Here is a 144,179-nt window from a genome sequence, read left to right as displayed (position 1 = left end):
CGTTCTGTTGCTGTGTTTCTCACCAAATACTAATTATTTTTGGTGCAGGTGCAGTCATGGAGGAACAGGCAGCAAAGCATCTTGGTGTGAAGATATGCAAGTTTATTCCAAAACACTCTCGAAATTTAGCTAATGAATTTCGATGTTACACGAACTATGCTTCTGGACTGGATTGATCCTCACAGGAAGATCTGGAACTTTTTCACTCAAGTTCCTTTGTATGTTTTTCTCAGTGACTCCACGTTTCTCCATGCTGAAACGTTCAGCTCCAAGGGATACTTTCTGGGTTAAATTTAATCAATGTGGGGTGATAGCCTCTCTCGCTGTGAGCATTTGCAAATATTGTGTGTTTTTATCTTACCTGGTAGGTAAATGGGGACCAAACAATGTCGGTGCTGGGCAATGGGAACTTCTGTGTTAGAGTTTCATTCCAACCAGCAGTTTTTACCATTCAGGGACTTTTCAGTGACATCTCTGAAGTGATTTTAGCTGGTTGACTTATAACACCACGCAAGTGCTTTCCTCACGGACATCAGAATCGTCATCTGCATCATAACTGATGGCTTAGTAGCTAGTGGATGATTGAAAGAACATGATCATTGGTCTCCTTTCACCTTGAGACATGTTGGTTCTCAACATGTCATTTATTTTCATATTCATTGTCCAGCAGGCTGATATTTTTATAAAGGGTAACTAAAGAGAAAGCAGGTCTCCTTCTGGGGAGGCCTCTCCAGTTGCTTTTAATAATCAGAACTACTTAAGAGCTGCCAAGTAAGATAAGACCTACTATCTGTTATTGTTGCCAGACTGGCTTTTTATAAAAATTGGGTGGTTGTTTCACCTTTTCTAAAGTTTTGCCACAAACCCACGCTTTCTTTTTGTAAAAGATAAGATCTATTTTGTCATCAATTATCACCGTATAAACTTGTGTGTGTATGTGTGCTGTACTTGAAAAAAAGTGTTTAACATCTGTTTGCAGAAGTGCAATGCATTTATTTTGTGATACAGAATAAACATAAGCAACAAAACCTGAACTTTTTAAAAACAACCAAAACCAAGTAGACCTTTTTTTCTAGCTAAGCTAATCTCCAAAGGTTGGTATAAACCTGAAGTCTCCTTGAAAAAAGCACAATACAGATTTCCCCATAAGAGAGAGCTTTGCTTTCACTAGGGATCCTATACATTAGTCAGGTCAAATCACCCTAAAATATGAGGTAAGTAATAAAATGCCAGAAATTAACCCATGCTTGCATTAGTGCCTCAAACTGTGTTCATGGGTTCTCACTTTGTTACCTTTGCTGCTGGCTATGAGATCCTGCTTCTGTAGTAATGTGACCTTCATGTGTCCATTAACTCTTGAATCATAATGGATTCAATTCAAAAACGGAATTGAATTCAAAATTCAAAAATTCAATTCAAAATTCAATGCAGTGCCTACATTTTAGTTGATTTCACTACCAAGTTAACAACGATGTATGGGTATGTCATGTTTGTAGTTTCAAGAACAGACCTTTTTTTCCCAAATACCCATTTTTATCTTTGTCTCCCATTCCACAGAGAAAAGCATGGTAGTAGAATAGAAACATATTAGAACTTTCTGGATCTTACAGGGCCACTGAGATATACCATAATGTGTTGATAAACTCCTATTGTTTCTAACAGGCAAATTTAAATTTTATATAAAAGGGTTTGGCTGTATTTCAAGCAATTTCAGTTACAATAGATGATGCATTAGAAAAACTTTCCTTTGTGATAGTAGGGATTTTTTGATAACTGGAATTTTTTAAGCTAATTTTCTCTAACTTCTTGGCTACACTGCTGATGCATTTTTGGGTGAAAGCTGGTTCTTAAACTGCAAGGCACTCCAGTTTTTATCAGCTATAAATACACAGAACATATGTACTTGTCTTCTTGTCTTTCCATACCATATTTATATACTGGGATCACGTAAAAGGCTAACAGAAATGCTGCATCTACAAAATGAAGCAACTAGAAGACGTATTAAGAAATTTATTTTGTGGTGGTGAACTCACTCTGTAAGTTTTCCCTCCTCACTTTTTTCGCCTGTGCCTCCCCCCTCCATAGTGTTCCTGAGTTTCGTGGTACCAGTTTTTTCTTTCACAGGCACTGGTTTCCATCAGGTGGCTGGCAACAGGGAAGTGTAGAGGCAGAGCACACAGGAAAATGGAGAGCTGAGGCAGATCTGAGTCACTGCACACCTGTGGCCGATACTGTCCTGCCGTTCAAACCAGAAGGCATCCTTGCTGTTGAGCCCACCAAAGCCTGAATTCCCCCTGAAAATCACTGCCCTCAGGTGACACCCAGCTGGGGTTATTAGCAGTGTTCCTGGAGCCTGAGCCATTGCTGTTACATGGACAGTTCCAAAATAAGAAAGTAAACCAAGGTTAAATGCGTAGGCATGGGCACAAATCACAACTGGAGGCTGGTTTGTGTTTGTTACCACAAATGTCTTACACACCAGGCAGATGGAAGCAATGCAACGTGAAGCACCTCCTGAAACTTATTTCTAACTGCATGGAGGCTTCAGATGGGACAGGTACAGTACGGCTGCCAGAGCTGACGATACTCTGCCCACCTAAATTAGAACGTGCTGTGCGAGTACAAGCTTCACATGTGTTGCTGCTTTGCTGGTAATGTCCTGCAGTTGTCTGCTTCCTTTTGCTAAAGCTGCACTGTTGGGCTCTCTACAACAGAACTGAAAGATAGTTTTGTCGATTTCATCAGAGAGCCATTACTTTTTTTTTTTTAAAAAACGTACAACGTTGAGTTGTACCAAGAAATTCAGTTCACCAAGAAAGCAGCTGCTGCTCTCACGCGTTGGTCAGGCCCCTTTGAAAAGAGGCTCTGTGAAGACGCGTGGTTATGAACATGAGGGCACACGTACGGTTTTGTAGATGTGCTCAATACAGCAGCCCGTTGTCCACCAGCTTCCCCCCTAGAAGGCTGGCGAGCTCAGGCAGCTGCCCAAGCTCAGCTTGACTGGTGGCATTCACACAGCCTTCGTCAGTGAGAGGATGCAAGCTGGTTTTGTCCTTTCCGGGGAAGTAGCCGTGTTCCTGAGGCTGCAAGTCACAAAAATCCGTAATGAATTTGTACTTTGTGCCAACTCTAAGAAATGTTCTGTAACAGCAAACAGCTCTCTTTTCATTAACGTGATTATAAAACAAAATATCAGTGTCAAGTGAGGAGTGGCTGGCGTTACCGTGGATCTTTTGGGGATTGCCTTTCTCTTGGAGCAGCCTGTGGTAAGGTTTTCATTACGATGCCACTCTTCCAGAGGCGTTTATGACTGCGGAGGCACGCGTTATGACACGCTGCAGCCATGCAGCAGCAGGACACCTCAGCGCCATGCGAGCGCGTGTGTCTGTGCAAAGGTGACACTCAGCAAGGGAAACCCGGCATCGTGCGCACGGGCTGACGGCTGCAGGTGGAGGAGCAGATCCCACAGCTGCCCACATCTCCCCCGAGATGACAGGTGGAGCATTTTGAGAATGCCATGGCATGAAATCCAAGGCACTTTGATTAAGCTCTGACCTGCATTTCCCATTAAAGTTGCTGCTGCACTTACCTGGCACAGCTGGCCGGGCTCCATACAGCACGGCTGCCTTCCCCCATCTGCACAGGGCAAGGGAAGCAGCTCCTGTCGCTGCTCCTCCACCTATTTTGCAACCTCCTTAGAAAGAAGTGCTGCAAAACCACGTGGTGGCTGATGCCACCCAGCAGGAATATGTAGCTATGGTAAATCTGCTGCTTAATCCCGAAGAAATATGCAGGTGTTTATGCTTTCTGGGTGTGTGTGATAGCCTTTTTCCCTTGTCCACTTGCTGCTGGTGATTTCGTGTTTGCTTGCAGCTGTAGGTCACTGCCTGCTCATGCAAACAGCTCCGTGTAATGACAGGCCTTTAAACCTAAGCTGGCATCTCAGGGTTTCCTCAGCCTTCCCGCGGGACATGAATTTTCCAGCGTATCTTAAGTGACACTACAGAGAAGAAAAGTTCTTTACCGAGGATATTGTTCCGTGTTTTGTGGCTCCTAATGTATTCCAGGGACAACCTCATTGAAGGAAAAGATTTTCCTGGCACAACAAAAGATTTCTCAAATCAGCCGCAGCTGCCAGATAGTTTCAGCTTTGAATTGTTTGCATTTATTGGGCCTGGAGTTGGTTCAATGAGGCATTTCATGTCTGCCTTGTGTCAACAGTTTGTGAGCCTTGAAGCAACTCCAATGAACTTCCCTCCCCCCGTGCAAATTAAAGGCAAGGCTACGGCAGCTGTAACCGGAGGGCGAGAAGCTGGAAAATGTCGCACCGCGGTTGAAGTCAACCTGATATAAATCCATGATGTGATGAGATCTTAAAAAAAGGGGGGAAAAGTCCAAACAAACGCAAACTGCATTTAATACTCGAACTTTTCCACGTGAGTAATGTGGAGGGAGGGCGTAATGGAAGGGTGTTGTGAAGGTTAACAAATGTTTGCATGGCTAATCGCTTTTGATGTGAACTATTAGGAAACAGTTGTTCACTAACAAATTATTATCAAACAGTTGCTCACGCTGAAACGTAAACACGGCTTTTAGGAGACAGCTAATGGGAGAGCTGGACCAGGAAGCAAACTGGCTCAGCCAAAGTGTTTGTCCCAGAAGTGAATGAAGATTAAAAAAGGAAGTCGGTCTCTAAGTGGAATAGCATGGAGGTGCCTGCGACCATGGGAAGCTTTCTGCACTTATTGAGTATGCAGGGAAGGAGGTCGCCAACATCCATAATCTATTGATCCGCTGAGGTTTTGCAGTTCCCTAATACTTTCCTTTCAGTCATCCAATTCCTGGAGCTTTATGTAAGCTACAGCATCTGTTTTTCTGGGTTGGCAGAACCAGTTGTGTTCCATTTACCTGCTCTGAGCCCAGCATTCCCAGGAATTCCCAGAACATGCTCTGGTTACTTGGAAAACCTCAAACTGATGCTGTAATTTATGCCTGCAGGACAGAGTGTTACAGCAAAAAGCAAGATTTCTTTTTTTTTTTTTCCTTCTCAATTCCACACAAATAAATGCATGGACACTCCTTAACTTTGTAGTTGAGTGTTTACTACGTGTTGAGGGCTGTACAGTTTGGGGTCTTTTTGTTGTTGCTGTGGGGCTTTACAGTATTTTACAGTGAATTTATATGTTGGGGAGTCTGAAGGTCCGATTTCACCCTGTCTGAAGTGTGAGCGTGGAAAGAAAACACTGCATAATCGTGAAACCTTAAGGAACTGGGACTGCTGAAGCATCATCTAATGCAGTGTTTCTCTGGCTGTGCCTCCCTTTTGAGGCCCTCTGTCTTTGATTAGCATTTCCCTTTTCTCAGAGGGTGAGAAGTCCTTCCATATTAGGAGGATGGAAAAGTGGCTGTAATAGCTGCAAGTATTTACATTCTCTGGGGAACAGGTAACTACCTTTAATTGCCGGCAGCAGGTAGGCAATTAGCTGTTCTCTGAGTAGTGTAAACACTTTGTGACCTCCTTTGAACCTTTCTTTGAGCATCCCTTTGAGCTAGAAGCATCCTGGTTTGAGGAGACACAGAGCTAAAGACAAGTAGAATTGTGAAAAAAAACATCTGCAAAGAAACATGGTTATAAACGTCAATCTGACATTGTGATGAGAATCTTCCTTTTATTGGTTTCTGGAGCTCTTAAAAGTTGTTTTAAGCTTTGTAAGAAGCTACAGATTGCACTATAAAAATACTGTTATGCTGTACTGAGTCATAAAGGGCACAGTCAGTAATTGCACACCAAGACAAGAAGTTGTCATATGATTTTAATTCTCTATTAACTTGTTAATTCTGTTCGGCTTGTTGCCTTTCCATTCTTCATCCAATGACAGCCCAAAGGAGTGAGTGTGCCATTGTAGGGACGTCCTCCGTGTGAACTAAGCCCAATTCAGAGATTCTCAATGCAGCAAAGACCTTGGCACATACAGTATTTACTCTGGTTTGCAATGGCATTGCAGTCACAGTCAGTCAACTTAAAAGTTAGAAGACACTGGGGTGTTCATTCTGAGATTTATCAGCTTTGGTGATTGTGACTCTTGGAGCAGTTGTGGTCATGCAGGGTATGCCCAGCTATTCCTGATTATTGTTCCCTCAACTAAGTCAGCCTTTGGGCCCTCGCTCTGGAAACATGGGGTTTTGGAAATCGAGGGTTTGCAGTTAGGTTTTGCTCCCAGGTTCCTGTAGGCTACAGAGATGGAAAACTGAGTGTTTTTGCAGGTGATTGTCTGCTACTGGTAGCCTAGGGAAAAACGAGCAGCACTAATGGTATAAATCACTTGGATTTAACAAGTTTGGATTGTCTGGGACTCACCTCAGTGACCTCTGTACCATCTAAACGTGAAGCGTGTAGACTGTTTACTCATCTGCAGGTACGTGGATGAAGCCTACCCTTTGTACTTGATTTTTAAATGGAGAATTTCCTCTCCTAACATGAAAAACGTTTTGGCCTTTCAACTTCACAGAACACAATGTTATCACAACAACCAGCAAGCAGCTAATGGTGAATGAAATCTAATACAGAACTCTTGGGACCCAAGGTTGTTGGTGTGTTTTTTTTTTTTTTTCCTAATGGATATTTTCTTTGCAATTAGACTTAGTCCACACTGGAAACGTCCACTGTGCTTTTATAATATCCTAGCATGCTTTTCCTCAACAGTTGTGTACCCTTAGCAATTTGGCAAGTTTAAAAACAGCACTCGTAGGATGTTGTTTCATGAATGACTCCTGCACAGCGAAGGTTCCCGTTCTGTAGTATATAAACAGCCAAAGGTGTAACAGCCAAGAACACTGCTGTGAGTTGAGATATGCAGTATAGAGGAAGGCTCTCCCTGCCTGAAAAAACATCCTTTTAACTGCTGACTTAACACACGTGTGGTAGCTGTGTGATCTTTATATAAAAGTATTTAAAAGTAGAGTATAAGAGACTCCTTTAAAATATCTACAACCAGTAGTCTGCTATAGTAACAGATAGCATGTTGTACATTTGCATCATCTAAAATTTACTGTGAATAAGCAAGAATAAAATGTTCTGCTCTAAGGAAAAAAAAAAAAAAAGAAGAAGCTACGCTGGAATTTGTAAAAATACTCACATGAGCTAAAGAAGTTCTTGGTACGAATTGCGGTCGTTAATGATCTGAGTGACCGGGCAAAAATTTCCATCTTATAACTGAAATGACTGCAAGTAGAGAATCAGGGTAAGCTGCTGAGTGTTCTGCTGTCGTGCAGTTTCCTGAGGTGGGGAAATAATGTGAAGCCAATCTTGTACAGATGACTCTTCATACACTCTTCATTCTGATGATGGCTTGTTCTGGTTTACAAGCAACTTCATTTCTTGCTTATCTATGCTGGAATTTACGCTTTCGGCCTCTTTCTCTGGCTCGGGGACACAAGTGCAGCCCACGGGGATAGTGACGTAGTCTTCCGTGTACACGTAGCGGCCCCCGGCACAGGACGAGGTGCGGCGCAGGATGACGGTGGGCATGTACACGGGGGTGCTGCGGAAGTGGAAATTCTCCTCGCCGAAGATCCCCATGAGGCAGCCCTTGCACAGGCAGTACGCTTCGGGAATGTACTTAGGGTATCTCGTGGGATCGTATGAAATTCTACGGGAAAGCAAATAATACAGAGTCATTAGCATCTCTCCATGTATTCATCTGGAAAACATTATTGTAATGTTGTTTGACTGTAAACATTTATACAGCGTTTTTGTTGCTGGCTTTTTTTTCTTTTCTTTTTTTGTGGCCAGGAAAAACAGCTGTAGTTGTTGCTGTCTGGCTTCTTATTTGTAAAACGGAAAGAAAAAGCATGAACAGCCAGCTTACAGACCTGCCCGGGTCCTACAGCGCACGCCGAAGGATGAAGTGCCTGGCTTTCCGAAACGTGAGATTCGGGGGCTTAAAAGCAGTCCGTCTTGCCTTTGAGTGGGTAGCTGGGACATTAAAAAAAAAACCTTGGACATTTCCAAACTTTTTATCCACCTTAAATTCTTAAAAATTACGACAACTACTTGTTAACACTGTTACTGTAGAAGCTATGACGTGATGATTTAAAGTTTTATAATTTAAATAGAGTTAAATTGTACAATTCTTTCTGCAATAGTTTTTGCTCCCTCGTATGCTTGGGGTGTTCAGGATTGTAAAGGTTCCTTCCTCTTGAAAGCAGAACTCGGTTTTTCTTTCCCTAACTCACCTCTCTTGTCTCTGCTTCTCCCTCTAACAGAATAATAACACATGCACGCCTACGCTGAGATAAACTGCAATATTAATGTTTTTGCTGCCCTCTCCTGCCACGTTTTGAAGTGAGGCATTGCCCCAAAGGTTCCAGAGCGTACATCCTCTATTTTTGTTGTCCTACATTTTGTTGTTTTACCCGTTCGCTTTGCTTACTAAAGCACCATTTCTGGAAAGTTCCCATTAGCAGTTGCTGGACAGCTTGGATCCTAAGTGCAGCTTGCACCAGCGGAGTCCAAGACACAACATTCCTCACCGGACGCAGTTGGAGGCAGAAATAAAGGCATGATATTTGGGTTTCAAGTAATAGTGATCCTGACTGCCTCAAAACTGGTGTTCTCAGCAGACGGTAAAAGCTGATAAAGTCAGCGTGGTTTATTTTTTGAAATTAAAAAAGGAGTACACAGCATAAAAAAATGAAGTGTGTAGTTACAAAGAATATCATGGTGATGATGGATTTGTTGCTTAGATCTTCACCCACTTCTCCTGCTTAAACTGGAAATAATTGCAGGGCATGGCTGTAACTCGTTAATTACAACTGGGTGCCATCAGTCCAGCAAAAATGTTTGCATTGCCAGAAAAAGAGGATTGTTTTTATATGTGTAACATACGCCCGCAGTCCTCTTTGTGGAGGACCTCTCCCCAGATCCCTTTCTGCCCTGGCACTTCAGCACTGGCCCTGCTTCAGAGCTGGTTGAGCCACGCGCTGCGTGTCAGCGTGGGCCGCGCCCATGCTCCTTCCCCAGAGCCCCGGGGAAGGATGCTGACCCCGTGTTTCTTACCAGCAGCACTCACTCACCTCTCACCTAGCAGAAAACCCTTTTCTCCCCCGTGTCCCTGCTCCCCCTTCACGCAGCAGGCTGCTCACCCACACGCAGCGGGCTGCCAGGCCTCTCCTGCAGGCTGCGGGAGTGGGAAGACGCTCGGGGAGGTCACCTGGGCCAAATGCCTCCACCGAGGCAAGCTTGGAGGCGTTTGCTGATGTTTGTCCAGCCTGCTCTTAAAAACCTCCACAGGAGATTCCCCGGTCTGCCCAGAGGCTCTGCTGCAGCGTCTGACTGCCTCTTTATTTGGTAAGTTTTCCAGCAGTGAAGCAGAGTGGGGTTTTTCTTGCAAACATAATCAATCATTTCCCGTGCTTGGCCTGGAAATTACAGCAGCGGAGGCTAAAAAAATGAATAACAGTCAAAGTTTTGATATTAGAGAAGGTATTAGTGAACTCTGAGATAAGAAGGGACTTCTGCTGCAGAAGGGGCAGCATAAGTCTGCCTCCAGCTGTAGCGACACGGGCACTTTACTCATCAAAATCTGCAGCCCGTCTCTCCCTCACACCTCTGCCCTCCACTGGTGCTCAGGTTCTCCTGGTCACAGGACTGACGGGGGAATTCCTCCAGCTGTAAAGCTGCCTGGCTGAAAGCTGGATTTGGGTCTTCAGCTGTCTTGCCGCGTGGAGCAGAGTCCTACACGAAGGAGGCAGCGCGGACACACAGCTGTGGATGGGGGCGGAGGGAGGCTGCTCTCTTCAGGAGAAGTAACCCCAGTGTACCACATTGAAACAAATCTGGAACTGCAACTTTAGACAAACACAAACCCATTTATCCCTTCATCAAAGAAAAGAGACTTTTTTACTGTTATTTTTGTGGTATATATTTTACCCTATATTCTGGATTCTTTGCCTTTTTTAAGGAACTTGATTTCCTCGCAGAGAAATGCGACCAGCTCCCCCACAGCCAGACATCTGTGATGCTGCAGATAGGTTTTGCAAAGCTTCTCTGTCCCATTTGCACTTGCTTACTTTCCCCAGGAAATACCTTCATGTTACAGGATCTCACACCAATGTGAAATAAACTGTCTGCTAGCCAGCAGTAAGTGGAATACGGTCATTCCTCCTGCGATACATTCCCATTTCAAACCCGAACGTGAATAATTTCAGTGGCAGGCTGTTAAACTCTCCGTGTGTCAAGGCAGTGCTATTTCCCATACTGTGTTATCTCTAGCACCTGGTTTATGATGTTACTGGAAAGCACAAAAAAAGTTTGGTGCAAACAGCACTTCCACTAATAACAAGAGGACTGTGTCACTGGAATCAGGGTCTACAACAAACTTCCCCATTCTGAATTCTCATGTAGCAAAAGTCTGGCATCAGTGAGGTTTTCTGGAAGGATGGTGTGGTGTAATCTCCTCCTCTATTTGGAAAATCTCCTCTATTCTCAAGTGTGGTATAGAAACTGCTGCTCCATGAGATGAGGACTGAAAGGAATCAGAGAGGCTCCAAACCCCAAAGTGAATCCAAAACATGGTTTTGCATCCAGACCTGCACTTCAGTAATAACGAACCAGAAAGTGGGGAGTAATGCCTCCTGAAACCAAATGCTGCACTAAACGTACACGGCTCTTTGGAACCATACCCAGGGTTCTGCATCTTCAGCTCAAACCTGTTAAGAAATGTAACAAGTGTAGCTGAAGCCCCGTTTTATTCTTTCTAGGGAGCCCAGATTGATGGGGTCTGCACTGCCAGCAAACCCCAGTAACCCAGCCATGTGAGGGCACTTGTGAGACCTGCCTCCTGCCCTCACGCACTGCACGTAATCGCTTTGTGTGTACAACGACAGGCTCTGCTGCTGAAGCCTGATGCAGATCCATTACTCCCAGCACTACCAGTCACGTTTTTAAGTCTTCTCCTGCAACAGGACAAATGTGTTTGGTTAAACTTGGGTTAAAGATCTGGATAAAAAGCATGCCCCAGGTTCCCCGACTCCTTCCCGCACCTAGTGAAAGATGCCCCAGCTGAGAGGAGCTGTCGATGTTGCTGGTGATGCAGCAAGCTGCTGCCCAGCCCGTGCACCTCAGCTGCAAGTGACAGCAGCGATCTGTGCGGGGCTGTTGTGTTTCCATCTGCTGGAACAAGCAGCGGGTTTGTACTGAACTGGAACTGCTAATGAAGTGTGACTCGTTCGAGGGTGCTTTTCCTTATGACCCTGTAAGTGTTCTGAGAGCTCCCAGTGAAAAACAAACTTCCTGCCGTTTATGCACTAAGCCTGGAAATCAAGAGAGACGCTGCTGTCACAAGCAAAGCTCTTGCAAAGACTTCATCTGTCTTGTCCTGTACTGCTACTGTCAGATGTAGCATTTTTAATAATATTGCCACTTCGTAGTCCAAACCCAGAGGGTCAGATGCTGTGCTGGATTTGGCAGGTCCAGCCACCTCTTCAGAAAATCACAGCTGGCGTGAGGCTATTCAGTTACACAAGCACTGGAGTTAAATATCTGCGTATCAAATAAACTAAGCACGATGTAAACTCAACACAAGAACTCCTGCTACAGAGAAATAAATGTCTTGCTAAGGGAAAAAAAATAGTTGTTAGCTCCTAATGCTGTAAATACTTCAGAGTGCAAGGTAAAGGGACGATGCTGTGCATGTTAGACCTCTGACAACATCCAGCTGTTGCACGAGCATGCACTCAAACCACGAGGACAGCAGTTCTGCGTCCCCTTCTGTTCTTGCCCTCACCTGCATCTCTGGGTCTTGCATGCTGAGCCACACGATAATGTCAAATCTTGAAAAATGAGCTGGGTAAGGGTCTTGAAAATCATTGGAGTCTTGTTTAAAGGAAATGCCACCCTTGCATGACATTTTTTCAAAAGCACAGCAGACAAGCTTGCCTTCAGTGGTAAAGACAAACTTGCCTGTATTGTTTTTATTGAGATTTTACTTAAATAAGCACTAAGCCAAGGATGTATATAAACTGAAATTGTTTTTTGAAAAGCAGAAAAAACAAGCTAGGCAACGTCTGAGAAAGGGACTAGCTAACACCGGGTTTCCTGATCAGGTTAACACTGACAATAACAATTAAATCTCTGCTTTACTCAGTGTTGCTGCCTAGGAACTCAGTACGGGAAAGGAGTTTAAGAAGGAATCCTTAAAGGATGTCAAGAAGCTTTGCTGATTATTTCATCTTACTGCCTATCAGTAAACAACCCCCCATGGAAACCATCACCTCTCTACAGAAGTTCCTTATTACTTTTCTAGCAGAGACAAAATGCTGGATGCAAAACAAAAGAAGGCAGGCTCAGCTTTTGAGAAACTAAAGCTCTAAGCTCATCTTTCAACCCAGTAAGTGAACCTTTAGTAAACATGGGAGTAAGCTCCCAGAGACAAACACAGAAGCCATGAGACTTGGAAATTCAGAATCAGGAATGAATTATTGAATACACATCAAGGTTTTTGCCAAATTCATGCAGAAGTGTGTTTGCAGAAGCCTCTGAATGTATTCCTATAACTCTTCATGTGATTTCTAGCCATGAAAAGTATTAGAGCCCTAAGACAACAGACAATAAAACTGAAGCCGATGAAAATAAACAGCTGATGAATGGAACAGCACCTGGGGCTGATGAATGGAACAGCACCATCACAGAAATCACAGATCAGCACTGTCTGCAAACTTGCCATTGACTTCAGCGGGACCAGACGGCTCAACCTTTACACCCAGCTTTACAACCAGAGCCTACAAATGTGTAGGCACGTGTTTAAAATTAACCCCTTTTTAATGGCTCGTGTCCACGAGTCAAGTTACTGGCGTGAGCTGAGCTTGCCTTGGTAAGGATTCACCATCCTTGTGGCTGCTGTAGATTTTAACAAGCGACACCCATCCTGTGCTGTCGGCGGGGTGTTGAGAGAAGTCCCTGCATGAACTTTTGTGAAGCACAGCAATGGCCAAGGACCACGGCACTTCCCTGTAGAAGCAGGCTGCCTGGGTCTCACTGAGTGTCCACGCAGAGCTACCAAGCAGTGCCTGGAGAGAGGTCACAAGCTGGCACACCGTCGGCCTGATGATTTCACAGCATGCTGCTTTCAAGGCAGAGCTGCTGCTTTCGACTCTACTTTTTTTTTTTAAAAATGGGTAATTCCTGGCCCAACTCCCCGCAGTGCTGAGCACATCCAGCATCCTCCAGATTTCACTCAGCTCAGCTGACTTCAGTTCAGGGAACTCTGATGTCTCTTTATAGCTCCGCAGGGTAAGGAGCGATACGGGTGGCTGAACTTCATGCTCCGAGCTATACATTGATCTCCTGTGACCATCAGGATGGAATTTCAGTATCAGGCAGATGAATTAGTATTTTCCCCTAACTTTTGCCTGAAATACCAACTGTTAGTTACCTGCCAGCAGCAGGATGTTGGATCAGATGGATCCTTGGTGCAATCCACGTGCAACTCCCGTATCTCTGGGTTGTAGCAAGCCAGAAGTGATGTAAGTCTTGTAATTTGTATAACAAAATTAAAGATATCAAATAGAAAATAAGTAATGCCAACAGAACAAAGACAAGGAAAGAAACCACACAAGGATCACCTGTACTTTTACTCAGTCAAGCCTAATTCTTCCACACTGAACAGAATGACAAACTTGGATACAGAGCAGTAGGGTGGACGTTACGCATGGATCTCTAAGTAAATTATTTCATTCTTTCTCACAAATGCTGGTTTGAAAAAAATTTCAGTTGACTTGAAGTGTCATGCGAGCAGAAGAATTACAAGAAGCAGCGTTAAACAGCTGGGAACAGGTGCCTAGGGAGATCTGCAGGGGAAGGTAAGTAGAGCCAGACTTAATATCTTTATTATTAATGATCTGGAATGGGGAGTACAAACAGTATGTTAATGAAATCTGCAGCTGGTCATAACGGCAACTGCTGCAACACCAGTGAAGACAGAGAAATAGCACAATATATCTCAGACATGAAAATGCAGGTCAAAAGGAAAAAAGACCCTGTCTGCATTAAGGAGAGATCAACTGCTCTGTAACTCTTTAGTGGCAGAAAAGAGGCTGGAGAGCTTCTGAAGTCTGCGAGATGCTGGAACTGGGCAGGAATCTCAATTGGGATGCTGGAACTGGGCAGGAATCTCAATTCAAACAGTGCCAGTTGTGCTTTGGGGGTGCCCCATCCTGCGACCCTTGGTAAGATAAGGGAAGGGGAGCAATTTATGAGGAAGATCTGAGAGAATTAAATGTAAGCAGGCTCATAAAAATAGTTCCATAACACAGGAGAGCACTGTATGCGGATTTTCAGAATAACATCCTTGCCATGGAAAAGAAATTGTTGTGATCATTTAAGTGGAGTTGGTTAACCACTGACAAGACATATTGTGCCACGATCTGCTTTAATGGAGAGCAGCACGTCCTTTCTGAAGAGATGCAACAGCTCCAGTGGGATCTGGGAGATTGCTTAGAGGGTAACGGGGTGAATACCTGTCACCTGAATGCTGCTCAGCAGACCTGATCTTCCTAATGCTTTTTCTATCTGGCTTCACAATTTATGAAACAGCTGGCTGTAAAAAGAAAAGCACCTTACTGTTCATAATGAGCAATTTTATATTTTACATTTTCATCACACATCTTGCAATGTTTGTTGCCATCTCATAGCGCTAATAATGAAGTAAAAATGGGATCAAGAGAGAAAGCGGGGAGATCTGCTAACTAGACAACGCTCTCTCTTACGAACTAAGCCTATACAGAGCTCCAGCTGAAAATAAATACCTGCCCAAAGAGATGTGAGTATGGAAATCACCACTTTCAGACAAGGAGAACAATTTTTTGATAGCATGAGTATTTGGCAAAACTGATGTAAAAATACCTGAGCTTAACAGTAGGTGTTCATCATACTTGTTTTTTGCATGTTTAGGTTGGTTAAAAAATTCTCAGTCTGCTTTGAAAAAAAAAAGTATTACTAAAAATACTCTTTCTAAAAATACTTTGTTTATGAAAGGCTTATTGAGCAAATAAACCATTTTTCTTTCAGTAGGATTACTTCTTAAACTAAAAGTGGGCAAAAACCATGCCACAAAATAAATGTTTATGGGAGATCACTAACAAGGAGATGTATTTAAGTTTGCTGGATATACAGTAACTGTGTCAGAGTATTTATGAAAGATAACACACAGAAAGTAGCAAGAAAGTTCCTTTAAAGTTTCTGCACTTTTTAGCTTCCCGTTGCCTGCAGTGTCTTCACAGAAAGCTGGAAATTGTCCCCAGATCTGTCACTCTTTTTCAGACAAAACTACCAGAAGACTTGTCAGTGAGAATGGGACCAAAGTTTCCAAGCTTTTCCAGAGTATCCCACAGAAGCGCAGCCCCTTGTTTTGGGGTATTAAGCAGCCTAACAGCAGATTTAGTTTGCTTGTTTTTTTTTTTTTACGCCCCCTTACGAACAGCCTGTCAGCCACCTCGGGGGATGTGGGTTTGCGAAGTGCTGGTTGAAAACAGATGTAGAGAACCGCAGCACTCGTGCCTCTCCTACGCTCTCTTACAGCAAACTGGATGGCAAACTGCTGGGAATATCGGCGTTGGGATACGTGGAGATACAGCTCCGCTGGTCTGCACCCAGAGCACGTGTTGCTCTCAGGTGCATTTAGAAGCCAGCAGTGGCTGGGGAAATGGCTTGGGGAGAGCATCTGAGCCCCATGGGGCTGCCATGAGGTGATGGGCGGCGTGCTTGGCTACTGCCTGCTGTCGATGGTCCTGTGTGTCCAGCCAGGTTCACTTCAGCGTCCAGTCAGGTTCCCTGCTGTGTCCAGTCAGGTTCTGCCCCATGTGTAGTCATGTTCCTCCCTATGTCCAGTCAGGTTTACCTCTAAGTCCAGTCAGGTTTCCCCGTGTCTAGTCATGTTCCCCTCTGTGTCCAGCCAGGTTCCCTTCTGTGTCCAGTCATATTCTCCCCTATGTCCAGTCAGGTTCACCTCTAACTCCAGCCAGGTTCCTGTCCATGTCCCCTCATGTTCCCGCCTGTGTCCCATCATGTTCCCCCCTGTGTCTGCCACCCTCCCCTCTCCATGCAGCCCTCCTGGGGCTCCCACCCGGCGCTGCCCCCTCAGGGCTCGCTCCCCGTGCGTGCAGCCCCCTCCCTCCCCGTCCCCCTCTCCCCCGCTCCCTCCTCACCCCCGGGCGCCCCCATCCCCTCCCGTATCTCCCCTCTCCGATCCCCCAGCCCCTTTTCCCCCCGCACCTCTCACCTGTACGCCCAGGGCGAGGCGCTGCGCATGTTGACGGGCAGCCGCAGCCTCTTGTCGCCGGCCGGCCGTGCCCCCGCGGGGCAGCTGGCGTTGTGCTGCTGGCGGCCGGGCGGCTCGGGCTGCAGCGTGTGGTGGAAGGCGCTGAGCATGCCGGCGGCCAGCCGCCCGTACAGCTGCTCCAGCAGCTCCTCGGGCCTCTCCCCGCAGCCCCGGGGCCGAGCCGGCCGCTTGGGAGCTTTGGCGGCGGCCGAGGGCAGCGGCAGCAGCGCCGCGCACAGCAGCGCCGCCAGCACCTGCAACGACGCCGCCGTCAGCGACCCCCGGGCTCACCCCCCCCACACACCATAACCACCGCCACCGCCACCACCCGGCCCGCCGCTCCCTGCCCTCGGCTCCCCGCCGCCCTTACCCTGCCTCGCTGCATGGCGGCGGCCCGAGGAAGCCGAGGGGAGGCTGCCGCCGGCTCTCCCGCCGGAGGAGCTGCTGGAAAAGTGCCCCGCGCCGCGCCGCATCTCCCCCCGTGCCAGCGGCTCCGCGCCGGGAGCTGCCCAGAGACAGGGAGCGGGGAGGGGGGACGAGGAGGGGGGAGAGCCCGCAGCACCGCTGGGTTGGGCACAGCGAGATGCAGGGGTGGCTGCTGCCAGCCTGGGACACCCAGAGCAGGCTGCCCAGTAACACGTCCAGGCGGCTTTTGGGGATCCCCAAGGAGGAGACCCCACAGCCTCTCTGGGCAGCCTGTGCCAGGGCTCCGTCACCCGCCCAGCACAGCAGTGCTGCCTGGTGCTCAGAGGGAGCCTCCTGGGTGCCCGGCTGTGCCCATGGCCTCCTGTCCTGGCACTGGGCACCACTGAGCAGAGCCTGGCTCCGGCCTCTCTGCACCCTCCCTTTGGGGATTTAGGGACACAGATGAGATCCCCCTGAGCCTCCTCTTCTCCAGGCTGAGCAGCCCCAGCTCTCCCAGCCTCTCCTCACAGCTCCAGCGCCTTCATCGTCCTGGTGGCCCTGCCTTGGGCTCTCTCCAGGTCCCTCTGGTACTGGGGAGCCCAGAACTGGACCCAGCACTCCAGGTGTGGCCCCACCAGTGGTGAGGAGAAGGGAAGGATCACCTTCTTTGACCTGCTGACAACACTCTGCCTAATGCAGCCCAGGATATTGCAAGCTTCCTTCACAGCAAGAGCACATTGCTGCCTCCTGTTCAGCCTGGTGCCCACCAGGACCACCTGGGCCTCTTCTGCACAGCTGCTTTGCAGCTGGGTGGCCCCCAGTAAGTCCTGGTGACTGGGGTTTTTCCTCCCCAGGTGAAGGACTTTGCATTTCTCCTTGTTGAACTCTATGAGGTGCTGACAGCCCATTTCCCCAGCCTGTTGAGGTCCCTCTGGATGGCAGCATGGCCCTCTGCTTTATCAGCTACACCTCCCAGCTTTGTGTCATCTGTAAACTTGATGAGGGCACATTCTGCCCAGATTCATACATATCATTAACAAAGACATCAAACAAGACTGGAACCATTATTAATCCCCAGGGCACATTGATAGTGACAAAATGACTGTGCCACTAGCCACTACCCTCTAGGCCTGAGCATTCAGCCAGTTTTCAGTCCAGCTCACTGTCTGCTAATCCATCTTCATCAGCTTGTCTATGAGGATCTTATGGAAGACTGTGTCAAAAGTCTTACTGACAATATCCACTGCTCTCCCTTCCTTTCCCAGGACAGTAATTTCATCATAAATTTTAAGTTGGTCAAGCATGGTGAGTCCATGCTTCTTGGTGAGTCCACGCTTCCTGGACTCACCCGATGTGATTTTCTTGTCCTGATGATTTTATTGTCCTTCATGTTCCTGGAAATGCTTTCCAGGATTAGCTTCTTCATCACCTTACCAGGGACTGCTGTGAGGCTGTCTGGCCTGTAGGTTCCCTAGGTACTCTTTCTTGCCCTTCTTGAAGATAGGACTGGCAATTTCTTTCCTCCAGTGCTTGTGTGCTTCTCCCAGTTGTCATGATCATTCAAGGATTATTGAGAGAGTCCTTGCCATATCATCAGCCAGCTCCCTTAGCACTCACAGGTGCATCCCATCAGGGCCCAGTTGATGTATATATGTGCAATTTGATGAAGTATTCCCTGACTTGATCCTCTTCCACCAAGGGTGAACGTCTTCCTTGCTCTAGCCATCCCCCCTGGTCTTTGGGACCTGAGATGCCTGAAAGCCAGTCTTGCTGGTAAAGACTGAGGTGAAGGCTGCATTCAATACCTCGGCCTTCTCTGTGGTCTGCATAACCAGGTCCATTTTCTTACTCATCAATGGGCCCACATTTTCCCTGGTCTGAGTATTGCCTGGAGCTCCTTGCACAAAGGCCTCCTGGCATTTTTGCCTCAATCATTTTGCCTGGCTCATTGGGATGGACCTCTCTTGAGTCTGGAGGAGTTGATCCTTGAATGTTAACCAGCTTTCCTGGGCCCCACTTTCCTCCCATGGGCTGTACCAAGCAGATCTTTGAAGAGACCTAAGCCATAAGGGTTGTAAAGCTTGCTTTTTGCCTACCAGAGCCCTTCCCTCTGGATCCTGTGAAACCCCAGCTTGGTACCACAGAAATACAAGACATCAGTTTCACAGACCACGCCAGATTTAAAACATAATGATCTGGCATACCTAATGTGATTAAGTGACTTAATTTCATGGGTTTTGAAAAGTGATCAAGTAAAGCCCAAATGTGATTTTTGTGGGTTTGGTACCTTATGAATCATAAGTCGGTAAATACTTATGCGTGAGAGGTATCATAACCTTAAACTGTATGGGATTTGAATCAGGTTTCAGCTCTGAGGAAGGACTTTTTTTTTTTTCTAATGGAATTCAAAACTCTTTCCTTTGCAGTCTTTGTGTCCTGGGGCAACAGGCTGGGGAAAGTGGCTTTCCATTTATCCTCATCCAGCCTAATCCCAAACCCTACACTGCACCTGTCCTAGTGTTACTTCAACACCTCCAAGTGATGTGTTGCAACATGATTAAGACTTATCGTATCACATCTTTTTATGATACTCTTCCTATGTTAAACCAGTATCTTTTCTTAACACTTTCTGAGTTGCTTGAGGATGTCTCTCTTGGCTTTACATCAACATTACTGGGAGAAGTCTGGCTCAAAACTTCAGAGCGGAAGGAGTGGAAACAATGCCATAGATGTTAAATTGCCAAAGAATTTAATGCTTTGAGTCTCTAGAAAATATTCCAATTCTGTACGCTAGTTGCGTCATACTATCCAATTAACCACTCAAGTAATAATAAAAAGAAAGGAAGGCAACTGATGAGATTCCAGTACACAGGAACTAAAACAGTGCAGTACTGCCTCTCATGACAGCTGACCCTGGAGACATCTGAATTGTAAAAAAGTTGGCTTATGTAAAACTTAGATTCTACCACAACTTTTAGGAGTTACTGTAATGTTATTAATGTACTGGTGTTGTACCATTGTCATTGACTTATGGAAAAGCCTACAAGGACTTTCATGGGTAATGGATGTTTTCTAACAGAAGACAGGTAAGGCAGTGAAATGCTTTCCTTTGGAGGCCTCAGAGGAAATCACCAGACAGAGCACAGAGCATCCCGGTTGTGCCCACGTCCGTGGTGAGGTCTGCACAGAGCCTGTTAGGCACAAGGTGCCCCAGCCTCCTTCCTCCTCACACTGAACGAAGGACGTGTCTGGTGGCTCACAACCCACATGTTTCTGTACTGCTCTATGACTGTCCACGTGCCACATTTTGAAACCCTCGTACCTACATGACCTCAGAGCACCCTGACTGGCTTCCCACTCCCTTTACATCATTATGTGTGCATAACAAAATATTTCTGTACACATATAATAGAAAGGGTGTAGAATATGCTTAAATATATATTTTTATCTATTTATTTATTTATGTGCATATATCGCATATAAAGATATTTAAATATGATAAGGAAACAAGGACCACACAAACCAGAGAAACCAGCCATCAGGTTCATGAATAGGAAAATTTTGCTTAGAGATGCACTTTGAGATTAAACTGGGCCTGTTTAGCCTGGAAAAGAAAAGGCTGAGGGGAGACCTCATCAATGTGTATAAATATCTGAGGGGAGGGTGTTGAGAGGATGAAGCCAGTCTCTTTCCAGTTGTGCCCAGTAAGAGGACAAGAGGCAACAGGCACAAACTGAAGCACAGGAGGTTCCCGCTGAATATGAGGGGGCACTTCTGTGCTGTGAGGTGACAGAGCACTGGGACAGGCTGCCCAGAGAGGCTGTGGAGTGTCCTTCTCTGGAGATATCCCAAACCCCTCCTCCCCACCACAGCCACTGCTCACCTACTCCTCGCCTCCAGCCTGGGCTGGCTGGCTGAGCTCGCAGCCCTTTTTATACCATCCCGTGGTGGCTGTGACATGGGCACCACCAACATTGTGCCGCTGTGACATGGCCACTGCATCACAGGGCGGGTGCTCAGAGCTGGTGGAAGGCCCAGCCCTCAGCTGCTGGTACAAAAAGGGCTGCTGCTCTTCTGCCTTGCTCAAACATAGCAGGATGGACAAAAACCAGAACTCTGGGGGGAAATGGCTGACATGGAGAGCCCACCATCACTCCCATCTGTGTGGGGACAGCCTCATGTGGGGCTGTTGTCACTCCAAGGCCCGTCACTGCCCTCTCCCCACCTCCCCTTGGCCTCCTCATGGTGGCAGAGACCAGGGAGAGGGAGGTGGAGCTCAGCATGAGGGGGCAGACAAATAAATGGGGTGTCTGAACACCAGGGAGCAATCTAGGTATTTAACATGATCACCTCGTGACACATGGGCTATCTCACGTCCTGATACCCTACGTGCATGCATGAAATGGTCAGATAGGATCCTGGGCCTGGGATCAGCGAGGTGGGATGCACAAGGGCAGCTCACGTTGCCCCAGATACTTAATGGCAATGCCCAAAAGTCCACCGTCTCTGTCTGTGGGCAGGTAGCTCATCCCTGCTGCACAGAGCTGGGCTCAGCCATCAGGACCATGCTCTGTAGTGTCACTGCAGGTGCTGTGAGGAGACTCCCCCCTGACTCAGAGCTGCTGCAGTAGAACCGGGTAGGGCTGAGGTAAATGTGCCCACAGCCTACACTCTGAGAGGCTGTCATCAAAGTATTATTATTATTATTATTATTTATATTGTTTTCCTGCCCACTTGTGAAGCAGTAATACACACAGAAGACTCTAGAGACACTCAAGAAGACAAATGTCTATTCCAGGGGACAGAATTCCTGTGACCACTTTCCACCTTTATCAAAGTGGAAATTCCGAGTTTTGTAAAATTACAGCAATTCGTAGGGTCATTATGAGGAAGCCTACTGTACACTGTGATGTATTTCACACCAGTAAAGAGAGAGGTAACTATTTGTTTCTAACTGAATCCAGCACATCCTGAAGACTTCTTATCTCAGGTCCGAGAGGTCAACCGAGGATTGTTTAATACTGTGGCAAATAACATTTTTCATGATAATACAAGCCGAAACAGGATCACAACAGGATTAACATTTTGCTAGGTTTAATACTGCTGCCTTCCTAGGATCAAATAAATAAATAAACAAAAATGACTGGTCCTATTGCATTTACGAAACTTTATTCGGAAGTTTTAAATGATCTACTATTTCCAAAACGAGAAGCACAAAACCAGAACTTAAATGGCGTCAGAAGCACATACCTGCAGTGTGGCTTCTGGAGATGGAGTCTGTTTTGTATGACCAAAGCTGACTCATCATTTCTCCTCGAGTTTCTGGGATCAAGGTAGACATACTTAGCTCACATTCCTGCAGTTCCTGAGATCTACCATATGGCTGAGGACTTTCTACCTGACAGCACACACTGCTCCTAACCTGAATACCAGCCAGGCTAGCACCCTAACAGGGGCATGGTCTTCACATCAACAGCACAATAACTGCATATACGCATGTAACTGTGCTGGACAGTGCCCCACTAACATGGCCATGCTTACTTCTAGACCCGAGCTGCCTGAATCAGGCAGTTGTGTTCACTGGAGGGCTTGAGGTCCTCCAATAACATGGTGACAGTGCTTTGGAAGCACACAGCTGCTGTTTCCTGAAGGGATTCCAGGTGTACCAGTCCCCACCAAGGATCACTCTACAGCCTGAAGTCCAGGAGGGATATCACATTTTGTCTTCCTACGTGCAGAACATCTCACCCAGCAGAAGGAGGAGGCCACACCTAAGCTGCCTACTAAGAATGCCTCCTGGCCCATGCCAGGCTTCGGGCCATGCCAGGGAATTGTTTGGGAGACTGCTAATAGTCACGGGCCAAATCTGTACCAGGGAGCATGCTGATGGTCTTACAGTAGGGGTGGATACACAAATCAGCATCCCTGCTTTAGGCCTGCCAGAGCAGGCAGCGTTTTGTTTCTAGCAGAGATACAGCCATAGTTAACATGGTTTGGAAGGAGCTGAATTTGGACTACATCATTTTGACTGTCAGCAGGACTTACCCTTCCACTGTTGTAGTCTGATCACACGACTTTCTGTCAAGCTCTTGCAAAATAATGTGCAAATACACTGTAACCCAAACCATGACATAATCAGATCCTCATGCTGTAAGAAACAACACGTTCCAGAAGTTCCTGGGAGTTTGTGCAGAAATGGAATAAAAGTGCAACTCTTTGTTTGTAAAACACAGAATTTCACATAATGCAGCTGTGCATCTGGGCAAACAAAACCAAGAAATTCCTACTGATCAAATCTGTCTATAGGAGTGTTTCTGCAGACTAAAGTTGGCTGTGAACCATATCCCAAACAATTAATAATTCATCCCACTTTACCACGGACTTGTCTGTGCAATTGCAGTATTTAAGTAGATGCTTTTGTTAGAAGACTGTGACTGTATTGTCTTTTCCTTTGTTTTCCAGCTGTATCCTGTGACGGTCCCAAACACTCTCTCCCGCTTTAATTAGTCATACTTCGTTCCACTGCTACTTGCAGCTGAGAATGCTTCCTCCTGCCTGTTGTGACCTGGAGGCCCAGGTCTTCCAAGACTGTAAGCCCTACAGGAAAGAACTACTGCAATATGCAGGAATATGTCATCCCAGGACCAGAGCAATAGATACGGCAGCACTGAAGATGATAGCAAGAGAAAGATGGGTGCAAAATGTGGGCATAAAGTCACCTGCCTGGGCCCTTCTCTAAGAACTGTTCAGCTCAATTCCCTTCCCACCTCCCCTGTCCATCTAACCAAATTAATTGAAAAAATAAGCACTGTTGTATTGGATGTTAAGTGCCAAGGTGCTGGCAACCAAGGGGTTGCAGGGGTGGCTTCTGTGAGAAAAGGTTGAGGATGTCCCATGCCTGACCTGGCCAGTTCCAGCTGGCTCCACAAAGGACCAGAATAAAGCAATACAACAATAGTGCACACGTTGTGTTGACAGGTGTGTACTGTCTTTGGACTACTGTCAAGGAGTGGAGAAAAGTAAAATCATAAAGGCAGAAATAAAATAGGTGGCACCCACTTCCTTATGTTTTTTTCCTTCCTGTGCCCACTCACTTTAAACCCTGAAAACCCAACCTAATTGAAGAAAGACTAGCAGATTGCCAAGAGACTGCAGAATGGCCCTGGTTGAGTGACACACCGACTAACATTAAGATACTTTCTTCAGTATTAGTTTAAGTGTTTCACTGAATTGTGGCCTCAGAAATGACCAAGGTCATATCCAGCATTTTCAGGAAGTCAATCCACATGCCTTGAATAAATCCTAGCTTTGAATGATGGATACGGAACTTCCAACTTTATAATATTGCTTTGAGGTATCTCACAGTGAAAGGTGAAATTTTAGAGACTGCTGCATTTCATACTATCAACGTATGTATTTCTGAAAGTGAAAATTTTATACATTTGATACAGCTTACGCTGAGTTTGAGTGTCTGTGTAGTTTTTATGCAGGAGTAAAAATAAAATCTGAGGGGGTTATTTATTTTTATCTCCAAAACTGTATTTTTAACATATGGAACCATAAATAAAAAGTGTTTTCTGGTATTTTATCAAAACCCAATAAAAAATCATCACAAAGGAGTATTTTTCTGTTAAAACTTTTAAAAGGAGAAAAAAGAGCGGAGCATAAATTATTCTGGAAGCAAATCTTCTCCTAGTTCTTCATCAGCAAAGTCATCTTCCTCAGTTCTCTTTCTTGCTGCAGTTTTCGGTCTTTCTGCTTGTGGGCCAAGTGGATCTACGTAGGAGGCATCTAGGGTTTAAGCAAGCACATTTGAAACAGTTACCTACAAGTAATTTTAGTTTTGCTTTAAACATATACAATCAAACATAAGACTCCTTTTTAACGTGACACATCTGTAAAAGTGTCTTTGAAATGCAGACTAGAAACATGATACAAACACTGAAGGCAAACACCACATTTGGGCACTGCACAAGGGCAACGTTACCTGAGTTCTAATGTACAAGCTCTCTCTCAATTATTTTTTTTTTTTTTTACATTAATTTTTTTTTTCTTTATTTCAGTATAGACATTAAGTGAGAATAAGACTTCAGAAAGGTGCATGGAACAGGAAGGTGGTGATAGTCAAGGAAGGGCATTCTAGGAAGTAACACATTCCATGAGGAGTAGGGTTTTTAAATCCCTTATACCCCCTTTGAAAATTCAGCTTTAAGGTTGCAGCAGACAAATATCAAAAGTAAATAAATATTTACATAGGCCACATTTCTTAACATTTATTATTACTTTAAAGTGAGTTCTAAAGAATGCAACTAAATCTGGGGGAAAATGCTTTCCTAAGTGTGTAATTATACTTGCCCTTCCAAGAACTTAATTTTTCTAACTCCCCTCTCTCTGAGGGCCAGAAAAGTCAGAAGGTGTAAGCTGCCCACTTGCCTATTTCTTTACTGCTGCTACTTTCATAGGGTTCATTCGTTCCAGGCAAAGCTTTTAGTTTGGCACTCAGTTTTTCCCCTTTGGTACCACCAGTATCTGGAAGAAAAGAAAAAAAAATTAGATGACAAGTAACATGCTGTCATGTTCTGTGAAATCATGATACAAGATAAATTAAGCTACTATCTGTCAAACAAGATTTGGATGAAACCATCTTTTCACGATGGATACAGTACTCATTTGTAATAGTAGTTATTACAACACAATGGGTACTGTGTGCATGCATGTGTGTGTTCTAATGTCTTTTTTTCTCCTAATACATAGCTTTATTTATTTTGGAGTAAACATACTAAACTATTTCTGCTTCAAATGCTGACATTTCAGTTGCTTATAAATTACAGCCACATTTTGGAGTTAAAATAACCATGATAAATATAAGCACTGTCACAGTGCATTTTGACATTTCGTATGCCTGTGTGCTTACTAATATATTAGCCTGATCCACCTGTTGAATGCTGTCAAGGTTAAATACAACATTAACTTTGCTTTAAATTAGAAGAGTATATTTGGCATGTGTTGTCTGCACGGCAGGCAGGCACAGTTCATGTATACAGACCATCTCGGCCCCGCATCCTGCTGTAAACACCGTGCTGGCAGCTCAGCTTGCAGCGGGGCCCCCAGGAATGTGTCAGCTCTGAGGGCTGCCTCGTGCCCAGACAACGTCAGATTAACATTCTCTTGCCACAGCAGTATTCCAGACACTTTAAATATTCTGTTCACCTCTGAATCTCGTTTTCACATTCATGGCAAGCTTTCAATCTCACTTGCTACAACAGATTTTTATTCTTTTTTTTTTTTTTCTCCTAGGCGAAAATGTCTCATGTTTGGCTTGGTGTATTTACAAGGCAGGACGTGCCATGCAGCCAAATACAAACACACAGCACAAAACAATGCGGTTATGAAAACTCCATCTGTAAGGAAGAGAAATGGGTTTAATTCAGCAAACATTAATTACCAAGTCTGGACTTGGCAACACATTCCCATTGTCTTACTGCACATGTTCTTTTTATGAATTTATTACAATTTAAAAAATATTCTTCCACAAAGTGGACAATCCTTCATTTCTTTGTAAAAACTACTGCAGACTGGCGTTTAATCAGGCCTAAATCGGCAGAAAACGTTTCTGCTTTGAAAAAGATCTAATGCATACAGCCTAATACATGTATGTCAAATGGTTAATATGTTTACAGGATACAGATTATGTCTGAAATTTCAAAGCAAGAGAAATCAACTTTAACATTCCTTGACCTCCTTTTGCTCAATTCTCTGTGACAGGTGTACAGTTAGAGGACAATACAGAAATGGTTTGCAGGGAAAAGAATAGAGTAGTAATACACACAGAGCCTTGTGAAAGGGAAAACAAGCAATTTACATAATGAAGAAAACTGGAAGTAGTGAAGAGACAAAAAGATAGGAAAGATACAGCAGAAACCACAAGAGGGGAAAACTGAACGCATCAGAGGAACTACATTAATGAGAATCATACAAGCAGGTTGAAAAACACCTTCAAGATCATCAAGTCCAACCATCAAAGTCCCACCACTAAGCCATGTCCCTTAGTTGCACATCTACACGTCTCTTAAATACCTCCAGGCATGGGACTCTACCACTTCCCTGGGCATCCTGTACCAAAGCCTGGCCACCCTCTCCATGAATAAGTTCTTCGTAATGCCCAATCCAGACTTTAGCAATGTCCATTACCCCCCGGCATAACTTGAGACCACTTCCTTGCATCCTATCAATTATCACCTGAGAAGAGACCACCACCCTCCTTGCTGCCTCCTTGCAATCCCATTTCAGGTAGATGTAGAGAGTGATGAGGTATCCCTACAACCTCCTCTTCTCCAGAATAAACAGCCCCAATTCCTTCTGTCACTCCTCATAAGTCTTGTTTTCTAGTCCTTTCACCAGCTTTGTTGCTCTTTGCACACACTCAAGCAACTCAATGCTATTCTTGTAACGAGGGGCTCAAAACTGAACAAAATATTCAAGGTGTGGTCTCACCAGTGCCACATACAAAGGGACAATTGGTTGGGTCCAGAAAGGAAGAACTTGGTGTAGTGAAAATAAAAGATCAGAAGATGGTATATATAAGGTTTTCCACTACAAAGGAGGTAAAACAAAGTTTCAGTGATATTACCCGATGAAGCTGAAGGATTTGGTATTATCCAAATGAAGAAGAAAGGATGGTAGACAAAACAAAATGACTGAGATAAACCTCATATGCACAAGTTACCTGAACATCTTACTGCCCTAAATTGAACAATGTTAAACAACCTTTCTTAGACATCCCAGGATCCTTAAATTTTATTAGGACTATGCCCAAGACAAGAATGAAGCACTAAGACCAAAACTGTAAGACAAATTTTCTCCTATTTTCTCTTTCCCATCCACTACTAGATGTACAACCCCTGAAGTGCCTCACCAGTTGCTCTCCTGCATAACCTTGATTTTCCCTGAACATTTACTGCTGTGATCGAGTTGCCCCAAATGGCCATCCTGAGCCGCAAGATGCCTGCAGGACATTCAGCACGCAACCTCTGTGCCTAAGTTCCCCTTCCAGTTTATGAACCAGTACCGTCAACAGGATTCTGAGTGCAAATTAAGTGAGGAAATGTAACTGTACACACAAATGTAGCTTTTTAGGATCCAGTTGTCCAAACACGTTATTTATTGTCAAGTTAGTGAACTGAACTAGCCCACTAACAAAACAAACTTTTTTTTTCAAGTTTATCAGCAAATTAATGCAGCTCACCTTACCTCTGGTGTGACCATTACAGAAAGCATGGAAGGAAGGTTAAGATCTCTTTTGGTAGCAGCCCACAATTAGAATTAAGCTAATACATGAAACTACATGAAGTCTCTAAGGGCTGCACTATGCTCTCAGAGTACCTAAGAAAGTGGAAGAAGAGTATCTTTCTTTTTATAAGTACAGCTGGAAGAGAATAAGAGGTGGCTGACACCATCTACCTTACATGTAGATGTCAGACAGCAGCTCAGGACATGAGGGATCTGGCTTCAATGCCTTCCTTCACCTGAGGGACATCAATCCCACAGCTCCCATCTTTCAGGATGAGTCCTAGCTGATGAGCCATTTGAGGTATGGCCTTTCTCAAACGTCTGCCATGGAATAAGGATTTGGCTGCCAACATGGTAGCTATGCAAAATTCTGCTGACCGTATAACTTTATCTGCCAGAACTTTAAACCTCATCTTGAACTTACTTTTTTATAGCTCTGTTTGTAGATAAATCATCTATATGTTTTTATTCAGTATACAAACTTAACTTTGCCAAAGTTAAGGAACATTGGCTTGCAATGCAGAGCTCAGGATTTTGGTATCCTACACCAAATAGAACTTCACGGGAAGGATTTTTTTTTAAAGTAGTTCATTACAAACATACTTACTTGTAAGGTACGAGGGGTGAGTTTTACAGTTTCTACTTGTGCCTCCTCTGAGGAGTGAAACTAACTTCCACTGAACTAATAGATAGTAAATTGACAAAGGTAATATTGGGATAAATGATAACAATAAATACTCTGGATCAAGGGCTTTTTTTTCTTTTTCTTTCTTTTTGGTACTAACAGTACAGCTTTACATGTTAACATCTGTCTGATTGCATTTGCCATCAAAGGACTACAGGTAAGCATTTCTCAAACTGCAAACAAACTCTATCTGCATTACCTGAGTAACTGCACAAACCAATTAAATAAAGTGTTTGAATAAAGGAAAAATGAGTGCTCAACTAAATTGCTTTCTTTCTCCAAGAAAACCTTCACTGCAATGAATACATGCTCCTACTTATTGTGCTTTTATTTAAAAGCTATGTGATTACTGTAGCTTGTGTGGAAGCCAGTCCCTGCGTACCACTCTGGGTTGGTAACGTGGATGCATGCACATAAACTGACTGCAGGAATATGGCTCCAGATCTTGGTTAAAAAAAACAAAATTAACTGATTAAGCAGAGCTTGGCAATATATTTTTTAAAGATATATTTACTCTATAAAATGTTTACACTTGAGACTTGGATTATCACACTGACATCATCTTCCCCTCACGTTCTGCGTGCAATAGCATCAACTGGGAGCTATGCATATAAAGACACAAATTCTGCGTGTTGATATCTGTTACAGTGCATTCCTCCTCTCATCTGGTTAAGAAGTCATGCCCATAATGCTGCATTTAGGATATTTACTAAAATTATACATTAAATCTATAATGTTCTCTTCATTCAGATTTGTTCAACCTCCATACAAAACCCAATCTGAATTAATTCCTCCCCATACAATTAAAAACAAAATACAAACCAACATCAAAAGAATCAAAGTATAAAACTTAGGTTTTTTAAAAATGGTTAATTTTACGTGGCAGAATAATGAATAAAGCAACATATTACAAAAGTAATCCTGTCTTGGAACAACCCTATTTTAAGCACTGACATCTAGCAAAAAAAAAAGATTTCAAATGTGTGTGTTTCTGTACTTCCAACTTAGGAAGACACCCATGCGTATAACAATACAACCCATAAAATCCATGATATTTATATTTATATTTTCAAGGAACCTCACAAGTTACAATTACAGTGATGAGATAAATGTATCAGAAATTCTTCCAGTATCACAAAGGACATAAATTAGAATTTTTAGTACCATTTTACTCATCAGGAAAGATCAAAAGGTAAGTTTGTTTGGTAGTCTACCTCCATAAAATGTTCAAGTAAAAAACTGCATAGTGGGGTAATAATTTTTAAAACTGCAGATGTTTCATTAAATCCAGAATGTGTTTAAATGCAGCTCTTTGCACCTTTCACATTTGGGATGAAGGCACCTTCTTTGGAGAAGAGAGGAGTGTTTTGATTTAATTTGAACAGTGAGCTATGTAGCAGACAGAACATCATATTAAAACTGAGGAAAAAAGTAAGAAGCAGGTGCAATGTTTTAGCTCCAGAGCAGCTCATTTTGCTTTGAAATTTTGTTGAATTAAATTTGTTTCTGGTGTGCCAGTTAAGCTAACTCCTTAGCCGAATTCAGATACAGCAAACATTAAGATATTCTTGTCGTTCAGATATTTTCCCTTTCCATTTATAAAAAATGAAACCTAAAACACAACTCTTAAAAAAAAAAATCACAGTACGCACAGCAGATGGAACCACCCCACAACAACTTGTAATTAATGAGGCACGAATAGACACACAAAACCTAGTAAATATAAGTGATCGTGCAGTTCTTGCTGCAGAGTAACAGGAGAATCTCCTGCCTCAACCACAGTAAAGATTATTTAGGATGCTTATTGCCTTAACACTCAGAAAGTGCTTGCGTATTATTTGAAGAGATCCCTATAGGGTGCTACAGGGTGTTTGAATACAGGATGTTTGTCTGGGATGGAAAAACCCATTTCACCTCTAATACCATCACATGTTAAATGATAAAGGGAAAAGGCACCTAAATTATTCCCGTGCATTTTCCTTCACAAATTCATCTGGACAGGCTTAGGTAGCAAGGAGAATGCAAAACGTTCAGCCTTTCATCTTCTGAATCCTGCGTCACTTCTTTGGGCTTCTGTCCGAGACTGCATGACTCCTCATACACACAACTCCCCTCTCATCTGGTACAAACCTCCTCATTCAGAGAGCAGGGCAAATGCGGAGACCAAGTAAACACTGCTACGGCAATGTATGCCTTAAGGTCATACTTTCACTTATCTATGAAAGGCCTTATGGTCTCGAACAGCGAAAATCGCTTACAGTAGTGAAACCCACAATGTCCTAACTTCCAAGTTCTGGATGTTAGTATCACATCTCGGCAAAATATGGAAAAGTGAGCATGAAAACAAGAGATTATTGAAAAGGAAATCTCTGAAAACTGCTGCAACTTTGATATGCTCTTAAAAATACGTATTTTTTTCTTTTTCTTTTTTTTTTTAATTAACAGGAAAAGTTTTAAGGGATTATATCAGTGTAATTTCCTTCCAATGTGAATCAAAAGGAACAAAAATCATTAATTTGATATTCATGAAGAGAAGAAACATTTATTTATAGGAAGAGTGAACAAATGTGTTCAATTTTGGGTAGGCATTTCAGATGTAATGCTTATTCTTCTCACAATACAAGACTGGACTTTAACTGACACTCAGATACTAGTTTTTTTGGTTGCCCTTTTTCCATTCTGCCTACCATCAATGCATACTGTAATCATATTCTTCAAATTATGATTTGGTGCATCTCATGTTTCTTCTGTTTTAATTTATATTGGCAAAATAACAGGGGTACAAACCCTACAAAGTAAGGTTTTAAGTGCAAACCTTGTCGATTTCTCTTTCCTCTTAGCTTCCTCTTTAAAAGCAATTTTAAATAATAAAACAAAATTCCTAAAACAAAGAAGCCTGAACTATTAATGCACCTACTACAAATAATATAGAGACAAAATACTTGAGGGGAAAAAAGTCTCCTAGGGATGCCAGTAAGTATGGAGACACTGAGCTGGTAAGAGGAAAGAAATAAAACCTGCATCATACTTAAAATATTTGGAATGCATACACACTTCATTTAGCTAGTAAGTACTTTCATTTAGCTAGTGAGTACTGAACTAAGGATGATTCCATGCCTCGCTGGGTTCAGTAATGACAACAAATCCCTCATACAATGAAGGAAAACGGTCCCTTTTGGTCTTGGCAACAGCACTGGAAGAGATGAAACTCAAAATGCTTATAAATGTTTCTTTTCTTATATTGAAGTCATTAATATTTCCAAAGCGTATTAAGATCTTAAAATAAAGTAACCATTGTTTATATTTCATGCATGTCTCCATACAGGCTGCGTACAGAAATTTCTTACACTGTAAAACACAGATTCATAACCCGGGTGAACAACGCTAAACTTTGGACAAAATGTTTGGACCTTCAGGTTTCTTTCAGTCTTCCTCAAGAAAAGGCAGACAAACGACAATGTAGTCTTTAACATTTGCTGCTGCAAGTGTGCAGCTTCTTCACTGATACGGAAGACTGACTCCCCAGCGTCAACATTGCTAGTTAAAAAATGAGTAATGCCTTTGACTCCTTTCATATAAATATATATATATATCTCTACATTCACCACAACTTTTAATTAAGAATCCCCTCCAAAAGTTAAGTCCAGGCTCAGTACAGGACCTTCTTTGTACCTCTGCTTGTTTGCTGAGTCATTTGCAGAAAGGTTGGATCTTTGGCACTTTGTATACCAGCAGCTTCCCAAACATGCTCTTACACAGGCTTGTTCCCAAACTGTTTTCTTCCATTCTTTCATGAATTTGACACAGTATCTTGAGCAACAATCTAAGAATTACTGATAGGACAAATTCTAGGTCAGTTCTGACCTTGCTTATCCCCTCAGCCTCTTCGTTTGCAACTGCTCTTCTCCGATTACTCTGATTATGAAGGGTGCAAAGCCTTGGAATTAGTGGAGTTTGCAGTCTAAGTTCCAGAAGTACTCAACTTTTTTAAGGGAGAGATAACATTTCTTTTTCTTTTTCCTTTCTCTCTCTCTTTTTTTTTTTTTTTAATTTAATAAAACTTTCCAGAGATATTTCTGATTTTAAAGAAAGTATTGACGAAGTGATAGTTTGTGGGATTAATGTTGTCTCAGCATTTATCCAGTTTGGTTATTATTTATATTCTCTATTGCTAAATTACCAACTCTCTTTCTCTCTCTTTACACTTTTTTTCACTAAGAAGGGTAGATATAATGACAAAATATAGTTGTTAGAAAGCAAACCCTTTGTGCCATTTGCCTGGATGCCTGACGTTTTGCACAGCACTAAATACCCTTGTCTGCTCTTCATTTCTATTTATTGTAAGCCAAAGGAGATCCCCACTTTATGGTAAAAGGTGTCCTGATGCTCTCTCACACTGCTGTTTTGCTGGCACCTCTAGCTGATTGTCTCATCATAGAGCTTATGTTACAAAGGAGAGTCCAGAAACATTTCCATCCCTCTGTGTTACCAAAATAAGGACCTTCACCCCAGGAACTGTTTTGACCTGAGGCCCAGAACAGGTATAATTCAATCTTAGCCGAACAATGTTTTTTTCTACTTAACAAGAAATGATTTAAAAGTTTCCTTAGTGAAACTACTGAGCTAAAAAAGGAATGAGGTCTCTCTTAAGAATCCAGTACTCAGTCTTAACTCCTAGATAAATCAGGAGAGCAGTCTTCCTAAATGCAAAATAATTCTAAGGTCATTTTAAGATTATTTCCATGACCCTAAAGAATTGGATCAATGTAGTAAAACATATGTTATATAGGTGGGGAAATAAAATTACCAGCTAAGAAAAAAAAATCATAAATTGTTTCTCTGTAAAAGGAAGGGAAGAAAAGCAAGAATTTCTAGGGGAGATCTTTTATGACACCCACCGATGTAAGATAAAAGTAGAATACAAAGAAACCATTTCCTATTTGAGTCAAAATGGATTTTTTTCCAGCTGGCTGAAGTAGCACGAAGTCTGGTAGTTTCCTTAGAAAGGCAGCGGGGAACAGTTAGGTTTAACAGTACTAATGTTTCATGAATTTAATAATGGGAGGGAAAAATCATTAGTTCTACAGTATGCAGACTGCCTAGTACAGAAAAAGCTAAGCAGGAAAGCTTCCAGACTTACCTTGCTAGAGTTTTATATTTATTAAACTCAGCATTGTGAATCTATAGGAGCACAGAGACATAACAGTCAGAGAGTGAGCTTTTCTTTGTGGATGCTGCTAGGACTTCAAATCTGCCATTCTGGGAAAATGGGAGGAAGGAGCTCAAAGGTAGTACAGGAGCTCAAAGGTAGTACAGGTGTCTGCTTATTACAGGGTTCATTGCACAAAATAGCCTCTTGAACTTGTAACAAACACTGCAGAAGACTAGACGGTGGGCACAAAATTCCCTTTTCTCCATGCTAAATAAAGATACAATGGACTTCTGTAGTTCATGGCTTACCCATTCTGCTTCATATAATAAATGACTCCTTATAGTAACTATTCCAAATTTCATCCCAGGTTAATGGAATAAAAATGTTCAAGTCCACGGTATTAAAAACAAGTAGGAATTAGAGATACACCGAGATCTGTACATAAAACACCAACCTTAGACCAAATCCATGCTTTAAAACTGGTTGAGGTTTTGTACAGTAAGATAATCAGAAAGTCTGAAACAAAATTTGAGAAGTGCTTGCTTATTCCTCACTGCGTATTTATGTGCATTTAGAAATGTAAGGAACTTTTACAAACACTTTAAGAAAAACTATCTTTAGAATCCTGTCAAGTCTGATATTTAAGCAGAGGCATTAAGTACTTACCGCCACCAGCATTTCCTTCTTTGCGGCTACGTGCACTGCCATCTCTGCCAGACTTAATGCGCTGGAGAACAGTGAAACAGGTTTGGAAAGAACAGAACAAAAAAAAAAAACATTTAGTAATATGCTTTAGAAATAATTACTGAAAACTCAACCTAGCTTATTACTGAACAGGAGAAGAGTATTAACCTAGGCTTACTCTACTGTAACTAATAAACCTTGTTTTTTCAAAGGACAAAATTATCCTCAAAGTCAGTGTTAAAAACATTGTTTACATAAAACTAGAGTCTTGTGAAATTCAATCAGAATATCTCAATAAATTATTTTCCTTCAGATAAAATTTATACGAGGAATGTGCATAAAAATAGTTCAGATGAACCTTTGTAAAGTACAGCTGAAAAAACAGGCAACATAGCCCTCCTTGCATGAGTTCAAAGTAGCCTCTGCCTATTAAAGTCTTGTAAATCCTACAAGCCTTTTATTATTGTAAAGATTCAAGGCAGGGAAAGTAGGGAAATCTATAAAAAGAACTATTCACTCCATAGATCTTACATTTTGAATACTTGGCACAGAACTGTATTTTACAGCAAAATTTAATTTGCTGTTGAGTGTTAAACGTAAGATAAAGGTGAAGGCAAATACTTTAAAAACTATGCTTAAAAAGGCAGCCCTCTTGCACTGAGGAAGGTACCATAAACATCTTCCAGCTGTGTTTTTTTAGGGTTATTTGAAAACTTCAACAGTTTATCAAAGCAATACCTCTGTATCACATGGCAGAACTGGCTTCTCCTGGCCAAATTTCTCATGCATATATCTTGTGAGTTACGAGAAGGTACATCTCAGTAAGGGACTTCTTTATGGATAGGTACAAATACTTGGCATTTAAAACACCTGGATGTTAATAAAGTAATCTCTGTATTTTTTGAATTCAGGATCTGCTTAAAACACGTGCACACTACCTAGCTATGTATTACTGTAGCTTCTTCACTTATTTTTTCACCAGAAAAATATCATAGAGTCTGGCAAAGCTGGAATGACACAGAAGTGAAAGAACTTCCAAGCTTCTTGCCAAAATGAAAAGGAAGAACCTTTAAATCAAAATTCACAGGACCGAGACAGGAAAGCAGCATGCCTAGCATGAAACCAGGAATGGTGTTGGAACTACCCAGTCTGGGACCAGAATTCTCATACTTTTTATTTATTTTGGTAAACCCTCAAGTCTATAATATGTTCTTTGAATTTTGGACTAGGTATGCTCTTCACCGTCCCGTGAAGCAGCATGCCCTTCAGGAAGAATGTCCAGACTATCCAAATGCTGAATGATCCCTCAGTCTGTCAGACGAAGTTCAGCTTTTGTCTGTCAGAAGGAAGTGGTCCCTATATGACAGTACCCTCACGGCATTTACATCATTGGACTTTACTCCCAAAATGTTACCGAAGTCCTAAAGCTTAAGCATATGAGTAATTCCTGTAAAGTTCCAAGTGAGTAGCTTATAAGTCATCCATACTAAAAGCAGACACTTAAAATAGGCCAGCGATTTCCACCCTAAAAATGCCTATTTCTCTCCTATGACTGCAAAAGAAATTTAAGGATGATTAGTCCAGATGTGGATGCCTGAAGGTAAATGCAGTAAATCCCCCCCCGTGTTCGCACCTATCATCATTGCTTCACACCACACCCAATCAGCCTCCCCTTTTCAGTCATTAAGCTCTCTTAACGGAAATAAATGGTAATGTGTGTATATATCAACACCAAGAAAGTAGTGTGAACTTTTACACTAATACTTGCCTTTTATTAAACTGAAACATGAAAAAGAAATATTAATGCATTAAAAAACAGCATGAAGGTTACAGCAAAAATCCAATGCTGAGAGAAACAGGGAGAAAAACTTCGACAGTGAATGAACCCCGCAGATGTTCCCAGATTCTTGGCTGGAAGCATTTAACAACTTGCCCATATTTGAGAACTGCGTGAAACAAGTACTCCAGAATATTTATTTTGGTATAAAATCCATGTGGATATATTTATTCTGGCAAAATGATGCCAAAACAGCAACTTCTGATAAATTTCTACACAGAGTTTGTGTGCAGACTTTGAAATGCAGGTATATTGCACTGGCATTTATCTTGTTCTCAGTATTTACTGAGTGCAATTAAGAAACCACAGGTTAGTCTAAAACTGGGAGCAGGAATTGAGTTGTATCTGGTTTTGTTAACTGAGAACAGTGTTCCTATTGGAAACTGAGGTGGTGAAATATTAAATTTGATAATTTTAGAGCCTGAAAATATAGTTTATGACTATATGCCCATGAATGACAGAAAGAATTTCCTAGGACAAAAATACCTAGTAATTTCCAAAGCCAGATGGTAGACGTAGGAATAAAACATACACACGCATACACACGCAGAATAAAACTTCAACCAAACAAACAAAAAAACAGGGGATGGAAAGCCAGACGTAATACCAACAGGAAAAAGGAACTGGAGGACTACTGTTTGCAAGACAGCGTTGTTGAGATTCTGTCCTGTGCCACCAGGCATCTGTACTGAATCCCATTGAGATTTCATTTAGGTACTAAAGTCCTTAAGCATAACACATGTGCTACTTAAATCTCAGTTCTTAAATAATTAGGCAATTTAATCTTTAATATTTGCTAGTAGCTTTTTCCCACCAGATAGTACAGAAATCTGTTCAGGAAAGCTCAGGTTTCCAACATGAAATGAACATGAGGAAATTTTACAAATTTATTTAATTTTTTGTCAAATTCAAATATCACTTTTCTTAAAAGAAAAATGTATTTTTCTTAGAGTTGTCAACATTTGCAGATGTATGGTACATAATTATAATATTCAGTGCAAAAAATGCTGGAACTATATATCAGGAACTAGATTACCTCCCCATCTCCAGGGACCTCTCTACTTCTCACCAACTAAAATAATCCAGTTATCAGCTCATTTCATCTCTGAACTTTCCCGAGTAAAGTACTGAGGTACTAGATGTTACTGCAAGGAACTATGATATTGAATTGATACTACCTAAAAACTAAGAAAAGCCTGTTTAACACAGTTCAGAGAGGCCTTCTTTAATTGTTTTGTAGAATCGGAATATTGTATCTGGTTATCTGCTTTGTTTACTGATATTATAGGGGAGACATAGGTGGATATTAGCACGACTACATTTTTAGACTGCTTTCTTTTGTTTATTTTTTGAAGTGCTCAAGTTTTACATTTACAGAAAAACCAAGCCAATATACTTCAACTAGCCCACAGAGCAAGGCTGTAGCATAAATACGGAATTGTTTGATCAGCATTCCCCTTTATGAGCTCTTTTCACTTTTGAAATGCCCCAGTCTACACGTGCATACTTAGACTCTCTAGAATTGAAGTCAAATTGAAGTAACTAAGGATGTATTTACACATTATCTGGCATTGAAAGGGAGTCAGTGAGTCTTACTAGTTAAGTTAGGTAAGCCTTAATGTGTCCTAATGGAACTATGCAGCTTTCAGGCAATTCACTGGACAGGATGAGCAAGCTTGAATACTCTACAGCTCAGTAACACAGACAATGCTTCCAAATAAGAACCTGTTTTCAATTTTAAAATCTTACTTTATCACAAGAATAACAAGAAAATTATGAACACACACCCACACCGCTCTGAATACAACAAAAGTTGTGATTTCACAGCCTTTAGTCTTCCCATAGATTTTTTTTCCCAGTTTAAAATTTGCCACTGACGTGAATGATTTACTTCATACCTATGTAATTTATGTAATTCAATGTTGCAGTTTTGTATACAGCAAAAAAGAGTTCTATTACATGAACAAATTCTTACGCTCCCCCCCCATCCCTCTATAGCTGCATTATTACTTGGCTGGTAAATATACTTCGCACAGTCTGGCAAATAAGTAGGAAAGACGACATTCCAGAGAGGCTGAATTATGTGGGTGGCTCCAGCATTCCCATCCCGTACACATAACCCATCTTTCGCTGGTCTTTAAAATGACAGAAAATTCAGTGCTCAAGAAAGATTCAGACAGATTTAATGCTGATGCACAATTCAAATGAATGCACTAATTCAAAAGTAAAAAATACCAAATGCAAAACATGAGCCTCTCCAAAACAGGAGAAATTAAATAAAATTAAAGAAAAACTATTTTATTTTAAAGCATCAAAAATACTGTTTTGGCCTTGTGCAGTGAAACTATTATTGCAGAAAGAAACAGGCTTACCTGCTCTCTTATTTCTTTTAATTTTTCCACTTTTTTGAGCTTTGTCACATATTCTTGGACTTCTTTCAGTCCCATATCTGTGCAGAGACGAACTAAAAATCGGAGGCCTAATTGAAAAGCAAAACATTGTTAGAAAAAGGCTTACGAGGAGGTCACACTACAAGTGCACTCTACCAGAACTGGACATACAGAAGGCAGCATGGAACACTGCAAATAGCTGGGAATACCAGGTGACTCCAGTCCAATAGCACTCTGCAAGTTACGGTATCATGCAAAAATTCAATACTTTCTGTGATGCAATGTCTATGTCCACAAAGTGCAAATACCATTTGTATACAAAGATGCAAGACGTATTGAATACTTCTGGCTCAGAATGTTTGTCAAATATTTTGGAAACTGGAAAGCATAATAATGGTACTAACTTATTACTGAGGAGCCACTACCAATAGCATTTTGTTGGAAACAATTTCACAAATGCCAAATGAATATACTTTTTTTTTCTGTTGCTCTAGGTGATTTTTTTTAGATAAGTATTAATTCTACAGAATAAAAACTACAGACATGGAGATCAAATATAATTGTAGGATGGAACCAAGAGGACCCCAAGAAACAGTCATCACCAGTCTCACAAAACACTGTTGCTATTCCTGTGTGTTTGTCAACATCCCTTTGAAAGAACTGCCTCTGAAGCAGCAACAAGCACCACACGATCCACTTCCCTCCTGACTACTTTCACAAATGTATTTTTTATTTTAATGCTAAGTTAGTTTGCTGCTGCTTAAGTGAACTGCACCTGTTCACTAAAGGAACAGATAAGCATTGGAACCGGCATAAGGAAGAGGGCTGGGTGCGTATGGCCAGGGAGGGAAGAGTGAAGGACCATGGCTCCAACAGCCAAGAACTGTTCTATTAGTTACATTTCTTTCCCACTGCTGTCTCAGTTTCGTAATTTGTAGAAACTACATTCAGAAAAACAGTGGCATTTCTAAAAGGTTTATTAAGTACTATGCTCCTCTGAAATGTAAGTAACCAATATGAACATAACATTTTGCTTATAATTTTGAGATGTTGTAGTATTAGATTTCTCTTAAACAGAGCTCTATGATTCCTCTTAAAAAAAAAAAAAGTACATTTGTTAAAGCAGAATGACACAATTTTATTTTAACACACAATAAACACTCTTCCCACATAAAATTTAAAATTGTAGGCTTATTGGTGACAGCGTATTTTGGAATTAGTAAAAATAAGGCAGTGTGGGATGCAAGAGGATATTTAAAACAACCAGTGACAGGCTTTATTTTCTACAGGGCTTTTTCACTTAGGATAGAGGTGTGACTGGTTCAGCAAAATGTCTTTTTAAACGTTTCTGCAAAGTTATGTTTCCAATAAAGCAGTTTGAAATTCTCTAAGGGTTTTCTAGAGACCAACTACTTGACCAAATACTTAAAAACCCAACCCCAAAATCACATGCTCTACCTTTATTATGAAGGCCTGGCTTTGGTAAAAAACAGTATAATTTTCTCATATCTGGAAACTTGCAGTGTGAGTTTCAACTGGTTGAGACTAGAGGTGAAAACGCATGTATTTTTAATCTCTTCTGATAAAACAAGTAAGTAGAATCTAGCATGTATGCAAGAGAATGAGCTCAACCGATCAGCTACAGTTAAAGTCTATTTCATCTTTCTTCAGCATTATCCTACTATCTCTTAAATCACACCTCATTGGTGTCACAAAAAAACAGAGGCATTAGCATTAATTAAAGAAGTTAGTTCGTGAAAATATTTTTATATGAAAAATACTTACATTATTGATTATTATTTCAATTAATACTTAATTAATACTCAATGAAGCAACTTACATTCAACGTTCTCTGGGAATTTTCTGTGAATGACTTTGTATTTCTCTAGTGCTTTCTGGTAATTACCTGCAAACAAAACAAACATCTCCTACCCACATACCCAAAACATAAAAAGACTATCTGATGAGGAATTGACACAGTTTTTTATCACTTCATCCTTCCAGTTTGAGAACATGATTTAATATTACAAAAGCTAATTTGATAAAAACAAACTTAACATTCTTTAATTACTACCTGATAGCAAAAATTAAAAGCACTTGAAAATAGCCCAAATTATTCTGTGCAAAACAGTTTCCTGATTTTTGACCTTTTTTATACCTGCCTGTAGGGCCTCATCTTCCTATGACACGTCTACCAGATAAGACATTAAACATACCGTGGCTTATCTGAGGCTGCAAATATATGGATTGGTCAAATAGAAACGTGCAACTGCTGAGCTCTGCCTGTATTTCCTTCAATCAGAATACTCGTTTGTCTTTCTCTCTTTTTTGCCCAAACAGCAGTTTTCATGAATCTGGTAGCAAAATAATGAGATTTTAAGACTTCTGCCTCCAATTTGGCTCAGATTGATTATTATGCAAAGGACTGACAGCCTGATTATCTAAAAATTCATATCCATAACATAACTGACAAAAAAGTCTGTTCAGATATCATTGTTTTTACTTCCCTAATGTGAGACAGAGATCAATCTGACTTTCTAAGTGTTAACATGGTAATCTGGGAATTTTGCCAGTGAATCATAAAGGCTCTAAAAAACAGCCAAAAACGTGTTTCTCTCCTGGGAAAGAAGTTCATCTGCCTCTTTTTAGATAGTGCTGAACTGTTTGTAATTCACTAACTCCCCCAGGTCCTGTACCTTTTTTCACTGTCGAATTAAATACCAGAGTGAGAAAATGCATTTGTTTACTATGGAATTAAGTCCTGCAAAGTTCTAAAGAAGACAAAATGAGAATGACAAAATGGGTCAGCAAGAAAGAAGAGTATTATTTACAGGATTAAGTGATTGAAAAAAACTATTAAGGTTAGTCTCCTTCTATTTTGCCTATTGACATACAATATTCCCAGTAAGAAAATACTTCACATTAAGACTGCTTTTTGTTTGTGTAACGCAAATACTACTTTAATACCTACAAATTCTGTCTACTGTTGAAAATGAATGGTCATTAAACAACTTTAAAATCTCATGACTACGTTAGATCAGATGGTACTACTAATTATAGTAAAAAATCATCTAGCGTATTATTTATGCTGCTTTATCTTCTTTATTTTAATTATTTAACAGCATAAAGAGTATTTTATGCATATGTCAGTACAGGCATACTTCTCAGAGTTAAAAGAGAAGTCACACTTTATTGCATATAAACAAAACATTTCCAACAAAATAATATGTAACAGTTCTTAAACAAAGTTTAGACCAGTATTGACATCAGACAGAAAAGATCAAAAGGAAAAAAAAAAATCAAAGCATCAAACAAAACATAACAAACCTTCAACTAATTACAAAAAATGTTACAGAACTTACCACTTCTTCGATAGCAACTGGCAACCATCAGCTGCCACTTCACTTGTGTAGGTCTGCACATAAATAAAATAAAATTATGCACATTGCCAAACAATGAATAGGCAAAACATCCCGCATAGTATCTGTAAAGACCTCTCCACTTAGAGCTCTAAACTCTGGCTCCTCCACTGTGCCATCAGCTAGATGTGCCATCACATTTCCATCTCCATTTTAACATGTAATGGCAATACCTATGGTCAGAGAAAATATGAAACATTTGCTCATACACAACTAAATTGTTGGATTCCTTCCTCATCTTCCCAAGATAACATGCAAATTCGTAAGATTTCATGTCAGTTGTGTGAAGGTACTCTAAAAGCTGAAGCACTTTTCACATGAGTTACAGTTCGGCATATCCAAAGCACACTGTACACTAGCATTTACAGAACAGTCTTTGTATTTATTTTCTTCAGTCCCTGCAGTCACAGCATAGGCCTTTTTTTTAACTCTAGCTGATCTGCTTCTTTGCCTGGTAGTCACCAATCTTGGAAAAGTCAGCTGGCTTCACATTTTTCAGTTTCAGCTAGATATGTCTCCTGCAAACAGTAACTAGTAGTTATTGTCAGTAGTCAGCATTAGCTTCACGACTACTTTAGTAATGGTAGATGGTATGCTGATTAAAACTGTCTAACATGTCATCTTAAACTGAAATTTTAAATGTTAATTATTGTGATTAAAACACCAAATATAGTAAATAATGTTAAACTAAAAAAATGCTGGTCATAACTAAAATAAAGTTATTTTAAAAATAAATTTTATTTACAGTTAATAGTGATACTTATTCAGCAATCTATTTCTCAACATTCATATTTATCAATTAGCATATCTAGACTATTTTAAATAACAAATAAAAACCAAATATCTATGTTGCACTATGTACTAATAACAATATAATCCCACAGAGAAATAATTTCTCTGTATTACAGATAGATTACAGTTACAGACAATAATGAAGAATTTCATATGCCAATTATTTGTAAGTACTTTACAGTCCAAATACTTCATGCTTCATGCAAGGCCTGACTGCAATTTGAAGCCTAAAATATTTAGATCTTTGCCAAAACAAGATTATGAAATAATTCTTTTTAGTTTCAGCTGTTTTTTTCCAGTTTCTAAGAGGGCTGTGAGTGCCAGCATCTGTGATCTAATAGCTTGACTAAAATACAAGTTTTTAAGGTGGGCAGCGTTTATACTGAAAAGAGTACTAGCAAACCTCTCCGTAAGTGTTGTGTGCACAAGACGAAAATATGGAGACAAGAACTTATCAGAAACTTCCAGGCATCTCCTGGCAGTAAATGACTAGCTGGTGAAAAACCAGCTGAGGCCTACACGAGGCTCGGGTGCCGATGTGTGCTGAACAACAAGATCCTGTATTTTGATGGAATTTTTTCATCTCTTCTAGGGTACATGGTGTCTTGAACTACCAACTACTGAAATATTTGTTACCGTATGCTACCAATCTTTTCTTTGCAATTTGTACAGATTTGTTTGTAGGACCAACTGGTTGCAGAATTGAAGAATAATGCATAATGGAATATTTTACAGCTGCTACATCCATAATTTCAAATATTTATATCCTCTAATTACAATATAAAGTTACATTATTTTAAATGTTTCATTATTTTAACTGAAAAATTAGATTTACAATAGAATGATATTGATCATACTCTGCACAGATAAAGATTTGAAACCATTTTCATAAGGTAAGGAGGAGCCTAAAGTACAACACAGCATGAAGAAAACAGTCTTTGCATCTACTTGCATACTTTCAATTGTGAGAAGCAACACAGATATGGAGAAAGGCCATACCAATAAGTTGTGTGGCTTCCCCAAGCTGTGACTCAGACTGAATGCTAACGATCAGGAATATGATCTTAATTTAGTTTGTTCATTTAAAAGCAGTTTACGTGATATCTCATTTAGGAGTAATGCATTGTTGCTACTGGTGTGCTGGAAAGCTAGTGAGTTTGGTGTATTGTTTTATTTGCTTTTTAAAGAAGCTTTCTGAGAGTTTGCTCTTTTATTCTTGTTGTCACTTAAACACAATAAGACAGTGTATTGCAAAAAGTAACTATCAATTTCAACCAGGTTCTGTACTTTCAGTGTACCATAAAAAGGTCAAAGTTCAGTGACCAGTATGAGAACAGGCACAAGTTCAGTTAACTCTATGTTTAAAGTTAATTTATGTTTACACTTTCATAATTTTTAATTTCATGAACTGTCTCCTATATTTTTTCATCGAATCTATATTTCTTTCTTGATAATTATTACCTTAATTTGAGTGAAATCTGTTTTCTTACTTATTTTTGTTGCAACCTTTAATCCTTATTTAAACCTAGGCTTTTCTCTTCTATTATAATGTCATTTCTAACTGAAGCCCCCTCTAAACCAGAATTAATATTTCTTAATGAACTTCTAACAATATTTGCATATAGTCTTTACTTGTTCAAATGCTGTCTTGTTCATGTATGTCATTCACATTCACAGAAGAAGAATATCAAATATTAGAGCATCACAAGGCAAGTAGTAGCAAGTTTTCCTTAGCCTGATTTTCTATAGGATTCTCAAAACACAAAAGAAATTATCGAATCACGAAGATTGGAAAAGCACTCCAAGCTCATCTGGTCCAACCATCTCCCTACCACCAATGCCACCCACTAAACCATGTCCAACCTTCCCTTGAACACCCCCAGGGACGGTGACTCCACCACCTCCCTGGGCAACCCGTCCCAGTGCCTGACTGCTCTTTCTGAGCAGAAATGTCTCCTCATTTCCAACCTGAACCTCCCCTGGTGCAACTTGACGTCATTTCCTCAAGGGAATAGGGAGCTGAAAGCTAAACACAGTACTCAAGGTGAAAATTCACACTTGTTGGAGTAAATTTTGTTTGTATGGATTTCATTTGGTCTATTACCATAAAATTCGTCATGAATGTGGGGAGAAATCTTTGTTTCCACACAAAAAGACCAAATGGATGTCTTTTTGGAATTCCATTTGACCTGTGGTTTGCAGATTTAAATTAGACCGAATTTTTGTTAAGCATTTGTCTCATAAGCTCCCTTTTCTGATCTAGAATAGAATGCTTAGCCTACAGACACACTTTCTTAGGAACATCATATTCTGCTAAAAGACAATTTCAGTAATAAAGTTTAACTTAATATATATCCAATACCTACGTCAAGATCAATTTGATGTCAGCTTACTTCCACTGACTGTGGTAATTCTGCATGGGATGTATTTGCTTACTTCTACACCTTGTTTGTAATATTGTTCTTTTTATGGTAGTAGAAGTTATATGAAAATGAAAAATGCAGCAAGAACTGCTAAAAGATACATTTATCTAAACCATCATGTCCTCACTGTGTGATTAAAAAACAAACAAACAAACAGAAAGGAAACAGTTCATATAAATCTATAGAGAAGGAAGTCTTGGGGGTTTAGTAGAGCTGTTCCCCACTTCATAGCTGTGTTTAATGGTAGAGGATGGAGAAAAGGGGTTCAAATATCTAATACTCTCTTGGGCCCAATGGACGATCATACTTAACATTGAAACTGCACAGTAAGAACAATACCATCCTGTAAACGAACAGAAGGTTGAGAAAATTAAATAATAATCCAAATATAATTCACTCTGCTATTTGCTTACAGTATTAGGCTAATTTATCTCTAGGCATGATTACGCATGTCCAATCACAAAATATTTGGGTAAGCATAAAATAATAATTACTTACAGGATAAGTGCTGCTCTTTCAAAGTACTCAATGGCTTTTTCACAAAACTGGGTGTCAATGTAATAGGCTCCAAGCCATTCAATGACCTCAATGTTTGAAGGGAAATACCGGTACGACTGACAAAATAGGGAAGGTGAAAGAAACACAATTTTAGTGATAAACAACATCTTTATGTTACTTCTGGAATATCTTACTCAAGTGTTTAATTCCCCAGATGCCAAAAATATGCAATATATGAATGGAAGCAGTGTACTGCACAGACTAATCCTAAGAAGAAGAAAAAAAAAGCATGCCAGGTTTTCTAATTACAGAATGCTTTTTAGAAGTTACCTGAGATGAGCCTGTCACATTTTCCATCTAGCCTTATTTGAAATACTATTTTAAACAGTTTGCAACAGCTAAAATGTTTACTTAGATCAGCTCTATATGTGAATAAGTTACCTAAAATGTTAAACAATGGTAAAACTAATAAACGTACAATTTCACACTCAAATCAGCCTTCAGAAAAACTAACCTAAAAGCATTCTTTTCTGTGAAATACATAGGTATGTAAATAACATTTTGGGATTCTTAGAAATTCCCATTGAAATAGGCGCCAAAATTATAATCATGCATAACCCATTAGTACTCAGAACTGTAACACAGACTTTGGTCATCGACACTTTACACAGAAAAAAAGAACTCTTGGCTTGCAAAGAAACTTCCTTTCTCCTGTTTCTAAAACAAAAGGATCTCTAGAAACCACAGCCAGTACCATAGACAGCTTAAAAGGAGAGAAGACACCTATCTTCAGGCAACTGTGTGTATATCATGTGTAACTGTGCCATTAATGTATCTATAAATACACACCCATAAACACAAACACATATATGTATATCCATATCCATTACACAGACATACCTTCCAATTAATGCTGCCAAGTTATGCACCTTTTAAAATCACATTTGTTATATCCATTTTTGATTTTGTGTCTCAGACTGAATTTATATTGAAATTGGTAGGGGCCAATCTAAATAATGACTACAAGAAAAATGAAAGGTGGAGGTCAAATACCATGTGGAAACACAGACTAAGTTTCTTTGGGATCTGACTACAAAAATAAGATTTTGCCAACTCTCTTCCCACCTCAAAATTTCATTCTTTCTTATTTTGGATGACATTTTGAATAGTTTAAAAAGAATTAACTGTTAATTTGATATAGGAACCTATGACAACATTGTCTTTAATTATGGGAAAGATTTTTATTACGCATTGGAAAAATAACAAAAAGCAAGTACCTCGTAGTAATAATGAAAAGCTTGAGATTTATCACCTTCATTATCATATAATTTCCCTAGCTTTGAAAGGACGTGCGGGTCAGTTGGTACTACACTGATCAGCTGCATAAGCCACTCTATGGCTTGATTGGGATCTTCCATCATTTCATATCTGAGTTTTTTTCAGTCAAGGACTAACGCTGATGATATTCTATTTTGATCTACTCAAAATTCCTGCTGCTTTACATAATGTAACCCACATGCTGGACAGATATACCAGTCACTCTAGTACGGACATATATTAACTTTTACACATTGGTTTCACAATTTCTTTAGCATCAGAAAGTATTTTGGTGAAAAAAGAAATAATTCATAGAATCATAGAATGGTTTAGGTTGGAAGGGACCTTAAAGATCATCTAATTCCAACCCCCTGCCATGGGCAGGGACACCTCCCACCACACCAGGTTGCCCAAAGCCCCATCCAGCCTGGCCTTGAACACCTCCAGGGATGGGGCATCCACAGCTTCTCTGGGCAGCCTGTGCCAGGGCCTCACCAGCCTGACAGTGAAGAATTTCTCCCTTCAGAGGTTTTAGCTGCCCTATCACCTTAAAAAACACGTTGGGCTTGGTTATCTTCTATGTCAGTCACTAATTTTACTTAGATTTTCTCATTTATAAGAGTGAAGAGTGAGGAACAGGAAATTTATTTGTAGCCTTCATGATTTGGTTTATTTTTCATAGCATATAATTTTGACCTAAATAATTGATTACGTAAAACTGCTGTTTAACAGCAGACTTTTGCCTGCAGTGAGATTTTTTGCTGTATGTCTAAGAAACACAGCACAGACTGTACAATTCTGGTCCAGAGAACAGAAGCAGTTTTGGTTTTAATTATTCCTACAGTGTGCTCTCCCTTCCCGAGTCACCCCGAAGCTGCACAGCAGCTCAGATCTGCAGCAGTGCGAGTTAGAGCTACCTCCCAACACATTTTTCAGTTTTTTGCTGCACCTTACCCTTACCCATCGTGGAAGCAGCTTGTGAGCACTGGTAGACAGCAGTTTTATAAAGCAGTGGAGCACAAACTCTCACTCAGAACTGAGAACCCAAGGCCATTAATTCTGTTGTGAAATGGGCAAGGCAAGGAATAGAAACCACAGCCCTTTCGTATTTCTGGAGGTTGCTTATTTTACTGACTAAAATATATTTTTATTACCTTCATTATCCTTAAAAGTGTAGTACAGTAACTGGAATCTGTTCTCCCTTGGGGACGATTTTATTATGGTTTGCACATCCTCAGAAACATCGTGAAAGGAATTCATACTGTAGAATATCACTGGTGATATGCAAAGCCAAAACACACCCCACCCCACACTTGGCTTTCCAATCTGTTCTACTTTTGCAGCAGTGGGAGACAATTACTTTCTTACACATACACCAGCCTGAAAACAGCCTTCCCAACAGAACTTCACTTTCATTAGTTATTTTTTCTTTCAGGTTTTACTCAACTGTGTTTACATCTGTGACATTAGTTTCATAATAAAATCGGCAGCATTTAAATATTCCAGAGCACACTTTAATACTGAGTGTAAATGTTTAACTATTCCCTGACACGCTGATTAATGCAAGGCAAACAGCATTAACGTATTTTTCCACTTGCTTCATCTGAAATGCCAAAGAAGGTTGTAAGTTCTGTCCTTGTCTTTACAAACATGAGAGAACCAATCTATGCACGATCATCCTAGTTATAATGGACACTACAGTAATTTTTTTAGTCTCCTTGTCGTGACTAGAACACGTATTTCAGATTAAATGAGTCTACTCAAACCACCATCACACCATCATCTACTATAACCACCACTCCTTATAACCCAGAAAAAAGATACAGGTTTGCTATTTGGTGAAGGACTTGGGCACTATTTCGAAGGATTGCGTGCAGTTTCAGAAAACAATCCAAAGCTTCGTCTATTCTGTTTAACTTCTTGTATGTTAAACCTAAAAAATAAAGGTTACAGTGTCAATGCAGTGAGATAAAAATGTATTCAGCATATGAATTGACACAGTAACGAAGAAAAATAAAATAGGCACATGAAACTCAGCAGAAGTGTAACTGCCTTGACATCAATGGACTCTATACTTGAGTCATCCCTGTAATTCCTTCCAGGTAGCATGACTTAAACTGATAAAGGCAAGGAGCAGGAATCTGATCAAAGACCAAGACCATTCTCACTTTCTGAACAAGATGACAGAGGGCAAGGGATGGTTTTCAGAAGTGGAATGACTGTGATGGATCGATAATGTCAGAGCTGGTAGGTTTTAGTAGATAGCAATATTTACAGCATTTTTTTGTATTCAAAATGAGTTATTGAAGATGATTAACAGTTTGTGGGTTTTTTTTGTTTGTTTGTTTGTAGAAGAGATAGGACTCATAACAAATTACTGAGTAAAGTGGTAATAATTAGTATAAATGTATATACAAGAAAACTTTGGAAGCCAGATTCTCAGAAACACTAGTAGCACCATTAGACAAAAGCTAAACCACAAAAGCACCTTTGGCTTACCGAGATTATAAAGTGCTTCAGTGCAAGAGGAATCATTCCTGAGAGCTTCCTTATAAAACTCAGCTGCTTTTTCATAGTCTCCATTTGCAAAAACAGTATTTCCTTTGTTAGTTAGAGCTGCTGGATTGTACCTATCAGAATTTACAGCTAAATCTGCATAGTTAGATGCTTGTGCCAGTTCATTCTCCTATATGAACAAAACAAACATTGTATTAGTCATTTGTCAGTCAACCTCATTGCTGCTCTGGCTTCTTATGGTTACTATAGTGGAATTTCAAAAGATTAAGGACAAAAAAATAATACATTCTTTAGTCCTAAAATATTCTGTATGTATTTTTATAGGGCAGATCATCTCTTTCAAGTTTCGGAAAAGTTAATATTTCAGACATATTTTGCTATTCTGTTCCATTCAGTCTGAAAGCTTTCCTAGCTGAAACAAAGTAGTATTTGTTTAAAAACAACAACAAAAGCCTCTCAAACCCTACAGATTTCATATGCAAACACTACATACATACTTCACATGTTCTTGAAGTTCAGCCATGGTCTTCAGCAGCTAAGTTTTAAATGCAGGTGCTGAACTTCATCACACATCACACTCCAGGCACGCTTCTGTGGCGTGGGCATTCATCTCGCTTCCTCCCAGCACCAGCAGACAAGGGACATGGCCCAGACCACAGCCACAAAAGCACGTTCCAGAACAGCTCTTATGACAGGCAGTTTCTTGTTGTTTACACAGATTATTTAGCCAAACACAAAAATTGCTCAAACATACAGAAATTGCTACATCAACTTTGGTTCTTAACAGGTTTTGTCAAAGCAAACACTTACCAAATAATAAAGGAATGAAAGGTTTGTTGCAGCTGCACTCTTTACTCTGCTATCCTTTTTTTCAAACATTTTTAAAGTCTCTAGTGCCTAGAAGCAGTTCAGAAACGAGTTACTTCCCATTGAAACAAGGTTACACCAAATTCTTTCAGAAAGCAGTGATATATTACACAGTAATAAACATCTAAAATTACTACCTCATATAATCACATACATGATAATTACTAGAGCTTGTAACACATGATTACAAACACATACACACACAAATATATATATGATATTAATCTTGGTCACAAAACTTGAACAGCATCAGCTGTATACTATTTTTTATTTAGAATTTAGATTAGATACAGGTATCCTGAAATACAAAAATATCTGATAACAATTCTATACGTAGAAAACACAAGTTTATATTGTTTGTTTTAACATAGCCAATGGATTAAAATTCTCACACCTCCTTTTCCAGTTCTCTAAGTGAACACGAAAGAACTGAGATTTTATTTATAAAGATAAAAATACATCCTATGTAAAAATATGCAAGAAAGCATAGGATTTGATTTCAACCTGCATTTGTTTTGTGAAATATGAAGAAAACAGCTGTCTAAGTTTAGGAATTACTCAATTATGTGAAGACTGAGGACAGAAGATAAAGAACTATTTTACAAAAAAAAAATCAAACTTTGAAATGAAGAAGTTCATGGACAAAAGTAAACAAAAAGTAAATGTAATACATGTAAACTACCAAAGAAACTTTAATATTTATGCAACTTTTTTTCAATGACTATATAATAACATTTGTAACTGCAGACTAAACTATTAAGAAAATCTGTTTTCTTTACAGTAAATATTTATATTAATTACACAAACTTAGAATATTACAGTGGGCCCAGTTCTGTTGCCTATTATAACACAGATGTGGCAACTTCAATTTAGCTGCCAACATTAGCAACTCAAGTTTCCTTCTTCCGTTACATGAAACCTATAAGCCACTGTTTATATATCAAAATGAATGCATCACACCATATGTGGCATGCCAAAACAAACCAGAAGAAAACAAGTGTTAATTGACTGTCATCCATACTGGTTTTAGTTACTTCACATGAAATACACAACAGTCCTAATGATGTGTAAAGTGACAAAGTATATAGAGCTAGTTGTAGTTAATGGATTTAGTCAACTCCATTCAACCCCAAAACTATTGCCTACTAAAGATCATGATATTTTCCTAACAATATAAAACTTTCAGAAGAAAGAAAGCAATTTCAACCAAAGAAAGCATTTCAAAAATTTGACTGTATAGTTTGTGTTATCTGATATGTGAGACTTCAGCTATGACAATTTCAATCTTTTGTATTTATGTGTGACTTTCTGCAAAAAGGGAATGGTCCGAAGTATTTACTGATATGACACTGTATCTGAGATACCCTACTCCTAAGCATAAACTTGCTTCTTTGAGTAAAAGCCATGCATTTCTTACAATGGAATCTTTTTAAGTGAATGTGAGAGTTATATAGTTGAAAATCACTTTCTGAAAAGCCATTTCCCATCGTATCTGATATGTTTACCTTTGCTATTACTGCTAAATGGCACTTTTGACTGTAAAGACTATAGTGGAAGAAATCTATTTTTCATTTATAATGAAAAGTTCATATGACTCTGCACTCTATTCACTTACTGGTAACCATGCTGCAGGTCTCTTAAACCATTTCAGCAATTAGGAGCCTTAGGATGAAAACCAATAGCAAAACTCCTTTTGTCCTTGCAGAGTGGAAGTGCTCTCTTTTTATCATCAGCTAAATGAAATTTCTAAATAATTTTGTAACTTTTTAATCCCACCAATAATGTTTACTTAGATTCAACAATCATAAAACAGATTGCCCAAATTATTCTTTATAACATGATTCCATTGTACCTAAATTACTTGCTTACAGAAGTTAGAAAACAGCTTGCCTGACTGAAGCAGGGCGTGCCAGAGACATTAAGGAGCTGCATAACTAACTTACAGGCTTTTATTTTAAAATTAATTTTCAAAGTTCTTATTTGAAATTAAGAAAGCATATTAAAAATCCAATACACAAACCCTTTCAATAATAAAATAGTCTAGATATACTGTGGGAATCTCCAGCCTACATTTATTTTATTTTTTTGTTCAGGCTATTTTAAAATAGTATTAATTATAATGAGCACATTAAACCCATTAGAGTTACAGCAGAAATCTATTTCATTTTTTTTGGAAACTTAATAAAACCTTCAGCCTGAAACTAAATATTTAAAGAAGCTTCCATTCCTGTTCTTCAGCCAAAGGTGTGTTGACCAGGTGGTGAGTTAGTAAGTATGCGAACAAAAGACAGACTGGATGAATGTAACTGGCAGCTGCAGTTATATTAGAAAAAAAAGACTCCGTGCAATTACCATTCTGTAGTCCCACTCTACTATCAAGTAGTTCCACTGCAGGTTATAGGTCTTCTACCACACCATCTAGGCAAAAAGTGCACCTTCCCCATTTACTCCAAACTTCCAATGCTCTTCCCTCTCCCTGCACTGAAGTACTCCCCAGGAACATCATCAACAAACTCTGTATTTCCTTTTATCTCTGAGGAGCAATTTTTATACCCTATATTGGATACTAACTGGAGACTGTGAATAAAATACCGTCAAAACAGTGAATTCTTGAGATCGTATTACTCTCTACCTACCTGCACATCTCTCACTCTCCAAAAATAATCAAAAAAGCAAAAGCCAAAATTTTCCAAACTCTCATAGTGTGTTTTGTTTTGTTTTTTTATATATATAAGAAAAGCTATCTGTTAGACATGTAGTATAATAAAAGGATAGCTTTCTTGCTATATCTACAGGGAAGGAAAAGAGGACAGGGTGGACAGGAGCAGCTCAGGAATCCCGAAAAGCTTAAATACAGAGAAAGGAAGGTGGGCTTAAGTTAAGCATGTAGCCCTGTGTGCATCCTTCCAAGCTATGGGAAGGTGAAGGCCCTTAGATGACAGAGGTATTCAGCCTCCACTATAATTTTGCTGTATACCATCTCTATATTTCTTGCCACTTGTGCATGCTACATTCCTTCTCATTTATTCAACATTCCTATCATTGACTGTACTGAACAGCGCATGTTAGAAGGAAATTGAGCAAATCCTTTCAGATTTCTTGTTGTTCAGATAAAGTTGTTTTCCAGCTGCTATCATTTCAAAATGAGCCTTTTTTCGTGTGATGAAAACCTGGTATTAAAAATTGTATTGAAACCTATTAAAAATTTCATTAAGAGCAAAAAATGCACTTGACTGAAAACAATATAAGGCACATGCACTTAGACAATAACAAAAACTTACACCTGGTAAGTTGCAATATTAATTTATACACCTTTATTGGCAATTTATATGCATATAAAAGGAAAGCTATGGCTAATAGCCTGCTGTGCATATTAACAAGAGATTAGGGATAATTTCTACTACGAGAGTGATTCAACATGAAATTCATTGGCAAAGATTTGTCTATACTACTTACTGGATGGTGAGCTATGGAAAGGGACCTTACCTACATAAAGACATACACATAATTTCTACTTACATGGCCAAAAGTTACTTCACAAAAATCTAGCAAAGCAATGAATAGGACGCGTGTAACAATATCTATGATACACGCTAAAATCACAATTATTTTGTTACCTTCATCATCTGAACTTCTGCCAGTTAAATTTTGAGCAATGACCTATGATTTTACTTGAAAGCACTGATACTGTGTCTTTTCTATGACCTTCCTCACTTGCTATTGTATACTGTAGCTTAAACCTTTATAGTATCTTTTCAGTAATAGTGATTCATACTAGTTCTTTATGATCTCTAGGCAGAAAATCTTTTATGAGAGATGTAGAACTTTCCAAACTCCCAAGCAGACGCTTAATTTAATTCCAGTTTGTTTTTCAACAGCAGGATAGGAAGGCTGGCCGAAGTTCAAGGTGACATTATAATATTTTAGGTAATTCTGTGATGCACAGGTAGAACTGAGAAAAGCCTAACATCAACAGTAATGAAACATATGAAATGCATCTGCAAATATTTTGGTATTAAAGTCAACCAAACAGCGAAAGATTCAGATCATACTAATGAAAATAACCTCCTGGCTGATTAGCAAACTGCTCTTTAGGCTCCAATTCGCTATACTGACTACATTTCCATTAACTATAATGTGAGATTGGACACCCAGTGAAGGTAGCAAAATGTAGGTGTCTTAATTTTGAAATGAACTCCATTCACTGTAACTTCTATGGCAGAAATTTCATTTACATGAAACTCATCTCTTGGCAATGTGTTTTTATAAAGTTATTCTACTGAGCAGATTCAATATAATTATTGGGCTTGCACAGATCATTCTTATCCTTGCTGAAAAATATGCAGTGGTTATGCAAGATGTCTTTGACAATACAATATTAAAAAAAATATATTAAAAAAATAATAATGTTAAAAGTTGCTATACCTGGTTAAAATCCTGTTGCCTCAAATAAGTAGTGGCTTTATTTATTTCCAGGTCATTGGCTAGCTCTACATAGTGGGAAGCTTTCACTACTTCAACACACCTGCAAGAGAAAGAAATCTGAAAAACAAAATGCATCTGTGCAAATGCCACTTTGATATATACTTTTGCTGCCAATTCACTTTCCAAATGTCCTTAGCTATTCCTTCTTTACAAAGGCAAACAGCACTTTGATTAAAAATATTTATGAACACATTTTGTTCCCATAATCAACCTCAATAACTCTGTTCTCATTATATTTAGGCCACTGACTGAAAAAAAAATATGTTATTTTCCATAACCAAGTGAACTTTGCAATACTGATGTCAAATATTGACCCAAACAGATGCTGGATAAATTACTCAGTGCTTGGTTTTGGATTCCATTCTTTGAAATGGAATCTTGGTTCCGTTCTGTTTTTAGATTTTTTTTTTTAATGTCAGAATTATTACAGCAAAATAGCACAGAGCTCAGGACGCATATTTGACCTGCACTAACACACGTTCTGTGAAAATACTCACATATTTTGTGTATGTTATCTTTAATTAATATATCTGTTAGTATTTTCACAGAAATACTGAGGCAAATAGGGACAATATGCAAAATAAAAACATAGAAATAACTCCTAAAGTAACACTCAGCCTTTTTATAAAGCCTTACTTATACTCACTTCACACTATTGTTTTTGGGGAAACTCCTTCTTTGGACAGGTTCTCTCAGCTCATTTTTCAGACCTGATCTCCTGTTGCATATATTACCAAACCCATAAGGCAGCTTTGTGAACAGATGGTAGACTGTGTTCCTGAGCTACGTAATAATAAAGTCATCATCATAAACTTTTTTCTGCTCATCCCCCAGTTCCTTTTGGCTTAGGGTCTTCTGCAAAGTGAGGGGAAAACAGAATGAAGGCCCCAGAACAGTTTTCAACTGTTCCTGTTACTTCTAACCATAAAATACAAAGAGAGCTATCCATCTGTTCCTTATGATGACAGAATAGTCCCAAGATTATGTCACACTTCAAGAACTCTCAGTGAGAAGTTATGACATAGAAAGAATATTTGTCCCCACTTTAATTTTCTTTACAAAAATAATCTGATTAAAATCACATTTAATATTCAGAATACTCATGGCAAACTGTAGTACTCAAAATGCTCATTAAACTAACATTTACAACTTCTTATTGGGCTTGAATACTTCAGCCTAGGAGAATAAAGAATAAATCTGTCCTGATATATGCAAAACAATCCCACACGTCTCACCATTTAGTTGTTTAATTAACAGATATGAAAGAGAATGTTTTACTTCATTAAAAGTATTTTGTGGATAATGCCAAGGAAACTGAGTATCTGACAAACTGTGAAATAAAGGAAACTTACTTGGTTTTCATGAAGAAAAAACAAGATATGGAACAAACAGATCAGATTTACTCAGCATCTGCTAAGAATTTATAAAGCAACAAAATTATTTTCACAAGACATATTGTTCTGATAAGTCAGAATGGGAAAAGCAGGGAAATGATTGGATTATACCGATTATTAAATCATCAAACACCACCTTGTGGGCTGTGGCAGACTAAACATGTCCTCAACATGAGAGATTATTTCATACTCCTATAAATTGCTTCATTAATAAATTACAATCACAGGACCTTCAAATTTTGGAAATATACCTAATTGGCAAAAAAAAAAAAAAAAAAAAAAAAAAAGTAAAGGCAGGAAAGTTCCTTTTTCGTATCAAACTTCCCTACCCTATTTTTTCAAACATTAAGAAAATCTAACATTGAACATATCTGTTAGTAATGCTGTGGTTGCAGATTCATTTGTGTACATTACCTTCCAATCAGGTTATAAAAATACTTAAAATATCAAAATAGGTCCTTATAATAGAAAATTTTAAAAGTTAACAATATAGCTCAACAAGTTATACTAATAATTTTTATGCTGTCATTATAGAAAGTGTCTTTTTAAAAGAGTATTCTGTAAACCATAAATCGAAAAATAAACTGGATATAAAATCCAGAACACTAAGCTGTATCACCAGCCCATCACTGTATGTGCTTGTATATATGTTAAAGAAACAGTAGATTAAGTTTACATTTCGAATCACAGAATGCTTTATGTTGGAAGAGACCTTATAGATCATCCAATTCCAACCCCTCTGCCACAGGCAGGGACCCCTTTATTTATAAACATTAAGTTTACAAATTAAACACAACTAAACGTTTCTAGTAAGATTTAGATTTCAGTGTTTTGTATAATGACTTTGTGGAATAGTGAGAACTTCTTCAGCACCCCAAGCCTTCATTATGCTATCTGCTACCTTACCGTAAGGAATTGTGATTGTCTTCTGTACAGCGTTTGAAGGTCAAGACTTATTTTAATAAGTTCTTGAATTGTCAAATTATTTTTCAAATGTAATTAAATTTAATTTTCAAATGTAATTGAATTTTACAAAACTCTCTTTGTGCTAATACACAACAGTGTGAAAGATATAATTAACAGTTGAGTTTCAGTAATGCAATGAAATTCTTTTTTTTTTTTTTTTTCCTCCAGTGGATTATGGAGGCAAACTGAAAACAGCCTGCACCCTGTGCTTGAGATGTGCAACAAATTGTATTTTCCAGACTCTTTAAGTCTGTGAACCCGGTCTAATAACCAGCACCAGAGACTGACACACATGTTAGACAAAATGAAGGCCTGCTTCACTCTTACCAGTCATAGCCAACAGCAAAAGATGTTTCAATAACTGGTGCAATCAGTTTAGCAGCTGTCATGATGTATTCCTCTGCCATGGATTTCCTAAGGAAAAAGAAAAAACACACAAAAAAATAACACAGACATGTCACTATTTCAAAACCATGCAAAAAATAACCAAACCATGTTCTTGCCTTTTCCTGCACTCAAGGGACAATCTAAGAACTCCATCTAACCAGTCCCCTGCTAATGCCACTGCCCTTTATCTTCACAATGGTCTGTTTTTCTTGTCTTCCTTTCACTGCACACTGTAGTTGTATTTTTAAAGCAAAACAACATAAAAGCTGCAAATTTAAGCCATGTAAACCATAACACTTGAGATAGATGTTTTATTTATAAACCCCTATTTTATATACATATTTTTTTTTACTGTAGGCCACTAAACTCAGTGATCCAATTGGTTCTTCCAAACAAGTTATTTCTTAAAGATTATGAGGACACTTTTATATCAATAGCTGTGGACACACAACAAGATTGTTAATACTTTCAGGAACTAAAATCCATGGCATTAGAGGCAAGAAAGAACAGACTTCACTATTACCTTTCTCGTTCTATTTGTCTTAAACTGTCATTTTTAATGGCTTCAATCAGTAGATTGGTATGTGGATCATCCTGAATGGGGACAAAACAACTGTAAGCAATTATGCATGTATGTATATATGCATTTTACTCATTTTATAGGCAATTTGACCGTAAACATAAACAGATTACATAGCCTACAATGTCAGTTATTTACTTTTCACATTTCGAAAACCTGACTTCAATTTAAAGTAGTTTTAAATCTAAGTACAAAATCTGAAGTTTGACATTACAACTACTTTCATCTTGTTTCAGAGTTCAGCCATGTGATCATGAGGAAGTCCAGATTCCAACAAATTCTAAGCTAAATTAAACATCTATAAACTTCACTAAAGTCTTCCTTCTATAAAATACGCTACCATATTACAAGTTTTATTAACATTCATTTGAGATTACTTGCATTAATTCACTCATTCCTTTGCTCCTTTTATTTTAGCTTATAAATCATTTACTATAATGTTAGGTAACTAAAGGAGGCAAAGCAATGAATGAGCTAAGTAAGTCAGCCAGATGAATTTCAACAAAATCTTTAAGGAGACAACTGTGTGGTATGGATATTATGTAAACCCTATCTTCTGAAAAAAAAAAAAAAAGAAAAAAAAAAGATTTATTCTCAATGTATTTTACATTTCTGAGCAGTACTATCACACTTAATTCATTCTACTAAAAACGTTATTTTAGATATGTAAATACTCATCAATTTACATATTCACTATCATCAAAGCATTCAATATCTCTTCCCCTTTCTCCTGAATTACCATATGAAAACATAGCTTATTTTGTTCAAACTTACATTTGTTGAAATGTATTTGTCATCATAATCCACTTCCAAGGGAACTGCAATCAGTTTTTGGAATGATTTTTTCATTTGTTCACTGTCCCCAATAGCAAAATAACATAGGATCAAGTTGAAGCCTGCCTTCAGATTTGGGGACATGCTCATTATATGTTCAAAGGAAGAAATGGCATCGATGTATTGGCCAGTTTTAATAAATGCAACTCCAATATTTTGCATTATATTAATCCTAAATAAAGAAATCAGAATTAGATTACATTTTAAACTATGACATTGCACTTAAAACTTGCGTTTCAGAACCCTAGTAGCATAAACTCACCTCATCTCTTTGTGGACACTAGGAATCTGGTCTAGAGCCATACGGTAGAATTTGATAGCTTTGGAATAGTTCCGTTGTTTTAAATATATATTTCCCATATTGACCTTCAGTCTACCTATCATAAGAAGTGAATGAGTTACAGTCATTTAAAGCATAGTTAGAGCATTTTTTAAAATTGTTTCAAAGGGAGAGCAGAACAACTTTCTAATAAATTTGTCTTCATTATAGGGTACCAGTATTCCTTTAAAGAAACCCTGCAAGGAACAGCCTCCTGGTAACTTTCACCCAGGAGTTAAAGTAATAGTGAAGCCTAAAAAAGAGCTATCAACCTAAGATGTATATCTGATTTTGATTGTGAATAGAGGAATGAGGTAGTATTTTTTATAGTGCTCTCCAAGAAGGCAGCTGTAAATAAGTATCTCTGAGAAAAAGAGAGTGGAGTCTGTAGGAGTCTCAAAGATGCGCAAAACACTGAAGGAAGATTTTAGAAGGGCAAGTTGAGTCAAAAGAGAAAAAAAATAGAGCAGACAACGTAGCGTGTTCCATGAGAAAATCATGTATTTGACTTTATGCTTAGCTTAGAAAAGATTTCATGAGCACAACCACACTAAATTAGAGCAGGTCAGACAGTGTGTATCTGCCATTCACCCTGGCAGATATGAGAACTGAGATCTCTGTGAGTCAACACCAGGCAGATGAAGTCCTGATTTAGAATGCTTGGCTACCAATTTTAATTCATTTTGGAATGTAACCTACCTCCATTGCTGAACATCTTATTCTTCACTATAACTTGGTAAGTATTCAGTGCTTCAGCATACATTTCATTAGCAGCATACTGACTAGCCAGATTGAAAAGAACCTATCAAAAAATGGAATTATAGGTACAAGAAAATAAAGTTATTCTCTCAACAGTAATAAATCTGAGTTCAAAGCAGACAGTTTCAGATTAATTTTACCTACAAAGTATTGATTTCACTCCCATCTTTGATGATTCTTTGTTCTTGTACATTGACAGAGTTCCAAATCTCTTCATAATTCTTTTATATTTATATATATATTTATATAATATATTAATATATATTATATATTATATTAATATATTATATATTAATATATTTATATTCTTTTATATGCTTCTAATTATTTTATATTTTTTTACTTAATTACCAACAAAAATCGAGTTACATAAAGACAATGTTATAATTCAAGGTTATTAGAAGCATTTGTTTAAGACAATACTCAGAAACTCTGTAATCTATGACTAACAGTGTGTGCAAAACCGTCCTACTATCAGTGGTCCCTCAGTTTACAGAGAGAGAATTTTCTGAATTGTTGTTTCAAAACAGAAGTTCTGTTGGGGTCTGGTAAGATACTTAAACATTTTTCTCCCCAGCTTTACTCTGAACTTCACTGTAAAATTAATGACTGAGTCTGCCTAACTTGATGTATTCATTGTTTATCATTTTCTCTACAGCATACCTGGAGTATAACCTTAAATTTCTCCTGAATATTTTTATTTATGTTGTAACCTTTAAAAAATAATAATAATTTGAAAACCAGAAAGTAAATCTAGATACCTGCTTTAAAAGTCAGGATATTAATATATCCTTTTTCATATAATATATTCCCTGACTCTTTATGGTTCAAGATAAAGGCAGTGTCTGTCTGATCTCTCCTGTTTTCTTCATTATATTTTGTAGACTTTTTATTTTTGAAGTATGGGGTTTACATTTGTTATATTTTGATATTTTAATATGCATGTTTTTTATGTGAGTAGGTAGCTGTAATTAATGTTCATGGGTGCAATTCTTCAATTAATGTTGACTATGTGATTCCCGTGGTACTCAAGAGGGAATAGACTCGCAAGGGAATAGATTTGATAACGTACATGGATCTTTGCAATCCAACATTAAGTTTTTAACTTTACGAAATCATTCATTTTATAAACTTTTTTTTTTTTCGTTTTAAATTTATACTGTATCTGATCTGAACACGCAGGAAAGTGGTGCAGTCCCCGTCCCCTCACCCCTGGAGGTAATTAAGAGATGTGTGGACGTGGTAATAAGGGACATGGTTTAGCGATGGGACTTGGTAGGTCAGGTTTATGACTTGATGACCTTGAAGGTCTTTTCAACCCTAAATGATTCTATGATCAGAATAAACTCACTTAGCAAACACTGAAACGTCATTAGTAGGTTAGCTGCCAACATGCTTCAGTCATTGAAGATTTCTAAGCACTTACTGAGTAAGTGAGATCTAAGTTGATGTTGTCTGGAGTAGAAATTTGTTCACGTTGTCTCACCAATACTCTCTCCTTTCTTCCAGCTTCTTTTGCTTTTTCCAGAGCCTTAAATAAATGACCAAAATTTAGTGATGCCTTGAATCTTACTAATCTAAGACCACAAAAATACATTCAAAACAAGAATGAAAATAATATACTTGTGTACGCTTTCTTCAGATGCACAGACCACACAAAGTACTTGAAAAGCGACTGGTGTGTTAGCATGGACACAGGCTCTGCAGAAGCGACAGGCAGAACAGGCAAGGGAGGGTCTTGGTGCTGCATGTAGTGGAGGGGTTGGACAGCATGGAGCTCGCAGCTGGCAGTGACACAGCTGAGAGCCTCTGGGTAAGGATTAAGGGACAAGCAAATAAAGAAGATGTCATGGGAGTCTACTACAGACCACCCAGCCAGGATGATGACACTGACAAATTAGTCTTGAAGTAACTAAGAGATAGCTTCTAGATCAGCCGCCTTGTGCTTTTGTGTGACTTCAACTTGCCAGATGTTAACTGGGAATATCACACAGCTGATACATCAGGTCCAGGAGATTCCTAAAATACCTTCATGGTACAGGAGCTAAGGGAGCTAACTAGGATCCTAGATTTGTTGCTTGTAATCAGAGGGTCTTGTGAGTGAAGAGCTGACTGACGGCCATCTCGGCCATGGTGACCATGAACTAGCTGAGTTTAAAATCTTTAGTGATAGGAGGAAAACTGTCACCAAAACTTCAACCCTGGATATAGGGAGAACAGGCTTCAGGCTGCTTGGGGAACTAGTGAGTAAGGTCTCCCAGTACCCCAGTAGTTTAGGAGCTAGAGTCATCCAAACCAAAGGATATGGAAAAAAAATATAAGCCTTGTCTTAAGAAGTAACAGTTGGAAGTTATTTTGATACACAGGAACCCAACCAGGGTTGATGTGCTTTATTGCCACTGTCCTGTGAAGGGTAATAGTGTTTGCAGTTCGGGGTGTGCTTAGCTTGGAAGGTCCCCTTGTCTGAAAAACTGAAAAGAAGATGCTTGCTGCTCACCTTGCTGCTAATTCCTTATGGCCCAACAAAAGCAATATAGTAAGAATCTTCCATATGCTATAGCACTAAACAATCCCTGACAGCAAAGGCTACCATGGAGTAGGCTTACATGCAATTGCCCCTGGTGCTAAGGATCAGTCCTGGATGAAAATGACATTATCCAAAAGGCCTGAGTAATACCAAGAAAATAGAAGGCCACTCATAAAAGATCTGTACACACCTGGGGATCAATTGTTGCAAAGATGCCATTTACATGCCTGATTTGGAGGAAAGTTCTGCCATTTCCATAGACTCCATACGTTGAACTGGACTTATCTGTGCCAGTTATGATTAATAGATTAGACCTAGTTGAAGAGGCCAGTGGAGATACGGGGGAGGGAGTCTTTATAACACTGAAATTCTAATAAATAAATACACAGCAATAGAAGTCCTATCTTTACTGGGGGGCAACACAAGCCATCACTGTATCGGAAGAGTCATAAAATTAGAATTAAGATAATCTTAATAATTTGAAGCATTTGAACCCCAAATGAATTTGAAACATCTAGTTATGCAAATTGTGCTTCAAATAATACCAAAAGAGAAATGAAATCCAGAAAAAAATACCAATTTCAAGTCTCCACAGCTGTTGGCAATGCAACTTTCTTCAACCAGTTCATTCACTTTTTTTTCTAACTGCCTAATCTTCTCTTCTGAACTAAACAAAACAAAACAAAACAATAAAAGGATTGATTACCACCAGTAATGTAATGGCAAATGCTAAGTTTTTATGCAGGATACTCTCAATAAAACAACACAGTGATATAACAGGTCACAACTAACTAGTTTTTCCATGAAAGAAAATATAATGTGAAACTATGCCCAGAGAGAATTCTCCAAAAGGTATCATATTCATACACACAAAGACCTCAGAGAACATAAATCCTCTTATGAGAACAAGACAGACATGCAAATTTGTTGAGGTGAAACGACAGAACAAGCAGATGAACTAGTGAAATTTCCAAATAATTTCCACAACCTTCAGTTCAGTCTTAAGATTATTTGTGTGGCAACAGCTACATCCAGGCTCCTAGGCTCCAGTCAGAGCCAGAAATCTCTGAAACCAGACTGTCCCTAAAGTTAGTGCAATTAGTCCGTGGAGTCAGCTAATCATGTATATAAATGTTTGTGGCACCACACAAAGTTAAGAGTTTGGCCCCTCAACGATTTTTAATTGCCTGGATGTTTCTAAGCTCTACTATCAGTTGTTTTTTGTTGCTGTTAATACTTTGAAATTATTTAGAACAAACCTGTCTGGATTTTTCATTTCCAAAGGTGGAGCAGGACCTCTTGCTTGGCCAAGAGGATCAAATAAAGAACCTGCAAAATTAACACAGTACTGAAATTTGTAAAATAACATCTTCATCTGGCAGATAGCAATTTCTACAAACCGTACCTCTCATAGCTGCCTTAGTGTAACCTGCAGCATGCACTGCTGTCATGGGTCGAAAAACCCCATCCTTAAAAACAAAGAAATATTAAATGAGCATTCCTAAAAAAGCAGATCGTGGACAGTATGTGAATCAGTTACATATTACAAAACCTTTAAATACAACAAACAATTGTTACCACCTCATAAATTGAGTATTTTAAAACTGTTTTTATTGACCTGTGTATTTCTCAAATACTGTACATTATAACTGTCCACAAAGAAGAGGAACAAACACTACATGGAAACTATAACTGATACAAATGTGCACTGGAAATCGTACATGTATTCACAATATTGAATTTCAAACATTTTTATTTTTAGAAAAATGTTAAGAATTGTTGGTCTTGAGATCTGTAATGTGCTCTAGCTTACTGTCACACCGTTTCAGAAATCAGTTTTTTTTCTTTTTGTTACTAATTTTATATGATTTTTAGACTTTGCTGGTAATCAGAATGTTTGATTTGATTTATGCTTATTTGGCTTATGCATCAAATTTTTGGCTTGACCTTGAACCTGCTCCACCTTCATCACATTGCCTTATTTTCTGGACTTTTGTTTGGATGTGGCCACCATTTCTATGTGGAACCTACTTGGCTTGCTCAGGTACTGTGGGGCTGTTTGGATTGGTGAGGCCCCTGCACTGCTGTCCATGTGATTTCTTCCTGGGCTCCTGGTTTGGCTTGGCTTGCCCTCCCTTAGGGAGCAGCCCCATTCCTAATGCTCTCTGATAATTCCTCTTTCCCACCTGGGCTGATACAAAGGGGATGCACATTGATATATATTTAATGCTAAGTCAATGGTGGTGTGGAAAGTCATTGATGTGTTGAAGTAAATTCTTTCTAGAGCACAAATACATGAGAAAAACGTAAAAAAATGATTCTTTTTTTCTTCCTATTTTAAAAGAAAGTTATTAATTGCATGTCAGGAAGCATTAAAAACACTTACAGTGATATTTCCTCCAATCATGTGCTCAGGTAACATACTCAACAAAAACATTTGCTGATAGCAGTAGTATTTTAAAAAAGTACAAATTTAAAATAATTTTTTGTATTCTTATTTCAATTAACTCTTAAATATTTGTATCAAACCCAAACATGTAGCAGATATAACTGCTGTGACACAATATAAAATATAAATACTAAAAACTTTTACCTGTATAGCTCCTGTCATTGGTCTTCCCATAGATGAAGTTAAAGTTGCCTTTGACTACAAAAACAAGGAACTTGTTTGAAACTAGCATTCACAAGGCATTAGAAGCCTTTAAAGGCTATACATAATCTTTCCACAATTTAGTTTTAAGAGGTTTTTAAGCTCAGAAGATCTTAGCAAATGTCCCATTTACATTATTCATGTGTAATATACTTGTGCCTGGCAGACTTGAAGATGTGGAGCACTTCAGTTAGCACAAATTTATAATAATGTTTTTATGTATTGGGATATTTCTGCCAGACATTTAAAAGATGTAATTTCCATGGAAATTTCTAAGGCAGCAATATTTTCCATCATTAAACTGCAGAAATTAATTTCAATTATTAAAAATTATGCATTTAAAAATCCATTACAAGTAATTTACACAAAACTGTGCAGTAAGGTTCTGAGTACGGCTGGTACAAGATTACAAACTGTAATTTGTCTATTTTATTATGTTTTGGATAGCCTCCAAAAATCGTTATCACTGCAGAGTTTTTCTGCACTTAACTACGAATTTTGGGGAGAGATTTTAACATACTTTCATGCAGATTTATTTTACAGTAAACACAGATATGCTTTGAAAGTGCCAGTGGCTATCTTTTTCATTAGCTGACATGCCACATATTGTCCTTCAGTATTGCTGTTACAAGTGTAAAGGAGTAAATGTATGAAACTCTAAATAGTAAATACTTAGTATATACTTTAGTAAATACTAAAGGCTGCTACACATGCAATACAAGTAGACAAAAATAGAAGGTCTTCAGGCCATAAGAAAATATTCTTGATTTCTACCCCTAAGTTTTACTGTTTTACCTACTATTCATCACATATCATGATTGGTTTTTTTATCCTGCTTAAGGCTGCATTTACATTAATAAGGATTGTGGAGCAGGAGAAGCAGATTTGTAGAGTGAAACAGGTAGTACTATGGACTGGACAGTGCTTTGGGAGTTTCCACCTCCAGGGTGGTCCTGTGGACTGATCCATTACTGGTTGGAGCACACTTGATCTACTTTTAGAGTGCATCACTTGATTTAGCTTAATTCAAAAGAGCATAGTTTGCACACTCCAAGATCAGTCTGCACTTAGAAAATTAATGAGTAAATGCATATGACTGGAGAGGAAAATTTAGACAAAAAGATCTTACGTTTTGCAAGGAATTAAATGATAAACTTAATTTTTGGCATTTTTTTGGTAAATATCTCACTTTCATTATATATACAAAAGAAGAAAAACCTACCCCAAATGCAGTACCTAAAGGTCTCGAAGCTGATGTACTGGGAATTTTGGCTGTCACCTAGAAGGGAGAAAGAAAGCAATGAACAACTGTGTGTTAATTAGTATTTTTACACAGTGAACTTGTACAAATTATGCTACAATTGTTACCCAATTTGTAGAAACAAATTATTCTGGCAAATAAGTAATGACAATTGGACAGTTTCAGCTCTTCTTTAGTCATAAAATATATACCTCAAAAGTGCAGGTACCAAACCTGTATTTAGTTTTGAAAACTGATAGGGGTTATGTCACAGCTAAATGAAAGTAAGAATTGATGTAATTGACATGAATGTGGAGGAAAAAAAAAAATCAGAACGACACACGGTTTTCTAGATTACACTTTCTAGTATGTATCTCAACCTTAGGATAATGCCAGGGCCGGTAGTTGTTTGCATAGAATATTAAAGTCCTTTCATAGTATTTAGTTTTGTTCTTTTATAACCCTTTATGTCATTTCATCAAACATCAATACATGTTTCCAACCAAAATTCCTTGTTTGTTGTCTTCCAGCTTAACTCCAGAACTTAACGGAATTAATACTCTGCTAATTTTTTTAGTTTTCTATAGATATTTAAACCATGTCTTCATATTAGTAGTAGACAAAAAAGATAAGAGACAAACTTTGCTTAGGTATCGGAGCTAAAATTAGAGCTAGGGCTCTAGAGAACTTCTGCACTATTAGTGTAGAAGCACCTGGAGTACTGCATTTGCCTTTGGGGCCCCAACACAAGACATGGACCTGTTAAATCAGGTCTGGAGGAGGGCCATGAGAAGGGCAAGGGCTGGAGCACCACTCCTGTGAGGACAGGCTGAGGGAGTTGGGGTTGTTCAGCCTGGAGAAGAGAAGGCTCCAGGAAGACCTTACAGAGGCCTTACAGTACCTAAAGGGGGCTACAGGAAAGCTGGGGAGGGACTCTTTGCCGGGGGTGCAGTGATAGGACAAGGGGAATGGCTTTAAACTAGAAGAGGGGAAGTTTATGTTAGATATAAAGAAGAAATTCTTCCCTCAGAGGGTGGTGAGGCCCTGGCACAGGCTGCCCAGAGAAGCTGTGAATGCCCCATCCCTGGAGGTGCTCAAGGCCAGGCTGGATGGGGCTTTGGGCAACCTGGGCTGGTGGGAGGTGTCCCTGCCCATGGCAGGGGGTTAGAATTGGATGATCTTTAAGTTCCCTTCCAACCCACGCCATTCTGTGATTCTATGATATATTTTAATATGTACTTACAGGGGGTCTTCTCCCATGACTTGTTCTTGCTGCCTGTTGAAAACCTATATCATTTTCTAAATCCTAGAAAGAATAGTAGAATTTATTTAAACCTCGACATTCAAAGCAACAATCCCAGAACATTTTGACTACTGAAAGCAGACAGGTAAAAAATGATTCTTCTTCCAAAAACACTTGATAACTGAATGATAAGTTTTACTGGCAATAAGTAATGATTTTAGTTGGTCTATCTTTTTTGGTATTTTAGATTAAGAAATTTTGATTATTTCCTGAAAAATGTAACCCTGAGGATGCAGAACTTAAGTAATGAAATATAACTTTTTTTTTTTTCTGTCCAAAAACTTATTCTTAGTTGTTTTTCTGAATTTTAACTGACATGAATATTTGTCATGCCCATGCATTAAGATATCTCATGTCGTCGAGATTACGCTAAAACTCCCATGGACTTCACTGTAGGGATTTCATGCAGAATGCCAGGGAAGTCTGGCAACACTAGTCCTGTTTTAGGCAGGGTTGTGGGGTTTGGACCAAAATACACCCCAGTTCCCTCGTATTGCTTCAATTCCACTACACCATCAGTTTCCAGAAAGTGATCTGCAGGGTTACTTTGTCATCCCAGATGCTTTACTGGTTGCACAGAGAGCTGCAGAGTGAGAAACTCTACTCATTTCTCATCTCCCTCAGCTGCAGCACAGTAAGAGACCAACAACTGGTAAGCTACCTCTTTTATCAGGAAACTTGCTGCTGCACACCACACTGAATGTGAATATAGACTTCAGATAATTAGAATTCAATAAATAATATTTAATTCATAACATAAATATAATTATTAATTTATTAGAATTTAATAAATTCTAATTTTCTGAAGTCTATATTCATTACAGTGTATTAGACCTGCTACAACAGTATTTTGTTGGAGAAGGTAACTATCAGAAATATTATTCCAAAAGATCCTGGTGAAACTTCATATTTCTTGCTAAAGACAGCATATTTCACTTCAAAGCAGTAGTTTCCTTGCACATTACTGTACCCAAGTTTGTACTTAAAAATGAATCCTATGTAAAGGGAAGATGGGAAAGAGCAAGCATTTTTACCTCTGTGTCAAAAGTGGGATTATAATCATTGTAGCCAGAATAAAGATCATCTTCATCTTCCTCAGGAGCCAGGTGCACGTTTTGCATCATTTTTTCTGTGAAATATTAAACATGCCAAACATTGCATATAAGACACATATACATCTTAAATATAACGGTGACTCCACCGCCTCCCTGGGCAACCCGTCCCAATGCCTGACTGCTCGTTCTGAGAAGAAATGTCTCCTCATTTCTAACCTAATCCTCCCCTGGCACAACTTGAGGCCATTCCCTCTGGTCCTATTATCTGAGAGCAGAGGCTGACCCCCAGCTCCTCACAGCTTCCTTTCAGGCAGTTGCAGAGAGCAATGAGGTCTCCCCTGAGCCTCCTCTTCCTCAGACCAAACCCCCACAGCTCCCTCAGCCGCTCCTCACAGGCCTTGTGCTCCAGGCCCTGCCTCGATGCCCTTCTTGTAGCGAGGGGCCCAAAACTGAACACAGTACTCGAGGTGCGGCCTCACCAGAGCCGAGTACAGGGGGACGATCACCTCCCTGCTCCTGCTGCCCGCACTATTCCCGACACAGGCCAGGATTACCCACCTCCTGCTGCGGGCAGCCCGGCCCCAATCCCGATCCCGGTCCCGGTCCCTAGGCCCCAGGCCCTGCCCGCGTTGCCCTGGTGACGGTGCAGCCTCGCCCCGTTGCTAGGGGCCCAGAGCAGGGCGCATGCGCACAGCCGCCGCTGAAGCCTTTGCCCGCTCATGGGCGTCTCTGCCCTGTGAGGGCAGGTGCCCGCCGCAAATGGCGGCCCGGGAGGAGTGCGGGGCTGGAGGGGGTCAGGAGGGTGTGTGCTGCGTCCTGAGGGCTAAAAACCAACACTTTCTGTGAATTGCACAGCAATAAAATTCTGTCCTTCAAGGTGCATAACTGGTCATCTTTTAGATTGGAAATTACTGCTTTGAACTCATTTGGACATACTTTTAAAGCGGATTAGTGTCGATCCCTGAGCTATAGTTAAACGTGAAATTTCACTTTTTTTGCTACTTTTTGGACTTATTCTTACCTGCAACTGCTTACATATACACTTAATTTCCCGAATTAGGTTGTGCATCGTTCCGAAATGGGAATACGTGCTAAGGAATAAAAAGATGTCTCATACAACGGACATACAAGCAAGTTTTGTTTTCCCCTGTGCTTTCCTCAGCCTCCAGAAGAGGCACACAAAATTATTGTGAGGGATGGCAGGCTCAACAGACTGCCTGCTTTGAGTCCATGGGATAATGATAACATAAATGGAAGTAAGATTTGTTACCTGCTGGACACATTTCTTTGCTGTGTCTAGAAATAAAAATCTGATGAGTGATGGCTAATTTGCTCACAACAAATCATTGCACTCTATTAATCAAAATGATCCAGGGTTCAATGGGAAACAGAATAGACAAGCGACCTCTGAACCTGCCTACAGTATTTTGAGAGAGAAAACGTTCTCTGAGGCCAGTTGTAAGCTACTCCTGCTGCCTGATACTGAAAGCTATAGATGACACATTAGAAAGCTATAAAGCCACTACACAGCATGTGGTCAGCCAGGATACCCTTTTTATGGTCAAGGTTTATGAGCATTACACAATGTCTGTGCTTTCTGCTGCTCACCTTCTTTCAGCCTCAAAGTCCTTTCAAAAGAGATAAGGCACAGAGGATACAAGTGAAAGGTCTTTCTATTCCAGCTCCCAACAAGGGAAACAAAGATAACATAAAGAAGCATTAACACATTATCGCTTCGTGTATTAACTCGTTCACGTTCCATGCATGAACTACTTTCACACAGAAACTTTAGACTTGAGACCTTTGGACATTAGAGTCTTTATACTTGGCATTTCTGAAATACAAGTATTTTCCAGAGTAACAGACTCCAGGTGGAAAAAAAAATCAGCTGAATTACTCACTACAAATTATGAACTTTGGGATAAAAAATACATATATACTTATATCCCCCCTTTTCTGCCCGTGACTCCTCATGTAAAATTAAGCCTATGTGTTTTTTTGTTTGTTTGTTTGTTTTTAATTATTTCTATTTTCTGACTGTTCCCAGACACACTTGGACTGAGTAGCAGGTACATGCTGTAGCAGAAGCCCTAGCTCTGCTGCCCAACTTGTCCATCTCAGGGACCTGTGCATACCAGTGCTCAATGCATTGTGGTGTTTTTAGCCCAATTCTTTAGGGCACTGGAGAAAAGGAACTCCATGCTAAGGGAGTCAGGGCACTTGTAAATAAAAGTGTCAGGACACAACTGGGATCTGTGTTCACGTCAAACTTCCTTTCCCTCCTAAACCAGCTGCTGGAAGATGTTCCTGGCCTCTATTCCCAGACCATACACAGAATTGTATTGGAGAACACTACTTAACTAACACTGTAATGGACTATGTTAACAGCTGAGACAGTTGATTCCAGCACCTGGTCTAGTGCTGTGCATTGCCCACCTCAACAGTGTGCTCTGGGGCCAAGAGCTCATGAGCACTCCCTGGCCCAGCCTCTTAGCTCCCTTGGTCCATGCACTTCTTAAGATCTCACAACGTGAGGGTTTTAACAGGCTTCATTTATGCTTCTAAAAGCTGTAACTTTTTTTATTTTTAGTGAAGTATAAGTAAACCTTAATGCATAAAGATTTAACACAAAACCTCCGTCTCAAGATCCTCTGTGATAACACTGGGCCTTACTCATGGGAGGTGATTATCAGACATGTTCTTACAAGTTTGCACATTGTCTTACAAGTTTGCACATTGGGGTGAAAACCCAAGTGGTACAACTGTCTTTACTGTGTTAGGTTAAGTCCTGAGAATGACCTGGATTGTGCAGCTGTCCCCCAAAAATACAGCAAACATCCCAAGCAACGCTGTATGCTGTGAACTGCTGATCATTTTAAGCTATCAGCACTGTCACTAAATGAAGTTATCCAACTCTTTTTTCACCTTCTGATTTTCATTCCTGTCCCGGATCTGTACTCTGACTTGCATTGTGTTAGCTATGTGTGCAATTAAAGCAAACTGCAGATCTAATTTTGTTGTTGTTTAGTTGACTTCCAAAACATCATGTTCCTGGTCTCATTCATACAGTGAAAACTTTATGGCAGGTTAAGGAGACTACAAAGACATCCTCTTAAACAATTAATTTTGTTGCAGTTCAATAAATACATGGTGGATCTGTCTTTTTGCAGCACTGACGACTTTTGCAGCAAGTAACGACTCAGACAAACTGTTCCAGCAGCAACTAACTTGGGTTCAGGGGTTACTGGCCTCCATCTGCATGTTGTAATCATTGTTGGCATGTGCCATACCCTTGCTCTGTCAGTTTAACTGTTTGTCTGATCTGCCCTTAAGCTGTGTTTTTCTTTTTGAGAACATTCTGAATTGAAAAAGTATTTATCCCATTAAAATCTTCGGAAAGTGAGTAACATTCTAGCATTGAGTTCTGGTCTGACCAAATGTTCAGAAGTTTTCTACTACCATATGGAGACACTTCAACTTAACTGCCACATACAGTAAAGCTGCCAGTAACCACTCCTCTCAGAACTCCATGGATCTTGTCAGTATACCTGTAAAAATTATTGAAGGGAAAGAACATATGGAATGAGTTTAAAATTAAAGCATTTCTAATGTTTAACCTTTTCTTTTTCCTTTAGTTGACAATTTCAGAGTTGAGTAGTAACTGAACTTAATGGTAACTAAATTTATTGTGCTCAGAATTAAAAATAAAAATTAAAGCCTCAGATCAAGCTCTTCCTATGCTTGGAAATTCAAACTTCACTATTTTGGAGAGTGAATTATGTTACAGCCTTGATACTCCGGGCTCATTTATCTCATCAACATAAATAGTTGTGTTGCATATTACTTTCCTCTTTTATCAAGCATATGAACTGTACAGGTGTTAGAGTCTTTATACATTAGCTCATTATCCCTGATCTGTTAAGAAAACCTCTGTAGCACTTTTTAACATGAAGTTCTTCCAGTAAAGGTTTCCAAACATAAAAAAATAAGTCTTTTCTCTCTTGTAGGAGACTTAAACTTTATATTTGTGATCACTAAATTGCTGCATATACATATATATAAATTATATTAGGAGAAAGTTAAAAAAATTAAGATTATAGAACTACTCTTGTTGCAACAATAAGTACAAGGATCAGAATACTTTCAGGGTTAGGTTCTCAATGGAGAATTAATTAGGTAAAAATATTTTAACAGGTTATATTGAAAATTTTCAATAGAACTATTCAACTGTAGTTCCAAAGGGGGGATAATATTCATTATAATTTTGCCCTAAGCATCAATTTCATATTTAGTCTATTTATTAAAGCAAGTAAATTTATGTTCAATTTCAAAACAAACAAGTCAATTATAAGCCACGTTAAGTAATTCATATGTTGTAGTTTGGGCTTAAAAGACATTTACAAAAGACATTTATCTTGCTGATGGGTATTTCTACTATTAAAAGATACAACTCTACCTAGCTTTGCTAAACTATGCCTTTGCATATTTATTTATTTATTTTTACAATGAACCTTCCAATTCCTGCAGTTTGTTCAAGAATCAAGTTCTAGCACTACTGGCAATATTCACATCAGACCATTTGCACTGTGAATGATCACCTAAGTTAACTGCATGAACTACTAGCAATAATTAAAGTTATAGTTTTAATTGTAGTATAATTTTGAAGTAATCACTAATTATAATTACACTGTGCAAGCCATTAGTTAGACCTCTACATAATAGGAATAAAGTTACTAAATCATTATTTGAGATTATTATGTTTCCTGAACCATTAGTATCATAGCAGCAACATATCATGGCTAACTACAAAAGAAATGTTCACCCGAACAATCCAAGCATACAAGTAACATATTAAACCAATCTAATACTTAATGAGGGTGAACTATGCCTCAGTTTTCATCCTACACCAAAAGTCCAGGCTAGGATACCCTCTATTTTTTGAGTCATGTGATTCCCTTATTTTCTGCATGGGGACTCACACTTCCATCTCCCACACATTCCAACCCCTACTGGTCCCAGCAAGCATTGGAGGCTCCCATGTTGTTTATTCCAAGACTCTCTTATAGTGCCCTGCTCCTCCCCTGCAGTAATCCCACCTCCTCTCTGCAGCCAATAGTGGTTTTCACCTCCTCCCAGGGGGCTGCAGAGGAGCATGCTCAACAGAGACTAGAAACATGGAGGAGTCAACTTTGCAGCTCAAGATGACAAGTCAGGTCTGCTCCTACTGCTGTTGGACTTGGAAAAAGAGTACAGAGGCTGGTGAGTGCATATTGGCTCCATATAGGCCTCTTCTGCTGCTAATTTAAGCTCTACTTCTCAGTCCCTAATGGAGTCCAGAGCTTTCCACCATATTGTTGGTAAAAGGTTTTGATGAAGCCATCAAAAAGGTTTTGATCTTCAGCCTCTGGGCTGAAGATATTTTCTGGCCTTCTTATGTGAACTCAGGAGAGGGAGGAGAATCACTACTCCTTATTCTTGGAGACTCCAAGTACTGGGCCTAAAAGTTCTTATTTTGTGCAAAAATTAAACTTTCTGTTTTTTTTTTTTTTTTTTTTTTTTTTTTTTTTTTTTTTTTAACTATATTTTCTTCCCTTCACCTATGCTTCTTATAATTTAATTCTCTGTATTCCTCTTTCATCTTGCAAACCTCTCTCTTCTATTCATGTGTTGACAGTTTGGGCTCACTGGTCCATTTGGCCGTTGGAAACAATGGGGCATGTGGGTGTTGTCATGACCTAATAAAACAACTAATGCAGAGTTATGTGGCATTGTTATTACTATATTGAAGATAATAAAATAGTTCAGATTACAATACCACAGACCTCTTGTTTTGTTCACCAGCAGAACTTAAAGGCCCTGTAATTGCTGTTATCACAACTATGACTAGTTCTCAGTTAGTTCCTGCAGTAACCCTTCCTGAGTTGTTTAACTGAGCGCTTCGTTTTGCAATATCAATTTGCCCGACTGTAACTGCTTTTGTCTCTAAAAGTCTAGTAGTTCGTATGACAATTCCAGGTATAAATGCACACCTACGTATATCAAGGAATACTGAAATAACCAGTGGGTGTTTTCAAATAAGCGTGATAGTGAACTTGTTTTGAAAGCCATGGTTCCCAAGCCCAAAATACATCAGTTTTATGTTCTGGGAACTTATTTTTTTTTTCTTTAAAGTAAAAAGTTGCGCCCATAAAGTATACATCAGTTATGCTTTGTCTAAACAAAGTTCTTTGTAATACATGCCAAGTCATGCCATTTCAAATTAGTCTTCAAAGGAGCAAAACTGGTATTTGCTATAATCATAAAACAATGTTTTCTGCATCAGCCTTAGCAAACTGTGAGCCACAAACTGGAAGGCCAGGTTTCCTTCAGCCTGCCCTCCTACTTCCTTTGGTCTTCTTGTGGCCCAGCTATCTCTGCTTTGCTCCTCCTACATCTCCTAACTGCTGGTAGCTCTTGGGTCACACGTGCAGCATTTAGGTCCTGAGGTCACGAAGATATTGGCATGGTTTTCCACCTGCTGTCCTAGTCTTCATGACTAGTCTTCATGAAGGCTTTAGAAATTTATACTTCTGAGATCTCTGTCTCTTTGCTAAATATGGCTGGACTTAGTGAAGTGCTAGTGAGGGTTGTGGACATGCGAAATGATTATGTTTTTAGTTATGTTATTTTTTTGTATTTTCCCCCCCTTGGAAACTAGAAGAAATTATAGCCAAATAATGTTTCACCAAAATTTTTCATCAGTAATTATGAAACACTTATTCTGGAAAAAAATGTATCAATTTTCAACTTGGTTTTCAGAATGCCAATAACACATAACTTACAGATGGTTTTCAGCTATATTAAGAGTACAGTAATATAACCAAAGAATCATAGAATGGCTCAGGTTGGGAGGGACCTTAAGGATCATCTAACTCCAACCCCCCTGCCATGGGCAGGGAGGTCACCCAGTAGATCAGGTTGGCCAAGGCCCCATCCAACCTGGTCTTGAACACCTCCAGGGTTGAGGCCCTGGCCACCTAGAGCTCCAGGTGGGGCCTCACGAGGGCAGAGTAGAGGAGGTCAGTCAGCTCCGTCCACCTGCTGCCCACCCCTCTGTTGGTGCAGCCCAGGACGCAGTTGGCCTTCTGGGCTGCAGGCATACACTACTGGCTCGTGTTGGGCTTTTTGTCCACCAGATCCCCTAAGTCCTTCTCTGCTGGGCTGCTCTCAGTGAGTTCTTCTCCCAGTCTGTGCTCATGTCTGGGATCACCCCGGCCCAGGTGCAGCACCTTGCACTTGGACTTGTTGAACCTCATGTGGTTCACGTTGGCCTACTTCTCCAGACTGTCCACGTCCTTTGGATGGCCTCTCTTCCTTCTTTGGTACCAACCGCACCACTCAGCTTGGTGTCATCTAAAAACTTGCTGAGGGTGCACTCAATCCCATCGTCTATGTCATTGATGAAGATATTGAGAAGTGCTAGTCCCAAGACAGACCCCTGAGGGAAACCACTCATCACTGGTCTCCACCTGGACATAGAGCAATTGACTACTACTCTCTGGGTGCTTTGCTACCTTTGCTAACAAGTAGGCATTTTAAATCTCAATTTTTATTTCTTTTTAGGAATATCCAGCATGATTACAGAGCAACACGCAGGTGAGTAGGAACTATATAGAATTAGAAAAAATGAGTAACACAGCATTCCAGCAGAACAGCAGATAGTATAGAGCTGTCAAGATTATTAAAGAATTATGTTGACATTCTAATTTCACCATTTTTTTTCACAATATAAGAAAGCTTTTGTCCAAAAATCAAGGAAAGTCAACAAAAACATATTATTTATCAGGATTCAAGAGGAAAGTATTTTAATGGTATGAAATTATAAATTTTAACTTTAATTTTATTACAATAAAATATGTATTTGTTATAATGTATTATAATAATTTATTATAATACATAATAATAATTTATTATAATACATTTATTATATTTTTATTATGGTATTATTCCCTAATGAAAAAAAAAAAGGAAATGCTTTGGACTTTGAACTTCATTTTGGAATTCATTTGTGCCCTCGTCAGGAAACTGGGATCTGTGGGCTTTGACACACATTCTCGTCCTTTCTGTGGCCCAAGTGTCATGGGATGGGGGCTTTGCTTCTTCAGGGTAGGCTGCAAACCCCAGGTCCCCAATCCTCGAAGGTGTTTCAGTTTCAGTGGGAGCTCACATTGAACCTGAACACCTGATGTGGCCAGCAGGGTGTATGCTTTTGGACAGTAGGGTAACTGTTTCTGACAGTAGGGCGACTCGGGCCTCAACTTTAAGGCCAGATTTAGGCAGTGGTGGGGCACACTCCCTTCGAGGTGGCACAGGCAGAGTGCACCCAGCAAAGTGTGCAGAGTGCCCCTGAGCCTGGCAGGGGCTGCCATCCCTGCTGCCTCCTGGCACGGCGTGGGGCTGAGCACACAGTGCCCGTCCTTCCCGGGGCGTGGGGAGGACCAGAGCACGGCTCCTCGCTTTCGGAGGGGATAAACCTCCGTGTAGGGCCGGCATGGCTGCGGCCGGGGACGAGGCGAGCCCCGGGGGCGGGCTCCCTGCCTCCCTCCCGTCATGGCAGCGAGGCGAGGCCGGCCCGAGAGGCGCGGCCAGCGGGAGCCAATGGGGGCGGCCGCGACATGGCGGCCGCCGTGGGTGGGGAGCGGGCGCCTTAAAGGCGGCGGCGGGGGCGGTGGTGGCGGCTGCTGCTGCTCGGTGGTGTCCCCCGCGGGCATGGAGTCCTCGCAGGTTGCCGTGATCGGCAGGTGAGGCCTCTCCTTCCCCTTGCCGCACTCCGGGAGCCGGCTGTGAAGGGGAAGGAGCAGGCGGGGGGCAGCGGGGCAGCGCCTCTCGCAGCCGGCCGGGCTCTCGGTGCCCTCTCCGGCTCGGTGCTGCGGTGCTTGGTGTGGTTGGGAGCCCGCAGGAGGCCGGGGAGAGGTTTAAAAGCTGCCCCCGTGGGTGGGGAGCATCCCGCGGTGTGCCCGCGGGGTGGCCCTCGGTTGGGCATGCAGCGGTGGGTTTGGCTGTGGAGGTGTTGCTTTGTCCTCTTGAGCTAAAATTGGTTGATTTGGGCAATAACCTGGCGAGGCGACGCTGGCAGCGAGGCAGCTCGAGGTCGGAGGCACGTGTCTGGCCACTGTCACGCGCCAGCGACGAAACCTGCTGTGTCTGCTGGCACAAAGAAGCGTCCGGAGAGCTGGGCTCTGTGCTACTGCCTAAGGAGGAACCCACCATCCATACCGGCCAAAGCCAAGGGAGAAGGTCTGGATCCACAGGCTGCAGCAGCGGGCCCCAAATGACAGTGCCTGCCTGTCCTAAAGGGACGTCTTGGGGTCAAGTGCGTCAGCATCCTCCCGGGATGCGGCTGTCATGCACTGCTGCTCCATCGCACAAGTCTGATGCCTACCACTGACTTCGTATGCTTGATAGTGCCTAAGAAAACAAATCACACAATCCTGAAAATCAGTATCAAAATAGAATACATTATTTGATCAAATGTTGATTTTTTAAAGAGAGAAAGTTCATTTAAAAGTGCAGTTCAAGAGGAGTGATGTTTTTAAAGATACTAGTGGCTTAGATATACTTTGTTAGGGGTTCAGGTGGTCCAAACGCTTGTAGTTTAGAAGTATTTGTTAGCTGGGAAGTTATCATAGCTAACAAAGTATGACCCATATGTTACTTTTCCATAAGTGCTTGCTCTGTAGTTTGCCTGAGAACTGGTGAGATCTGGGCTTGCTGCAGTGAAAATGTTTGCTTTTTCTTTTAAATGATGTATTTTAAATAGATGTTAAGTTCTTGTTTAACAACACTAAATACACAGTTTCACCCCCTCCATCCCCCCACCCCCAGATATTTCCACTGATTCCTGCTGTTTCCTGAAACTTCCTGTTTTGTTCCATTTTTATTCTTCTTTAACTAAAGGCTGAACGCGTTCCTGTTTTCTCTTCCTTTTCTTATCTGGCCTGCTGCTTTATCTCTGAATTTTTACCCTCCCATATCATAATTTACTGATGACCTATTTGCCTTCTGTTTTTACAGTTGACAGACATTGCTTCAGTTTAATGTTACAAGGACAGCAATCTCAGAAACGTCAGGAAATGCATGTGAAAATCAACACCAGTAATAGTAGTCATGGATATAGAGTTCTGTTCTTGTTGCTGTTAGGATTATAATTATTTGTGATGTTATTTAATTTTTTTGTACTGTATCTCAGTACTTCTGTTTAAAGAGGCTAATGCCTGCAAACAGTTACGTTAAAAACCTGCATTGTTTTGATAGGTATGATGAAATTATCAATTACTGTACATTTCCTTTATATATTTCTTAATAATGGGCTACAAGTAATATGGCTTTACCACAAGATGTGGGCAGACTCCTTCTGCAGGCCTCCAACATGGTAGGATGTTTCATCCAAAAGCAAGGGTGATGCTAGATGTGGGTAGGTGGAAAAGTAGCATCAAAACCACGTGGTTCTTTTTTTTTTTTTTTTTTTTTTTCTCCTGTTTTTTGCACACTTAACAGCATTTCCTGAGTTGTAGAGGATCCATGATTGCAGTAGCTGGGCCTTAGGTTTCTCAGATTATCTCTGAAGCAGGGTCTTGAACTTATGGACAAATGGGCTGCTCTCCATATTCAGACTTTGAATTAAACAAATGAGTTTCAAAAAGATGAAAAAACAAACCCTCCATAATGTGATTCCATGCACCAGTTCCAGGTTAGGATTACAGCTGACAAAACTGTTAATACTTGAATCTAGTGTCAGAGAGTAGCAGCTCCTACTCTTTAGAATTCCACTGTCCTTTTTCTCTTTTTTTTCTTTCTTATCTTTCTCCCAGCACTCAGAGAAGCTGCTACGCAACTAGCAAAGGATATTGCTTTGTTACAGAGAGAGGTTGGTTTCTTATCAACATGTAACTGATTTTTGGATCGAGTATTGCAGAGTCTGGACTCTGTTTTAGTTCTTGCAGTGCTTGTTGTTGGACCTTCCCCACCCCAGATAAATGCTAAATTTTAAATGGTTAAAATTTATTTCCTTTTCAGTGGGCTCATTGGTCGCAGCTGGGCCATGGTGTTTGCTGCTGGAGGCTTCAAAGTGAAACTTTATGACATTGCACAACAACAATTAACAGGTGCACTGGAAAACATACGGTAGGTCACATGCCTTGAAGTGACTGACATTGCAGTGAATCTGTGGGCTTTCTGTGGGATGTAATTAGGAATGAACAGCCTCATCTTACTATTCAAGAGAGTATAGATTTTAAGCATTAAAGAAGGCTTTAACTTAAAAGTACAAGTCCTGTTAAGATTAGAACTGTGCCTCTAAATCTCTCAATGACACTTCTGAAGAGCACTTCAATAATTAAATAATGGTTTAAAACATTAAGTTTAAATCCAAGTTCTTGAAATCACGTCTTCCGTGATTAGGTTATCTATAGACTAAGCTTAAAATAAAGGAACATAGGAATTCTTGCATAGAAAGATTACAAAGACTTCTTCAGAACTCAAAGAGGCTAATACTGATTGCTAAAGAGACCTACTGCAATTACCACTTCTCTATAACTAGATTTAAAAAGAAAATATCTTAAAGTGACATTTCAGCATCCTAGAAGAAGAGGTGGCTAGTTGTGTTAAAGACACAACTACTGAACATTTACAATAGAGGTTTGGAAGCACCTTTATAAATTGCAAATTTGAGGACTTAAACATGAGAACAGTCAAACTACTTCAGACAGTAATCCCCTCACCCTTTTCTGTTAACCCTGTGGCACTACAGCTGAAGCCTTTGGAAACATGCGGAGCTGCAAATTCAAGTCCTGCCTGTCTGCCCTCCCTCCTTCCCATGACCTGCAGTGCCTAGAAGTTGCTTATGTACTGAGTGACTCTTAACTATATTTCTTCCAAGTATTTCTCTTAACCTTGCCTTGAACCTGTGTAAATCGTTTTGCAGCCTCCTTGCCAAGGGACTTTGTGTTCTGCGGGTTTACTGCTCTCTGTGTGAAGAGCTGTTCGTCTTGTTTGTTTTGAACCTGACTCCTCAGGTGCTTTGTTTGGCCCCTAGTTCTTATGTTAGAAGGGACAGTGACTGGTTCTATTCAACCTTTTTTTTGCCAGTCCTGGAAGTCTAGTTCTTGTGGATGTGAGAGTGTACATTGATAGGGGGGTTCTGTGTACAGCCTCATATTGCTATATCAGCATTTAATGCTGAAGTTCAGGTTGCTTCCTGATAAGCATCCAGCTAAGTGCTTCAGCCCTTCTTCCCTCTTGCTGTCTTGTAATGTAACATGTTAGCTGCTGTACAGCAGCCAGTATGGGGATTAACTTGTACCTAAAAAGGGATTGTGGTGTGTTGCTTTCGGTAACAAGGCTTACAGCAAGGAAGAGTGACATCAGGAGCCTCTGTACACTATTCCTCTTGTAGGAATTTAGATGTGAGACAGTATGTTATATCTAATCAGATTTATTTTTTTTTAAGCAAAAATTTGATAGTGAAGGAGGGGGGAAAATCTGTCTCTTACAGGTGTGTGGTGTTGTTTTTTTTTGGTGGTGGTGCTTTTTTTTTTTATCATTTCCTCAAAACTTTCAATATAGACATTAGGTTTGACTAACACCTCTGTAACTATACCCTATATGATGGCACTTCCATTTTTTTGCAGAGTTGCTGTCATAGCAGTAGCCATAATGAGCTTCTGGATTTCTGGAGAAGGGAGGAGTCTTGTGGTCTGCATTACTAAAGCTAGCACTCACCTAATTCTTTTTTTTTTTTTTTTTTTTTCCTAATAGCAGAATGACAACTGCAGTCTTCCAAGGTTTTCAGCTTGGAAAAGAAAAGCATAAATTATTGTGTGTGGTAGAGTAGAGAGGCATTTGGGTGTGTCAGTGTACTGTCCTGTGCCTGCACATGCTGTTCCATAGGAGTTCAAGTCAAGTTTTGCCTTTCGCATAAGGTGTTTAGTTAAACTTATAATTAACTTACGTATCTTGGCTGTTGTAACACCTTAGTTAAAAAGTCTAGTTTCAATAAAAGCGTTGTTTTTTTGTTTTTTTTTTTTTTTGTGACAAGAACACAAGCTATGTAGTTTTATCAACCAGTATTTTAATGATTGTATCTATCAAAATGCAGTCAAACTTTTTTGGCACTGATTTCACAGCACACAATCTGTAGTAAATCCATCTGGATTACTGATACAATACTTCTGTAACTGCTGGAGCTTGAGTAGGTAATGAAGACTTGTAGAAGAGAGCAGCAGGGGCTGCCAATGGAAGCTGTATGACAGAGCCAGCTGGTGGTTACTCCTCTGGATTTGCTGGGATGTGCTTTCCATTCTCTCTGCATTGCTGATAATTTAGGAAAGTTCTTAGATTTAGTTGAGTGTGGTTTTGTTTGGTTAGTTGTTTTTTGTTGGTGATTTTTTTTTAAGCTTTAGTATTGGAAAGAGTTTTGTTCCATTTTAGTTTACAGTCTATGACTTAGTTGTATGTACTTCACATAATAAAGAAAAACTGGAGAATACAGAGGACTTCTTAGTTTTGCTTTTCTAAACCAAGCAAAATTGGATTTGAGTGGTACGCAGTAGTCACTTCTACAAGGAGTAGAAATAATTTGTTAATATGATTGACTTTTAGTACGTTGACTTGTAACTCATTCTGGATTTATAAAATCTGTGTTTCACTGGGGCATTTTGGGATTCATTAACCTAATGAATCCAACTCTCACAAAACGGTAGGTGGGCAGCAGTTGTGTGCAGACTTGCAACAGGACTGGCATGGAGGCTGGGAGGGACTTACATCGAGGATGGGAACCTGCATGTATCTGTGGAAAGTCTGAAATGTACTCTGTCACGATTTTCAGAACAACTGGTCAAAAATGAGTCTAAACTGTGAAATTTGCATCTACTGACACAACCGGAAATATGTGTCAACACAATGCCAGTAGACCAGATATGGAAAGGAAATCAGAGTGTGGTTATTGAGGCCTAGCGTGGTGCAGTGGATTTCCTACCTACCTGTTGATACACACTTGGTAGTCAGTGTCCTGACAAAAAATGACTGCACACTGGACTGAACTGGGTGTACCATCAGCATTATTAACCAGTGTCTGCTCTAATGGAACAACCTCTTCTGGAGAAGAAAACAAACTATCGAACAGCTTTATGCCCTGCTTGACCTACAGAAAGAACCTGTATTAACCTGCCTTGGAAAATGCAAATTTTCATATCCAGTGTGCTTTCTCCAGAGTCAGTGTAATTCTGGTTTGAATGCAAGGTTGTTGAGTTTTAAAATAATGAATTAGAAAAACAAGTAGTGCCCTGTTCCTGGAAGTAATCCTGGAACATACCGTGTGGAAATGCTCTAGTGCATGTCCCCCAAAAATGCTTTGACTCTTGTAATATGTAAACTTTTTTCCAGTAGTTACCGTGCTGTTGTTCTAAACATAATTACACAGCTGATAAAGGTAGGTAAAACACAGTAAAATGCTGTAATAAAAAGATAATGAAGCTGTAGAATGAATTCTATATGGAAAAATAAGATGGGATGTTTGAGACTAGTCTAATTTTTTTCCAGAAACAGTTCTAGAGTGGTAGCTTCCTCTAGCCACCCTTTTCACTGGGGAAGAAAAGAGTTTCCGAGCTGTTTTAAGGAACTGGAAGACAGGGCAGGTTGGTAATGCTACTTCTCAGAAGTTCTGCATTCAGATATGCCGTAGCCATCTCCTGAGATTTAACAGTGGTGCTGATGTGAAGAGGTGCTTTGGGCTTGTCTGCTCAGTGTTGTGCAGGAGGTGATATACTCCTCCTGTCCATCCTCTGAGCTCTTGCTGAGTAACTTACGTTTGGAAGCTGTAGAGCCAAGTCCCTTTAGGAACGGTGTCTGCTTCCATTCTCTTTGGGTCCTTTCCCCATCTGTAATAATAGGATATTTTCAAGATGCAAAAAGGACTTTAAAAGTTTTTAAAGTTTCCTATTTCTCAGCTGATGAGACAGGACATAAGTTTGGGAGACCTAAATACATTGCCTTGTTCTGTGATTGGGGGGAAAAAAGCTTCTGTCTGTAGCAATGTAATGTTTCTTGATGTAGAAAGTAGACGTGGCATTTTCTCCTTGAGTGTTTGGAAGCCATTTGAAACAGTCTCCAAAGAGAAATGTTGTTTTTTCTCCTCATTCCTGTGTGGCAGCCAGTTCCCCTTGGCAGCTTGAATATAGGCTTTAAATAAGGCTGACTTTTGCAATGAGAAAGGCTGTGCTTTGAGAACAGTTACGGTGTTGATGCTTGCCTGGTATGCAGAAGTAACAGGTTATCTGTAAAGGTGATGAAATTTCCATTCCTGAAGGCTTTCAAGGTTTGGCTGCACAAAGCCAAGGTTAACCTCACCTGGTCTAAGCAGTAGTTTTGCTGCAGGTGCAAGCTGGACTTGAGACTTCCTGAGGCCTCTGTGTGTGAACCTTCAGGAGATCTCAGAAGTCAGATCGGTTTGCATGCATTGCCATGCTTTTATGCTGTGCACTAGCTGTCCTGGAGTCCTTTGCTTTCTGCCTCTTCAAAACTGCCCGAGGAAGATGAGCAACTGTCCTGCTTTAATACACAGACATTTCTGTGGAGAAAGTGCATTTGGCAGCTCTGGATCTCATGTCTGGACCAGCTTGTCCTGCTGTTCTGGGTAGGAAACCTGTACTGTGTAAGTTGTATGCTTGTATTCAGCTTGGGGAAAGCAGGAAGAGGGGATTTGGATGTGAATACTTTAAAATGGCCACTTGCAACTCAATATTAGCAGCTTAGTATTTGGCCATTGTGTGTGCAGACAGTAAGCTGGTCCTAGTGTTGGGGCATTTGTTTGCAAGCTTGACCTCTTGTGTCTCAGGCTAGATCTGTGGGGCTGGTGATGTGATGGGGGTTGTGTGGGGTTTTGGTTTTTCTTTCCACTCCAGCTACTCCCTCGTTTATCAGACAGCAGTAGATAGCAGTGTGGTGCTGGCTCTGGTTTTTGGGCAAAGGCGGCTGGCTGAAGTTGTGAAGAAGCATTTTTGGCGTTGCCTCTTCTTCCCCTCCCTTCCTCTTGCTGATCTGGTCAGTGAGTTGTGATTCAGTAGTTGTTAGCTATAGATTTTGTGCCTTATCTTGAAGCAAATAACAGTTCAGTTCTCAGGACAGTGTTGACTTGGGCAGTCTGGTACAACAGAGATGCTCTGGAGCTTGTTGAAGGGTGGGCTCTAAAAGGAGGCAGTATTTTCTTACGGACATGAATTCACCATTCTCTGAAGACCTTATGGGTACTGAGACAAATTCTTCAAGCTACTGCTTCATGTGCTCTGTGACACAGCTGCAGAGTGGAGTCCCGTGGTGTGTCCTCCAGCAACGGCTGCCATGGCCTTTGAGTCTGTGATCATACTCAGCGATGATCACCCTGAACATGAGGCTGCTCTGAATAAAAACTCACCCAGCAGAGGTCAGTGGTGCACTGCTGTATGCATAAACCAGTCTGTTGTGGGCCTTAATGTATGGTAAGTCTCTTATGGAAGCTCTCCTACATTGCTCACACTGCTTCTGTGCCAGTCTAGTACCCCAGGGGAATGTAAGTAGGAATTGCATTTGGAAGGATTAGAATTCATTTGTGGAAGAAAATAACCAAACTGTCAATAAATATATTAATGAAGGGGGCAAAAAAATTCCCCTAGGGAAAGGGAAAGTCAAAATTGAAGTAATGCATTAATTGCACTTCATGTTCTGTTCCAAGTAAAATTTAAATTGCAAGCTTGGTGATCTTAACAGAAAGGACTTTCTGCAGGAAGAAGAAGGGGTGAGGGAGGAATGGTCTAGCCTATAACTCTGAAGAATGAAGGCAGTAGCTTTGTAGGTTAGTTAAGAAATTGTATTTTCTGTGCACGGTATAGTGTGTAATGGCTTATGGCAGAGGCAGAATGGGTGGATGCTCATCACTGGCAGAGGGAAAAAAGGAACGGAACAGAAGACAGGTGCTGCAAACTTCTACAAGAACTTGTAGAAGATGAATAAATGCCACCTCTCTGGTAACTGAGGGATTCAACACAGCTAGCAACAATCATGGTACAGAGTTTCAGAGGGCCAGGAGGAATGAGGAAGTGTAAAATTGCACAGAAAGTGAACAGGAGCTTCACCACCTTCGTGGAAGGGCGCGATTCTGTTGTGGTCTCTTCAAACTTTGCTTTTTAAAAAAAAAAAAAGTATGGGCTATGGCAAGAGGATGCTGCATTCAGGCAACTGTGCCTGTGAAATGGACTTCTGACGAACGAATATTTGATGCCTTCTGAATTAATTGGTCCCCTACCATTTCACTTCACAAGGAAGGCATCAGGAGCCAGAAGTTTGGATACTTCAGTTTAGACGCACCAGTCCCTTTACACACAATGTGCTGGCATCTTCAGTGGGTCAGAAGCCTTAGGAAGTCAATTAGAGCTGCTGCCTAGCCACCCGTGGTGTATCCTGGCAGCTTGCAAAAAGGGAGCTGAAGTGTCCTGTTCCTGCAGATTGCCACGCAGATTACTGAAGAGGCAGAAGGCCATGCTCTGCAGCTGTCCCGTTGCTGCTTGTCAAGGAGCTGAGTGGGGAACTTGCTGAGAAACTTGATGGATTTTCTACTGATTTCTGTGTCACTAACCAGAGTTTGAGTATAAACCCATATTTGAGAAAAGAGGCAGAAAGCTGATAGAACCATGCTTCAATTTTGGACTACACAGGCTGATAGAAACATTAATTTTGGCCCCAAATCCAAGGGACTCCAGAGAAACAAACATGACAGACCTGAGCAGTGCCTGGAAAGTGCATAACTCCTGGCTTCATTTTCTAGCTAAGAACAAACCTTTCCAAAGGTGTTGTCCAATGTAAACAGAATGCTGTGCCTGGCTGTTTACTGAGGCATGCTCTGCCTAAAACAGTTTTAAAAAAGCGTTGTCAATGATCAGCTGTTACAAAAATAAGGTATCAGAACTTGCACCGCAGAAAAGATTATCTGGAGTTAAGTATTGAAGGATTTCCTTGAAGAGGAGAAAGCTAATGCTTGTAGGAGTTAGCTGTGTGTGTTTTACAGCTTGTTTTTCTTGTGTGTGTTTGAAAGTTGAAGAGTTGAAAGTTGAAGTACGTGCTTATTCTGAAATACGGGTGCCTATTCTGTTTTGGAAGGTACAATGTTAACCTTTACCAACTTCATAGAGGGTTTCAGTTAACATCTTGCCTACTCCCAAATTATAGGAAATGCTTTGATTGAAGGTGCAAAGTCCGTGGAGATTAGAAGGTATTTGCCTCTTCTGGCTCTCGTGCTAAGCCAGGAGCAGGACTGTTCTGTATGCCTGTGACTGCTGCAGAGTGCTCCAGGTTTTAGTGGTGAGGTGTTGCAGCTCTGGGGTGGTGTTGGAGAGATGCATTGGGAATCTGGATTGTCTGTTGGGAAACCAATCCTCGCCTTTACACCACCTTCAGTGGGAGGGAGGGAGTCAAGGTAACTTGCAGGGCAGCAGGTGGTTATGACCTCCTAATAAAGCCATGATGGAACTACCAGAGTCTATGCTTGTTGTATTTTCTTGGACATACTCCAGCTACACAGCTGCTGAAGTAAAATTCTGATTCTCTGGAAGTTGATGGTTGATTTAGTGAGCTGTTCCCAGCTGAAGGTCTGAGGGCCCATTGAACCTCTGAGGTTTGACTTCCTACTGTATAGCTCAGTCGGAACTGGGTTGTCTTTAAATAAATCTCTGAAAACTTTTATCTTTGGTAACTTCAGAATACTGTGGTCTAAATGGCTCGTTCTACCTATTTCAGCTAAAAAAGCTGCTTCTGTCATAAGATGAGAAAGATCCCATATTTGAGTGCCTAAAAAAGATCAGGCAAATGTACCCGAAACACTTTGTTCTCCCTTCTCTAAACGAGAGCTGAAGGTGATTGCCTCAGATGTACGTACTGGCAGGGTAGGTGAGATGAATCCCCCTCAGTCTCTTGAAGAAATCTGGAGGAGGAAGCTTAATATTAGATCTGTGGGCTCAAGACTTGTTGACAGGAAAGAGCCCTAAATAGAGGGATGGCCTCATGAAGTGTGGGTGTGTTATCCCACACTGCTCAGCCAGCAGCCTGAAAAGCATGGAGAAGATAGAGGCAGGGCAACCTGCATCCCTTTCCCTTAATTTGAAGGGCTGCTTGGAAAAATATTGATGGACTCAGGGAGCCCCATCTCTTCTGAGGTCTCTAGATGCAAAAATGAACCCAGTGGTGCTGTTTGGGGACAAGAGGGGGCAGACTTACTGAGGACTGGTTTGTGGCTGGGTACAGAGATCATCTTGGTGTATGTAAGTATCTTCTACACATTTAACATACTCTGTCCCAGAAAGCCCCTTGTGAAAACTGTCATGTCTGCGCTGCAGTCACTTAGAAAAAGCATTCTGGATCCCTGGTTGTTTCAGTATTCAGCGAAGTGTATTTTTATGTTACACAAATCACAAACTTTTTCTTTCCAGGCTGTCCAGCTCCTCAGTTTGCTGTGGCGTTTCCACCCTCCAGTTGGGTGCCAAGTGCAATTTACTTGCTGTCTAAGGAGGCATTCAAAAAGAAGCCAAAGTTTCGGAACTTGTTTGGTAGGGAGAACAAAGGATTATTTTTTTCTCCCACTGCTAATCATTAGCTCAATTTCCTCCTCTTCAGGATGAGCACTTTTTGCTGAATAATAAGCAAAGGCTTTAGAGGAGTTCTGCCTTGAGGTAACCAACAGATTTAACTGTAATAATGGCTACATCAAATAGCTTCAGGTTAATTGTGATGAGGTGCTGTAATCCCACTTAATTTCTGTGGAAATTACACCTCTCAATTACTTACATAATTTTGAGGCTTGCTCTTGACTTTTGAGGGTTTTAAGCTGTGGAGGCACTTTCTCAGGTGGCGTGTCCAACCCCAGCAGTTGTATACTTGAACATTCAGTTCAAACTCCGGCCACTCAGTGTCTGAAAATTCCTGTAGTTATTAAACTTGCTCTGTATTCATTATCTGTGCTGGGGAATGTGTTTTTTTAGGAATGACTCTTGGCATTATGGAATGCATTTTTTTATACAGTTAAACAGTGATCCTACAGAGGTGTCACCAAAAGCTGTTTGTAATGCTAGAGGAAATAAATTAAAGGTATCTCTATTCCTGTTAAATATAAGTAGAAAATCTTTCTGATTTTGCACTAGTGAAAACAGGCTTGTGGCGGTGACAAATTTGGGGCTAGGAATAAATCTTGCAGCTGCCCATGACTGAAGAGAAGAAAAACCTTAGCAGAGAGAAATGACCAAAACTAACCTTTGTTTTCGAGTACAAATAAATGCTGCGGCATGGCAAATAGTGTTCATGTTTCTGGGCTTTTAAGAAGCTTTTATTTAAAAAACAAAAAAGTAAATGTGGCTTAAAAATGATCAGGTACTTGTGTGTGTCTTGTTTCTATCAGGAAACAAATGAAAGAGCTGGAGGAGTCAGGATTCCTGAAAGGATCTTTGAATGCAGAGAAGCAGTTGGCTCTCATCAGCATCTGCACAGACCTGAAGGCAGCAGTAGAGGGTGCTACTTTCATTCAGGTAAGCAAAGATTTAGCAACAGCTAGCAAACAGTTTAAGAAAGATGATGAAAAACTACTGCGCAGTAGGTGGGCGGTGGAGAGTTCAGCACCCTGACCCTGTGAGGATGGTTGTGCTTGTTATGATTAAAGTTCTTTCCAGCCTAGTATCCCAGCAGGGGAGATCATGCCTCTTTGCAGGTTTGCCTGCTCAAGAGTCTTTGCAAGTTTCTGGGTTATGTTGGAAGAGGCTGACAGCTGGCTAAGCTGAGAGGGAATTGCTGACCTCCACATGCAACAAAGACCATACCTGTTAGAAGAAGGAGTCTGGGGCAGGAGATTCTTGGGGGAGAGCTTATCTATTTCAGCAACATCGCTCATGCTAGAGCTAGGACTAAAAAGTATTTCTTCTCTAGGTATCTAGGTAAGGTAGAGAATATGACTATGCCCAGGGCTGACTTGTGACTGTGGTGGAAAACAAGCCTCTTCTTGCTTGTGCCCTCAGGCAAAAACAGGTTAGGCTCTGTGGAGTGCACATCCTATCTCTGCCACAATCATTTGTCACGGATGCTACAAAGAGTGCTGCATGAAGAGGGAGAACTGTAGCCAAAACCAACTATGGGCAGAGCATTAGAGTATTAAAAATAAGGTTAGTAGGCAGGGCTGGATCTGTGCTGCTAATAAAATCTGGCTGGGGAACAAGTTAAATTATTGGACCTGATCATTCTGTGCTGCATAACTGCTCATATGCTCGTTGATATGGGTATAGTTGAGGGAATAGGTGCATTAGTGACCATTTCTGGAGTAAAGGCTGAATGAGTCTGAGTCTGCACAGAACTGAGTCTGCCTAAAAGAGGACAGATGTCCAGACCCCATCTTCCTCCTGTGTAGCCAGTTGAATGGGGAAGAAGGGGAGGCAGAGGGAAGCCTCACAGAGCAGTCAAGATGCGAATGCACTTGCAGATTCCTACAGTCGTGTACTATTTTGTGTTCGCTTCCTTTTCACAAGGTCATGAAACTATATGGTGTTAGCTCAGTATCTTACTTCCTCATTAGTAATGAGCTTAGAGTTTGTCAGTTCATATTGTTTTCACGTATGTATCACGTCTACAGCGTTTAATCTGCAGGTTTGTCTATTCATTCAGTCTTATAAAGTCCTCCTGCAGATGTTTGCGGTAATAATGAGAAGGATCAACTTAAATCTATGAGCTAACTTGCAGGTCATTTAATCTTTGTGAAACAGCACTGGTCAGCATCTTTCACTGAGTAAGAGCTGACTGTACTTACTTGATGCTTACCATCTTTACCAGTTACTGTCCGTGAAAGGACTTTTTTTTTTCCCCTCACATAGCTAGTTAACTTCCTTGAAAGCCTATATATGTCAAATGTCTTGGTCTTTGTTACAAGACTTCTGGACATCCTTACTGACTGCATCAGCTGCGTGACTCCTGTGCCTGTTGCCTCATTTAGAGAATTCAACTAGATTTGTGAGGCAATGCTTCTCTTTGAAAACGTTGCTTTGACTCTTCCACATTTATTTAAAGCTCATTCAGTGCTCCCTTTTTCTCTTAGCTAAGAGAAAAAGGAGACATTATGTCTCTCTATTAAGAGAGACATAAAGCTTACAGGCTCAGTGTTGAAATCTTCCCTTGGTTTCCTTAAAATTGGCACTGTGCTTGCTACTCTCCTGCTCTTTGCTATCAAAATGCATTCATTCAGTTGTTTCAAGTGAGCAGTTGTGTATCACTTACTGGTTTGGGGCAATGCAAACACATCAAAACTGGATACCATGTCCCAGTACCTTGATTTTTCACCCCCCCCTCCCTTTGTTCTAAGATTTCTTCCACTTCTTCCCACTTGAGACAGACCCTGGGAGCTCCTAAGAGGAGATCTTCAGTGTCTGCAGGGAGTAGAAAGGAGAAGTGGAAATATATAAAAAATAAAATAAATTATTCTGTTATCCAGATGTTCCTTATGTACTTAGGTTATTTCTTGGCTCTATACATTACTCTTAATACATTCTGAAGGAGAAATAACTTTTTTCTGTGTATTTTTTGTCTTTGGCAAATAAACAGTCCTTTGCTGGCACGATCATTTGAGCACCTGGTTCTCACAGCTTTATGAAGTCTGCCTTCTTGGTTCTAGCAGACTCCAAGTTTTGCCTGTTTTCTCTTGCTCTTTCAAGCATTTCTTACCACCTAGTTTGTCAATATGGTATGTCTGTTCCTTCCATGCCACCTGTAAGCATCCAGTCCTCTTTTGCTGGCAAGTGTGCATCTCCTTTCAAGCATCCTCACTTGTATTTTACTATCTTCTGAAGCTGAGTGCAGCTGTAATAGAGTTACTAGCACTTGTTACTAGCCCCTAGAGATTTTGGATGTTTGCTTTTGTTCCTGGTAGAGAGGCTCTTCAGCCCTAAGAGTTTTCAGTAAGGTCCTGCATGCTACCTCAGATTAAATCAGGGGCCGCATTTTTCTGTCCCCTTCATATTCTTTTTGATCAGCTGATCAGCGAAGCGGGCATTGGGAAAGTGTTGCAAAATCAGAGTAATTCTGTATTGGAAGGGACCTGTGGAAGTCACCTTGTCCAACCTGCTGCTCTAAGCAGGACCAGCTTACATCAGCTTGCCCAGAGTTTGTCCAGTTGAGTTTTGCATATTTCTGAGGATGGAGACTTCCAGCCTCCCCAGGTAACTTGTTACAGCATTTGATTACTCTCATTGTGAAACTTCTTTTCTGGTATCTAATTGGAATTTTCCTTCCTGCAACTTTTGTCCCTTGCCTCTTGTCCTACTACTGTGGACCTTTGAGAAGAATCTGGCTTGTGTGTGCTCCCTTCAGGTAGCTGAAGACAGCAGTGTTGCATTAATAGTGCCTGAATAGCAACAATCTACCTGGGGTAATGCAAGCTCTCAAGCTTTCTGGTACTATCTTATGTTCTCTTAATCCTTCTGATAACACTTAACAGCTACATGTTAAGCGTATAAATAAATGAAGGAGGTGCAGCATGCTGAAGGGTAACAAGCCTGAAGTGTGAAACGCTGTTGGTGGTGTTCATATCAGCTTATCAGTTCCAAGCCATAGTATCGAATTTTGGCTTGAAATGAAGTGTTACCAAATACACAATGTAAGCAGACAAATTATTTGAACTAGCCTTCAGTTTGTTCTTTTGGAGGTGAGAAGGGAAATAAAAAAAAAAAAAAAAAAGAATCCTTATTTTTAGGTTCATAGCCCTATTTCAGCATTGAACTGATTACTTTCTGCCTGGATGAACCATATTAAACTTCCGAAACTTCACAGCATACAGCTTTCCACCTGGAAGGACAAGGTGGACTACGAAGACAAGTGTATTGTTTTTTTTTCTTATTTTTTATTTTTAATTATTGGTTACTTAAAAATTAAGATGTAATTTGCGTTAATCTTAGTTGAATATAAAGGGCTTAATTTTCTGGCCTAGTGATAAAAACCTACTGATTAACTTGTCAGAAGACTTCCATGAGATCTCCATTTCTTTGCACTAGATTTCAGTTGGTTAAATCTTAACTTATTTTCAAATTTGGCCTTTGTAGAGTAAGTCCACCTCAAACTAAAAATTTCCTTGATGTTTGCACTGCTTGAATGAATTCTGCAGATAGCCTTCTATGCTGTTTTAGTGGGACATAACTTGAAACGAATGGGGTGAAATTATAAAAATATGAAACTTCTTGAATAGCAGTAATGAAGATACAATGGAAAAGTGAAGTGAAAGATGCAAGAAATAATTAGAAGGACTGAGAAGGACTACTATTTGGAATAGTAGTGTTGTGAACTTCTAAAAACAAGGTATGCCTTGCTGTGTTTTTGTTTATATCTTCTATCTCATGGGCACTTCTATGAAGTAAGCTATCTTGATGATTTGGTGTGCTTTACATCATCTTCGGAAGGAAATTAATTTGCTTTTTGCTTTAAAACTGAGTATTCACCCAGGAAAATGATGGAAGTGCAGTTTCACCTCTCAGTTTTCTTGTGCTACTTAGAAGCAGTTGGCAGTGCCTCTAATTACTAAATAATAAAAATCAGTGCAGCATTTGTATAATCTCTTACCATGGTGCTATTAAAGAAAAAGCCTTTCTTTATATGCTTTGCTCTATTTTTCTGTTACTAAATTGTTCCAAAGCCTATTAGCTCTCATAGGAGGATAAAATAACTAGCTGCTGGTAAGATCTAATGCTTGATACTTGAGCTACCATGTTCTCCAGCAGCAAGCAGGGAGAGTGCCTGGGCTTTGAGGCCAGTGCTCACGGTGAGCTGCCTGCTCAGGGAGGTGCTCTCTGAGCCTGCCAGCTGGGCTGTGGCATGGGACAAAGCAGGCTGGCAAGAGGATGACGTTAAGCTTGGAATTCAGACTACTGAATTCATAAGGAGAGGATTCATAATCCCCATGGTGTGAGGTATTTATCCTTTTATATTTTAAAGGAACTTTTCCAGAACAGCCCTTGAGCGGTTTCTTTTTTTTTTTTTCCTTATGTTAAAATGGGAGGACTCCCTCCCACCACCCTACCTTACATGTGCAAACTCTTGAACTGATAATAATAACACTAATAGATTTTTGGCTTGGTTTCTTTCAGACCTTCCTGGATGTATTATATCTCCCAGGCAGACATAAATAATAATTTAAAAAGTGCTACCGCCTTAAAATTAACTTCCAGAAAGTGTGGATGTGTTTCAGGATGGGATAACAGCATTGACTTGGGAGTCTTGACAGCTGGTGTCTCGTGTCTCTTGTCACACAAACTTGCTTGACTGATTGGTACCAATTTCTACCATTAGTGTTTGTTCTGCTCTTCTGATGGCTTCCAAGAAGGTTTGTGCTTCTGGTGGTGACCTGTCTGCAGACAGGTCAATGTGCAAAGGTGTCTTCAGCTGCCCTGAGCCCATAGGCTGGGAGACAATCCTGGTTTGGAAGCTGTGTTAATGAAGTACCTCTGTAAATGAAAAGCTGCTGCGAGGCAGTGTGCAAGCACTGCGGTAACAGCTCCTTTGGGACTGGTGTCTGGTCAGCTTGGAGCACTGGACAGGCAAACACGGATCTGTTTGCTCTTAACTGGGCAAACATAACCTTAGGCCTGGTTTTACCTTATCTACCTCAAACACTGGTCTGAGGCACCAGCAATTCCATTTCAGCTTCTGAGGGAGCTGGTTCTAGGGACATCAACTGCCTCGCCATCGCTGGGGAAGCTTGAGGAAAACTGTTCTCCATTTTTAGGGGTGAAACAGTTTGAGCTCAAAGATTTGCTGTGAAATACTTGATGAAGTCCATGCTTGAGATGAACTGGAAGTTTGAGTAGGCAGCTGTGGTGCTGCTGTTGAATGGACTTTTGTTCTTCCAAATTTCCAGACGTTCACTCCCATCTAGCCTATGCATGTACCAGCTGGCACTGTCAACCATTACAGACCTTAAAATGGTTTTGGTCCCTGTTAGAGGAGGTCTTCACTGCTATAACTGTTGTCCTGCCCAGAAGTTAACCCTGCTCCTGTGCTTTTTCACTGTTCTCTGGTCTCTTTTCAAGAACTGTATTATATTTCCATTGCCTTTCCTGGATTCCTTCCCCTGGCACTTTTCCCTGTTTTTCAGGTTGGATGGGATCACAGTAGAAGGAAACAGCAGGTCTGATTCTTCAAGAAAGGATGTGGGGAGGAGGATGTTGATCAGGCATATCTTGAGATTGTTTTGCCCCTTCCCTAAAGGACCAAAAAGGATCCTAATCCCTCCTGTGGCAGCCCTGATCATCTTCTTTGTTTGTCTCTTGAAAGCTTTGTAGGATACAGGAACCTCATGGAAAAAGGTGGATGTCTTCATGGCATGATACTGACACTAAGTGAGATGAAACTTGCCTTCATTTATGTATTAAAAACAAACAAAAACCAATAACAACAATTCCCCACATTAAAAAAAGAAAAAAAAAAAAAAAACACATTCTCCTAAATGTACAAGTTTTCACTCTGATTTAGATGATATGTAATTCTGCTCTCCCAGCTCCCTTTCTGTGTTTTGTACCGACTGAAGGTTGAGCAGCCACCTGTAATTCACTTGTTTGTTCTAACCGTGTACAGTGGCTGCAACTTGATATTTTGCTGCTCCAGTTCCTTAACAGGGCATGTTTCTGAACTGTAGGAAAGTACAAAATGTTTCCATCGAAATGCTAGATTTCACCTCATCAAAGTGGGGTTTATTTGTACAGTATCATGTGGTAGGCAGTCTCTCCTGTCAGTTGAGCTGGTGATTTAGGAAGCATCAGATTTCCCTCTAGTATGAACTCATCCAGTCAAGGCACCTAACAAGTTATTCTGGTAGATTTGAGGTGAGTTAATAGGCACAAAATTTCTAATTTGTATTTCTTTTCAAAGTCAGATTAGCCTAGAAATGTTGGTGTTTTAACTGGTGCCTTTGTAACTGCTCCATGACAAATTAGGCTTGCTGGTCTGTTGCCCTGTAGCTGACGATTTTAAGTTCTTTTAAAGCCTTTCTGAATATGAACTTAACACCGTTCTGAAAGCTGGACACTTGTGGATTTGCTGTAGGACACTTTTATAACTATATTTTGAACTGAAATTTAAACAAGTCCAAACAATATGAATTGGAGTTAAACGTGTATAGGGGTTTCCCTGGCTCTGAGCGTCTGCTCCTCAACAGAAGAGCCTGTGAGAGGATTTCACCTTTATGAGAAGGTTCACCCTTATCTCTAGCTGCCCTGCCAGCTCCTGAGTTGTCCAAAGCCTGTCTGGAAGGAACTTCAGAGGTTACGTAGTCCATCCACTGCCCTGAGGCAGGTTCAGTCATACTCGGACAAGTGTCTGTCAGAAATGGTTCAACTTGTTCTTAAAATTGTCATGTGATGGGATTCCTTCTCCTTCCCCCTGTTAAGCACTTTATTATCTACCCTTATTCTGAGTCTGTAACTGAAACCTTGGGACGTGAACGTATGTGACCATGCCTTTCCATTTTATTTACCATTTTTATAGGTACCACAAATGGTGGTAACGTGTTTTACCACCACTCACTAATTGCTCGCTGGTCTGCTCTTCAGTTAAGGTGCTGCTGTCCTTATCCTGTGAGCCACGGGTAAGAGAAGGATACCAGTCTGTGTTCAGGTTGAAAACAAAGACTTGATTGCTCAGGTTGTGTGGCTTGTTTTAGGGTAACTAATTTGTTTCACGTCTGAGTCTTTTGTCCACAGACGTATTGTGTTACTGATCCAGTATTTGAACATGTGCTTAAACCCCATTTTGGAGGAAGTCCTGCACCAGCTGTGTGGAATGCATGTCTGCAGGGGGGAGAGGGGCAGGCAGCCCGTTGAGCTGTCTTCCCTTGGCTTGTATCCCACATTGCCTGGGTTCCTGCCTCACCCCCAAGTGTTTTGGGGCCAGTCTCTTGATCTCACCTCCCTGCAGTGCTCAGCCAGGTGCTCCCCTGTGCTCCGAGCTGCTGGGGCTCCAGCTGTAGTCCTGCTCTAACACAGTCATGTCAATTATAAGAGTACGTTGTTGACTTTCTTTTTCTCTTTTCTTTTTAATCTTCCTCATTTTAACTGATCAAAATGCTGATACCACACCGAAGGATGCTGCATAGCCCGGGGCCTCCCTCACTGACAGCTGTGCGTGCATCTGCTGTTCCTCTGCCGTGTCCCACACCCGTACTGTGGTGTGCGAATGTCTCCTGTCCAGCAGCTGTCCTTACCTTCCCCCTCAGATAAGGGTAATAGCTCTCCTTAAAAGGAGACAGAAAGAAATGTTTCTCCTCACCCACACCCCATCTTTGTAGTTCAAAATGGTGTGTTCTTATTTGACATCGTGTCTTTGTTAAATACTTAATTACTAGACATGGTTGTTTCTTGGGATTTGAGGGGGAGCAGGGGAAAGCTTAGAGTGACAACCTTTAGAACTAAAGCTGTAAAGCGCTTTAACACCCCTGGCTTTGACATCCTCAAAATAACTTGAGAGACTAAGAGAAAAATATTAGTTTAGTTTGTTTTGACTTCTGTAATATGAGAACCCAGGAATAATGTGCAGTGACTTACCTTTTCAAAACAATCCACGCTTGCAACTTAGCAAGACCTGCACTTGCAGTCCTATCTCTTCCCTTCTGCTTGTGGTGTGAGTAGTGTGTTAATGCCCTGTACCTGCTGCTCCTTGCACTTGTTACTGATTTGTGAAGTCAGGACAACTTGTGGACAATCCCAGGACTTATATTTAACCACAGATTTAAGAGCAAATGTTTTGGAAAGTCACTGTTAGAACTCTGATAGGGCTGGAAAGGCCTGATGGGGATTTAATTTCAACATGCTAGAGAAAGGGGGAAAAATATTTTCTTTACAGACTGTGATCGTCGTCTTTACTTCTCTGCCCTGTGCTAGAGGAAGGAATTAACACCTGAGTGATTCACTTCAGAGTGTAAAGGAGTATACCTTAAGCCAGAGTGTGGGGAGGATGTTTTTTTTTTTTTTTTTTTTTTTTTATCCTATTATGCTTCCTTATGTAGGTATCTTGAGGAAGCTTTTACATGTTATTGCTGGAACTGATTTTAGTTGGTATGTTCATCATTGACCTGAGAGTGTTGGTAAACACACCCAGTACTTGAGTTTGTAGGTGATAGTAAATTCTTTCAGGTGGCCTAATGCAATGCAAGCCTAAGAAATTCCTGACAAGCCTCCTAAATCTGAGCAGAGAAAAAGTAGTAGGTGAGTAGTAACACAGATGTGAAAGAACATAAGGAAAAACTATTTAAATCATGGCTACATGATTCTGAAGTCACAAGTAGCAGTTGGAGTTTGGGAACAAAAATATAATTGTCCAACATTTCTCTAAAAAAGTTCTCTAAAATCATCAATGCAGTGCATGTTTGCAGGAAAAAAAGAAGCTTGCAAAATGTTGAGTATCACTTGGGAAGGGGTGAGAGGTGAGTGGGAGGTTATTGTTTTGCTGCTGCATGAAACATCGGTGTGCCCTTGTCTCATAGGTGCTAGACTGCAGACAGTGCTCATCTCACCAAGGATGCATGAGAACTAGAGGAGGTGCAGGAGGAGAGCAACTGAAATGATGAGGGGGCTGGAGCCCCTTGAGAGAAAGCACCACTTCATGTTGTGGGCAGTGATTTGCTGAAGCTGTCTGCCCATGGGAAACTGTGGTGGCATAAAGTATCAGCAGGTTCTTATAAGAATTAAACAAGCTGGGGGACAATATAGTGGGCTAGAGGATGCTTCTTATGTTCTTAGGGAAAACCTGGATAACTCTCATCTCTGAGTCATTGTGTCCACGTCATTTGGTTTGGGGAGGTTACGCTTGTCTATGTGTGCATTTTAAGATTAATTATATAAAAAAAGGGGGGGGGGCTATCACCCTACAATATTTTAGACCATCCATCTTAAGCTTTTGATACAGATGAGGAAAACTATTTATAAATACATATAGTCATAAATTTACTTTGATGCAGAAAAGCTAAAAGAATACGTAAAAAAACAAAACAAAACAAAAAAACCAACAATGTGGTGAGATCTGTCTCAGAGTTGCACCATACAGTCATTGTTTACATATCTTACAGTCAAACTATTTGTCACTTGGCTGAAACAACAAAATTCTTTGAATAATTGTGTCTAGTGTAAATAGTAATAAAAAATAGTTTGTGTCGAAATTGATAAATAAATAGAGTCTTAATTTTAAACCTGTTCATATAACAGTTACTGGTATATCTACACACTATTTATCTTAAAACGTCTCAAAATAAACACCTAAAATTACTTTGAAAAAGGGTGATATAATAGGAAAACCTGGAATACTTGCTGTCACTTGTGTTGTGTAATCATTTTGAATTTTGTGTAGCTACCCAAACCTGTTTAATACATGTGAAATACTTGATAGTTGAGCTAAATTGGTGACAATAACATCAGAAACAAAATTGATATTTTTACATAATAGCTTGTTCTGATGTTAAAAACACCATTTTATTTTTCAGCCTGCTTTTTCAGCCAAACCCCTAAGCATTGCAGTCAAACTGTCACACTTCTTAATTGCAGTGGTGTGGTTTGTGTGTAACTTGTCTGCTGAGCAGGCTGTGTGTATCGTTGTTATGACAGAACAAAAAGAAATAAGGCCCCCTTTCCTTGATAGTGCACCTTTGATCTTCCAGATGAGAATTGCAGACCTAAACCCTGCAGAAAAGATGAAACTAGCAAGTCTAACAAAAGCCTAAACAGAAGTAATAGTTAGTATTGAAATCCTAATTATACTAGTGAATGTTTTAAACACTATTTTACTTTAAGTATAATTTGATTTTGGTTGATATGGATTCTGTGAAACAGCAACAGTGAGGAGCACAGCAGTGCATATGCATACACAAGTGCAGTATTGCTTCAATAACATCAGTAATCTCAACTGTGCAAGTAATATTGTATAAGAATTGTCTGCTAAATTGCAAGGTCTAATTTACAGATAGAATGTACAAATGCTAAAATAAGCTGTTTTTTAAGTCAGCTTTTTTTTTTTTTTTTTTTACAAGAGTCCTTTATTATTTAGATTTGCTAAATTATTTGGAATTATTTGGAAGACTTTTGACTGTGCAGTTGCTAAATATAGTTAATAGATCTTTCAAATCTGTTTGACTAAATTTACACATCTTACAGATGTCTGTCCTTATAGTGATGAACTTAATACAGTTTAAAATCCACGGGTCCCTGTTTTATGCAGGTTTGTGTGAATAAGGCTTTGTTTTTAAAAATGCATCTTTCTAATGTGGTTGTGTAGGTTAAAAATAAAACAATTATGCCTGAAGTCTTTTCTGTGTTCTTTCTAGTGGATTATAACTCCAGAAGATAATGAAGGTATTTGTATAAAGGGATTAGGCACCAAGACTTTCAGAAAAGCAGCTTTGAGTTGCAGAGGTCTCTCTGCTCTTTGTTTCTTAATCCCGTGAGTATCTTTGTATTCCCTCCAGAAGCTGGTAGTCTGTTGCTGTAGGAATTAATGTGGTTTGTGTCCCAGGAGTGCTGTCGGTCCAGGTCCAGCTTGTGGGACAGGTCGGTGCTTCAAAGGTGGCTGCTGTACATCCTTGTGTACGAGAGGATCGCTGTTACCTGGCTCTGGAAAGTGTTCTGTAGAAAAAGAAAAGCTGAGCCCACTTACAGTGCTGTAAATTACACATGTACAAACACAGGAACGGAGCCAAGGTTCGTGGTATGTTTGGAGATCCTCACTTAACTGCACAAGATGAAGAGCGTGCTTGTAGCAGTTGAAGTGGTTACGGTTTCTGAACAGCTCACCTGCTGTTTGAAGCCCTGTTGAATTCAGTGGGGACTAAGAAGGCCCAGAACTCCTGCAAGGAATTTTCTACCTTTTGTTGTGGTTAGGGCAAGGCTGCAGGGCGCTCCTGCTGCAGCAGCTGCAGCATAGCAGTGAAGTACAACCGCTGGGGGTTAGGCGGTGTGCTCTGCGAGCCAGGTGAAGGTAAGGGAGGAGGAGGAGTACTGCCTAGGGGACTTCATAACATGCTATGAGCTAGGTGGCTCACCTGTGAGCAGGTGAATTTTTCAAGAATTAGTTCCTTCAAGTTCAAGATTGATCCATCTTCACTTGCAGAAATTTACATTGTTATAAATGCTCATATTAATATTCTCAGGGAACAATTTTTGTATTCATTGCTTCTTCAATACACAGCAACCAGAATCTAGTCAGGAGGTGGAAACTCATCATTGTACAGCTGTGGCGTTCAGTTTCTTTCTTTGGGGATTCCTCACACTTGGTGACCACTGTCAAGCTCCATGCTTGCTTATAGAGATGTTTCTACTGCTCACTCTGACAGCATCATCAGGTGCTGTTATAGAAAGTTGGCTTGCTTGTTACTGAACAGTTAGTAATCTCCATGCCAGCTTAAATCTTTGGCTTTCATCTTACACTGTGATGCTTGTACTGCTATTTTAGGACTATACCGCTGCGTTGCAGTGCTTTGCTCCAGGCCATGCTTTGCTTCTTCACCTCACAGTGCTAGTAAATCCATTGCCTTGGCAGCAGCTCCAGTTGCTGGTGCAAGGAGAAGGGAGGTATTTTGCAAGATAGTGTTCTGGGGAGTGTTTGCTAGAGGGTGATGCAGGTGAATTGCTTCCTTGGCATACCCAAGAATGGATGGGAAGAATCTGGGCAGATGCCAGCATTTAATATAGGTAAATGAAGCTGTGCTCTCAGGTGAGCATGGATGTGTGTGGGAGTGCAGATGGCATGGTGGGAAAAGCCTGTACAAAAACACAAACCCTCTTGATTTCAACAGATTAAGCTTCCTAGCTTTGTACTGACATTCAAATGGTCGCATCATACGTGAGTACAGATCCTTAGCTAGGGGTGACTGGACCCTGATCACCATGTCAGGGTATTGTTGGGGAGAAGTCAGGTATGTTCTTACCTTCTCTAGGTCCTTCAGAGTTCACAGGCTGCCTGAGTAGCAGCTATGTTGTCTCTGAACCTACAGGTAACAGGCATTAAGCTGGCTGACAAGAAGTCTTTAATACAATGCAGCTATTCCAGGAGGTGGGTTTTAAAAATGAGCAGCTGTCGTGCTCTGCTCAGGCTGCTGAAGAGGACATTTAATAAATTTCTAGTCAGATTAGCAGCAGCCTTGCCTAGACGCTCAAGCCTTGGGATAAAGGCGTACTGTTTCTCACAAATGAGAAGTGCAATCTCTACAAAAAGTGCACAGAAATATACGGTGTCACTTAAAATGCACTGAGGTGTTGGCTAACCTTTTTTGCACTGATTCTTTGAGAGGGACTGTCGTAGCTTTAAAACTGAATCTTATCTTGCTGTTTGATCTTCTTTTTCTCAGGGTAAACAGAATAGCCTCAGACCGCTCCAGGCTCCGTAACTGACAGCAAGTGAGGCTCCTGTTTAATAGGTTGTTTAGAGTTTAATTTTTCCCCTCTGTTCTTAAGGGAATTGGTGTCTCTGAGAAAATAATTGCATGCCCGATGAGGACAGAAGCTTTATTGCGGTGGTCCAAGAACCTGAATACGATTGTGACGATATATGAGAAACTTCAAGCAAATGGCCCATTCAGAAACCTTACGTAACTGTGGCAGGTTTGAGTTTCCAGCAGATTCGGATTTGCCTCTTTGATTATCATCTGATGTGAGAGGAGGCTTAGGGTTTCAAGTTCACAATACGTCTATTCAGTGAGACCCGTTTATTAGCCTGAACAGTATCTGCGGAGTTCTCTTCATCTTTGGCTTTACTAAAAGAAGCTATTTAAACTTAATTCCAGGCTCCAAGCTTGTTGGTTATGAGCAGAGTATCACTTTGTTTTGATAAGGATGTCTATTACTTTGCGCTCTCTCTGGAGTTCTTAAATGACCCCGTTTATCTCTTCTGCATCATGGAACTTTCAGTGCTGCCCCATGCAACGTGCTTATTTTCTTGGAAGACTTCAAATTAGCCTTAACCCATTTATATCCAGCCTGATGGAAACTCTGGCCCTGGGTGTTCCTGCTGAGTTCAGCATAACAGGAAGGACCAAATGACATGCTGATTGGTGGGAGAAGCTTAGGGCTGGAAAAAAGTAGGTATTTTCTGCGTTTTGATGGGGAAGCTGAAGTTTTGCAAGTTTAGGATTCTTTTTAGACTTTGTGAAACACTTCTGGGGAACAAAAAATAAAAACAAAGAAACAAATAAGCTGGCTGGCTTTACTCCCCTGTTTTGTCCTGGACAGACTGAAGTCCTTCCTATTGATTGTGGGATCCACTGTAGTTGTTCTCCCATGTCAATGTTGCTTTCAGACTGGTGGATTTCTGCATGCTCTTCTTCAGGCAGCTCATGGGGATAACTTTAAAATTACTGGAGAGGTTCTGGCTCTTGGCTCATATAGGTAAAACTGCACACAACTCTGTAGTGCTGAACATGCTCTGTAGCTTGGGAGAAGTTTTGATAGCATGCTTTCCACTTCAGAAATCTTTCTCACAGTCAAAGTAGGTGGCTGTATTTAAGCTTTTAAAGCATGGGGATCACAGGTATTTTGGTGCAGGTTTCAGAACTGTAAGTTGTGTTATTCTCCCTTAGTTCTGGAAATAATAGGTTTGTCTTCTTTTGAGCTACATGTGATCATTTCCATCTTGTCTGAAAAAGAACAAAAGACCGCTGACTTACTTCATTTGAGGTTCTCTTTTTTTTTTTTTTTAAAAAAAAAAAAAGCAAAACAGCAACAACAAAAAAAGAACAAGTCTTATTCCTCCTTACTATGTTACCTCTTTGTATGAATAGAAGTCTATACTTTTATACAAAGCAGAATCATCTGCTTTGTGTTAAATCTCCAGTGGTGTGTGGTCATCCATCTTCTGCTACAGAAAACCTCTAGGGCTTTCACTTCCTTTGTGTGTAGAAAGGTATCTTTGTAGTATGGCTCACAGGTACATCTAGGCTGAATTAAAACTGGTGGTTTGTGTGGATCAGTGAAGTCTGAAATGCATAGATAAATGCTATTAAAATAGAAGAATTCTAATACTATTCTTTGTTCTTATTTCAGGAATGTACTCCAGAAAACCTGGAACTGAAAAAGAAGATTTTTGCTCAGCTAGATCTAATTGTTGGTGACAATGTTGTATTGAGCAGCTCGACCTCTTGTCTCTTACCCAGCAAACTGTTCACTGGCCTTAAACATGTTAAGCAGTGTATTGTGTCGCATCCTGTAAGTATGGTGGCATGTATTGTTTTTATCGTAACATTATAGGTATTTAATGAGACTGTGTCCCAATTTCTTCTCTGCAGAATGAGAGGATATGTGGAGTGCTTTCATGTCTTTGTTAGTGTGCAGGGCCTGAATTTTTGGAAATGCTTTAGTTTGGTCATTCTGTGAGTGGCAGCATATACAAAATTGAGGTTTAGTGTATGGTTTGTACTATTGGTTCTAGATACCTTCCATGTAAATTCTTGTGCGCACGTTGCTGTGTTATTCCAATTAATAGTTCTCAAAAAAATATAGGGACTCTGTGTTTTGTAGACGAACCTATAAAAGTCCCTATGCTCTTCTGATGGCATCATTATTATTATTTTTCTTGATGTAATTTTTCAGTATCAGTAAGGTTCCAAACAGCAAGCTGTATGCACTTGCCAGGTAATGTAGATGAAAGGTACAAAGCTTTAGCTCTGGTTTCATCAAATTATTGATGTAGAGGTGGTATACCTGAAGAGGAGCAGCAGGCAAATGAAATGAAATGGAACAAATTGTACATAGAGCTGAATTTGCATGCTTTGTGTCTGACTGGGACAAGGCAGTGATGCGTAAGTAGCATGACTAGAGGTGGCAGCAGAACCTCAGAATGCTGAAGGACACCTTTGAGCCTCTGTAGGCATTTGTGGGGCTGTTTTTCACAGCCTCTGTCCTCAGTGTGGAAGAATGGTTTGTCTTAATCACTGGGATTCTTACTGCTTCTGTTTCTGGACTCTGAGTCTGTTAACTGATCTTGCAAACAGAAGGCTAATGTTATATTAAGAGGGCTGTGGTCATAAAGGCTTTCAGTAACTGGAGAATGGTACTCTTCTGCTGTATGTGGCTCATAGAATCACTGAATAGTTTGAGTTGGAAGAGATCTTGAGGATTATTGAATTCCAACCCCCCTGCCATGGGCAGGGATGTTACCTGCTAGATCAGGTTGCTCAAAGCCCTCTCTGACCTGGCCTTCAGCACTTCCAAGGATGGGGCATCCACAGTTTCTCCAGGCAACCTGTTCCAGGGACTCGCCACCCACTGAGTGAAGAACTCCTTCCTTATATCTGATCTAAATCTACCCTCTTATCCTATCACTCCACTCGCTAACAAAGAGTCCCTCCCCAGCTTTCCTGTATGTCCCCTTTGGGTATCAAAGGCCACTTTCAGGTCTCCCTGGAGCCTTCTCTTCTCCAGGCTGAACAACCCCAACTCCCTCAGCCTGTCTTTGCAGGAGAGCTGTTCTGGCCCCTTGATCGTATTTGTGGCCCTCCTCTGGACTCATTTTGATACTTCAACATCCTTCTTGTGCTGGGGGGCCCAGAGTTAAATGCAAGACTCCATGTGGGGTCTCATGAGAGCAGAGTGGAGGGGGAGAATCACCTCCCTTGACCTGCTAGCTAAAATGTTACTACACTTTGCCTTTCCAGGGCAGAATGTACATTAAATGCCAATTCCGTTGGCATACTCAAGAGTGGCAGTGTGAACACACAAATCCAGCACTACTTCATTGTGATATCTCTACAGCTGCCTGTAGCCTAATGCTGCAAATCGTTTGGTCAGCCCCTCTGACAGCCCTCCACCAGTACCATTGTGCCTTGGAGTGACTGAGGAGAAAAAGGAACAAAAGGATTGGTTTCTTTCCTTAAAACTGATTTTTTTTATCCCCTTTTAACTAAAAAGGAAAAAAGAAATCAAGCTTCAAAATATGTATCTGTGCCTAGGATTAGCCTTTCTCCAGTCTAAAACTCAGGAGTTCCTTATCTCAGATTTCTAGGGTTGTAACTTTCCGTAGTGCAAAAGATCACGTCTCTTCTAAGCTTCCTTATTAAGGAACTATAACTATGATTTTATTTATTTGTTACCGTTTCCTAGGCTTCTTCCTGTGCTCTTCTGTTTGTCAGCCTTTCATTTTTTTTCCATTACTCTTTTATTGTTATCCCAAACTGGTTTATTCTGGTTGATCCGTTTAGTTTGAGCTGCAGCCTTCATAGGAGCTACTTCTGAAACCATCTTTGATCAGATCTGGCAAAGTAGCTAGTTTCTGCATAAACACTTTTCTAGGTTGCTGTTGTAAAGGTATGTGTGTTTTCCAAAGTAAACACTTCAGAATGCCATAAAATGTCTAACTGCTCAGAGATGGCTTTGCAGTCTGAGACCATTTTCTTAGTAGTCTCAGCTTCACTCATAGGGGAGTGTACTATTCCATGTACTATTCTATTTTTTTTATATACGTAAAAACATTTGCTTTGTAGTAGTAGTTGGTTTTTGATTGTTTTGTTTTAATCATGACCTTACTAGCAATTTAAACAAAAGTAGGACATGGGGAATGGTGGCTGAAGGAAGCAAGCTGTTCAGAGAGACTGAAAATAAGAAGTGTGGAATTTGAGCTTTTTATTTTTCTATGAAAGTATCAAGTTGTAAAGCCTCTGGGACAGGTGAGCATGCTGAGGACAAATGAAGAGAAATTTCTCAAGTACTATATGAGCCTGCCCGATCACGCAGCTAGAAACATGGAGCTAGAGGAGACTGCCACCGAGTGAAGTTCCTTGCTGTAAGAGGAGGCATGTCATCAAGTTGCCTTAAAATATATTAAACTCCCTCTCTAGTTTTTTGTTTTACTTGACTGCTTCTATGTAAAGTTTTCTTTTATTTCAATCTTACTAACAGTCCATTAAAATTTGTTTGTGTAGACTGTGGTTTTATAGCTTTTGTCTAGTTTAATTCTGTTTTCTTCATTTATCCCTTCTTAGCTATCATTCTGTTAGGCTGAGTAAGGTAAACTCTCCTGCTCCCTTAAAAATGGCTTTGCATTACCCTTCTCCTTTTTAGAAGCCTTTTTTTTTCCCCTCCCTTTCAATTTCATGTTCATTTTACCACTTTCAGTTGTTACCAACATTAGTTATCTCACTCTTAAACAATCGTCCTCCTAAGTCTCCACAGCGTGCTCAGTAACACACCCATACAGTCCTTGTGCCAAGTCCGTGAAATAAAATATTTCAATAAGGTCTCTGTCAAAACTAATCGTGGAAGAAATTCATAATAGCCTCAGTCTTGCTCAACAATTAGCTCGTCTTCTTTCTGATGAGACCCGGTGATATACTTAAGGATTAGAAAAGCCTTCAGAGAACTTCTTGCAGTGTTTCAGGTCTTGCTGAATTGCCTGGCACCACCATGTCTGCAGTGGCATCCATCACACCACACAGCTTTGGTGGTGGCACTGCCAAAGAAAAAAAAGTAAATGTATTACATGGGTTAGAGCAGGCATAGCTGTACAGCCCGTTATGTGTTGGTCAGATGCTAAAGTAAAGGAAAACATGTAAGTACTGAAACAAAAAACAAACCAGAGGAAGGACTGCTGGCACACTGCTGTGATTAAGTCCTGTATTTGCATTTACATGAGTACAGTTAAGAGCAGCTGACTGTGATGGAGCATGGTGAAAGAATCAGTATTTAATTATCATCCTTTAAATGTGAATGTTTTTTCTGGTGGTCATTTATGGTATGTTGGGTCTGACTGTTGGAATTGAGTACAAGAGCTTCATTTAAGACCTTAAGAATATGGCTTATGGACTCCTACTTTTGGAAGGAGCACACACTGGATACTGCCTGAAACACTGACCTGAAGAACCTTAGGCACTTCTAGGATGTTCGTTACAATTTTTTGTTTATAGCTTCAGAAACACATTGCACACAAGTCAGGACTTGTGTGTAAAATAACATTTGGGAAGAGTCATGGAGAAGTAGGGTTTTGTGGCTTTTTTTAAAAATAGGTGCAGTGTTGAAGGTAGCTGTTCTGCAGCTTTTTTTTTTTTTTTTTTTTTTTTTTTTTTTTTTTTTTGGAAGTATGTATTACGTGATATCTGTTAATGTGTTTACAATATATTCCCAGCCTTGGGCCAGTAGCCATTTATCTGTTGAGTTTTGCATCGTACAGGTGGTGCATAGCAATAATTCTGTTACAAACTTCCTGATTATTTAAAAGGAAATACCTTGTTTAATTTGGGAAGGCAAGTGGTGGTCATTTTTTACAACAAAAACCAACCTGCGTATTGGGAAAACATCAGTTATTCAAGTCAGCATAAAGCCTTCTAATACTGAACTGTTCTCCTCCTTAGGCTACGTGGACTTTGGGATTAAACAGAGTTAGATTTAATTATAGATTATTTTTTTAATTTGAATTAATATACTTTTTTTTTACTGGTGAATTGTCTCAGGAACTAAAGATCAGACCTACTGTATTCACTGGAAAATATACACGCTGGTAGAAAATTATAAATATGCTTTATATTAACTTGATCTGTTAGACTCTGACATAGCTGACATTCTTCTTTTGTGTTTCTTCTTGAGGTAAATCCACCTTACTTTGTGCCACTGGTTGAAATTGTTCCGCATCCAGAAACAGATCCTTCTACTATAGAGAGAACATACGCTCTTATGAAGAAGATTGGACAATCTCCTGTCAAATTAAACAGAGAAATTGAGGGATTTGTTCTGAATCGGCTCCAGTATGCAGTGATAAGTGAAGCCTGGAGACTTGTGGGTGTACGTATATATTTTTCCAATTTTTACACACTGTCAGTTTTGTAGAGACAAGCAAGATTGTATATTTAAATTTCTTATAAAATTGACTTTTTAATTAAACTATCCCTTATGTACATGAAAATTAAAATTAGCGTGTAAGTTAAAAACAGTAAGAAGTGATGTCAGTAATAAATAGCAAAGTTTATGAAAAACTTTGTGATATGATCTTAACAATTATCCTTTATCCTGCTTTCATTTCAGAATACTGTAATTTTTCAGGACAATCAAAGGAACAATGTTGAAAGTGTAGAAATCAAGATACTGATTTTTATTTTTTCTAGGTTGTCTCACTATTTCCTGTTATTTTTATGAATGTTGCTGGCTTACTTTTCAGTTGTTATGAAATGTTTTAAATAGTTCTCTGGCCTTTTAGGAATTGAACTCTTAGGTTCATTTGATACTTGCAGGTAAAGACAGATTTCGCCTCCTCCCATTCTGACTTCTAGCTGAGAATCATCTGTTTGTTTTGCTTCAGCTTTTCCCACAATTGCGTGTTCTGTGCTACAAAATCCATTCTTTCACCAGGAAGAGCTGAATTATAAGGCTGTTGGAATTCTGTTGAGAAGAGATTTAATTGGTGTGAGTGGGGTTGACTTTTTTGTCATGGACACTACTTTGATTTCTTTTATTTTTTCTCAAGCTGTCTTAAAAAAAAAAAAAAAAAAAATGCACAGATACAGGTAAAGATCTTGAAACTAAGGTAATATTAACATGCTGTAAATAAAACAACTCTTTCCAAAGCAGTATCTAAACATATTTGCTCAACTGATTTTACTTTCAGTTAGCTTCCACTAGCAACACGATGCAACAATGTAAAGGAGATGAGTAACAATACCCAGTGATGTTGGGAAGGAACTGAGCTTCTACTGGAGATGTTTCTTTAAATTAAAAAGGTATCTGTTATTAAAAAAGTTACAGCAAAATCTGAAGGATGTGATTAAAAAAAAAAAACCTTCAGAAAGCTGTACTCGTGTTGTACAGATGTAAGATAGAAAGGATATTAACCTTTAAATTATTTTTCAACCCATAATAAGGCTTATCAAGAGGAGAAAAAAAAAAAGAAAAAAGAAAATAAAAACTACTACCAAAAATGTGAACAAGGAAGACAAACCCCGAGGGGAAAATGGCCGATGTTATTGCTAGGCCACTCTCCATCATCTTTGAAAGGTCGTGGAGAACAGGAGAGGTGCCTGAGGACTAGAACAAAGCCAACGTCATGCAAATCTTCAAAAAAGGCAAGAAGGGAAGACCCAGGCAACTACAGGCCAGTCGGCCTCACCTCCATCCCTGGAAAGGTGATGGAAAAGCTCATCCTGGAGGTCATCTCCAAGCAGTAGAGGATAAGATGGTGAATCCATGCTGACTATTCCTGATCACGGGGGGAAATCATGCTTAACCAATGTGATATCCTTCTATGACAAGATGGCTAGCAGGGTAGATGAGGGGAGAGTGGTGGATGTGGTCTACCTTGACCTCAGCAAGGCTTTTGACACTGTCTCTCGTAACATCCTCATAGACAAGCTCAGGAAGTGCAGCCTGGATGAGTGGATGGTGGATTGGCAGTTGGCTGGATGGCAGAGCTCAGAGGGTTGTGCTTACTGGTGCAGTCTAGTTGGAGGCCTGTAGCTAGTGATGTCCCCCAGGGGTCACCAGAAGACTGAGGGGAGACCTCATCAAAGGGTATAAATATATGAGGGGGAGGGTGTCAAGAGGATGAAGCCTGTCTCTTTTCAGTTATACCCAGCAACAGGATGAGAGGCAATGGGCACAAACTGAAGCACAGGAGGTTCCAACTGAATATGAGGGGGCACTTCTGTACTGTGAGGTGACAGAGCACTGGGACGGGCTGCCCAGAGAGGCTGTGGGGTCTCCTTCTCTGGAGATACTCAAAACCCACCTGGGTGCCATCCTGTACAACGTGCTCTAGGTGATCCTGCTTAACAGGGGGGTTGACTAAATGGTCTTCAGATGTTCCTTCCAACCTCAACCATTCTGTGATTTTGTTTACTGAACAGTGGTGCTCACTGTTAAGGAGGCTCCCCAACTCTAAACTTTCTTTAAAGGGAAGGGGTCTAAAAGTTGTTTCAGTCATGTGAAGAACAAGATTTTTTAGAAGTGGAAAGACAAAATGAATAGCAGCAGATAATGACAGGGTAATTGAACTTACCAAAGACTCCCAGAACTCAAATATTAAGTTGATGAAATACTGGTGTAAGCATCTTGTTACACACCTGCTAGCACAGTACTGCAGAAATGGAAGTTAGCACTTTCACCTGAGTAGTTTGTTTTTGATTTTGTTTAAAAAAAAAAAAAAAAAAAAAAAACACTTTCAAGTGTAGTTAGCAAACTGTGGACCAGTAAGTTTGGTAATGCGTAGGCATATATATCAGGGAAAGTAATGCCTCAAAAATGTAGGTTTTCTCATGACTCAAAGAGGCTTAAGCTGAATTGTGAAACTTGCTGTCACAAACCTTGGATGACAAAACTATGAATTGGTTCAGTGAACATGTAGACACAAATTTATGTTAAATGAAAACAATGTAGAAACAACCTCCAGCTCTCAAAATCTGAAAGACTGGACTACTCAGAGCTGAGATTCTGCTTGTGATTGAAGTTTGAAAGTATCGCTCTGTATGTGCTCTTTGATTATGGAAAGATAAGAACACTTTGTAGGCTATTATCAGCGGTGGAAAAAAGCTACTGACTTGAGGTGAACTTCCAGTATGAACCTGTACCTTTAGTATAAACCTGTGGGTGGTATGTTAATAGTAACACAACACAGTGCTTTAAGCACTGACAAAGTTGCTTTCATTGTGCTTCATCTAAGTTTCCAAGTTGTTCTGGTTTTGTTTAATTTTATTGCATTTCAGGCAAATACACATTTAAGCTGCAACAACTTTGATACCTGGTATTTGTCTAGACTTCTGAAATGGAAATACAATCAAAAGTGTATAGTTTCAGCTGTATGACTTGGGGCTAAACAGCCCTTTTGGGGGAGAATCACTATGGATAGGTGAAAAATACAAGCCTTGAGCAGTTTTTCTTTCTACTGTTGTGCTGCCAACTTAGTCATTTTCATTGTAAGTCATGTTCTTTTGGTGTTTTCCACTTTCAAATTGGGGAAAAATGTATTTCTTGGTTCTGACTTTTAAAATCAGTTTTTAGTCCTTATTGTTGAGGGTTAAAATATTGTGAAAAACATCATCCTCCCCAGCTCACAAGTTTTGAGAAGGTCCTAAAAATTAAATTTTATTCAGTGTTCTTATTTTGTTGCTGCAGAAGTCCACATTGATACTTCCTAGTAACAAAACTTTTTGCTACCCTGGGAAGTACTTAAGGTGGAAGCTAGACTACAAATATTAGCAATAGAGACATTGTAATAAAATCTGCTTGTCCAAAATGACCCTATTATTAATCCTTTTGTGGTTAGATAGGTAAATTGCATGTATTAGATTTCGCAGACTAAGACATTTTGGATGCAAAACACAGGCATTCTTATGAAATTACTTATAATTGCTTTGGTATTTTAATGCTAATAATTGTGTACTGTTTTTGATGTTGTAAAAGAACAATGAAATGGAACCATAAAACATGATTTCAAGCATACTTGTTTTATTACTGGTTGTAAAATGCCAGAGCAAGTGTCTTTTTATGCCAGCAGTTACTTGTCATAAATCGATTAGTGCTCATACTTCTGTTACAAGTTTTCTTTGAATTTGCTTTTAACATGGTGAGTACTTGGGGGCAAATCTATATCCTCAACAGAAGACTGCTGTATTTGCACTGCTCAATATCCGTTCTCTGACATATGCAAAAATATTTGTCCTTGTTAAAAATGCCATGTGTGAACTGGGAGAGGAACGCAGCAGTGGCCTTAAGTGTTTTGAAGCCACTTGAAACTATCTTAAATCAGCCCCTTTATGTAAACAACCCTCTGTGAGGACTTTGAAATGTGAACTTGACAATTTCCATCTGGGTCTTCATCTGAAAAATATTTATAGTAATAGCAGGGGGAGCAGTCTTACACCTGCACACGTGTGCAGATGTACTTTCATGACAGTCACCTTTTTTTTTCCTTTTGTTTTTTTAATCAACTGATCTTAATTCATCCAAGAAACTAGTTGAAACTTCACTGGTAGTGTTTATGTAGCCTTAAAAAGGGCATTGGTGGTAGCGCAGCTGTACCTGCATGTCTAACATTTATCTGGAAAACATCATCAAGAAAGGACTGAACAGTTTGCAGGGTATGTTTTAGTTCCCAAATGTAGCTTGGTAACTGACAGCTTGCAAGTCCCTCTTTTCTTTAGCAGTGTTGTGATGAGATGTGTGAGGCATGGGGCAGGAATCACACTACAGGAGAAGGGCTCTGATACAAAGCTATGATTGTGTCACCTGATGAGGAGCATTTGAACCTGGGGCTGTACAGAAAGCAAGCACTGCAGTCCCAAAGCCTTCATTGCTTGCTCTGAATTCCTATGGTAAGTGTAATTGCCTGCTGGATCCTGCACTGGACTTGCCAACTTCTGCCATGTGGGGTCTAAGAGTAGGGAAGTCTGCAACAGCCAGAGGTCTGATGGGGGGGCCTGCCAGCAGGTTGAGATCAGCCTCTGACTCCACATGGTGACCTAACTGCATGTGGGCATAGGTGCTTAAGCAGAGCACAGCAAATTTCAGGGCAAGGTGATTAAAGTAGCAATGACAAACCCTCATATTTGGATGCTGTGTCTTTGATTATGGAAATAATCAAACCCTTTTGATTAAGGGTCCTCAAGAGCACCCTTGAGCTGGTATATTGAACCCGGGCACAAACTGAGTGAATGCAGGACTGGGACAAATGTGGAATGGGAGGTTAATGTGACAAAAAATTAGAACTGGAGGTTGAGAACCCAATTTTTAGGGAAGTAGAAGAGCGAAGACTGGTTTGGAGATGTACAGAGAGAACACCTGGGTGCTGAGAACTTCGGTAAGGTAGATAACATGAAATGTTTTAAGGATACAGGAGTTCAACTTTACAAGAAGTTAGGAGCAAAGACTGTAGATTCACTTATGGAATGAAAAGAAAGAATTAAAGCAAATGCTCTCCTTCAAGACAAGAGTGCTGCAATTAGATGCTTTATTTTAGATCTGAGTTAGTCTTTTCATGTGACACGATGTCTTATTGAATGTTGTTTTGATATGCAAGTTGCAAACACTTGGGCAGTGTAGGTGTTCGTGGCAGGAACTTCTTGTATCAGTTTTCTCTCTCCTCAAGCTCTGCATTTATTTCTTGAAAATGCAGATATTGGGAAGACTCCAGTTGTCTGCTTCCATGTCTGCCTCTTTGAGGTCAAGTACCTGAGAACTTTCTGGGGGAAACTAACATAGGACCATCCAGTGCATATAAGACTGAAGTTCTTGTAGCCTTCATATTTTTAATTCTTTGGTTGCAAAGCTGTTTATAATGAGAGGAAGAGACATACTGTGAGATGTTGAGTTTGAAGACCCTTACTGCTCTGACCTTTTTAGTCATCTTAACCTTAAATTTTGATATTTTAAGTGTGGAACTATTAAAATAATCTGCAACCAATAGTAGGGAAAAATATCTGACAGGTTTTTCTGTTATTCCCTGTTATTTACTTTCTCATACTTCTATTGACAGTAACCACTAGTGTACATGTATCTGATTTTGTTTGTAGCTCCTGGGAGCAGAGACCTCTTTATTTGCCCTTATTTAGGAGTTTCAGCTGCCTTTAAGAACCTGCTGAAACTACTTTGTGAGATGGATCATACAATGCATGTCTCAAAGATTATATATTGTCCTCTATGTATGCCTTTAGTACTGCTTTAATACAGATTTCGTTAAAAATGGGTTTACTCTTTTTAAGTTATAGTCATGGAGACTGTAGACAATAAGAATGGGTGGTCTTGCTATTTATTTTTTTTGGTTAATCTATTGGAAAATAAGCAGTTGTGGTTTGGCTGTGTCCATTTCGGTTTGTTTTCACAGCAAGAATGTGCATTGGCTTCAGTCCCTAATTCATGTACCTCCTGTCTCAGGTGGCTAGCTTGGCTGTTCTTAAATACTGGTAAGACTTCAAAATTCCAAATTTGTTATTATTAATTGTATTACAATGTTGTTCTAGGTCCTTTACAAAAAACAAAGGTAACAACTGTAGAGGATTAAGCATGTAGTTATAGTGTTCTGTAAAAAGGGGATATTGTAAAAGGAAGTTCAAGAGCCCAGGGAGAAGGTGTTGATACTCAGTGGTTCTTACAGGGTGAGGTGCGTGAGGGTGTCATGGGGGAAGATGAGGACCAGCAAAGTAACAAGGTGTAAACTGTAGGATAAGTTTCTCAAACATGATGAAATGGGAAGAAATGGAGCTGGTAGGGGAATCTAGGAGAAAAGTCGTGTGCTCAAAATGATAGGACTGGAAAAAGATTTCATCAGGGTGTGGATCGAAGGGACTTGATTGAAGTGATAGTGAAGAAGTAAAGGGTGTAATGAGTGCTTTTGACAGAGAATGAATATATTAGTAGCAATTGGAGAGAAAAAAGACTGGATCTTGGAGATTCAGAGGATACAGTGGCAAATCTGGAGACCTATTATGTGGTCAGGGAGGGAGTAGAGTCCAGAATAACTCCAGAAAGGTTGAAATTACTAGGAGAACGTGGTGAATTGGTAGCAGCAGAAGAAATAAGATTGTTTTTTGTCCGTGACATGTTTAATATGATGACAAGCCAAGTCGGTGACAGAAGCTGAGATGCAGGTGTGACTCACAGACGTAAAACCTGGCAGGCTGGTCAGGGCCCAAAGGTGGAGATGGCAGAACTGCCACAGGCTTTTGGAAAGGAGAACAGGGTCCCCACACAGCAAGGATCACTAAGAAATTACCAGAGGATAATACTCCGGCATCACAGGAGATTAAAACACGTGGGAAGATCTGATTGTGGTATGTAAGCGGTGTCACAAGCAGTGTGGAGGTTTCTGATCCAGTGTAAATCTTGAAGTTTAGCTGCCCGTTGGGGTCACTGAGGGTTTTGGTGGAATTTGTTTTAAATTACCTCCTTAATTCTGCATCTGTGAAAGTCAGTCAGCTTCTGGTAAACAAAGCTTTAACTTTTATGTACTTCCTCTTCCCTTTGACAAGTGCTTAAGGGGAAGACTTGCAAGAAGGGTTATGCAGATTGAAGAGGAGGAAAAATCCTCCTTGGGAGGGTTGTTTCACACCTAGACTTAATGAAACCGGGTTGTGGAAGACTTTCTTGTTTACTTCTTAGCATAAACACCAGTCCTTGTGGAAGACACCTCGCTGACCTTGCACCCACCCTGCTGAATCATTCCACCAACTTATGATCTCCTTAACATAAGTGGGAGTAGTTATCCCCTAGAGGAAGGCAGTTTAACATATTTCTTACTTGTCTTCTCGTTTCTGAACAGAACAAGGTAAAAGACTTTTCTTTAAGAGGATCTGTGTGACAAAGAAAACTGAGCTTATATGTACAGAATAATAAGAGACCTCTGCTGGAAGAACCTTTTATTTTCCTTCTGTTAACTGCTATTTTTGCTTTTTAGCAGCCATAGCCATAAAATTACAGGTTTAGGCAGGAGGCCAAGAGCAAAGCACTCGCCCTGTGATCCCGAGGGCCCCGGGTCTTCAAACATTGGTACTGAAGCCGAAGACTACAGTATCGGAAGGAAGAGATCACTTTTTCGTTTGAAAACTAATCTGTATTGATTCTGAATTGTTTCAAAAGTCTTATGTAAGCCTGTCAACTCTCTAATATTATAGTTTAAATGCTGCTGCCATTCAGATGCTTGTCTGGAACTTGTGGTTAATTGTTTGTCTGCAAATCTTTGTCAGCCTGAGAGGGGAAGAAAAAAAATCACTCATCAAGCACAGCTTTACCAGCGTAACTCATTGTTAGTTGTGGTGTTATTTCAGGAGAAAAAAACTTTCACAGCCCATGTGGTGCCTGTTTCTTTCACTGACACCAGTTCTGTAACCTGAATGCTGAGGTTTGCACTTGGACCTGTCTTTACACAGACCTTCTGGTCTTCCTGTAGACATGTTAACCATACCAGTGCCTTACCTTTGGGTTGAAGAAAATAATGCTTCCTTATCCCTGCCATTGTGCCCCTAAGTGGGGGGTTGGAACTAGATGATCTTTCAGGTCCCTTACAACCCTAGCTTTTCTATGATATAATTAAATTGTTACCAGAGCTGGATGTTGCAAATATGGTGGGTTGGTGGTAATAATTATGTCATTATTTCCTTTTTCAAGATAGATTTCAAAAGTCTCCTGAGACAGTGATTCAGACAGGGTTATTTCTGATAGGAGCAATGCCTACTAACAGATTGAGACTTGAGACTTAATATTATAAAAGGCTCTGTTTAAACCTGAGATGATTAAAAACTCAGTTTCTTTGGTTATGAAAGTTATGTTGGTCCTTGGCTTATTTTCTTCTAAAGTAACAGCAGATGTGTTTGACAAACACAGAAGGACACTGTGGATGGGATTCAGCTCACTTAAGCTGAGACTTGTACAGTGTAGATGCTAACAAAACATCTTAAAATGTTAACAAAAAAGTTAACAAAACAAAAAAACAGTCCTGTCTTGGCCAAGCAGACAAGTATATCTACTTGCCTGCTGCAGCTAAAGAAGGCTCGTGGAGCAAGAGGTCCTGTGTAGGGGGATCACCTCCAGGTAGGCTACAGGTAGACAGACAATTCAGCATCTCTCTCACCTTAACAACCAGAAGGAAATGATTTTTCTTTTGTCCCTGGGAATGAAGACAAGTTCTTGAAATGAAGCTTTGTCTGATGGAAGTAGTTAGAACAGGTCTTGGTTTGTCCAGGCCTTTCCAGTAGGTGGAAAATCAACCTCATATGATAAATATTATTTTTCTTAAGTAAAGCTGTAAGTTACTGTTCATTAACTCATTTTTATAAGCCTTCATGTACTTGCCCTAACCTGATGGGGGCGTTGGCTTTCCTGTAGGTGACACCATCTGGGTGGAACAGCAGCACTCATTTTTTAACAGGAGAAATTCTTCATTTTGTATACTTCCTATCCTGCCAACTCTGAGGTTTGAGACTGACTGGCAATGAACTCAAGAACCTGGGCAGGTTGAGGCTGTGTAGGTTGAATATTCAGTGAGTTTTTTGGAAGGGAGTGGCAGCTGCATTGCCTGCGTGTTTGGTCCTAGCCTTTTTTTTTTCAAGTGGCCTCAGGGTAGTACAAATGCTGCACCCCCATTCTGCTAGTTGCAAGCCTGCACAAAAATCCTGAACTAGGAGAAAATGAAGGGAGGTGTTAAGATTTAGCTAAAATTTCTGTATTTAAAAGCACTGGTATGATACTTGGACTTTACTATAAACTCTTTTTGGTCATGTGCTATTAAGAGTGTCACCCTTGCTATGTGCTCTCTGATTCTCTTTTTCTAAGAAAAGTGTTTATGGGTTGACATAAACAGGTCAATTTAATTTTAATACATGGATTACTGTAAGTAGTAAGTATCAGGCAAACTAGTGTGTACAGGTAGTTTGTATTACATAGTGTATTAATCTACTATCAATTTAAAAAATAAGGTACTGTCAAAATGTATTTAGATTATGAAGTACGGTGATCTTACCAATGTGTTTTAAAAAAAAAAAAAAGTTAGGTGAATTAATGTTTATACTGAATTACAAGAAGACTTGTATAGTAGGTGCACGATTCTGATGAACATTTACTAACTCTATTTCTAGTCTCTCTTTGTATTACTTCTTAAATTTTATTTTGTTTTTAATTATATGCAAAAAACAATCAGTTTTGCATTAAAACTTAACACTCACAAGTTTCCCTCTTCTACTTCTGCCGTATAGGAAGGAGTAATATCTCCTACTGATCTAGACCTTGTGATGTCTGATGGATTGGGAATGAGATATGCGTTCATTGGACCTCTGGAAACCATGCATCTTAATGCAGAAGGTAGGTACCTTAATATGAGATAAAATATGGAGAAAGTCTTACATTGCATAATGTCAAAAATGACATCTATTTGAAACACCAGCTGTGCACCTCATTTTTCCAAGACCTGTTCTAGTGCTTTGAAACCACTGCAGTACACATAGTTCAGGGCTGTATGAGCGTCAGAAAAAAGTGTATCTGATAATTCCATGTCAACAGAAACTCACTTCCTATTGGTGAGTGCCTTTTTTTTTCTTTGGGGAACTGGTAGCAAAAGGTTCACTGTAAGCATGGCTGGTGCTGGTTTGGTTTAAACTGGTTTAGTTCCTGAAGTGAAATTGTTTCTGTCTGCAAAACACCATTCTTACAAAGTTGACTTAGTTGAAGCAGTGAGGTAACAGTTCAACACGTCTTGCATAATCAAGATAGATCTTAGGTGTTTCTGGAATTATATACATAAATCCAAGCTAAATAAAAGTTAATTGCATGGAATGAAATAAAAATTATGAGACTGGGGCTACAAGGGTTTAAGCAATAAATGTAACAAAATGTAAAAAAAACATGAATGATCTTTACTTCCTAAAGACTAACTAAACACATTTTTATTTTTTTTTATGTTGTGGGCTGTCTTTATTCTGCTTTTGTATTGTCCTTGACATGGCAGTCCCCTTCTCCACTGATGGATCTTTCAGGAACTGCTGCAATGCATAAGAATACAATAATGAAATGAAAATAAGAAATGAAGATTGTAAAATATCAGTGGAAAATAGGAGTGTTTTATGACTACTTACTGATCAGTCACTTTGCAAAAATTTGTGTTTTTTAAGGGGCAAATTGTCAATTTCCATATGAATGTGGAACTGTGTCCTCCAACAGAGGCTTTCTGCTTGTCAGTTTGGTGGCATACCAGTAAATTAAATGTCACAAAGCGTTTGCTTTTGTGCAATTGTTAAGGGAAACAACATCCATCCAAGTAGAGGCATCTTCCTAAAAGCTTCCCCCAGAAATTTTCCAGTAATTTCTCTACTGAATGTAGACTTACTCAATATAAAGTATATGCATTCAGAAGATATATCAGAACTGATGCACACTGCACATCCCTAAACACAACAATCTACGTGGAGTCTTGCAGGCCAGGATTCTCCAGTCCTTGCCCCCTGATTCCACTAACCTGCCATGCCATCCTCTGCATGCACTGTCTATGTGCAGGTGATTCTGCAAGAGCAACTTGCTGAACAGCCCCAGCTAAAACATAAAAGCAGAACAACATGCGTATTAGTACCAGGGAAAAAAAAAATGGTTTCAGAGACTGTATCATTCTTGGGTATTCTTTATCTTATTTTATATATAATCTTAGAATTTAGGATCATGGACTTAAATATATATATTCACTTGAGATGAATGGAATTTATAATCATTTAGGTTGGTTTTGATACTCTTCCTGGAGTGCCCTCTGACATTTAATGCTCCATCGTGATTCAGCTTAGTTTCCTTCTTCCCACCAGGAAGTAGTTACTGTTATAAAACACTTCTGAAATTTCCCATCTCAAACCAGTTTTAAGTAGCATTTGCAACTGGTAGGTGGGTTGCTTATTCATGGCAGAGATTATTCAGATTCTAGATTAATGCTACCTTTTGTTAGGAATATTAGTATTCAAGATCAGAGGAGGAAAATTACAAAATACAATCCAGGAGGCTGATAAACTGAAAGAGTAGCCTTGTGGTGGGTTTGCAAAATATAAAGCCAAAATATACCTATATAGTTACTTTATTTTGAAGTTACTTTTAATTGAAAGTGCTATATAATGATAATGTACCTAGTACAATTGTGAACTCGGCCACATGCTGACAAGGTGCTTTTGTTCAGTAACTTTGACCAGGAGAAGTATTCCTTTGCTCCTGATCTAGCAGATGCCTTTTCTTCAACTCCAGAGCTGCTTCTGTTTGTGCTGGCAGACTTATTCAAGATGCTGCTCTCATCAGAGACAGTTCTACATCAAAATTGCTGATGTCAGGACACATGATGGCTTATGGGCACACTTATACCACTGCCAACTTCTTTGTTTGCCCAGAATTGCTTCCCATAGTAAGGAATATCATGGATCTCACCTGCTTGCCCAGGACAGCACTCTTCTGATGCAGTGCATTAAGTGTCTATTTTTGAGCAGCAGAAGGAAATGGAGGTAGAGATGCCTCCATTCTCCTTTTTTGCCTGTCCAGCAGCTTTACTAGCTTCACAGCAGCTACCTTTCTAGACTTAAAATGTTAATTTTCCACAATCTTAACCTCACTGCTAATCAAGGAGGAAACATAGTAGGGATGCAGGAAGCATGAGAGGAAAATAGTGTTTGTGGGAGATCCTGGAAGGTGGGGAAGACCGTTTTTCTTTGTAAGGGCGGTGTGATATTTTTGTTTGGTTTTGAATAAAGAATATTATTCCAGAGATTTCTTTTGAAGTCAGTGTTAATGTGATGCAATACATCAAGATCCTCCCATGACCCTCCTATGTGCTAATGCCAGGGTTCCCATGTATTAGTTCTTCAGTCCTTTCCTGCATACTCATAAGTAGCCTTATCAAAAGCTATTATCTAGGCCACCTTAGACTACTGGTTAATCCATGCATGAGTAATGGGAATTCTGAATATTTGGCTGTGAGCCAACAGCTCTGAACATCAAAGTGATAATGTCAAGCCACTACAAGGAGCAGAAGCAGCAACAGCAAGTTGAAAACTGAATGGCAACAGGCAAAGGTAACCTCCTTTAAAAAAAAAAAAAAAAAAAAAACAAACAAACAAAAAAACACATTCAATTTACATATCATAATGTTGATTGTTGGTTTCACTTTCAGTAAGCTGTTTTTTTGAATTTCATCTTATGATTTCTCATGGCAGTAGCACAAGAAATGCCATTACGTTCCTTTTATAAGGAACATGAATAGACTTCAGTAGAGTCATTTTACATGTTTCCTTACTGAGGGATTATGTTAGCCGACAGTGTCCCTCCTGTATATGTGCCTGTATCATTAAAATATACATTCATCCCACAATCTTTACTAATTTCACTTACAGCAATAAAAAGAATTCTCCATACCAAAAGCAGTTCCATGCTTGTTACTTGTGAAGATATTAAATATGATTTAAAAGATTGGACTAGATGATCATAGAGGTCACTTCCAAACTAAGTGATTCTTTTATGTAGCCTCAGTAAGACTGTATCTCCTATTTCTTGAACTGGCAATTTCTTTTAAGACCTTAGAAAAAATCATCTGTAAAACCAGAGGTCAGACCATCATATACGGTATTTTACATGTTTGCAGGAAAAGTTCTTTATGCATATTTCATAATGGCTGTCTTAGATCAGTTACTTTTAGTAGTGGGGTATTTAGTGAGCTATAATTGTAATTTAATCTTGATCTAAAACTGCTACTACTAGTACAGGAGTTGGATATGGGGAGGTTGAAGGATCTTTTGTGGCTATTTTTCAGTATTGTATTTATAAAAAAAAAAAAAAAAAAAAAAAAACACCACTCCAGGTTCATACTCTGCCTATTACTCACTGTGGTATTTGTGAGGTGTCCATAGCATGGACTGGATGGAAAATGGATTTGATATATGGTCCTTAAAAGCACAGATAGCCAGTAAGCACAGTATGACTCTTCTTGTTCAAAAAAATTTTGCTTCTCTTACTGGAAGAAGGAACGCTAACTCATCTCAGAAGCACCTGTCAGGTGAATAGGTTTAGGATGATATGACTGGAATGATTGTGTGGTATGGAAAGCACAAAGGATCAAAGGGAAAGAAGGAGAATCATAACCCGTAATTCAAAGCAAGGGTTTTGTTTTTTTTTTACATACAAAAAGTATGTATTTTAACAATTACTGTAGACATACATGGTGGCTAGTTCTAAAGCATAGGTTATTTTCATTGTTACATCCTCTGGATTAATTCTTCCATGAAGGGAGCAAGGATTCAACCCAGTTCAGGAACTTTGTGACACAAGCAAGTAAGCAGAAGGTGTCTGAATCTCTTTAAATTAGGTAGTCAAATCAAAGAAAAGGAAGATTGCCCCTCTTTCTGTCTAGCTCATGTGTTGTGTTTTATGGTACTGAAATATCTCTATTTGTTTCAGGAATACTTGTAGAGCTGAGATGATCACAGTGATACATAATCCTACAATCTCTTCTTTCATACCTGTTTACTCACATTCAGTTTGCTTTCCAATAGGGTGATTAAAGCAGTTTATAGTGTCCTAGAACTGCTGTTTGCATCTGCAGCTGTGGGCTTTTTCTATGAGAATGCTTGTGTACAGTAAGCAAAGGTTATTTATTTTTATTTTGATTTTTCAGTTCAGAGGTTGGTTTTCCAGTTTCCTACTATGGACTGTTAGGTGCAAAGTGGGTCTCTCCATCTTCTGAAGGGAGCAACTTACTTTGCACGGGAATTCATGTTTTTTCTCAAGTGATCACGATAAAGCTCTGATTCTCAAGAACCTATCTCAGTGCCACCTTCTCCCTTGTGCTAACAGGAATTCGCGTGCTCATCAAGTGACCTGTCTATGGAACTCATCCATATATGAAGCTAATCTAACAAAAGGAATATTTGTACACTGCTACTGAGATGGTAACACAGCACCAGCGAGAAGAAAACTTTTTTTGTTGCTACGACTGTCTTAGTGTAGGTGAAAGTATTCATGCAGCTTAAGTAACCTTACATGGAATTAACGTCGAGTAGCAAGTGTCCTGTGAATTCACACCCTAACTGAGAGCATGCATTTGTGTCCGAACACACCCTTGATGAAGATAGAATTACACGTAGAAAGTTTTCTTGAGACTTGTAATGTCAGCAAAACAAAGAGGTTGGGACTTTTTTCACTGAACATATCCTAACCATGACAAATTCCTCCATGGTGTTCCTGAAATACACCCCTTTTTTTCTGATCTTATCTATACTCACCTTCATTCTTACCAAGTGCAACCTCTTATTAGATTTTACCTCCTAAAATGACCCCACCCCAGTCTTCTCAAATATTTGATGTTATATCAGTGGCTTGACCATCTTGCCTACTGTTTTTGAGTCATTACACTATCTTCTTATTACATTGCTCATCAAGTTCAAAGTAGTCAAGTTAATGCCACTGTCTCTTTTTCTGTCTCACAAATATCTCAGTGCCTTCCTCATTTTGCCCCACGTGTAATGTCCTTGCCAAACTCATTTACCGAGTTTGTTTGCTTGCATCCTTTGTCCTTCTTATGAAAAAGGCAGGAGTCTTAGCAGACAAGAAGCTAAGTTACTTGAGGCTGTTCACATGCATGAAAATGCATGAAAAACCTTTTATGTTGCAATGTTTTCTTTTTCCCCATTCTTCCCATCGCCTTTATAGGACCTCTGCTTGCAAAGAGGTCTTTTAAAGGCCAAAAAGCGTTTTATGCATACTTCTAAGCTAAAAGCCTGTCCAGAGTTCCTTTTCTTTTCCATCCTCAACACCCCATTCATCTTGATGCAGCTAGAGACATTTCACCAATACCCATGTTTGTGTCACACCAGTGCAAGTCCTTCAGGTGAGGACCTGCAAACCAGAAGTGTAGCTTACTCTTCCTTTGGTGGTGGTAAAAAAAAAAAAAAAAAAAAAAAAAAGTATGGGCAGCTAAAGAGCCTTGAATGAATGCCCTCATCTCGCTTACGGTAACTCATTCTTTTAACTGCACTTTACCAGGCAGAAATGCTGAGTGGGATAGAGACTTTCATGGAAGTTAGGTTGTACCCCTTTTCATCTCTGTAATCCGTATCTGCTACTCCCTTAAAACCCTTTGTTATTCCTTCCTCTTCTTTCCCTCTCCATCACAGTTGGAAGTGTAGTGGAAGGGAGATTCAGGGAACTCCTGCCTTCTCTGGAGGTATTTCTGTGCTGTGATTGTAGTTCTCAGATGTCTGCTGCAACATCTGCCTTCTCTCCTAGCTGCCTCTCTCCAACATGGATGAGGTCAGTGCAAGGAAGACAGAGGTTGGACAGGGAGACAACAAACCACATGGGGAAAAAGGAAACTGTTGTCACTACTGTACTGCAAGTTGCTTCCCCTCTTTGTCCCAGATGCATCTTGTCATTCTTTTCTTTCCAGTTGGAAATAATGAGGCACAGTAACTGGATGCAAGGAAAGATGGTGAGTGTCTTTAATAGCCCTATTTGCCACCATTTTCCTGTTTCTCCAGCTCCCAGGTACTGCCCTGTCTTATCTCACACTGTTTACAGATACTAATTCATCCAGCTTAAGATGCTGCCTGGGTAGTATCAACAAGGATTAAAGTTAAAGGGACTCTGTCATACTTGTTTTCCATCTTCTTGTCACTATGCTCCAGTCAAGTGCTCTTCTCATCCACCTTTGCAGTAGCCCTGACCTTTGAGTCAAGGAACTCTTAAGTCTGAAGATCTGGAGTCAAATATTTATCATTTTGAGTTTGCATTTGAAAAGCAAAGTAATTTTTCCAGCAGTGTTCCCCATTGCTCAAGCAGTTTCTTAAAGCTGGCAGCATAGGGTTGATCTTGACTACTTACATCAAGTCAAACAGTGGGTGTCTCTTGAGATTTCATGCTGGGAGTGCTATCTCAAGTTAACCTATTTTGAAATTAATTACTATTATTATTAAGTCTTTGAGTAGTACCATATATACATATACATATATTCAACTTTCAGTGTGTTCCCTTCTCTTGAGACTGGAAAGTGTTTGCATAGAGCATCCACACCATTTGGCAAGCAGCATACATGCCTGCATGTTGCTATTTCAGCTACAATGTTGAGGTAAGCTGTAGTGCTGCTCTTCTCTACAGCCATAATATTTTGTTTTTATCTTTTCTTGTTTTGATGACTTTGCCTAAGGCTTCTTTTCATTCATACATTGCATGCAGTGAGTGAATTATATTACCCAACTTGCGTTTGGCATGTCTTTGTTACCTTGGTAAGAAACACCCACCCAGAAATTACTCTGATTCATTCAAGTTGTAGGTGAGCTCCAGTAGGAGCTCAATTTCCAGGCCTAGCTGGCTGAGTGAGCTTTGAAGGCCATCTCCAACCCAGGAGTTCACATCCACTAGGTAAATGGATAAGCCAAGCATTTTGCTTCCCAAAATACTAATGTTCTCTCTTTAGGCTGAGACTCCCAAAGGGGAGGAAAAAAAAAAAAAACAACTGACACAGACTTCTGTTTTACCTTCTCGTGACTGTACGAGAATCAGAACTACTCAGATCTGTGGTATTATTACACAGGCTGACCAGGTGGTTGAGAGGTTCACCTTGGCTATTGGAAAATTACCAATCCCAAACTATTCAGCAGTGGTCTAGGTGTCATAGACCTTTGTCAGCCATTGAAGCACCGGAATAACTGGTCACTGACACTGCTTTGTTTACCATTCATTCGATTACTAATTGCTTGTGTGGATTTGCTTGAATTGCCATGTTTGGCTGAATAACCATTTCTGCTTTTGTGATTGTCCAGCTGGCAACAGCTGCTGCTAGCAGCTGTGAGTTAGCAAGGTGTCCATGTAGTTCTGCACTCCTCAGCATCAGTTATTTCTGCTTCTATATGTGGGAACTTTCTATGACATTGCATGATGTGGGGGCAAACCTCTTGCTCAGACTCTTCGCTGTTATAAGAAGCTCACGTGAGTAAGGTGAAATGTAAGCATCGTCATCTTGTGGTTGGTGCATAAGTATCATCCAGAATATCTGCTGCAGGTTGATTTAGGTTGGCTTTAGGTGCCAGAGTCTGTGAACCTAGCTGTTAAGAGGTAGCACACAGGCCCTTTATGCTAATAACAAGGTATGGTCAGTGTTCCAGTAACCAGTGATCCTTTGCAGAGACTTTGTGGAGGAGAATGGTCCCTGCTTATGCCCTCAATGAAGAGATAAAATCATATCACAGCCTGTTCAACATCCCATGGTAATGCTTCTCTTCCTCAATCATATTTCCTGTCAGTGATGTTTTGGTGGCCACTAGGCAATTTGAATGTTTCTGGCTTTGTTCAGTTTTCCTGACTGACACACACAAAAAGTTCTGTACAGCTGATATGGTATATCAGTTCTCTAGTTATATGGAAACTTTGTATTTTGTTCAATTTGTATGACCAGTTGTCCTCCTCCTTCTGTGCTGGAGAAGGTCAGAACATGCCAGAGAGTGTTCAAGGAGCAGATGTGTTCCATGGGTAGATAACACAAGGAGGTAGGTTGACCAAATGCTGATTGGTATGCTCTTGACACCACATGTAGCTTCAAGCTACTACAAGGTTGCCCTTTTTCTCAGAGTTTTCTTCCTTCCTTCTGACATGAGAATGTGTCTTCATTTTTGAAGAGGGTTCAATACACTCAAATCTTCCCAGGTCGCTCTCTTGCAATGGGTGTGTTCTCCCATTCTGTCCCTTTGGTTGTTTGTGACGATCATCCTAACTTCAGAGTGCTAATTTCTTAATGGAAGTTTCTTTCCTTTGAAAGTTGTTCTGTCTTAAGTCCAGGAACAACAACGTTCTCCATACTCTTATTGACCTCAGAAGCCTTTTGGAATGCACGTACTTCAGCGAATTCAGGCTGTGAGGTGTGCTGTGCCGTGTAAGTATTGTAGTTTATGATTCATGGCTGCCAGTAGTCTGAGGTTTACGTTCCTTCATCCACCTTTAACCTCAACCATTTAGGGTTAGACAGGTGTGACTTCTGTGGTATTGATACCACACAGTATTGCATTCCAGGGAACTGTTTGTAAGCTGTTCAGGAAAGAGACTGCTTAATGGCCTGACCTAGGATTCTTTGGTGCGGTAGTCAGGCCACCCCACTTACGTTTCTCGTATTTTGTGGCTGGGTAAGACCGTGATGAGTTCAGACTGGTGCTTCTCAGCCTGTACGATTTCCTGAGCCTTCGCGAAAGAGTTGGTGACTGTCCCCACCTGCCTTAGTCTTCTGGAGCTTTCTCTTTCTCTTTGCATGGGTAATTAGCTCATTAAAATGAGAACGAAAGGTTAAAGTTCTTCAGTTCTGAGGTTATCAGAAAAGGGAATTTGTCACAGACTTTCAGTGGATATTCAGAACTTCCTGTCTCAGATTTGCATTATTCGTTGGGATAATTGCATTCTTACCTGTGTTGACTTGCTTACTGACAGAATAGCATTACTTGTGTACTGTTGTGGTGCAGCTCATGACTTATAGATTGATGTTCACTGGGAAAGGCTGACTTGTCCCTTCTTGACTGTGGCAGTTAACAGCACTAAGGAGTCTGCTAGATGACTGAGTTCTCTTTTAGGTGCATTTATCACTAGAGCTACTCTTTAATGCCTCAGCACTAATTATTTTGGGATTCCTCCTAAAGCTGTATCTTTGGCCAAGGTCTACCTGACTGCCATTTTACCCATCATTACCAGCTAGCTGGTTCTGTGGTTCGCTGACTACCTGCTTTCTGGGGTGCTGGTCAGAGGTCGTCAGTGAGGGGCTTTATTTGTCAGCAGGAATTCAGCCTTTGGGTACAGATCCTAATGGGTTTAGACTTCCAGCTTCCCTGCTCCCTTTTTTATCTGTCCATTGAACATAGCTTTCCTGATGGCCATTTTTCCGTGCTAGGATGAAGAAAATTCACATTATTACTGGTCATTTTAATGTTTTCCTCTTTAAGACTGGTGCGTCATTGTCAATTTTAATTAGAAAAGTCATTCTTCTCTTTTCCCCAAGCCTCTTGCTACTGGTGCTGAATCTATATTTTGCACATCTGATGTCAGGAGCATTTTGACTGACCTTGTAGATCCTGACCCTTTCAGTAGTGTCTGAGGATATTTGTTTCCACTGCTGGAAAATGCAGCTGCTCCATGCAATGGCTATCAAAGAGTAAAGTGGGTTATACTCAGAGGTGCTACGTTCAGTTTGTTGCCTACAGGGATTGGGAATTCTTGGGGTGCATGGGTCTGTGTTGTTGCAAGTTGAGTTGACTGAACAATGGAACAGGTTGCCCAGAAAGGCAGAGTCTCTCTTTTTGGAGATCTTCAAAAGCCACCTGGATATGGTGCTGGACAAGCTGCTCTAGGTGTTCCTGCTTGAGCGGGAGTGTTGAACCAGATGAGATCCAGTGGTGCCTTCCAACCTCAACCATTCCATGACTGAGTTCTTTCTTCTGAGGTGCAGGACCTTCCATTTGTCCTTGTTAATTATTTTTTTAAGGTCTATGTCAACCTATTCTTCCAGCCTAAGTTGTTCTGGATACTTGCCCTCCAGTTTATCCGCTGGTCCTCCTCCTCCATCCCCCAACCACCTTAGTATCATTCAAAGATTTAATTGCTATTATGCAGTACAGTTCTCGGGATAGATTCCTGTGGTACTCCACTTTTATTGGCCTCTGAGTAGAGTATAACCCATTAACTGCTACCTCCTGAGCCTGAGCATTCACTGCATCTTTATACATCACAGAATCATCCAAGTTGGAAGAGACCTCAAGATCACCTAGTCCAACCTCTGACCTAACACTAACAAGTCCTCCACTAAACCATATCACTAAGTTCTACATCTAAACACCTTTTAAAGACCTCCAGAGATGGTGACTCAACCACTTCCCTGGGCAGCCTATTCCAATGCTTAACAACCCTGTCAGTTAGTAAGTTCTTCCTAACATCTAATTATCCAAACATCTAGACCCTAGTGTCCTAAGTTTGATACAAGAATATCATGGGATCAGTGCCAAATGCCCTTCTGAAGTTGAAGTAAATGATATCCACGACTTTCCCATTACCCATATATACAGTGATTTTATAACAGAAGTCAGTGAGGCTGGTCAGATACGATTTACCATTGGCAAGTACTTGACTGTTAACAATCACTTTCCTCTTATTCCTGTGCCCAAGCATTTGTTTCCAGTCAAGGACTTGTTCCTTGATTTTCTCCGGGACAGAAGTGAGATCAATTGGCCTGTAGTACCCTGGATTGTTCTTCTGACGTTTTCTGAGGATGAGGGCAATATTTGCAATATTTGCTGTCATTTGGGAATCTCAAATGATTTGATCAGTGTATTAATTGTCATGATTTAAAAAAAAAAAACACGTGGCCTTGCAAGGACATTGGCCTTTTCTCTTGTATCCTTGAATGCAGTCTGTGTGGTCTGATGGACTTAGGTAGGGCTCACCTCCCTCTGGTTGCTCTCTTTTTCCTTGAACCCTGCCTTTTAAGCATGGAGGGATGGGAGACCTTGCTGAAGAAAGGAATGAGTTACTCAGCATTACCTGTTTCTCCAGTCACTAATTCAGCAACAGGCCCAGACTTCCCTTGTTCAACCTTTTATTACTAATATAACAGTAGAAGCCCTTCGTGTTGTCCTTGATATCTCTGCAAGTCTCAACTGGAGTTGAGCTTTGGCTTTTCTGTAAGCATTGCATTGGACATGCATGGACAGTGCTTTTAAATTTCTCCTTACCTACCTGTCTTCGTGAGAATCAAGGTCTTGCCCTTGGAGGATGCTGTCCTTAAAGAGCAGCTGGCTTTCCTGAGCTGCCTCGCCCCTCAGAGCAGCATCTCATTGGGATCTCACCAATTTTCTGAATCAACTCAAGTCTGCTGCCTACTAATACTCTTCCTTACTTCTTTCAGGATCTTCAACTCCAATATTTCATGGTTGCTACAGTCAAGGCTGCCACTGATTCTCATACCCCAACCAGAAGTTCCTTGTTACTGAAAAGCAGAGCCAGCTTTGCATCACCCCTGGTTGGCCCATCCAGTACCTTTATCATGAGCTTGTCCCTGACACTCTCCAGAAATATGCTTACCTGCTGGCGTTCTGATGTGTTGCCTTCCAGCTTTTTAATTCATCCACCTACTTACCCTGATTGTGTGGATGGCCTGTAACACACTCCCGCTATGAGATCTTCTTTACTGGCCTCTCTGCTGGTGCTCTCATCAAGCCTGTTATCCATCCCATAAAAGAGTTCCACACCTCTGAACTGCTTCTTTACAAAGATAGTAACACCTCCTCCTTGTCTTTTCTGCCTGTCTTTCCTGAAGAGTTTGTATTTGGTATTTGTCCACTGCAACGCTCTGGCAATGTGGGCAATCCCATCATATCTGAGTTACTCTAACAGTCCTGTAGCTGTGTGACCACACATGGAGCTCTTGTCCTGCTTGTTTTTCAGGCTGCATGTGCACTGCAGGTGGACTCCTCCTGCCTTATTTTGTTTTTGTGAGGTTTGTCTTGTACCTGTTACCATCCACTCCTGTCTTTTCACCCCAGTACATCCCTTCGTCAAATGACTACATGTTGTAATCTTGCTTTTCCAGTGTTCCTAATATAAAGCTTTCCTCACCAGATTGGCCAGTTTTATGGCAAAAATGCATTTCCCTCAATTTGTTGGGTGAATCCCATTTTCTTCTAGCACTGCTCATCCCTCAGAGGGGGCTCTGTGATCATAAAAACTAAATCCCTGTTGTCACCCCTAGTTGCACAACAAGGTGTTGATCTGCAAGTATCCATCTGTTCCTTCTCAAGTCTTTCTCCTTCAGTGAAGACCATCTGGGTCTCCATGTCTTTGACTCTTCCCCAGAGCTTTGCCCCATTCAAGGTCAATAAATAAAATCAAAACCAGGGATGCTTCACCTGGTAAGACACATACTGAACAGGAGGAAAGAAGGTGAGAGTGTTCTCCCTGTGGACACTGTTTGGGGAGGTTTTCTTGTCTCAAGTAACAAAGCACAAGTATGCCCATGGTTGCCTACTGCTTCCCTCACATAGCATTGCCTGCTGGTATGGAACATTAACTGGTTTTGCAATGAAGGCATGTCCTATATGATTTTTTTCTTGAACTTTAATGGAAGTGCAGTGGATAGAATCCATTTTTCCTTGGTGATAAAGGTGTCTTAGGCATAGTAGCACACCTTTTTTGGACTCTGATTTAAGACAAGGCTTAAGCACAGGTAATGTTATTGAACTTAAAGTAGGAATTTCTGTTCAAATGTACTTTTTTACTCTTATTTTTAGGTATTTCAAATTACTGTGAAAGATACCGTGAAGGTATGAAACTTGTTCTGAACACCTTTGGACCAGTTCCAGAATTTTCAGGCGAAACTGAGCAGAAAATCAGTCAGGTAAATATATAGAGAGTCAATAGATGCAGTGACTTTCAGAACCAAGAATGTTAGCTTTTGTTTTAATGTATGTATAATTTCAATTTACTGTTAGAGACAACTGTAGTCTATTTCTTGTGTGAACGTGTACCTTGAGCAAAAACATTAGTACAGAACATATATGATTATGTAAGTCCCTTTTCCAAAGTACTTTGAAGTACATCAAGGGAATACATCTAGCAGGTGAATAACATTACTAGGAGTCAACTGATAACAACTGTGGGTTATTTACATTAAATCCCCCATGCTGTTTCTTACTGTCTGTCGTGTTCTCAATTGTTACATGCACAGCTCCAAATTTCCTTTCCTACACAACAACTTTTCTCCGTGTGTCTTCCTCCTACTCAGTCTTCCTGCATAAGTCCTATGGCTTTTTTCCTCCAGCTGTTCTATTGATTTAGTATATTTACAAGCTAGATCTCCAGTCTGTAATGAATACAAAGGTGTGTTGACGTTAAGCATGTGAGCAGTCTGCTGAGGCTATTTGCATGCTTACAGAAAAGATGTGTTTTTTAAGTGCTATGCTCTATCAGGACCTAGTATGTCTATTATGTTTCAAAGCCAACAATTTGTTTATATTTACCATATAGGATATTATGTGTGTTCATAGCAGTTAACTCCAAAGTATTGCCATTTCCTAATTCTACCTTTCATCATTGCCTTTTTTAATGCTTTGCTGAAGAACGTGTGTATAATAAATTGTTTGTGTTTAGCTGTCACACGTTAATTCCGTATATGCAGGCACTCTGTCTGGAAAATAGCTTTTTGTTCCTCTTTATGTTAATGCAATTTCAACATCAGCTATGTTAAAAAGGAAGATTCTTCTATGCTTAAACAATATAGTCTGCTTGTAATAACAATCTGTGACAACTGTGGAGTTATTCACAATTAGAAGCTTTTAATTAAAATGAAACAGGTTGGTTTTCTTCAAGGAATGCCAGATTCCAGTTCAGCATTTGTTTCTGTGCCTATTATCTGCAGTTTTCAATGCCAAAGATGAGCTTGCAAGAATCCTCTCTTAAGAGTAAACCATTAAACATCTCTTATCTTACACATCTATCCTTCCCCCTGATTTTTGCTTTCTGGACTGACTGCAACTTGCCAATTATTAGTAGCAGAACGAGGTTTTATCCGGTTTCTCAACAATTGCCTTTTAAACTGAAGACCTCAGGTGCTGCTTTGGCAAAGATGGCCTTGTAATCTGTACCTCAACTCTCAAACCCAGCTGTTTTTCCTTAAATGAAAATCTGTTTCCATTGTGCTAGCTTGCTTGAGTTTTCTATCTGTTCTTCTACCTTCAGTGATACATTTAGCAGATACATTTGGCAAACTTTGTTTATGCACTCAGTAGCACTTTTTTCCCCTCCATTTACTTGCAAATAATATTTTTGCCTTCTGATTTGTTCAGGCTTCTACCTTCGGACCCTTAAATAGTGCTATGTTCTTTCCCACATTTTCCATTAAAAAACAAAAATAAAATTATAGGTTTGTTACATCTCTTTCCCTGTCATTTAGACTGTAACTGGCATTCCTAAAACAGATGTTTTCAAAAAAAACATGTTATCTATTATTAGATTTATTAGGAGCCAGAAGAGAGACTACAGTGTTACATATACACCCACAAATTTGTTTTAGAGCATATGTTTAGCGACATGCAAGTCCAGGTGTCCTCCTTCCTACTTAATAAAAGATTATTGTCAAGTAGGCGAGACAGTGGCTGTGTGGGGTAAACTGAGAAAAGAAACTGATGCACTAATGTTTCTGTAGGCACCTTCATTGCAACATTCAAGCCAACCTTCTCCAAGTGGGAGCACTTCTCTCATACAGGTTAGCTAATTTCCAGTCAGACATGTGAAGATTTAGTGGCCTATTGCCTGTGATAGACTATATGACAGTTTGTATTGAAGGATACTTGTTCTGATGCAGCGAAAGCAAGAAAATAATCCTTCTTACTACTCAGGAAAATGAGATTTAATCATCTCCTAAATTTTCTGTTTCAGGCAATGTCTGAAAAAATTCCAGTTGTTCCGAAACACCTCAATGCCAGGAGGGAATGGAGAGATGAATGTCTTACTGGTCTTGCCAAGCTGAAAAAACAAATGTCATCCAACTGAGGTGCACCTCATCTAACAGGAGAGACCAAGTGAAGAGCAGTTCTTCATAAAAAGTGGAAAATTTTGGTCATGCAGAAGAGGAGACTGAATGTGCAAGCACTGATATGCACTTGTATAGAGACCAATGAAACTTTTGGTCCAATTTTTGTCACGACATAATTCATGAGTAACTGGAAACAGTTATTAAAAGTTCAGTTAAAACTTCATCAAATTATATATATGCATTGGATGTGCAAGTATTAAGTAGCTTTAGCAGTATGAATATTGTGCAATGCTGGGCTGGAACACAATCATCTTTTAACGCATTTTTCTAGCTTGCTTAGAAATTCAGCACTTGAACAATATTTGCTTATGCAGGGATCTGAAATTGGCAAACATCAGCTGTTTGTCACTGGAGAAAACAAGCCCTCACCCGCCAATCAATGTGGCAGTGAGGTTAATTTGTAAAGCACTGACTGTAGGTAGGGGGAGGTTGTCTTAAGTAAAGAGGAGATTTGCTGGCCAGTGAGCTGAGACCTCAGCAGCAGTAAGGGTCACTTCAGCTTAGCTCTATAGCTGTTCCACAATGTAAGGGAAAGAATTATTCGTTCTTTCCCTCCTTTTGGCACTTCTGTACTAGTGTGATGATCTAAATGTGAGTAAATAAATCCCTCCCTCATCCCCCCCCTGGTTCTGAAGATTTACCAGAGACCTCTGCTCAGTTCTTCAGACCACGCACTTGATACCCCATGGCTTTGCCCAAACTTCAGTCAGGTATGACTACCTGTCCGTAGGCATTGCTGCGTAGACATATGATCTATTCTAAAATTTGCCTGTCAGAAATAATGTGATTAAAAGTTGTTTTGGGAGACGACGTGGTATAGTGGATTGGTCTGGACTCTTTCAGGCTACTCCACAACCTTCTGAGTGATCCTGGGAAGCCAGCTCCCCGCTTTGTTTCCTTGTCTATTTTGTACAGAAACAATCAGCGTTTCTTTAGGGCTCAGCTGTAGACCTCAGGTATCTGATACTTTGCTCCCAGATGCAGTGGCTTAGGTGTGAGGCACAACGTTTGTGTAAAGGTGGAGGGTGCAGCTGGAGGTAGAAGTGTCTCCTGGTGCTGCAGTGGTGTGCTTCAGTCCGCACCATGTAATATAGCTGGATTTTGATTTTAGCTGGAACCTTGGGGCAGCATTGTTTTGCAGATAATAACTTGGAACAGTGCATTGCACCCACATTACTCGAGTTAAGCATTTCTGAATCTTGTGCCAGCTGGTCATGTAACTTCAGCTACAGCACAGATCCCAAAGCGTTAAGCTCTTGCTTTGCTAATGCTCTGCTCAGGAGCATTTCAAATCTTGTTCATTACAGAAGATGCAGGTATACAAACAGGTTACTGCAGCTTAATTAGTTCTGGTGCTGAACAGCAGCAATGTCTGCATGTGCACGCTAACACCACTTACTTCTGCACGGGTTGCAATGAACGAGACCTGAGATAAATTGCGTCGCTTGATGCACGTGGTGGGCCAAGAGCACGTCTCTGGATGTGGAGCATGGGATGGGAGGCATGATGCAGAGATTGCCCTGTGCTCTTTTATAATCAGCAGAGAGAAAGGAGAATTCGTAAACTCAATTTATTTTATCCCAATATAGACCTAAAATTGTCAAATTTCTTCTAATGCTTTTTATTCCCACAGTGACTGGCACAACCTTCATTTAGCCATCTGAAGTTGGGGAGGTCAGCCCTTGCTCTTGGTGCCTTATTAAGCAATAATAAATTAATTGAGGCTGATTTCCTCATCTGATATATGTTCTTGTATTTTAGACAAGGCCTCAGAAGGCTCCAGTTACTTTCAAGATCAGACCTGTTCTGCTATGAGCATGTGACACTGTCAGAACTAATTAGCTCATGTTGCTTTTTTTCTGAGATATTTTAAAACTCGATCATGTCATCAAATATTTGCCTCCATTTTTATTATTTGCTTATGAATAAAAGATTTTAATGAGAAAGATGTTCTCCTGTGGTCTTGTGTGATACTCTAGTGGTAGCACTACATCTTTCTCTTGAGAAACCAGTGCCTTGATAAAACAATTTATTGAAGTCGATGGGAATAAATAGGCAAGAAATAATGTGCGGTCTCCAGCAGCTCTTGTGTGGGTGACCACTTGCTGCAGATGCCGGGCCCTGCTGCAAGGGAGCGGTTTTCTCTCTGGGCAAAAGCCTTGGGAGGGAATGGGAGGGTGCCAGAAATGCTCCTGTGTGGTGACCCAGCTCCTCGCTAGGTCAGGACACGGCACAGCTTGCCTCAGAGCACTGCTCCCCACCCAGGCCCACAGCTTCTGATGGGGCAGAGGCTCAGCAAAAAAATGTATTCTGGCTGGCATTTGCTTAGGATTTGAAGCGCACAAAATTACTGCTTAATAAATACAACAACAACTGGAAAACATCAGGAAAAGTTAGCTAAAAGGGTGAGACGGGCTCTCTTCTTCCCAAGGTTTTGTACCCTATTCACAACTGATCCCTTTTGATCAGCAGGAGCTTGGACCAGAGACCTCCTAAGCTCCCTTCCAGCCTCAGCTATGGTAACTCCAAGTTTCCTTTGATTTTTGGCCTAGTTTGTATCAAAAGTTGCTGTGGCTTAAGCAAATTAGCCTCAAATAAATTATATATATATATATATAAAAATATATATATAATATATGTATATAATGTTAATTCAAATTATGGGATGCAAACTCCTGGTTTCTAGACCTGCTATAAAGCTTTTTTCTTTTTTCTTGTTTTTTTTTTTTTTTTTTTCTCCCTGATTTTTCTCTCTGGTCTTGCCTTCTCTCTCTCTCTCTCCACATCCTCCCTCCCTTTTCACTTTTTTTCCTTTACTTTCCCTTCTTCGCTTTCTCCTAAAAGTCCATCAATAACTACTTCTAGGGTATTTAGCTGGTAATTTGCAAGGAGCTGCTTATAGGCCTGTGCAATTGGTCTGCTAATTGGGTGTTGAAAAATCCCTTCTGGGGAGCAACTTGTTGGAGCTGAACTGCTTGTCAGATACAAATCCTGATTCTGTTAAATTAATTGGTTTAATTACTTTCAATTTTGTGTCACTCCTTTTGTCCTATTTTTTTTTTTCTCAAATGCAATAGACTTGCAGTGGTAGACTGCACCTTGAGTGTGTTACGAGGACTTTTAGCACCAACAGTCCTAGCAAGTTGCAGAACTACCCAGCTAAGGTCAAATATTTATTTTGTTTTGAGTATTAGCAGAAGAAGCAAGGTTCAAGCAATTGTTCTGTAGTAAACTAAGAGATATTCTGAAAGAATTTCTCATGTGGTTTGTTTTTTACATAACTGCGTATTTTAAAATCCTCTATTGTTTTTAATGATTACACCTATAGGTCATTTTTAAACCATATCTTTGTCACACTGTATTCTGTTATACCAATTTATTATTGATCGTTTTCCTTGTTAGGTGTATTTTACTATTAGTTACTAATAGTAAATTAGTATATTTGAATTAGTTATTCTTATTGGAAGCAGACTAACTGTGTTCATATCAAAGCCAATAATTTAATGCTGGTAGGAAATTCAAACCAGTGATTTTGTGTCATCTGAAGAATAAAGGGCAGATACAAGGAGATACTCATCTGCTTCATTGAAGAAGGCTCAGTCCCTCCTTTCCTACATCTCTGAATGTCGTGGAAGTAGTTTGCTTCTGGCAAAGCAGGAGCATGAATTTACTGTCTATATTCGGTAGTCATTCTGTTGGGTTAGAATGAGTATTTTGTGATTGACATTATTTAGTTGGAAAGGTACTAAGATATAGTGTTGTCCTATCTACATCATCTTTTAGGCAAAAATCAGCTGTGCTTCGTTTGGAAAGCAGGATAGTGCTGAATTAAAAGAAGGATAAAACTAAACAGGAAAAAAATGGTTTTCAAGACAAAATTATGTGACTAAGTCTTGGTTCTCAAAACCAAGGTGTGATACACTGCAAGTGCCTGTGTAATTACAGGTCAGGATTGCATTGCCATAGTGTGGAGTTACAAAAAGGCCTTGGGGAACATGCAGCTGTGGTAACCTGGCAGAGATGGAGATACGGAAAACAGGAGTCCTCCACGAGGATGGGAGCCTGGAAGACTTCAACAGAGCAACTAGTGTGACAGTAGGAAAATGTAATGCTCTTTTGCCTCCTAGTCTTGAGGACAAATTTTGCAATTTAATTTGGGTCTAGTTACCCTAGTGTAAATGGCTGTGTTTGTGCTGGCTGCCTGCTCCCCTTCCCCAGGATCCAGTGCACGGTTGTGCTGCAAGGGTCCTCAGCTGCTCTACGCCATTGACTTCTCAGGTGTGTGCACGTGGGGGTGTGCTATCACAAATCAAAGCAAATGGAGAGGCAAAAACTGACCTCTGGGGAAGGTCACATTTGCTTTGACACAGCTTTGTAGCAAGCTGGTGTCAAAGGGCTTCTTTCAGTTATATTCAGTGATCTCAGAAAGAGGAAGGAACTCCTGCCTTTGTTTCCACAAAATTCAGAGGACAGTTTTGCAATGCGCCAGGCTGCTTAGGGTTGCTGGTTTGCTGGGAAACTGCATGAGTTATCTCTTTAAAGTACATTCAGAGAAATTCTCCATAGGGTTGCACATCCCTCAATATTTTCCCTTCCCAAAATACTACGGGCACGTATGAGACAACGTTCTGATGACAGAAGTCCCAGAAATGTCTTTGCACTTTGAGGACTGACAGGTCCAGCTCTGGGTCCAAGCCATGGCACTCGTGCCTGGGGTTTCTTCTTCAGTCTCGATGACCTTGGCTTTGTAGAGTTCTTTCTCCTGCTTGGATTTTGGACCTGCACTCACAAGAAGTGGAGATGTACAAGGGACAGAAGCATCCAGGATCTTGTTTATCTGTGAGTGAAGTGTAGTCCAACATGGAAAGGTCAAGAGCCCATACTTACATATGAACATAGGAAACCTTTGTGCTGAAGTTAAATTTTTGCTTTTTATTTTTTAAGATTCCATTTTATAGAATATAGGGCTGCAAATTTGCCCTAGATGGGATGTTTGTAAAGTTTAGTTTAAGCCCAGGTGACAATTACTGTCACAGAACTGAGCACTGCCCAGGGGACCCTGAACTCCAAACGGGTCCAACACCTCTGGGCTGCCACGACAAAACGTGATGTTTTCCAGCAGAAGGCATTAAAAAGCTCCTGTAATTTCATCTATTGTGAAAACCTTCCTCTGTACTTCTTACAGGTTTTAACACTGGATCTTGCACTTAATTTTACAGTATCATAACAATACATACTTTCCAGATGAAGCCACAGTTGCTTGTTTTGGGCTGCTTCAAACCGGTAAGACGCCGCAGAAACACAATGGGAGCATTTTGTGCAGTGCAAGGAGGCAGGGATGAGGCTGGAAAATCCTTGCTGTTGATCTGATATGACCGGAGAAAGGCTGTCATTTAGCTAGGAGGTGCTGGGAACAGCATTGATGGAACTGGTTCTTCTGAAAGAGAAATTATTTGAATTTTTGTTGTTTGTTTGGCTTGCCCAGTAACTGCTTAAACATGAATTAAAACTGGCACTGCCAGTGGGAACCATCTACCCTAGTGCTTCCCCAGAGCAGCCACCTCAGCGAAAACCTTGGCAATGTTCATGTCCCAATGTCCTCCCCTTCCTCCTTCTTTACTCCAGATGTTATTGAGCATGATGCCACATGGCATGGGATGTCCCTTTGGCCAGGCTTGGCCAGCTCCTGGCTGTGTCCCCCCCCCAGCTCCCCGTGCACCCCCAGGGATGTCGCTGGCAGGGCAGCACCAGGAGCTGCAAGGCCTTGGCTCTGTGCGAGCACTGCTCTGCAACAACTAAAACGTCAGCACTATTTAGTGTTATCAGCACGATTTTCATCAGAAATCCAAAACACAACATCATACAAGCCTCTGCGGAGAAAATTATCCCAGCCAAAACCATGACATCCAGAAAGTGTTTATGTGCAAAGACAAGCTGTTGGAGTCACTGGTGTGACACAAAGAAGGCAGACAAAGAAGTGCAGAGCTTTCTACGTCCCAGAGCACCCTAAGACCACAATTTTCCGATATTACTCAGCAGGGTCATTTCAAACCCATAGAGTAATGGAAACAGCTGCTTGTGCCATTTCAAACATGTGGGATAGTGGAATTAGAGAATTGCATAACCAAGCAATTTGACTGAATGGGCAGTGCCTGGATGTGATGCACATCATGCCAGAGTGTAAGGAGTAGCATCAAGTATCACCATGTAATTCTGCAATCCAAAACCATGTCTTGCATTGGCTTTTGGTGTGCTTTTTTAGGAGGAAACATTAATTCCAGACATCGACTCCCTGCTATCAAAATTAGTATCAGTGCCTGCTAAAGGGTGACCACAGAAGTTTGATCCATTTTTACAGTCTGAATACAGCTACAATTGCTCAGAGAGGAGCATCATACTTCTCTAGCCTGTCATCTACAAAACAAGAGCCATTAAAGATCAGGTTATGGCAAGAGAAAAATACAAAATTTCTAATAAGATGCAGGTATTATTTATATTACTATAAGTAAAAGAGGGATTTTTTGTTTGTTTTGTTTTTAGGAGCCTGAGCTTTACCTTCTTATTTATTAATCCGACCCTAGTATCTGAATGCTTTAGTGTAAACAAAACCATTAGATAGGGATTAATGCAATCATATTTAATCATCAGTAAAAGTGAGGTACGTGTTAGTGTTGTCCTTGTACGCTGTATGAACAGTGCTTACTGTGTCTGCATATAGCTTCTGTTCTTTAGCCTTTTCTTTTAAAAAATCCTGTTCAGACTTCTCTGTGGTCCTACCTTGGGATAATGCTGCCCTAACAACTCATCACACTGCTGTCATACAGCTGGCAGAGACAAACTACTCAGAGTGGGTGCTGACCGGATGCCCAGGTAAGTATTGCCGTGCCCACCATGTTAGCAGTTCTGTCTCTATGCAACATTTATTCTTCTGTATATTCAGAGCAAAGGAAAGTGCAATTTCCCACTCCCACCTCTCCTGTAACATACCCGTGTGTTTCTGGAAGGGCAGCAAAGGGACCTTCCTCTCATGCCCAGCCTCTGGTTGTGCTGGTGCAGCTGCAGTTCAGTAGATACACAGCATGGGTGCCTTGTCCACAAGCCTGATTTTTGTTCAATTTCCGAGGCCTTGTGGATCCTGTTCGACATGCTGCCCTGTAACAAGAGAGTTCTGCCTGCATAGCCCAGCCTGCTCACACCAGCTCATGGTCTGAAATAGCGTAGATTTTGGTGAGACATTAGGAGGAAATTCTTCACTCTGAGGGTGGTGAGGCCCTGGCACAGGCTGCCCAGAGAAGCTGTGAATGCCCCATCCCTGGAGGTGCTCAAGGTCAGGCTGGATGGGGCTTTGGGCAACCTGGTGTGGTGGGAGGTGTCCCTGCCCATGGCAGAGGGTTGGAATGAGATGATTTTTAAAGTCCCTTCCATCCCAAAGCATTCTATGATTCTATGGGAATCCCAGCCATAGCATGTTGCATAGCTAGAAGTGGATATTAGTAGTTAGTATTAAGGCCACAAGCAATCACTACTGGATGTTAGAGCCTACAAGAAGGGCTAGATGTGACCATAATCATGGTTTTGGGGGGCATAAAAAGCACTGATATTTTGGAAGCTACCTAATTAAGGCATTGCTGAGAGACTTCCAGAACAATACCTGACCACCTTGTTTACAAGTTTAATAGTGTAACATGAAAGCACAAAGACCAGAACCAAACAAAGCGCAGTTACCATGTGTAGCCTTGTTAATTTATCAATAAGACCACAGTGCTCTCTTACTTTTGCAACGTGCACCAAACTAATTTTCAAGTGTAGGAATGGGACCTGCATTACTCTGGTTGCATTTCATAAATCCTCCTATGTGTGTGCATTTCCTCAAGAAGTTTATTTAAGGAAAGGAAGACTTTGTGTTTTCCAGCCCCTTTTTAGTATATGGTCCTTTGTGTGATCACAGAGTCACAGAATGGCTGAAGTTGGAAGAGGCCTCTGAAGATCTTTAAGTCCAAGCCCCTGCCAAGCAGGATCACCTGGAGCACATTCTCCAAGCTCATGTAGCCATATGGTTACATAAAGTACACTTCTTTATATTTATTCTTGTTCCTTTTTTATGTTTTAAATCTTCCTCTGAATTGTCCAATCACCCTTTATCATACATCCCTGCTTCCACTCTCTTCCAATGACCCTTTTCTTTATTGTTAATGTTTCTTATCTGCTTAAGGGATCATCTTTAGTTTCAAAGCTACACACGGGAATTAATTGCTGCCCAGAGGTTTTACAGGTCTCCCACTCCAGCCTCTGTAAACAAACTGAGTTTGTGGTCATTACTGATTTATCTTTTTTTCACTCAATAGATGTGATCCAGATGCAGACCTCTGGCTATCTGGACCCCCCATAACCTTGGGTGATGTCTCCAGAGCCTTTTTTGATCCTTCCCCAGCACCGCGCTGCTGTTCCCCAGGAGCAGCTCAGGTGCCCATTGGCAGCAACTTCTCTGGTTCAGATTCCTCCTGCTAAATGCTGTGTGCTGCCATTGGTGAACAGCCAGAGTCCTTTCCTAATCCTCTCTGTTGACAGCGATGTTTGGCTGCTCCAATTTAATCTTGTGATATGTTCCAAGATTAAGCTGCTCCCTTTTTTTTGGCTGACTCAGTACTTACCTATTGACTCAGTGGCTGCTGAGATCATTGGTGACCAACTCAAAGTTATTGGCATGAGGCGTTTTTATACCAAGGGGGTTTATATTTGGAGCTGCAGAGTGGTAGAAGCAGGACCCTGGTAGCTAGCACGGCCTCAGTAACTGGGAATGTTATTCTAAACACTCATCATTTCACTGATATCTTCTCTTGCTCCATCAGGCTTTGGTAAAACCCTTCTTGGTCATCACTTCTGGGCTTTCATCTGCCCTTCCACATGTTTTATGACCACGCTCTGCCTCACGGTCCTGCTTCAGCTGTGTGTAATGACCCCGTTGCGTTCCCATGCCACTTTCATTTCCTTATCCTCCTTTTGGAGGACAACTCAACAGGCAGGAGTCCAGAGTCCTGCTTTCTGCTCCTTGATTCATACTGCTGGCACGTGAGTGTGAGAAATGCCCTCACAGATCACGCTGGAAGTCCTTTACTGCCAGGAGCCTGCACCATTTAAGGGAGAAGATGTGAACCCAACTGCTTCTTGCAATTCACCCCACGATGCCTCCACACTTGTTGGATGGGGCATGTCAGCCATACTGGTCATACATCCCTGCCTATGACCTTCACGAATTCTTCATCCCTATCTGGATTTTAACCTCTTGCTCCAGAGTTGGTCTCGTCCCTGTTTGAACCCACCAGTGCTCCACCTCAGCTTCCTGCGGCATTGAAATTCTGGAATTTCACTGGCCTCTGTGAAATGTTTTTAAATGTTACTTTCAGTGCCTGCCCCCCTCATTTTAATATTGTGGGATTAAAGAAGAACAGCTCTGCATTCCCTATTTTTGGCTAAACTTGATGGTGCCCCCCTTCAGCCCTCTCCCCTCCCAGCTGAAGTCACGGCCTTTCGGGCTCCCAGGGCTGATCTCCCACCCCCTGCTCATGTTGGCCACCTTTGGACTCCACATGTGGTGGGCACACCAGGCTCCACGCCGCAGCTGGTGCTCTGTCTTCTGCCACACGTACTGCTGCAACTCATCTGAGCCCCAGCTCCTTCCAGATCTCATTTTCTGTTCTTTTCCCTCCAGCCGTGAGATATATTTTCCTGATTTTCTGTTCTGCAGACTCAGCCTTTCCTTTCTCAGGTAGTCTTTATTCTTTTTGTTACTTTAACTATTATTTACACTTTTCTTTTTTTTTTTTTTTTTTTTTTAAATTTTGGTTTTGTGTGTGGTGTATCCTGTAGTATCCAGAGAAAACCAGTTTTATCAAATCCATGTCACCTGCTCCTCTTTTTCTTTCCTTTTGTGGTATTATGAAGTGTTTAATATACGCTTCTCCTTTTGTAGGTCTTTTCCTCATTCTGGGCACGGGACCAGCTACAGTTGCACAAACTTA

At 40.3% G+C, this 144,179-nt stretch overlaps 4 protein-coding genes across 6 annotated transcripts in view; 2 read left to right on the top strand and 2 right to left on the bottom strand.

Annotated features, from left to right (window-relative positions):
• Nucleotides 1-1,048, top strand: part of EEF1AKMT1 (EEF1A lysine methyltransferase 1) — a 13,534-nt gene extending 12,486 nt beyond the window's left edge. For both annotated transcript variants that reach the window (XM_084506068.1, XM_084506069.1), the window contains one exon: nucleotides 49-1,048. In XM_084506068.1, coding sequence (XP_084362194.1) covers nucleotides 49-176 — 128 coding nt within the window. In that variant the 3' untranslated portion in view covers nucleotides 177-1,048. The remainder of the gene's footprint in view (nucleotides 1-48) is intronic.
• Nucleotides 1,049-5,644: 4,596 nt separating this feature from the next.
• Nucleotides 5,645-16,927, bottom strand: IL17D (interleukin 17D). The gene is made up of 3 exons (XM_084506070.1): nucleotides 16,687-16,927; nucleotides 16,278-16,570; nucleotides 5,645-7,649 (listed from the first exon to the last, which is right to left on the bottom strand). The coding sequence occupies exons 1-3, from the start codon at nucleotides 16,699-16,701 to the stop codon at nucleotides 7,334-7,336; spliced, it is 624 nt and encodes a 207-aa protein (XP_084362196.1). The 5' UTR covers nucleotides 16,702-16,927; the 3' UTR covers nucleotides 5,645-7,333.
• A 7,293-nt stretch (nucleotides 16,928-24,220) lies between these two features.
• On the bottom strand, nucleotides 24,221-69,758 carry IFT88 (intraflagellar transport 88). 2 transcript variants are annotated; one of them, XM_084503589.1, is made up of 26 exons: nucleotides 69,649-69,758; nucleotides 69,070-69,164; nucleotides 67,976-68,038; nucleotides 66,715-66,771; nucleotides 65,436-65,489; nucleotides 64,248-64,311; nucleotides 64,102-64,171; nucleotides 63,419-63,509; nucleotides 61,742-61,846; nucleotides 60,256-60,358; nucleotides 59,500-59,614; nucleotides 59,178-59,409; nucleotides 58,347-58,417; nucleotides 57,764-57,850; nucleotides 55,017-55,116; nucleotides 50,535-50,621; nucleotides 49,707-49,893; nucleotides 49,032-49,140; nucleotides 47,168-47,318; nucleotides 45,891-46,006; nucleotides 42,121-42,173; nucleotides 40,599-40,664; nucleotides 38,741-38,847; nucleotides 34,514-34,574; nucleotides 25,155-25,250; nucleotides 24,221-24,512 (listed from the first exon to the last, which is right to left on the bottom strand). In XM_084503589.1, exons 2-26 carry the CDS (start codon nucleotides 69,157-69,159, stop codon nucleotides 24,391-24,393), a joined length of 2,457 nt encoding a protein of 818 aa, XP_084359715.1. In that variant the 5' UTR covers nucleotides 69,160-69,164; nucleotides 69,649-69,758; the 3' UTR covers nucleotides 24,221-24,390. The 2 variants fall into 2 exon arrangements, with proteins under 2 accessions (XP_084359715.1, XP_084359716.1); XM_084503590.1 differs by lacking the exons at nucleotides 24,221-24,512; nucleotides 25,155-25,250; nucleotides 34,514-34,574; nucleotides 38,741-38,847; nucleotides 40,599-40,664 and adding an exon at nucleotides 40,671-41,112.
• A 7,985-nt stretch (nucleotides 69,759-77,743) lies between these two features.
• On the top strand, nucleotides 77,744-136,106 carry CRYL1 (crystallin lambda 1). Its single transcript, XM_084503630.1, has 8 exons — nucleotides 77,744-77,870; nucleotides 80,146-80,253; nucleotides 89,543-89,669; nucleotides 104,181-104,342; nucleotides 108,711-108,905; nucleotides 118,793-118,898; nucleotides 131,858-131,964; nucleotides 134,004-136,106. Exons 1-8 carry the CDS (start codon nucleotides 77,839-77,841, stop codon nucleotides 134,115-134,117), a joined length of 951 nt encoding a protein of 316 aa, XP_084359756.1. The 5' UTR covers nucleotides 77,744-77,838; the 3' UTR covers nucleotides 134,118-136,106.
• The last annotated feature ends 8,073 nt before the right edge of the window (nucleotides 136,107-144,179 follow it).

This window comes from Aythya ferina, assembly GCF_964211825.1.
Source record: "Aythya ferina genome assembly, chromosome: 1".
Lineage (NCBI taxonomy): Eukaryota > Metazoa > Chordata > Aves > Anseriformes > Anatidae > Aythya > Aythya ferina.
Note: the sequence above shows the minus strand (reverse complement) of the source record. Positions and strands in the feature narration are given on the sequence as shown.

What these genes read in the sequence shown, in the direction of transcription:
- IL17D (XM_084506070.1), bottom strand. An exon ending in GCCTCGCCCTGGGCGTACAG is followed by an intron (nt 7,650 to 16,277) that starts GTGAGAGGTGCG and finishes GCTTTCCCGTAG; the next exon opens with AATTTCATACGATCCCACGA.
- IFT88 (XM_084503589.1), bottom strand. Translation starts at nt 69,159, where the DNA reads ATGATGCAAAACGTGCACCTGGCTCCTGAGGAAGATGAAGATGATCTT. An exon ending in GAAATGAAAAATCCAGACAG is followed by an intron (nt 63,510 to 64,101) that starts GTTTGTTCTAAA and finishes TGTTTTGTTTAG; the next exon opens with TTCAGAAGAGAAGATTAGGC. An exon ending in GGCAACAGGATTTTAACCAG is followed by an intron (nt 50,622 to 55,016) that starts GTATAGCAACTT and finishes AACTGCTTCTAG; the next exon opens with GCACTAGAGACTTTAAAAAT.
- CRYL1 (XM_084503630.1), top strand. Translation starts at nt 77,839, where the DNA reads ATGGAGTCCTCGCAGGTTGCCGTGATCGGCAG. An exon ending in CAGGTTGCCGTGATCGGCAG is followed by an intron (nt 77,871 to 80,145) that starts GTGAGGCCTCTC and finishes TTTCCTTTTCAG; the next exon opens with TGGGCTCATTGGTCGCAGCT. An exon ending in AAGCCTGGAGACTTGTGGGT is followed by an intron (nt 108,906 to 118,792) that starts GTACGTATATAT and finishes TCTGCCGTATAG; the next exon opens with GAAGGAGTAATATCTCCTAC.